Source organism: Chaetodon trifascialis, chromosome 14, assembly GCF_039877785.1.
Source record: "Chaetodon trifascialis isolate fChaTrf1 chromosome 14, fChaTrf1.hap1, whole genome shotgun sequence".
Classification (NCBI taxonomy): domain Eukaryota; kingdom Metazoa; phylum Chordata; class Actinopteri; order Chaetodontiformes; family Chaetodontidae; genus Chaetodon; species Chaetodon trifascialis.
Genome location: NC_092069.1, coordinates 24,934,066 through 25,074,856, shown reverse-complemented (window position 1 = coordinate 25,074,856; position 140,791 = coordinate 24,934,066). Strand labels below are relative to the sequence as shown.

General features: G+C 45.5%; 8 protein-coding genes across 38 annotated transcripts in view; 3 read left to right on the top strand and 5 right to left on the bottom strand.

The window, feature by feature from the left end:
- Positions 1–9,880, bottom strand: part of klc1a (kinesin light chain 1a) — a 43,415-nt gene extending 33,535 nt beyond the window's left edge. For 2 of the 4 annotated variants that reach the window (XM_070979712.1, XM_070979713.1), the window contains exons 1-4: positions 9,410–9,880; positions 2,782–3,049; positions 854–1,084; positions 148–226 (exon numbers count right to left, since the gene is read on the bottom strand). In XM_070979712.1, the coding sequence (XP_070835813.1) occupies positions 148–226; positions 854–1,084; positions 2,782–3,048 (577 nt within the window). In that variant the 5' untranslated portion in view covers position 3,049; positions 9,410–9,880. The remainder of the gene's footprint in view (positions 1–147; positions 227–853; positions 1,085–2,781; positions 3,050–9,409) is intronic. The other 2 variants (XM_070979714.1, XM_070979715.1) reach the window with 1 other exon arrangement.
- Positions 9,881–9,952: 72 nt separating this feature from the next.
- On the bottom strand, positions 9,953–17,619 carry coa8 (cytochrome c oxidase assembly factor 8). Its single transcript, XM_070979726.1, has 5 exons — positions 17,316–17,619; positions 15,529–15,726; positions 14,216–14,279; positions 13,821–13,911; positions 9,953–12,009 (listed from the first exon to the last, which is right to left on the bottom strand). Exons 1-5 carry the CDS (start codon positions 17,472–17,474, stop codon positions 11,898–11,900), a joined length of 624 nt encoding a protein of 207 aa, XP_070835827.1. The 5' UTR covers positions 17,475–17,619; the 3' UTR covers positions 9,953–11,897.
- bag5 (BCL2 associated athanogene 5) lies at positions 16,534–31,379 on the top strand. Of its 3 annotated transcripts, none has more exons than XM_070979721.1 (3): positions 16,534–16,613; positions 23,321–24,217; positions 25,326–31,379. In XM_070979721.1, the coding sequence occupies exons 2-3, from the start codon at positions 23,355–23,357 to the stop codon at positions 25,864–25,866; spliced, it is 1,404 nt and encodes a 467-aa protein (XP_070835822.1). In that variant the 5' UTR covers positions 16,534–16,613; positions 23,321–23,354; the 3' UTR covers positions 25,867–31,379. The 3 variants fall into 3 exon arrangements, with proteins under 3 accessions (XP_070835822.1, XP_070835821.1, XP_070835820.1); XM_070979720.1 differs by lacking the exon at positions 16,534–16,613 and adding an exon at positions 18,336–18,481; XM_070979719.1 differs by lacking the exon at positions 16,534–16,613 and adding an exon at positions 18,520–18,978.
- Positions 31,380–53,199: 21,820 nt separating this feature from the next.
- On the bottom strand, positions 53,200–67,348 carry trmt61a (tRNA methyltransferase 61A). The gene is made up of 4 exons (XM_070978829.1): positions 67,195–67,348; positions 65,670–66,008; positions 59,298–59,564; positions 53,200–53,924 (listed from the first exon to the last, which is right to left on the bottom strand). Exons 2-4 carry the CDS (start codon positions 65,998–66,000, stop codon positions 53,629–53,631), a joined length of 894 nt encoding a protein of 297 aa, XP_070834930.1. The 5' UTR covers positions 66,001–66,008; positions 67,195–67,348; the 3' UTR covers positions 53,200–53,628.
- A 1,023-nt stretch (positions 67,349–68,371) lies between these two features.
- On the top strand, positions 68,372–71,848 carry ckba (creatine kinase, brain a). Of its 2 annotated transcripts, XM_070978827.1 has the most exons (8): positions 68,372–68,496; positions 68,855–69,056; positions 69,805–69,959; positions 70,063–70,195; positions 70,566–70,737; positions 70,843–70,966; positions 71,123–71,312; positions 71,493–71,848. In XM_070978827.1, exons 2-8 carry the CDS (start codon positions 68,864–68,866, stop codon positions 71,669–71,671), a joined length of 1,146 nt encoding a protein of 381 aa, XP_070834928.1. In that variant the 5' UTR covers positions 68,372–68,496; positions 68,855–68,863; the 3' UTR covers positions 71,672–71,848. The 2 variants fall into 2 exon arrangements, with proteins under 2 accessions (XP_070834928.1, XP_070834929.1); XM_070978828.1 differs by lacking the exons at positions 68,372–68,496; positions 68,855–69,056 and adding an exon at positions 69,410–69,695 and having other exon boundaries at positions 71,493–71,839.
- A 971-nt stretch (positions 71,849–72,819) lies between these two features.
- Positions 72,820–118,149, bottom strand: mark3a (MAP/microtubule affinity-regulating kinase 3a). 23 transcript variants are annotated; one of them, XM_070979705.1, is made up of 20 exons: positions 117,509–118,149; positions 113,467–113,649; positions 112,408–112,461; positions 104,832–104,880; positions 102,954–103,019; positions 100,644–100,714; positions 99,077–99,133; positions 96,134–96,370; positions 95,004–95,144; positions 92,716–92,815; positions 89,005–89,117; positions 88,542–88,689; positions 87,690–87,907; positions 87,119–87,222; positions 86,358–86,534; positions 83,962–84,234; positions 77,521–77,600; positions 77,252–77,299; positions 75,211–75,255; positions 72,820–73,732 (listed from the first exon to the last, which is right to left on the bottom strand). In XM_070979705.1, the coding sequence occupies exons 1-18, from the start codon at positions 117,557–117,559 to the stop codon at positions 77,253–77,255; spliced, it is 2,169 nt and encodes a 722-aa protein (XP_070835806.1). In that variant the 5' UTR covers positions 117,560–118,149; the 3' UTR covers positions 72,820–73,732; positions 75,211–75,255; position 77,252. The 23 variants fall into 23 exon arrangements, with proteins under 23 accessions (XP_070835806.1, XP_070835798.1, XP_070835786.1 ...); XM_070979697.1 differs by lacking the exon at positions 77,252–77,299; XM_070979685.1 differs by lacking the exons at positions 77,252–77,299; positions 77,521–77,600 and adding an exon at positions 82,700–82,726 and having other exon boundaries at positions 117,509–118,148.
- Positions 118,150–119,853: 1,704 nt separating this feature from the next.
- Positions 119,854–128,788, bottom strand: eif5 (eukaryotic translation initiation factor 5). 3 transcript variants are annotated; one of them, XM_070979725.1, is made up of 12 exons: positions 128,712–128,788; positions 127,846–128,070; positions 126,289–126,568; positions 126,057–126,138; positions 125,093–125,265; positions 124,873–124,984; positions 124,653–124,783; positions 123,890–124,051; positions 123,301–123,462; positions 122,988–123,152; positions 122,275–122,415; positions 119,854–121,640 (listed from the first exon to the last, which is right to left on the bottom strand). In XM_070979725.1, the coding sequence occupies exons 3-12, from the start codon at positions 126,358–126,360 to the stop codon at positions 121,542–121,544; spliced, it is 1,299 nt and encodes a 432-aa protein (XP_070835826.1). In that variant the 5' UTR covers positions 126,361–126,568; positions 127,846–128,070; positions 128,712–128,788; the 3' UTR covers positions 119,854–121,541. The 3 variants fall into 3 exon arrangements, with proteins under 3 accessions (XP_070835826.1, XP_070835823.1, XP_070835824.1); XM_070979722.1 differs by having other exon boundaries at positions 128,717–128,788; XM_070979723.1 differs by lacking the exon at positions 128,712–128,788 and having other exon boundaries at positions 127,846–128,406.
- Positions 128,789–129,082: 294 nt separating this feature from the next.
- Positions 129,083–133,844, top strand: vps29 (VPS29 retromer complex component). The gene is made up of 4 exons (XM_070979727.1): positions 129,083–129,166; positions 131,465–131,656; positions 132,176–132,411; positions 133,310–133,844. The coding sequence occupies exons 1-4, from the start codon at positions 129,164–129,166 to the stop codon at positions 133,425–133,427; spliced, it is 549 nt and encodes a 182-aa protein (XP_070835828.1). The 5' UTR covers positions 129,083–129,163; the 3' UTR covers positions 133,428–133,844.
- Positions 133,845–140,791: the final 6,947 nt, after the last annotated feature.

Genomic DNA, 140,791 nt, shown 5'->3' with positions numbered 1-140,791 from the left:
CACATCTGTGGCCATGACAAGAGCAGCTCAAATATGACATCTACATCCCGAGGCCAGGAACTAGTTTTCATACTTGGGTGCTGACTGAAAATGCTTGAGAATCCCCCGAGTAGAGGAAGAGGAGGAAGAGGAAGGCGGAACACTCACTGCCTGGGGCTTGGTCGTCCTGGTCATCTGGGAAGAGATCGTCCAGAGTTTCTTTACTGGAGTCAGAGTCCTTCTCCTCCTGAGAGGGGAGTGAGGGAGAGGAGGAGAGGGGGACGATGAATGAAGTGACTCGGTGTTTGTAAATTCACGGAGGAGAATTAAAAACTACACACTGACTGTATCTGCTGAAGCAGCCGCTCTGCAGCCTGAGTGTGATAAAATACTTGAGATCGTTTTCACTGATAACTTTAAATCGACTCTGCTGCTGATAAGAAGTTCAGAGACTTAAAAGGAATCAGAGGGAGAGAAGGTACAGAAGGAAATACGACTCTTTGACCTCTGCCTTGCTGTTGGTACTCTCATCAGCACCGTCACTAGCAGTTGGAGTAATGACTTTAAAAGCAGACACGTGACCTCTGCTGAACAGTGAGGTGTGTTTGCTCAGAACAGACAGAAGGTGATGCCTTCTTGCTGGGAGTCTTGGGGGTTTCTGGTTACTCACAATCTATTATTCTTGATCTTTTGTGGATAGTCTGGAGTCTCTTAATCTAAGAAGGCATCCGACTTTTACAAAGTCCTGATCCAATACAAGTACTCTCATCTCATCACTTCATAAGGTCTGTACCCCTCCTGTCACTGAAGCTTCTCTGGTTTAGATATCTGGTCAAACATGAGGACACGCTCTGAAGACGACGTGAGGACTCACAGATGGAGACAAGTCCTCGTCGTACTTCTTCAGCTGGTTCATGAACTCCAGGTGCTTCTTCTCCTCCTCCAGCTGGGCCACGCTCTGCTCGCTCTTCTGCAGTTTCTGCTGCGTCCCGGCCAGCTCGTCTCTCAGCCACTGGTTCTCCTGACAGAGCCGGCGCACCTGAGCCCGAAGCTTCTGCTTCTCTGACTCCACCGAGCTCAGGTGGCTCGACAACGCCATCATCACCTGGACGAAGAGGGGCGAGTTTTCTTATTACACATGAGAAGCTTCGAGGTTCAACAGTGCAAATCATGCCACATAGTTTGGATGCTGAGGCTGATCATTGGAGAGATCAACACAACAAAAAATTGTTCTCATGAAGCTGCTATCCACACGAAGAAGCACTGCAACCACACACTCATTTTTGGTTTTAAGAATATTTACTGATGGCAACGATCATGACCTGAATGCAAGGCTGAAAAACTGAAAAACATTTATACAACAACATTCAAGAGCATGTCAAGAGTTTCCATCATGATACCAAAAAATGTGCTTTTAATATAAGAACAAATCAATCCAACATCTTAATCCAAAGAGATTCAGTCACAGATTCAGTGGCAGCGTAATGTGTGGCGGACTCAAACTGTCGGGGAGAAGAGCACACTCCCTGCCAGAGCTAAAAATGTGTACACTAATGTTACTGTGAGGCACTTTGGGTAAAAGCATCCACCTAATAGCATACGCTCAAAGGTGAAAGGCTGTAATTAGACGACGAGTTCGAGGCATAGAGACATTAGGGGTGTTGTAACAGGAAAATTATGCAGAAAAATATGAATCACACTGTTCACCGTCACCGTAGCTGCAAGCTACCCAAAAAGCTGAAGGTGGATATTAGAGTGTGCCTGGTGCAGTGTATTGTATATTTAATAGACAAAGCCTGCTGGGAGATGAGAGGCGAAAACTTAAACAATGACTCATCAGTGAGTCATAAGCCAGCGTTTGCCAACTTAAAAATGAGGCAAACTTTCAAACTTCCTCTGACAAAAATCTGCTTTTTAAAACGATGTAGAAGCTTGTCTCTTTGTTTCTGTCTCTGTCTTCAGGAGCATTTGGGAAATCTTTGATTTTTACACTACTGGAGATGAAGTCAGTGTTTGGAAAACACTGATTTTAGAAAATGTATGTATTAAAAAGTCAATTTAAAAGAAAAGGCACCATGACCACCACCACGACTTTAACAACTCGGCACTGGAATTTATGCTTTTGTTTTCTTGGTCTGTCATTATGTGCATCACTACAGGAAGTCAAGAGGACAATCTGCACCAGCAGCATTTTTCTAAGTGTTTCAGGAGCCTTTCTGAAGGCTGTCACTCGACTTTCTATTTGAACTAATGTATGACTCGACACCTGTAACCCTCTGATTGAGCCCACAGGACAGCTGGTTCTGAGGACAGTGACACCCTAAATGAAAGCTGAAGTTGGTGTGGACTGACTGAATTAACACTTAGGTCGCCTTGATGCAATGCTGACGTCTTGTGTCTGGTGTGAATTTGGGCTAAAAGTGGGTGTTAAGCCTTGCTGTAAAGCTGTGCTGTAAACTGTGTAAAGGAAGAGCTCCAGCAACAAAAACTACAGCAGAAATGTTGTAGTGTAAAAATAATGCTCCAGTTGAAAGCAGAGCTCGCTGTCTTTTAGTGGTACGGCTGTTTATCTGACGTCCGGTGATTGTCATCGCTGAAAACGCAATTTTTGCCCCTTTTTTCTAAAAATGTTTACATGCAGTACTTCAGATAAACAAGAATAAATCCTGGTTAGCTGCTGCACATCCTTGAACAAAAAGAGGAGTGAAAAGAGAAGGCGACTCAGCATTTTTCCCTGTTAAGACCCTTTGGTCAGCACAGAGTATGGATGTGCATGATTGGTCAATTAGTCAATACTCTTACCTGAGCCTCGCTAAGCCCGAGCTCCAGCATCTCCAGGGACTTGCGGATCATGTGGGACTTCTCCTCCACCAGGACGCCCTCCTCATCCTGCTTCAGGCAGCGCAGGGTCCCCAGCAGGCCCTCCAGGATGGAGTGGTGCTCCTGCTTCAGGGCCTCCAGGCCTTGGATGACCTGCTTGGTCCGGGAGATGATCTCATCCTGGGACAGCTTCTCCCCAGGGTCCTCCTCCTCCTTCACACACACCATGGTGGACATGTCCTCACGCATCCTGCAGATTGGACAGCAGGGATAAGAAGGTGAATGTCCAAATGATGAGATCCATTTCACAGCTGTTTTAACTTTATACAATATAAAGATCAACTCAAACCAAAAAAGATCAATGGAAAAATAATGTACAGATTTACAGAACAGGAATAAATCTGGAACAAATGAATATGATACAGATGTCCTCATTAAGCTAAGAGTACAAACATTAGGCTCCAGTGACTGCAGAAGGGCTATTAATGTTCTTCAGCCTGACACAAACAGCCTTGTTATGAACTAAAAAACACTGAACTTGTTGACTCGCCTCATGACTTCTATGCTTGTTTAGAGAAAAATGTATTATATTTAATGCAAAGAAAGGTTTAATCACTTGCTGCTGCAAAAAGTATAGAAAGTCCAGCAGAACAAGCCTCACCGGGCACGTCAGACATATCGATTAATGTAGAGAAATCATCAATGGGCAAACACATAACCCTCAGATGTTTCATTCAAAGCTGGATCCTCCTGACCTTCCCTGGTCTCTACAGAGCCTTTTACAGCCCAGTCAGTGATTCACCTCCTTTACAATCAATACGCTGCTCAGACAGAGAAACAACACTCGCTCAGGTTTGAGATCGGACAGCTCTTTAGATTGAGAGAATTAATAAGAAATACTTGAAGGTGCCTTTGAGTGAGTCTGACTGCTCGGCTTGAAGCAGCTGCAGGGTGTAGCAGCAGAAGAAGCTGGATAAACAAAGGTTAAATATATTTGTAAAAGGCAGTTTGGAGAGCTCTAAAAAAAACCTGACGAGTCATCACTTGAGATGCTTTAAGCAAAAAAAGAGGGACATTAGTGCAGCTGTGATCAAAGAACAAACCAAACCACAGACGCTAAACCTGCCGCCTGCTGACAGATCTGAGGTTTGTGAGCTGCGTGTGGTTCACAGACAGATACGAGGCGAGGAAACCTGAAAGGAAACCAGCAGAAAACCTGAAGAACGTGATGAGCGGCAGCCACAGGTTTCCATGTTCACTTTGTTAACCATAGTATTCCAGTGCTGCATCTTTAATACGAATTTAAGTCCTCATTTATTAGCATCACCTGTATCTGTCCAGTTTTCATCCGACCTACTGAAAAACAACAAGTTCAGAATAATCAGATATAATATACAGCTTTTTTGCCACCTTCAGAGGTGTGAATATTAATCAAATACTGTACATTAAAGCAATGCCAGCCTATTCAAATTCATGATCACAGTATCTCCAACAATAATCGGCTTCTTAGTGCTGCCATAATGCGGTCATAGCACATAATCAGATCCTGAATCAGTCTTGGCGATTAAAGGAAGACTATTAGGTGCAGCAGGTAAAAGAGATGTTGTTATCATGCATGTATCAGCTGAACACTGCAGGGTAAAACCTGCTCCTCTGACACCTTCAGCACAGTCCCAATCGCGCTCTCCTTCCCACTCCATCCAGGCTTTCTTTGCTTTGTATTCGTTACACACACAAACTTAAGAGGATTATGACTGAGCGCTTCAGCAGCACTTGTAGCAAGCTGCCTAATAAATCTCTGCAAGCACGCCAAACTGAAACTGCAAACACTCTCGCAACTGAATAATTACAGACACACCGAGTCAAGTTATGTTTTACTCCACGGCTCCGTGAAAAATGCAGAAATGAAACGACTCCTGGGTGTGACCGAACTAACATTAGTCTTATCCTTTATGTTGCAACGACACGGTGAGTTGAACCAGCTTGCCCACCTCGGTGTAAAAGCTGCTGTGGCACCAGGTGAAAGCGGCAGACTTGTCCTGAGCTGCCTCAGATTTCACATTTCAGCTCAAGTGTGGAGGAGAAAAAACACAAAAGCCCAGTTGGAGACGGCCCTGAGCAGCCGAGGCAGACGCAGAAAGAGCTGCAGCGCTGATTGCTCCATGTGACTCAGCAACCAGCCCGCAGCCTATCAGCTGACAGCAGGGCAGGAAACTGACGCTGTGTAGGAGGGGATGGAAAACAGCAGCTTCAGGTGAGCCGAGCTGAGAGGGCATTTTCAGCAGAATAAACCTGAATAAATGGATCATATGAACCTCAACCTTGTGCTGGAGAGCCCAAAATACATTTTCAGAAGAATTTCCTAATATTGTTGGTGAACTGCCAAAAGGCTGATAAAGGAAAAAAAATCGGTCTCCAAAGATGCTTAAATAATGCAATTATTTTCACACAAACGCCTACAAATAAAAAGAATTGGGCTGTTATAACAATTATTTTCATCATAAATTAACCTGCTGTTTGTTTTCTTTATTAAGTGATAACTGTTTGGTCTATAAAATGTCAGAAAGCTTCTGTCCCTCACTGCTGTGAACCAGCTGAAAAACTGATGCACAGACCTTAGCACAGCTAAGGGGGGAAAACGCACATCCATCAAGATGAAAGTACCTAAATAAAAGTTGTTTTTACTCTGTGAACTTGATGCCTGAAAGGACCAAACAAGGAACTTGAGTATCAATCAAAAATCACTGCTTTGTGCCCCAACAACACAAACCAAGGTCAGCTGTCAGAGAGCAGACAGACAGCAGCCATCACTGCAGGCTGTGTAATACAGAAGTGAAAGTGACAGCACGAGCCTTTCTTCCTGTTCTCATCCAACAATCTTTTATTTCTGGCATCAGATGAGTCTCAGAGCACAAAGGCCCACAGGGAAAGGCAGGGAAAACTATTTCTGATGTTAACTTTTGAAATGTAAATAGCTTGCTTGAAGCAGAGCGCCCGAGGGATGCTGCAGCTTTCCCTGTAAGCACGTTAGGCAGTGATATAAGGGGATGGGGAGGCTGAGGACAAATGAGGTGGGGGTAGGGTTCGTGTTTGGAGAACCAATGAAGAAGAGGAACAGCATTGGCTTTGGGCTTCATGCGTGAGGAAGGAGCCGGCAGCAGGAAGAGCAGCACTGTGAGGAACAGTCTTCGTCAGCGATGTGTGAGCTGATAGTCATTCGATGATGAGCGGTGAATCACAACCTCATTTGAAGAGAGGGAAAGTACGAGACACGCTGAGCCTCACAGGATACGTAAACTCATACACTCACAGATGTGCGTTGGTTTGGCTGCTCTCCATCCACGACTCAGACGATTCAACAGTTGCTCTACCTGTATCCCAGTGTGAAAACATTTGGCATTTGCTGCTCTGCCTTCACAAAGTGATGCCAGTTTGTCTGGTAAAAACAGCTTTGAGACCTGGGAGGGGCAGCCGACAACAACAGCTATGTCAGCCACAGCTGAGGAGTAAAGGAGTGCACCTTCCGATGCCACACCACAGCACTACACCATCCACTCTGATTTTTTGGAAAAAGTCCAGCGCAGCAAACCGAGCAGCTATGAGAAACTATAACACCATACTCTGACAGTTTGACACCTTAAACCTGCAATAACAGACGCTTCGGCCACTTGGGAGCAGCAAAAACAGGCTGTGAACACTGTCATATTATCACCTGTTAAGTTGTGACCTTTTGCCATTATTTTGCAAACAGCTGCTTATTTATACATCCAGCAGATATGGAGCAACATTATCACATATTCTAAGTCATGGGTCCGGCCACCTGAGAAACTGAAGTCCAGTATTCACTCCACTTTTAGCTCTTTTGGCTTTTTCACTGCTAAATGTTCCACTTTCTTCGCCAGCTAGTGTCTAACTACACGTGTCTGCTGTTTGGTAGATTAAAGTAGGATTATTTGGTGAAGACAGCTGCCTGCTGCCTGCTGCTGCTGAAAACCACCCTGGTGTAAGTGATGAGAGTGAACCAAAGCAGCAAACCTACAATCTGGAAAAACAACAAAAATGAGGTGAAAGATGCTATAAAACTCTGTAGATCTGGAGGGTCCTGTCAATATAAAAATACTCATTACAGCTCATTTAAAATAATCAAGGTTGTTTGCATGAGTCTCATGCTGTTCCTTTGGTGCTTGATGTGATCTTCCACATGCCGCAGTCTTTAATTTACCAACTCCCGTGAAACATCAGTCTTACTAAACTACCCAGACACCAACAGATCATGTGACGACATTAGCTCTTAGCTTCAGAGACTGAGAAAGGGTTAACGAATCAGGCAGTCACGAGACACGACACTGCAGCTGAAACACAGGAAGTGACAAGTGAGACTGGTAGCAATAATGGACAGATTTGGTCTTCTGTGCCTGTGGACATCAGGACAATAACACTGAAGATGTTGGACACTGAAAATGTCATATTCTCAATTAACCCAACAGGGGAAAATCATCTTCTGTAAATTCCTTTCATGCTGTTAAACTATGTGTCATCTCCTGAAATGAGTCGCAGGCTTTCTTCTGGTAAGTCTTCACATGACGAGAGCACCAATGATTTCTTTCTTTCCATGAGCGGGCCTTGGGCGAGAGATTAAATTTATCATTCGAATCCCTGAGGTTGTTTAAGATGCTCTGATCTACAGAGACAGTGGTGGCGCCCCGAAGGCTGAAGGATAGCGAGAGAATACACTGGATTTATTTCTTTAACACACACTGACGTCCATATATAACTTGCTCCAGACTCTCCACTGATGAAGTTCAGCTTCTGAGAGTGTGTCACCAAAACTGGGCTGAATAACAAATGTGACATATTAGACTGCATGAGTCCCTCATTAGGCTATGAACAGGGTGAGAAGTTAGCATCAGCCAAATGCAGCTAAAATATGAAAGCAGCAGGTAGATTTCAGACAGAAAATAAGAATCTACTATTGTTTGGTTGCTGAATTTGAACATTTATCTGTCAGTGGCTGGTAGATGTAGATGTTTTAAAAAGGTAAACTCCCACTCGGGCTGTAAGTATTTCTGTGCCTCTTCCCAGACACGCCTCATGGCTGATGGTATCGTTGCACCACAGTCATTATGAAAGAGCTGCTTGTCTGATTGGCATATGACTGTGCCATCTCACCCTGGGGTCAGGATGTCCGACTGTTCAGAAAATATGTTTAAAATGTGCTAATTTTCATCATCTGGAACTAGAACAGTAGCTCGCAGGTGATGCCGGCCAAATGCAGAAACCTCATCAGTAACTTAGATATTTCTTCAGACCTCTCCAGGTTATTGACAGAGGCTGAGTAATGCTCGATATTTACTCCGAGGGGAAAGACAGAGACTGTCAACACCAATACACAGGTTTGGAAAATCTCACCCTTTACGACATCTACTGTTTGTATGCTCTCGGCTGATCCTTGGTGTCCCTTTATGCATATTGTAATTTAAGCCTAGACAATAAATCAGCCTGGCTGATTTAACAGCTGAGATTTACTGCAGGTATATCTGTGCAGACATATATGTTGGTTAATAAGTAACAAGAAATCACAGTAATTGCCCAAAGATGTCCAAGATACTCTAGAAAATTACAATATAAGCACAGTAAAGGAATCCTTACCAAAAGCATCTGTTTATATTTTGTAAAATGAAATAATTATCTTGCTTCACCTCAAAAAGCGTCCTGTGCTTCTCAAGCCGACCTGCAGCATTACAACAAAATCTGCAGTGACAACACATAATTATCATTTCCTACCAGCAGTGAGAGCTCTACAAGAGGTCAACACACAAACCTCTGGGACCTGTGAGCCAACAACAAGCTGTCCCTGGAGAGCAGAGGGGTGTCAGCCTGAGGGAGGAGCCCCGCAGGTTGTCATGAGTGCTCCTTCGGGCGGATTAAACATTGAATGCTGCAGGGCAGGGTAAACAAAACTCTGACACTTCTGTCAGGTACTCACAGATTGTGTGTCCTAAATCTCAAATATACAGTCTTTTTGGCTTTCGGGTCCCAGCTGTGAGTCCCACACTGAGATCCACTGTCCCTCTGAAGCTGTGTCCTCAACACAGGCAGCTTTCACAGCCATCGGTGCTGCTGTGAATATCAATGAAAGGACAACCTGCACGGCTAACTATCGCACGACAAATCCGACATCGACACTTCAGGGTGCTGCGGTGGCCAACAAGCGCATCTTTCTGCCGGGTGACAGGCATGTTTTAGCCGTGTCCGCGCCCCTCTAGTTCCTGGTCCTTTGCCCTAGCTATCTGGGTAACAAATGGATTAACCTGAAGAACCAGTCAGCCAGTACTTTCCTGTCTCACAGAACAAGCACAGTGCTAACGCTGAGCTAGCATTCTCAGTGACAGTTAATGTGCTCATGGCGTCTAATTCCTGCAATTAACGTAAACACCAACCACACATCAAAGGGGGCAATGCTTCAAAACAAGCTGACCAAATTAACATAACGTCAATAATTCAAATGCTTACTGTCTGACAGAATGACACTTGGCAAAACAGATGAAAAATACTGAAAGTGGTTAATTAGCTAATGATCGTTCCAAGGAATACACGGAGCCATTCTTACCGTTCTCTAGGACATCCGTTGCCAATGTAGCTTGTCTGTAACGCTCGTTTCCCTCGCCGCTTCACCTTTTAAATCACGTCTTCTTTCAAGATGAGGGTGTTGCTCCTTTGACTGACGACGTTTTCCGATAAGTGTAAAAAATACAAGTTACAAAACACAATTTCCAAACTGTCCCCGACTGGAATGCGTTTTGCCAACTGACGCTGGGCTTCACTGCATCAACCGCCGTTAATGATGAGCCGCTAGCTACATAGCTAGCCACCTAACTGTCAAACGCTGGCTTTAGTCTGAGCCGCTCAACGCCAGCATGCTCTGCTGTGCTTCCATGGCAGGAGCAGCTCCGTGAAGCTAACCTGATAGCGGCTTCATGGGGCGAAATAAAAAGTTGTCGAGTGGCCCATGAAGATGACAGCTCGCTGGTCCACTGGCTGGATGACTGACTGACTGACTGCGCGCTGCGTGAAAATGGCGTTACCCGGCGGCCCCCCCACTCTTCCTCGGTAATGATGTCATGGCTGGTCGGATTAAAGCGGAAGCTGCGGTGCGAGTTGAGCAACCAGATTTATTAAATACTTAAGCAGTGAAAACACAAACTACTGGTTATACATTTCATTTTCACAACTCTAAGTTGTCCTTTAATGGTTTATACTCATTTCAAATATATTTCAGACTCATTGGTCCGTGTCAGTTTAAATAACATTAATAAAAACAGATGAAGAAGAAAAGGGAAAAGTAGAAGAAGAAGAGGAAACAATGTAAGGATAACAACACAGATATAATCATTCAATATTCACCGGCGGAAGTAATTAAGTACATTTACTCAATTACTGTAATTAGGGACAATTTTGAGTCAGCTGTACTTCAGTATTTTCACTTTCTGCTGCTTCATTTCAGAGGAAAATATTGTACTTTTGACTCCGCTAACTTAATTTTCAGATGAAGATTTTACATGCAGAACATACAGAGTTTATAATATATGATGCAGTTATTTACCATTAAACTAACCAGGAGTACACAAAGAAACTAAAATTACAGAAGTATTACTACATTTTGCTGATGACTCTTCCGTCCTTTTACTTGTAACAGAGTATTTTACAGTATTATTTCTGCTTTTACCTCCACCACTGTGTATTATTTTTATGATTCTGTTGGCCAGCAGGTCATTATACAGATGCTTTACTTGTAAGTACTAATGCTACACTGTGGTAATACTCCACCACAAATTAAAAGTCCTGCATTCAAAACCTTATTTATGTGAGTATTATCAGCAGGATGTACTTAAAGTACTCATGTATCAGTAAAATGTTCCTGTCAGTGTTTTTCTATCTGCTGCATTCATGTGTTTGCTGCATTTTACTGCTGTAGATGTTTCGGCTTGAGCTCATTGAACTCCTTTATATCCTGTTGGTGCTTTAATCTTCATCAATGCATCATTTTCTATCAGATCATCACGTTTGCAGCGTGGCCGTCCTGTGAGAACCACGTATCTCCAAAAAGTTTGAGGAGTTCAGAAAAAACAGCCTGTTTTCATCTTTGTGACGATGCATTTTCAGCTGATCATAGAGGCTTTTAAAGAGTTTATTGAGCTGAAGAAGACATGAAGGAACTCTTCATTCTTCAGTTTAGCACAAACATTCAACATCAACACATCTGGAGATACAAGCTTTTCATCGGGCAGGAAGGGGGTGAAATTTCTCATCTGTACATCCACATCAGATATGTAGAAGTATAAAGTTTGTGTAAAATGGAAAAAAACAAGTACAAGTACCTTGAATTTGTACTTAAGTAAATTCACGGAGTTACATCCACATTTCATCAACGTGACATCCTTTCCTTACTTAGAAAAGTATCAGACTTTTGGTTTGTGTTTGAATGAAGCGAGCAGCCTGTGACAGCAATGTTCTGTCTTTTCTCATCAACGACTGAAAAACGTGCAGAGTGAGAAATCTGACAGAAAGCAGACAGAACTGCCTCAGCTGCCTCAGATAACACCGCGAAGACGAGACTGGAGCAAAGTTCACAGCACGCCTCGTCCAATCCAGCTTTTCTGCGGACGCCCAGAATCACAGAAACCTGCAGTGACTCAGAGATCCGGTGCATCAGGTCAGTGTTGACTGATACAACATGTGAAATAACCAAAGTGGGTTTTTAGTAAAGAGCGGGCAGCTGTTAATAGCCTGCATCCATTTATTCAACTGATGTTTCAAGTCAACGTCCTGCTGACGTCTTTGTTTTTCAGAGCAGTTATTAGAAAGATGTAGAGGCTGCATTCATCACATCGACAGCTCATCTGTTTGTGAGCAGTGAAAATATGTCTCAGCACCTGAGGAGGATCTGATTAAACCAACCACACATCAGAAACAGAAGAAGAAGACGAGACGGGCAGGAAAAGACAAATCTCCTGTCGGATGAGCGTCGGCAGGTTTCTCATTCCTGGAAACTGATGTACGAGTGAATGACAGGACACAGGCAGGAGGAGGTGAACCTTTTATTTCTCCTCAGGAGGGCGGAGAGCTGGTTTTCTGACAGTCCTCCACACGTTGCTGAGGGCGACTCGGGCCATGAGCAAGGTGATGGTGAAGTTGCGTCGGTACCATTCCCTGAGAGGAGGAGCAGGAGGAGGAGAGTTAGAGGTGACTTCAGCAGATTATACTGCAGCAACTCATCAAGTGTGTCCTTTCATTCTGGGAGAAAATGCAGTTTTACAAAAGAAGCTAAGCTCGTTGGACGTCTGTGCTTCATATCAGTTAATCTGGCTCAGCTGAGTATCCACAGGAAACGGGCCGGTAGCTTCATATTTGAAGTACACAACGTTATCAATCTTCATATTTAAGATTCAGAGGTGAAACTCAGGCTGTTTGTTCATTTGGTTCCTTCCTCTTACTGGTTAAATCTGCACTCAGTCTGTTTCCCAGCTGAGGTGAACTTCAGACCACTGTCTCTGGCGCTGACATGCAGATCTTATTCATGCTTTTATTCTGGAGCTTTTCACTGGCGTTAGAAAAACATCGTTCTGTGGTCCAGAGCGACGCTGCAAAGCTTCTCCCCTCAAGTGGCTTCGATCACTGGCTTCACATCAAATTCAGTCTAATTCAGGCTCCTTGTGATCAGTTTTAGGCTCAGAGCGGTGATCCACCTGCTCTCTGCTGACCCCGCGTCAGCAGGAGGTTTCTGAGCTCCTCTGATCACTGATCAGCTGATTCACTCCAAACTGAAGGAAACTCTTTAAACTCTTCTTTTGGGTCAAAGATCTGTGGAGAATCCACTTCCCTTTGTTTGGTTTTACATCTGCTTTAATCTCCATTTCATTTATGACTTTTACTCTGTCTTATTTTTGTGTTTGTGCAGTGACATCATACTGACCGCAGAGAGATGAAAAATATATCAAGGCCACATTTTACGACACTGAGGGCTCAAAATGACTCTGGGTCTCTTTTAAAAGCCTCTTTTAAACCTCATCTCGCCATCCAGCCTGCGTTCACACAGTCCGCTGAAAGACTTCAGTGCATTTTCTGAATCGTCAGTCATAGTTTATCCCAACCTTCTGCTCTGAAGGCTCACTAAAGCTCGTTAAAAACAAAGCAGATATTAGAGTGAAGGTTCAAGTTAATGCAGGAACATGATCGACAGAGGAGACCCAGAGACGACGGCTGAGAGTCACTGAATGTTTGAGAAAAGTTTGACAGCATTCACAAAGTTAGCACGCAGCTCCTTTTCTCCAGGAATCAACCTAAAGGTGGGAATGAACTGTATCTGGTGCACAAACAGCTGCATTTTGAGCTCTCGTTGTAGTAAAACATGACCTGGATGAATTTATTCTTCTCTCTGGGGCTCCATAACATCGACATATGATTCCTTTTTCAAATACAAAGCATCTTATGGTATTAAATCTAATGGTCGCATCATGTGTGATGCTGCAGCAGCTGCTAACCTGAAACACTGAGAACACTGCACAGAGTGGGAATGAATGTGGATGAACGGTGATGATTCGCTGCACAGCACAAAGCAGCACAAGCTGCGCTCGAGGCTCATTTGTACAGATGAAAGATTTTAAATAGGCTGAGACAAGAAAGCAATAACGGCAGGGGAGAAGAAACAGGGAAGTGCTGTTATTTCTTAGATTTACAGTAACAGGAATAACAGGCCGGACTCAGCCGTGCGATCAAAAGTGGAGTTTGAATCCCACGCAGGGGAATGAAAGCTGCTGCAGAGGTGACGCGTGGGCGTTCTTTCTGGAGGATTCTCACCCGAACGACGAGTCGGCCACTCTGCAAAGCTAATTCACAGCGAGCTCTTCAAAGCCTGCCGTGTTTGTTGTTCTCCGTACACAAGGTACAGGCCCACGGAGGGAGATGTGCCCGCCCACCCACCTACCGCGCCGTGGGAGCTGCCCGGCTGCAAAACAACTCACTTGTTATAATCTGCGTGTCGTTTTCTGTTTTTGTCGAGGAAGCTTTTGTAAAACACGGCCATTTCTTCGCTGTCCAGGGAGCGGCGGCGTCCTGCGGGGAGAGGAGACACGGCAGAGGAACGTTACACTCTCATTAAGTTTCCTCCTTACATCCTCAGCTGTTACATAAAAGCTCCTCAGCTCACAGAGTCGTCGGTGTCGAGTGTGTCAGGCTTCATTTCTAACGTGTTCTGACAGACTGTGAGTGAATTCACAATCCAGGCAAAAGCACAGCGTGCAGGAGTTTTTAATTCTATTCCAGAATTTAATCTTCTTTTCTGAGTAAAGCCTGTGCACGTTTGCTGTGCACGTAAGACGCCAGCGCTTTAATGTATGTGGAGGCTGCGTGTCCTCACCTTGCTCATCTCGCACAGTCAAGCCTTTAGCAGCCAGATGTGAAGCGATGAAAGTGTGTTTTTCCTGCAGAGAGGACGCAAACGTGTTATTTATCTGTTTAGATGTGACAACATTCACAAACAAAAAGCCAACAGTCAACACGGCGACTCATAACGAGCGCAGACGATAAGTCAGGCAGTTCAAAACTGAATGAAACAGGTTCCTCTGAAAGAGTCCACAGAGCCCTGAATTCACAAAACAAAAGAAATGAATAATCCAGAATAAACCAACAACAGGAGCAGATTAACTGAAAACTAAAAAATGATTTTAATATATAAAAACATCTGTTTAATACTCTCAAGCTCAAGGTACTTAATGCCTCATGAGATTAAATATACAGCCCACACAGACACGCTGCTGTCACCTGTCAGAGCTTCACCTGACAGTGTTGTCAGGTGCAATGCTGCCCCCTGCTGGTCAAAACAAGAACTTTAAGAGAAAGAGCTCAGCCTGCAGAGGACACAACGCTCAGGGACATTATGAATGATGATGACAGTGACGATGTGACGCTAATCCACCCGTGGAAGCTGAGGTCAGAGGTCAGAGCAGCTCTGGGGTCAAAGGTCAGAGGTCACAGGTCAGCAGCTCTAGGGTCAGTCAGCAGGGAGGATGTTTGTTGATTCAGAGGCTTCACATTGGTTCATCTGCTGAACACAAGCTTTTCTCTACATCGTCCCGCTGCTCAAACACGTCAGCTCTGCACGTCTTAATGTAACCTGAAGCAATCAATCCATTAATCGATCGACGGACTCATGATTTCCACCATTTATCCAAATGTCTGCTCTTCAAACTTCTCAAATTTGTTGCTTTTTCAGTTCTAATTATCTCTGTAAATGTAAAATGTCTCGATGTTTATACATATATTCTGGTTCTGGCAGCTGTGAGGAAACTCTCAATGTTTCCTGCACTTCATAGAACGAGTGATTCAATTAGAAATGACATTTAGAGACTGACTGATGATGGAAATCATCAGTAGTTTCTTTCTGTTAGCGCTAACCCTCTGTGATGGGCACTAACCTGGTTATTATGTATTTTATTAGCACTTCCTGTATTTTAACCACGCTGCCAAAATAAAAGACAACCTGTGTGACAGATGACAAAGAGACAAAAGGACACAGATACGCCAGAGTCTTAAAACCAAAAATAACGTTTAACTCTGCAAAATTAGGAAACTCTGAGTCTTGAAGCAGCGGACGTGTCGGGAGTTTCTGCTACTGCGTCTGTGTTTGTCTTCGTCTCGTGAGTCGTCTCATTTAAAAAGCTGAATGTGGACCTTGCTGAAGGTGATGTTCTGCTTGGTCCAGAATTCGTGGTTCCAGTCCTCCGTCTCCTGCCTCAGGTGTCGCAGCCGCTTCTCCAGCTCCGTCTCGCTCTCGGGGACGCGGTAAACGATTGGCCGCAGGTTGGACAGAGGGTTTGGTGGACCAATCCAGTCGTGCGTGGAGCTCGGAGCTGGTCTGAAGGGAGATCTCTGCGTGTGAGCACAAACAGAAGAAAGCTTTTACTGCGCTGCTACTGATGAGGATTAAGAGAAGACATCATCAATAACTTCAACAGAGTCGTATCATCAGCTCTGATTCACCACGGCGACAACAAAAACAAAAATGAATCCGTGCGAAGTCATTTAAAGGTCCAGTGTGGAGGATTCTGGGGGTCTATGGGCAGAAGTATGGTTTCATCACCGCCAGATTCGAGCTGACGAGCAGCTCCGACAGATCGTTTTCATTTTCAAACTTTCTGTCTTCGACTCATGTGACATCACTTGAGGTAATTTATCAGGCTTCACACATCTCCCTCTGGAGCCCCCAAGACCTGTAAACAGGCCGATTCCCCACAATAACAATAATAATTATAAGACGCGCTGCAGATACAGAAAACGCAACCAAACACAGAAAAACTACAAACTGTTTCTAAAAATACAGGACAAAGGGAATATTTAAGCAGCTGTAACCGATTCAGAAGAAGAGCAACATGAGAGGAAATCACCTGCAGCAGATCAATAAATTATTTAAAAGGTGGAACTGATCACTAAATTACTACAACGTTAGCGTGTAAAAAGTGATGTAATGCTCCACAGAACAAGTTAAAACACAGAGCCTGATGAGGTGAGCCTCAGGGCGAGGACTGGGGGGCGGGCCGGCTCTCTGCAGGTGTGTGTCACTCAGGTAAGAGTCTCATTTGAAGGCAGTTAACAGCAGACAGACAGACAGACAGACAGACAGACAGACAGACAGACGTCACGTGGTTTAAACCAGCAGCTGACTCACAGGAAGCTGCTTATCATTTCTAACCAGACGACCTGACGAGACGAGCGGCGAGGCAGAGAACACGTCAACGGACTGAGAGAGCAGCAAACAGGTAGACACACCTGGAAAATATACTGATACTCTAAAGAAGTACTGATGTTACCAGTCTGCAAGTAAGTGTATTTACCTCAGTACTGTACTTATACTTTACTTCAGTATTTTAATTTTAACACTTTTACTCTAAAGGCAACAACTGCAGTACTGTTACTGCTGTACTGTGGTGGACAATTACTGCATGTGTACAATGCTGGATCACTGTCAAAGTACTGATAAATACTTACAAATACAGTCATTTTGATTTAAATGCTACTCAATGCATGAATAATGACAAATCAATATTACAGTATGCAGTATATAATATTCAGTCTGACTAAGATCATTGTATTATAGTATTATTCCTTAACACTGGCAAATCATACATCACATACAGCTCTAGCACAGCCTACCTACAAGCTGCAGGTGTTCATAACACATTTTAATGGAGCTCACGTCATGTATTCATACTGTGACAGCATTAAGTTAAATGTATTGAAACGGAACCAGTTTTACTTGTAACGGAGTATTTTCACATAGTACTAACAGTATTTGTACTTCAGTAAAAGGTCTGTCAGCCTTGATATTACTCGACTCGAAGTGTCGTGGCAACACACACACACAGACACACAAACACACACAGAGACACACGCACGCGCTGCCGGTAGCGGTTCGTTTGTGGACGTTACTGAGGATGACGATGAGGGTTTTCCGCACTAACCTTCGGTGTTTTGTCCTGCTGGGTTGCCAGTTTGGAGCTGCAGTGGCGCCTGTCCCCCGCGGACGGGCGGTGCGATCGCAGAGCAGCGTGGAGGGTGGAGGGGCTGAGCAGCCTCCATGTCGGACACCCCGCCGCTGCTGCTGCTGTTCTGGACGCCATTTTTAACAAGCCGAGCCTAAACTGGTGTTAAAGAGAGTCAGTGGCCGGTACTGCTCGTGTTCACGCGCTCTAGTCCTCAGAGGGGTCCATGTCTGCGTCCTACGGCGGAGATAAGCAGCCGTTTGGTCACGTGACGCCCTCACTCAAAGAGTGTGCTCCGAAACCTCACCGGAGTAAAGCAGGAGGGCGGGGTACAGCGTTATTAGCAAAATGTATACAAGTAAAAGTAATCACAAAGCAGCCAAACTGAGCTCCATCAGTCTTACATTATTATTCTGTAGGACATATTATACTACTGGAATTTTATTATCGGGGCATTAACATATAATCAGCATTTTAATATTGTACACACACACACACACACACACACACACACACACACACACACACACACACACACACACACTGTAACAAGACCACATACTGTAAAATACATATAAAAGTCCTGCATTCAAAAGTGTACTTAAGCAAAACTACAGAAGTATTATCAGTAATGTCATCAATACAAATGATTATAGATTAAAAAACAAAAACAAAAACATGAAATACTCAAATAAGTAGGCTACAAGTACATCAATATTGTACCTCCTAATGCACTCCATTTTGTTTCCCGCTCTTGCCGCCACGTAACAAACGGCCCGGCGGCTGTATCAAAAGGAGCGTACCCGAGATTGGACGACCAAAACTTACACTGTGTTATAAATAGCCAAGTTGATATCCGTTAAAATAACGTTGATCTATTATACTTCTACATCGATATGAATTGATTATAAGTTAACTAAACATAGATTCAAAACTCTTATTCGTTGAGTCACGGAAACGCCGATGAAATTGGTTTTATTTCCCCCAAATGAGCAAAGCCAAACTCCGTGTTAGTTTCATACGCAGGAGCCGGAAAGTAAGTAACTGTTACTCGAAGGTAGCTAGGTAGGCTAATGTTTAGCTTTAATCAGAGGAGGTGCGCACTTTTCCCCAACAGTTCAGATGGCTGTACGCTGGCTATGCAGGTAAGAGTGAAACCATGAAAGTGAGGAAGTGGTGTGAATGTACAGAGACCAAAAAGCTGAAGTTATTCGGCCAAGGTGGGGCAGAGTCAGGTGATCATCGGTAGCTAGCTTAACGCATTGGCACAGACAATGACATTCACTGAGCGCCGGACGTGGAAAACAGAGTTCGACTATTTGACTCAAAACGGCCACTTTAATCACCCGTAAGATTCAGAAACATATCTCTTAATAAGGCCAGATGTTTTAACGCGAGCCTCGGCGGAGGAAGCCCCTCACGGTCTGTGGGAGGGGCGACACCAGCCCGACCGCAGTCAGTCAGTCAGTCAGTGAGGCGTTCGGTGCTGAGGCTGACCGGAGCACCATCGCCCCCGCCGAAAGCTCTCTGAATCGGGGATTATCCATTTGGATGCCTGTTTGCTCCACGAACCGACCTGCTTTGGCTGATGGAAACAGACATCCGCGAAAATGTGCGCGAATGTGTTCGGAGTTTTGAAAAGGTGAGAAATAACGATGCTGCTGGTGTGTGTGTGTGTGCGCGCGCGCGCGCGTGTGTATGCGTGTGTGTGTGTGTGTGTGTGTGAGGATACAGCTGACAGCCTCTGGAGATGCTTCGAGCGGGTTTGTGAGATGTAGAGGTGTGGTGTCTGCTGGTTCTGGTACAGCTGTGCTCATTTGCATACCCTCACGGAGGCAGATACCTTCCTGCCAACCAGCTGGCCAAGCAGGATTTTGGACGGTGACATAATGCGCAAAGCCGTGCAGGACCGGTGCAGGCAGCCTGGAGATGGGGCAGGTGCATGCAAGGTTCGGGGGAGATTCAAGCCGGGGGTGCTCGCTGCATGTTGGGTCCAGCTCAGGCAGCCTTCATGCTGTGTGACTCATGGGAGGGAAGGCTGATGCTCAGCGGCGAACCTCTCCTCAGCTGTGAGAGCATGGCTTCAGCCTCCAGCCCTTTTTTCTTGTCTCTCTGGATCAAATGAAGGCACGAGGTGTTTGCCAGGCTGGAGTGGATTTTGCTGAGATTATCCTAATAAATACTCAGATTTGTAAGCTCTGGCTTGGCATGTGTTCATCCACTATTCTGCAAATGCCCAGCCCCTTGCACTCTTACATAAAAGTACTTTAGGGAATGCTAATACATAATCCTGTCTACTCTAATTATTGATGCCGTGAATCACAGAACATCATATTGTTGGCCTCGGTATTCATGTGCAACGATCACGTCGTGCTCACAGGCACCTCGGCCGATGATGACAGCCCGTCTCATGATGCAACCTCTCCCCTGAGCCACGTTCCTCTGCCAAAACTCAAATCTTCCCCTTATCTTAATCCTGTGCATCACCGCTCACCCTGCAGACACTCAAAGTTCACTTTGATGGAGGCTGGGCGTAACGGTTTTCCTGCTCGCCATTTCCTTTTCTTTGTCTCTGAGTTTTAAGATCCAAAGTGGGATTTATTTGAATTCTGGAGGCGGTTCTTCATTTCAGTATACTTGAGGTTTGCATGGTGATCCTGGATGGATTACTGGTCCATTACTGGGGCAGAGGGGTCAGGGGGTCCCGAGGCCGAAGTGCTGGTTATCCTTCATGTTACAGCTGCAGAGGATTCTGAGGCAGCAGCAGCATTTCATCCAAATTCACTACAATTAATAAAACAGCAGAATAGCTCCACTTTCAGAAAATAAAACCCGAATCTCAGACTTTGATGTTTGCTGTAATATACGCCTGCAACTAACGCGTATTTTCATAATCGATTAATATGCAGATTATCTTCACGACTGAGTGATTAATCATGTAGTCTATACAACGTAAAACAATTATGAAGAATGCTCATTACAGTTCCCCAGAGCCCAAAGTGATGTCGACAGCTGAAAAGCTCTTCATGTACTGTCACGAATGACAAAGACGAGCAGCGAATCCTTTCATTTAAGACGCTGGAAGCAGAAAATGTTTGACATTTTTGTCTGAAAATGAAAATGGCTGAAAGTCAATTTTAAAATAGCTGGAAATCAATTTTCCTCCAATCGACTAATCGTTGCAGCTCTGCTGTAGTATTTTGTGTAACTGCATCTGCCAGGAGTCTGAGTCTGGACAGGTGTCAAACAGCCGCTCTTCATCTTCAGTGTGAAGGGAGTCCTGAAGTTCAGCTGCAGTTCAAGAACTGCCAGCAGTGCCAGAGAGTTCAGGTTCAGCTGCTAAACGCTGAGACGTCAAGCAGCTACAAAAACCACAAAGACGACTACAGAGAGAGACAACGCAAATACAGAGAGATGCAAAATAACTACAGAGCTGATAACTACGCAGCTGAACTTCAACGAGACTGCAAAGATTTGCAAAACTACAAACAAATGCATGAATACGAAGAGATGCAGAGTAAATACAAGGAGCAAACTGAGTACAAAGAAACACAAAGTGATGCACAGTGACTACAAAGAGACAAAAAACACTACAAAATGACAACAAAGAGATACAAAATGACAACAAAGAGATACAAAATAACTGCAAAAAGATACAAAACTACAAAGAGACAAGGTAACTACAAAGATACAGCGTGACTACAGATGTAACGTGACAACAGACACAAAACTACAAAGAGACAAAAACAGACCACAAAATCACAACAGAGATGGAAAATGATTGCAGATGTCAGACGACCACAAAGAGACAAAAAACAACTACAAAATGACAACAAAGAGACAAAAAATCTACAAAGAGAGGAAACATGAGAGCCCAAGGAGACGTCTAAAGATGTCTTCTTTCGTCCAACCAACAGTCCAAAACCCAGAAACATTCACTTTACCGTGATTCAGACAGAAGCAGCAAATCTTCACGCTGGAGAAACTGGAATCAGCTCATTTTTGGCATTTTGGCACAAAAGGTAATTTAGTGTTTAAGGAGCCTGCTGTTAGTCGGACAGTTAAATTACGCTGAAGACGGATTTCTTGAAGCGTTGAACTGGGAAAACGTTTCACAGCTCGAGGCACCTGTGACACACTTTGAGGCTGTTTGACCGAGTTTCCTGCTCAGGCGCAGAGACGCTCGGAGGTGTTTCATATTGGGGGTGTTGGTCAGCGGCGTTCTGTCCTCCTCGGTGTTTGAAGCTCGATGTGCAGCAGGATGAGAGCCGTCGCCATCATGTCACCACGAGCCTGCTGCCGTTGGTTGTCCTGTGGGTGTTCTTTTTGTCGACGCGGAAATGTAGGTTAACCTCATTCATTCCCTCGCACGACTGTAACGACAGCATCTCACATGAACGCGTCATGGGGGCGTTGCTCCTCGTCCGGCCTTCAGCCGGGTCGTCGCTCGACTGATCTGGAGTCTGTCTGACGCGAAATAAGAGCACGTCGACAAAAGAGGTCAAGGTCAAGAAGAGACTCCTCTGTCTGCTGCTTGTGCTCGCTGTTATTCTCACATTTCAAACAGCAGTCAGCTGTTCGGAGAGCACACAGACATATTTACAGTATTTAACAGGGTTTGCACTGTTTCTAACACTGTTTATGTGTGCGGGGTCATTTCTGTCATCGTGTTCTGCTCATTAATACAAAGTGATGGTTTGATCTAAGAGCTCAGTGGCTCTAAACCGTTTAAACAAACCCTCCACATGTGTTATCATTACTATTAAAGAGAAATTAAGCACCAGGTTAAAAAGCACAGTCACATTTACCTGTTCAGGTTAAAGCTTCGAGTCTGTAAGCTCACACATTTTTCAGCTCTGTTCAGATGTTTCCTGTTTAAATAAAGTTATTATCACTGTGAAACATCCAGAATTACAACCTTAGAATTTTATTGATTTTGCAGAACAAGGCTGATACTGAACATCAATATCAGCTCATAACAGACAATCAGTTCAGAAACAGCTGAATTTTTCGTGTCGTTAAAAATTTAGAAATGGAAAAACCAAATGGACGAGGTCCATGTTAGAAATGTTTTCTTATATGTTTTTATGTAAGGAGATGAATTTTGGCTCATATGTTGGTGTCAGATGTTTGAACTCTTACGTGCAGCTTCAGAAATCCAATGTAGGTCAGATTCAGTTACAGTTTGAACCAAAAGGCCTGAAGGAACGAGGAGAAACCTCCTTTTACAGACTGAACCTGCGACGAACCGTAAACTGCAGCTTGGTTTTTGGGTGACGTGACAGCTCGTCATAGATGAGGCTGGCAGCGGGTCTGCAGACCAGCAGCAGACTGTCAGCACTGCTCACACAGAAGATGGATTATTTTCACGTTTAATAACTCTTAAGCCCGCAGCTTCGATTTCTGACATGTTACGCATGACAGAATTGCCTGTAAATTGGAGATAGAGCTCCTTCTCCTCGGCTGGTTTTTCGTCTGAGTCTGTATTTTAGTTTCAGTGGGCGAGTCTCCACTGCAACATAACAGCCATTGTGGTGATATCCAAAGGTCATTTGTTCTAACTGTAACGTATTGTGTGTGTTGATGCTTTCGTTCCCACTGGAGATGTGCAGAAAGATTTCCAGAAATCTTAGCTTTGTTTGCACATTACGCCCGTACAGAAAGGCCACATTGTTTGCATACTAAGTTTCATGTGAGAACGAGGCCAGCAGCGTTTACATCTGACCGCACTGTCGACCATTCCCATGGAGCCGACGGAGATTTGAACGTTCAGCTGAGGTTACAGAGTTTGTCTTCATGCCAGCTGCTTTGGCTGACATCCAGACATTAGTTGGAGGTCCTATTCAGCCGTGTCGGCTGTGAGTATCTGAAAAGAAACTTTTGAAGTAATCCACCCATTCTGGCCAGTAGACAACAATGTTAGCGTGGCTGAAACTGCTCTGAATTGTCGCTCATTGTTCCTTTCATGCTGCCTTTCTTTGCAGCCTGTTTGGGAAGCCCTTTGATGGCGGGAAGAGGATGGACCATGGCGGTCCACAGCAGCAGCAGCAGCACCCAATGGAGCAGCAGCAGCAGCCGTATCATCCGCAGCACCCTGCCATGATGCGGCTGTACGAGGTCCAGAAGGAGGTGGCGTCTCTGGGGCCTCAGGTCTGCACCTTCAGCGGCATGCAGAACGACCGCGACTACAAGCGTCTGGAGCGCGAGCTGACACGGCTGCTGCTGGAGGTGGACCAGGTGGACACGGAGGGCAAACCCGAGCTGCAGGGGGCGCGAAAGAGAGCGGCGCAGGAGGTGGAGGGCCTCCTGCGCTACCTGGAGGAGAACGCCACTCACCCGTCCCGCCTGGCCATCGAGCAGCTGAGCAACGAGGCGCGGCAGCTGGTGGACGAGCGCGTGGTGGCGCCTCAGCGTGCCGGCGGGGTGGCCGAAATAAACGACGAGCTGGTGGACGCGCTGCAGGAGCTCGTGCTGAGGCTCACCCAGGTGAAGACAGAGGGGAGGGTGCCGCTCCGCAAGGCGCGCTACCGGGCGCTGACTCGCCTGTGCGCCGTGCAGGACGTGATCGAGGGGCGCACGCAGCAGCAGACCCCCTCCCTGCCGCTGTCGGGGGACACCCACGAGGCCGTGCACCGCATCAACCAGGTGATGGTGAAGGTGAGCGTGGCGCGCAGTCAGCTGGTGGCGCTGCTGATGGGGCTGAGTGGGAGGGACAGCTGCGCCCACCTGTCCAGGATCCTGACAGAGATGCAGGTGGAGCTGGACGCCCTGGACGTTTCCGGGAACGCAGCAATCAGAAACTACCGGAAGCAGGTTGTGGAGGAGATCAACGGGCTGCTGAAACACCTGGACCTGGAGGGGGAGGGGGACGACACACGCAGGTGAGCTCAGCTAACGACCGTGCTCTTTATTGATTAATCTGTATTAATTAAATAATCGCTGTGGAGTCACTTCAAAATCAAACATTCAAATTACTGCCAAGTCATGTTTTGGCACTTTTGCTTAAGAAGGACTTAAAATAAGTCTCAAAAGGAAGTACCAGTTGAACATTTGTGCTCTCCAGCGTACGCCTCTGTTGTCCTTACATTGCACATGAGCTGATGTTACTGTGCATCGCCAGCAGCCTGGGTGGTGAATGGGAGGAGGGGCTGGGTATTGTTGAAGTTTGATTTGAATTATGCTGCACTGTCAGGAGTGAATTAGACTCACATCGCCAGAGAGGCACTGATAGCAATAACACGCCCACCAGGTACTTCATTATGTGCAACCGCAGACTCGAGCACCGGTTTAAGCACCACTCCATTCACAGGCTTTTCTTTGTGCTGCCTTGTTTTGCCTTCAATTACAGCAAAATAAGGTTGTTTGATACAGTTTGCACTGAAATAATCATATATGTCTGACCAGCCAGAGAACAAAATATCACCTTCCTAAAATAGAAACCACAATAAAACTCATATTAGATGATGAGTAATCTCTCGTTCTCGTTTCAGGGTCACTCCTGAGCATGCCTCACATTTAAAGGACATTAGTTGATGCTTTTATTTTGGTAGAGTTGGTAGTGTGACGCCACGCTGCAGACATTTTCCCTCCTCCTGCAAAAGCATTTGTTCGACACTCTGGGCTGTGCAGTAATTCAATAATATTGATTAATAAATTCTAACGAAATCATATCAGGATGATAAAATGAACATTTCAGTCTGAAGTTTGAAAATGGAAAAATCTGGAGGAGTGGAGTTAGAAAGAAGTGTACGGCTGAGGCTACGTCGGCCGCTACTAGCATCTCTGCACAAACTGTGTGGTCAGGTTGCATTGTGGGTAACGTAGGCCCCCACAGAAGAAGACTATCGATATTAATATTTGGATAATAAGCCTGGATACTCGGGTGCAGACCTGACAGCTGGTAAAGATGTTTGTCACAGGTTTGATCTTCATCTTTATGAAGCTGCAGTTTCTGCTTGAAGTTCAGTGATTGGCTGTTTGTCTCTTCAGGTACGACTTGGCGCAGAACAACTCCATCCGTGAGATCGAGGCTGTGCGAGCTCACGTGTCCCACCTGCGAGAGGGCGTCCTGCGGCACTGCGTGATGGGGGACCTGAGCTTCAGGCCCAAAGCCGAGCTGCAGAGCCTCCTCACTCACCTGGACCAGGTGGACACCGCCAAGAACCCGTGCATCAGGGAGGCCCGCCGCCGCGCCGTGGTCGAGGTCCAAGCCATCATCACCTTCCTGGACCTCCGTGAGGCCCTGGCCCGCCGCCAGCCGGGCCCCAGTGAGCACCCATCGCACCGGGCCGTGTGGCTGGTCCTGGGGAGCCTGTCAGACCTCCAGGCCCAGGTTCTGGGCTTCGATGGCAAGCGGGCCGACAAGAGCTACATGATGCTGGAGGAGCTGCTGACCAAACAGCTGCTGGCGCTGGACGCCGTGGACCCGCAGGGCGACGAGACCACCAAGATGGCGCGGAAGCAGGCGGTGAAGTTCGCCCAGAACATTCTCAACTACCTGGACATGAAGACGGACGAGTGGGAGTATTGATCCCTTCAGAAACACGGGTCACAGAGCGGAGGACGTGTTGCTCCGCGGGGACGCCGGGCGGGACGTCGCTGCAGGAACGAGAGGAGGTGATAATGTGTGTAAATCCAAAAACTAGTACGTTATCATTCCACGGGCTGTAAATATTGACTCAAATCCCCAGAATGCACTGCAGCAGCGCTTTCTTTTGTCTCTTTGTGGTAGTTGTGGCCGACCCTGCTGAGAAGTCAACAACACAGAACTCCTTTTGTGAAACACTTTGAAAAGTTTTTTTGTGCTTTTTGAAGATTTCTTTTAAACTCTCCCGTACGTGTGTGTGTGTGTGCGTGCGCGCGTGTGTGTGTGAGTTGTCGTCTGTTGTCGTCGTGTTCGCTGTGTGGTCGTCGAAGCCTGCTGCCAAAGCACTACGTAATGCCTGTTACAGTGGTCGCATCCTCCAGGCTGCACTTGCTATCGATGAATTACCGGAGTGTGATGATTGTTCAGCAGTGTCAGGTGTGAATGAGGCCGCCGAAGCACGTGTTCACGGCGGCGACCTGATCAGGAAGAGCAGTCGACTGCTGCCGTGAGACCGCGGCTCGGTCCAGATTCTGCTGTCTGTCTGTACTGGGCTGATTATAGGAGCATTTCTCTCTTGTTTTGCTGCGGTTTGTATTGAAATTTGGCCTGATTGTGTTTGGCGAAGCAGATGGCGTGAACAAAGGTTAACCAGGAAATTAATGCTGCAGCGAAATGTGCTTTTACACAATCGAGCAAGATTTTGGGGCATTTTCGCAGCAGCATCAAAGGTGAAACCGTGAACATCAAGCTGGTGCTGAAGCCAGACAATCTGTGTTTAAACAGAGATGTAATTAGAGGGAGAACAGTGGGAGTTTGCATCACTGATGGAAGGTCACGCCCACCCCCCGCCTGACCTGTTTATCCCCCCAGCGTTCGGTCGTGTCTCTGGTAGCGCTCCAACTCAAACAACTGTGGCAAACTCCCCCAAACCCTGCACACCGCAGCTGTCACGAGGAAAAAAGGCAAACCTCAGCCTGCAGCTGAGAGACAGAGGCGTCATCGGTTAGACGGGGGGTGTCATCTGACGAGGCGGCCTGCTCGCCGTGACCAGGACGTTTGACAGACAGCAGGATGTTTGAAAACATGAAAGCACCTTTCCCCCCGCCGCCCGTGTAGCTGTTAGTCTGTAATATGCTTCAAATGTTTGTTGTGACTTTGTATGATTGGCTGTAAACGGATCAGGTTTGAATTCAGAGATGGAGGCGAAATTTTGCTGCTGCTTTCGGTTTTTTGTTTCTACCCACTGCTTTCTACCGACGGAGGAGGAGGAGTGCGACTGGGAGGGGTCCCCGGGGAGAGGAAGAGGAAGGGAGGCAGAGGCGGCGATATCCAGTGGATTGACACATCAAGGCTGACGCTCGGAGGGCCGTCGGTCGGCTTCTGTGCGGCGGAAAGGATTGATGGCGATGGCGGCCGACAGAGCCTTCTAGAAACTTCTGCTGGAGACGGTGGGAGGGAGGGGAAGGACTGGAGGAGAAGTCCAAATCTCTGTGCCTTTATTTTCACCCTTCCCTGTGAACCGGTGCGTGTAGTGCAGCTGAATGAGGAGCCGGCATCGTTTTGATGCGACGCCGAAACAGCGAATGTGTTTACGGAGAGCACCTTGGCCATTATCGCCACAACAATTTGCACTACTCGTCAAAAAATGAGGCTTTTTTCGAATCAGTATCTATTTCCCGATCAAGGCTAAAGGTGGTGGTGTTCTGCTCAGTAATTTCGGGGTCACGCAGGCTGACGGCGCTCCTCGCAGCAGGCGGTAAAATGAGTCACGTTGCTGCAAACGGTCTCGCTGATGAGGCTCTGAAAGCAATCAGGCTGAAAGTCAACCGACAAAACAGAATAATGAGCCCATTAAACGGCTTCGCTGCTTCCCGTCGACCTCTGAGAGTGAACGAAGCTCCTGAAGAGACGTTCGTTCTGCAGGAGCAGCTCTGGAGCTTTCAGTCACTCTGGATGATCTTCATCAGCAGAGAGAGTTTAGTTTTATGCGAGCAAGGGCTCAAATGACACGTATGGAAAGAGGTCGCTTGCTGTGATGAACCCAGACTGCAGACAGAGTTAGAGACGAGCTGGTGAACATGGTGAAGCATGCAGCGGCTAAAGGGACAGATGTTGTTCTCCGGCGTTGGTGGAGAACAAAAACGGAGCTAAAAGGACATGATTCTAAATGAATGCTTATTTTCTTTTTTGATGGAGATAACATGTCAATGTTACTCCAAAAAAAATATTTAATACAAGTTTAAAGAGAAAATTAGGCAATTTCAAGAAACAAAGGATATTTGAAGACGAGCAGTTGTGTGACAGTTGTTTAGTGTGGTTTCATCTCATACAGTTTGGATTAGATTCACAGTTTAGACTGAAATTTGAACTCTACATTTGCTGATGAAGGTCATGTGATGTGATGAAAGCTCCACATGTAACAGCGACTTAAAGGACCTGAGCTGAGATTTTGTGGCAGATTAGTTTGGCTCTGATCAGCTTCTGGTTGGTTGAATGAAAAACACCTCAGCTGTGGGTGGTTTCTGATTGGCCGCTGACAGCTGGCGATCGATCATGAGGTCAGTGTTTCCTGCCTGACGAGATCTCCCATCAGCCTGGCGTCATCGTTCTCTCAGCTCTCTGCTCTGACTTGTCGCTCGCTCGCAGCGTGAACTCGAACTAAAAGGTCGAGTGTCTCAGCAGTTTTGCAGCAACAGGTTTCTCATTTGCGAATAAAGCAGCAAAGCTGAAGCGAAACTTCAGGCTTTGCTGCTCGTTCCAGCTGCTCAGAAGGTCGTCCTGTGTATCACTAAAACATGCTCCAGCAAACTCCCACAGACCCTCTTTATGTGCGCTAAGCTGCAGTCGGAGGCATTTCTGGCAGGTAGCCTGCAGCTCGGCCTCCTGGGTAAGGAGCTGACTCATCCGGGGGAAAATTAGATTAAACAGTGTTCATTAAACATCGTCAGCCTGGCCGGCTGTTGTTGCAACAGATGCTTTCTCACAGCGAACCTTAGCTCTCTCAGACCAAACCAACCCGAACACACCTTAAGTTCACATGCTCTTTTTGTATGCAGTAAATATTAGAGATGTACATTTACTCCTGGCAGATCACTGCGTCTCTGTACATGGCCTCCTTTTTAAACGTACATCTGAATAGTTTCTGAAATGTTTTACACTATATGAAGAAATGTCGCTTATGTCTTTTTCTGTCTCGTCATCGTCGTGTCTGGAAGCCTCTTTTTTATTCAGTGTTCGCGGCGCCTCAGTGAGTGGGCGTTCTGGCAGCCACACGAATTCATGCTCTGCGGTTCATACGTGCAAACTTAAAAAGGAGGATGTCAGTGAGGTAAAGCACCATTTTCTAAATGTTTTGCTGGAGGGAAGGTTTCTGTTAGTCTGTGCCAGCGACATGGAGCACGTAACCCTTCCCAATTACCACCACTGCTCCTCTGAACCTGTGCCCAGTCTGAATGGACCCTGGGCCCGAGCAGAGCTACAAACAAATTTCTCTTCTGAATTCATAAGAACCGGGATCGATAACAGTGTTCGATGCATTTTTTGCGACCGTGTGTGATTGCACAAGAAGAAAAGCTGGGTTTCATAGGTTTAAATGAAGGCTAACATGTCTGCGTTAACTAGTTTGTCCCTGCATGAGTGTGAACGTTGGTCAGATGACTGGTTTGTATTTAAAAGATGTCTAAGAAACATTTTAAACAGCTTTTTAAAGGATGAGGCAGCTGGTAATTTAGTCTCTTATTAGTGTCATTGTGAAGAAATCCCATGAAAAGACCAAAGAAAAGAAAGTCTCAACAAACCTTTAAAAATCCTTTAAAACTGCCAACAAATATTAACTTTTATTTTGAAAAAAGGCTCAATAACTTCCTAAAACAGCTGGACACTGCAGTGAAATGTGTTCTGGTCTAGTGGATTAGCGCTGGATTAATCAGCATTTGGTGTTCTGGGATGATTTCAGGCAGCAGGACGGTGTCTGTCAACCTGACGCTCGTCCATGGAAACCGTTTGGAAAAGGGCCGGCACTGTCAGACAGGAGTTGGCAGGTGATTGGACGAACCGTCTGTCTATCATGGGCTAATCAATCATATGTCAATGTTTTCCATCCAGAAAATCCTTCAGTTCTTATCTCGTCTTTCAGTGAAGGATTACGTTTAGCGTCTGCGCTACGTGTCCAAACAAACAGCCGCTTTTCTCGCTGTCGACACACCGACACTGAGCCACACCTGTACCTGCCAGTAGTTCTCACAAGAGGCTTACTGGTCCAAAACCAGTGCGGTTTGGCCACAAGCGCAAAACTTGAAGCGTGGAAAGATCTTACGTGATCTGGTGATCCAGCTGCTAATGAAGCTAACGAAGGAGCGCGCGGCTCACTGATGTGCTTTTAATAGTTTTTGGACAACAGTGAAAAACAGAATCAGTTTCTGGATACTGGATATTCTTTTCATGGGATTTGCTGACAATAAGAAAAAAAAAATCACCTTTAAAAATACACAGCCCTGCTTGGTATGAAAACAAAGCATCAGAGTCTTTAGCAAACTTAAAATATCGTTTTCACAAAGAAGACAGTTTCCTGAGAAGGACGTCAGCTGTTCCAGGAAGTGGCTCAAACTGGTTTTAAAACCCGTCGGTCATGAAATGGATAGCTGGTTTATTCCTGACCTGCAGTCATTTGGTATTTCAGTTCCTCCAGCCTGCATTCACAGTCCTCCCCAACACACAGCTGGACGGCTAAAAGCAGCACGGGCTCGTCAAGAGTGTCTGAACCTGGAGTCCGTTAAAGATTCAGAGCCGGAGGGTTCTCAGAGGCATCGGTCTGACTGCTGTCGGCCTTTACGGAGCGACTGACGTGCACAGTTAGAGGTCGAAAGATTTCGTTTTCCTGCTCCAGGTTGAATGTAGTCATTGGGGAATGTTTTGCGTTTCTTTGTACCAAAGTTGATTTTATAAAGGAGAGATCTGATGATGATGATGAAGGTGGCAAAGAGGAAGGCGAACACATCGCAGAGCAACTTAACACCAGCTGAAAACCTTTTTCTTAGCTCACCCACAAATGATGCTGCAGTTTAAAGTCAATAAAGCGAGCGATCAAAGGTCGATGTTAGAAAGTAAAACGATCCATTGGAGGGAGAAGATCTTCCTTTGAGCTCAAACGTCCTTCGCTGAAGCGCGGCGTCGGCTCTTCGGCCGCTGGGTGTTGTTTCTGCTCCGCCTTTCCTTCTGCGAACGACGGGAATGTGTTCTGTGACTGGAAAGCTTTTGCATTTCTCTTTTTGTTCCAAACATGTCTTCTTAAGTCGCCTTTAACTGCATTGATTGTGACAGGCTTTCGCTGTTTCTCCTCCGAGACACGCTTGTACAAAAAGCACACTGAGACTGGAAAACATAAGCTGTGTGAATGCTCCGTGGATGGTTGTGTTTTCAATTTGTATTCCCACTGCAAAATAAAGACGGCGTGTCTACATGACTGTTATGTTAATGTCTTTTTATTCCTGAGTCTGGCAGCTCTCCAGAGGACACGTGAGGACCCGACAAGTGTCTGAAAAGTTGATCACAAGCTCTGGAAACTTTTAAAATGCCTACTCAGGGTTATTTTAAGAAAACACGCCGCATCGCCGAGGGACGCCGGATAAAAGGCCTTTCATGCACCACGACGCTCCCGCTGCAGATGGGCATTAAACTTTAAAGTGACGCTCTCATCCAGAGCAGGTGAGCGGTTCAGTGTCTCTCACAAGGCCACTGTGACAGGAGACACGTCTGCTGCAGGAATCAAACCTGAAATATCTCAGATTTTAGTTTAAACATGAAGCGTCAGCCCAGAAAGCAGCTCCATGACACCTGAGCAGGCGTCACCCACTGATGAAGAAGACGAGATTGTATACAGATGAGGTTAGCATGCTAACATGCTAAAATGCTACATGTAGCATGCTAACATACAAACGCTAAATATAAAGTGTTTACAGTCAGCTCTGTTTTGACAGTGAAATGCTGCTTCTGAAGGCATCAGGAACAGTGATCTAAGACTTCATGTGTAATACTGTAACACTGACAGCGGCTCTTCTGCCTGCAGCATGAGTACTTTTACATAAGTACAAGTTTGAATGTGGTACTGCTACTTTTACTTAAAGCTCTTCAGGAAGTCATGGCTGCTAACAATAGATCAGTAGCCAATGACAGAATTATCAGCAACCCTTCAAAGTGTCTGCAGGACATTTGAGTCTTTCACCTTGTTTCGCTTTGAAAGCACGTTCACTGTTTTGGTTCAAGCTCTCATCAACCTTGTTTCCAGCACCAGACAGACAAAGTTTGGGACTGACGTTAGCCAGCAAACGCAGAGGAGCATTTAGCAGCTGAAGAGCCAGACGTTTCCCTCAGGTGTTGGTGGAGACCAACAACAGAGCTAAAAGAGCATTGAATATTCAAATGTTTATATAATATCTATATATTAAAATAGCTATTTGTAAATGACACCCTAATAATAACAAACCCTCCATAAAAAGCTAACGCTTGAGAGTGCTAACATCGAGAAGCTAACATGCTGGTTTTAGCATGCTAACATGACCCATAAGTGCAGCTTCAAGGCTGATGAATTCTTACATCTGAGTCTGAGCTGTCCTAAACAGGCCACCATACAGAGGAAAACCCCTTTTGATTCAGGCAACAGAAGCTTCCTCAGGCTGGGACAGCGTCCCTGCTGATGGAGGGACCAGCTCAGAGGTTTGAGGGGTTTTCCCAGAGACGAGGAGAGAAACCGGGACAAGACCACAGTCACGTTTTCCAGTCTTTGACCGCCAGGCCGCCTCCACAGAGACTCTCCAAGTGTGGGACGAGGTGACCTTTCGCGCTGTTAGCGGCCAACTCGAGTCGCTCTCAGCTCGAGCTCACGTCCGCCCTCCATCACCAGCACCAGCAGACCGAGGTACCCGGAGATCAAGTGCATTTACATTTCATTCACAGTGAAACTGAAAAGGCAGAACAGATTCCTAGAATGCCAATTTCTTCTTTGTGTGGAGACTTTCTGCCAGATGCCACATTTCCGTCTTTGTCTTTGATGCAGTGCCAGAGTACTTGCTGGAGGGAGACACAGTAAGTGGGCTTTAATCTGCTTAATAATACTTGAAGACAGGCTTACGTCGCAGACACTAATGGATGGGACTCAGAAACACATCCAAAAATGCAAACACACAAAGCGCACAAACATGTTTTTTACTTCCTCATGTTCAATTAACCTTTCTCTTCAAAGGTCAGACTCTTTTTTTTTTTTTTGATGATGTAAAAATGACGTACAGGACAGTAAATAGCAACCAGATGATGTGAGCTTCATTAAAATATCATTTATTAAGGCAAAAATGTGCCTATTTTTTGTATTTTTACTGCTGTAGATGTTTAAGCTTGAGCTAATTTGAACTACTTTATATACAGTTGGCTAGTTTAATCTACAGCAATGCATCATCTATAAAATCATCATATGTTTGCAGCCACTGTATTTACTGTTTTCTTTCAATGCAAAGTGTAAAGATGCATAACATGGAAAAAATTTTAGTAGCTGTGTTGTAGTCCTTCATAAATCTGAAGAAGCTGTTTTACTGTAATCATTTTGTAGTTTTACTGTAGTGAAATCTTGAATATAAAAGTTTTCTTTGTGACAGAGTATTTGTCCAGTGTGGTAATGCTACTTTTACTGAAGTAAAAGTACTTCTTGTTTTCAGGCCAAACTCCTGCATGCAGGGTACAAACCTCATGAGGAGTTCCAGATAATCCCACAGGTGAGCCTGTGTTCATGCTGTCAGATGAAAATATTAACGTGTTGTAATGAATAATCATGAAAACGTACAGCCTGTTATTTACTTGGATCCAGCTGCTTGTGTCACAGGGACGTTTATTTTGGGCGGCTCGTTTGAGGCGGAGTCTTCTTCAGAGGGAACCTGTAATTTCCTGCATCAACGCTGCAACAGACGAGATGAAGAAGAAGATTATTTTGGTCCCGAAAGCAGCGGCTCCCAACCTGGGGGTGTTTATAATGAAGTGCTGGATACGTTCATCTTTTAGGGCCTCTGAAAGCTATTAAGATTAAACACTGAGTGATGGAGGAGGCATTCAGATCCTTTCCCTCAGTTAAAGTACAGAAACCACACTGTGGAAATACTGTTACAAATCCTACGAGGAAAATATTGCTTTAGTAAAAGAGAAAAACTTGTGAATAAAGCTTCCAAGTAATTATTATATTATCATAATACTTAATAATTTAAATTCTAATGTGAAGTAAAAAGTACAATGTTTCCCTCTGAATCACAGCGGAGTAAAAGTAGAAAGTTGAATGACATTAAAATACTCAAATATTCAACTTCCTTCTTGTACTTAAAGGTCCAGTGTGGAGGATTGAGGAGGATCTGTTGGCACAGGTGGAAAATAGTATTCATAAGTACGTTTTCATCAGTGTTTAATCGCCTGAAAATAAGAACTGTTGTGCTTTCACTACCTTAGAATGAGCTCTTTATGTCTACAGAGGGGGCAGGCCACCATGTTGCACCGCCATGTTTCTACAGGAGCCCAGAATGGACAAACCAAACAATGGCTCTGTAGAGCGCCTCTTGAGCCCTGCGAGGGGTATTCAGTTCAGCAACCTCACCACTAGATGCCACTAAATCCTCCACATGGAGCCTTTAAATACAGTAAATGTATTTCAATGAGAAGACAAAATATTTTATTCTGCTGCTCACAGATCACGTCCACACTGAGGCTGATGACGGGTCACCAGTGGACATTATTTTAAAGGGTCACAAGCCAAAAAAGACCGTCCTAGAGAATCAGAGGAGGGTGCAAATAAAAAAGACACACCTACTGAATCCCCGCCAGCTCCAGAGTGTTGTTCTGCGGCTCACCGTGACCTCTGACCTTCCTGTAGAGGAAGAGGAAAGAAATGCCTCATCAGGGATCAGCGTCACATTCCTGACATACCTGTTCCACACACAGCCACCAGAGGGCGCCGCACGCTCGGCTCTGCAGGCAGCCTGTCAGGCAGCAGGAGGGGGGGTCGCGTGGACAAAGCTGCTCTGGGCAGAGCTCCAGCACACACACACACACACACAGATGACAGCAGACAGTGGCGTGTTATTGCTCTATGAGGCTGTGCCGATTGCATAAGCTGCAGCATGGAGGTGATAAACACTCATTTCACTGGATCACCACAGCAGAGTCAACACCCTGGAGGCTGTGATGACTTTACAGGCAGTAAAGGCCTCAATAAACCTGTTAGGAAGAACGGTCCACTTCAATGCTGCCCGTGATACCGAGGCCATCTTCTTATCTACTCATTGCTCGTAATACCTCACCCCATATGATTTCAAACTGAACTTGTGCCTCTCAATATGTCAATAAAACCATTTTCTCCAGTGTTACAGTGTTTTACTATAGGTTTCTGGCTATATCTTTGGCAACGAAAAGTATGGATCAGTGAATCTGCAAATCCACATTTCCCTGCTATATTTGTTAATATCATCTCTTGTACAGCAGGTTCTGTCAATTGCATTAAATCTGTTCATGTGTTCATGAGTTTCAGCAGTAACTCTATTACAGGGTTAAAAAACAGCACTTAAACATGAGTTACATAAGCACTATCGTGTGGACGCATTTAAACCTGGAATAATCCGACTGTTTGGGCATTAGGGGCTGCAGAAACAAGCTGATCTATTGTTAATTTGAAAACACTGATCATAAGCTCTTTAAGTCATAAAACATTGGCAAGGAGCTTATTGAGCACAAATAATCGTACATTATCTTATGGAACAGCTACGTACCAAGAAGAAAGAAACAGGAAATATATTGAAAATTCCAAGATTTCGGTGTCTTGATCCTCATCAGAGCAACTCATTCATCATTAATCTGTAATGAGACCACCTGTGATGCGTCAGGTCACTCATGGGAAATGTAGTTTATCACACAGTGATCATGGTTCCAAGTTCCAAATGCACGAGGAACCACAGAGATAAAACATATGACATGAACATTAATCAGTGATGGCTGAAGCTAACAGTTATTTTCATTACTGATTAATCCAACAATTACTTTCTCAAGTAATGGGTTCAGTTGTTTTTTCTATATTTTACTGCAATCCATCCAATAGTTGTTGATAAATTTCAGATATTAGATAGCAGTATCTTTTTAAAGGGAGCTAGCGTTAGCTACCATTTAGCTTTAGCTATAGCTTTGCCAATGTTAACTTTTTTTGTTAATTTTAAGACCTAAAGGTCGTCTGCAGATGAAATCCTGTACATTGTTCGGTATTGGACAGAAAATATGGCTGCATGGTGGAGCAGCAGGTAGTCCACGTGCCTCACAGCAACAAGGTTGCCGGTTCGATTCCCGGGTCGGGCCTTTCTGTGTGAAGTTTGCATGTTCTTCCTGTGCATGCGCAGGTTTTCTCCGGGCACTCCGGCTTCCTCCCACAGACCAAAAACATGCTCGTTGGGTTAATTGGTGACTGTAAAATTGCCCCTAGGTGTGAGTGTGAATGGTTGTGTGTTTGTGCACTGCGATCAACATGTGACCGGTCCAGGGTGTACCCCGCCTCTCGCCCGTTGACGGCTGGGAGCCGTCCAGCACCCCCCGCAACCCCGAAAGGGATACGCGGTATAGAAAATGGATGGATGGATGGATGGATGGATGGATGGATGGATGGATGGATGGATGGATGGATGGACAGAAAATAGGCAAAATTAAACAACAGAAGAAGGTGGCTATCAGGAGCTACCCATTAACTTCAGCTAGCTTTGCCAGTGCTGCCTTCATTGTTAGCTTTAAGGGATGAGAGTCTTCTTCAGAGGCCGTAATGCCTTGTTGTGTTTGGTAGAAAAAAATCCAGCTTTTAGGTGTAAAGTTTTTCAGATAAAACCCTGTAAATTCTTTGGTGTGTTTGGTAGAAAATAAACCAAACAACAAAAGATGATCATGGCTAAGCTTTATACTCTAACTATAGCATTGCCAATCTTAGCTCTTTTTGTTAGCTTTAAGGAATAAAGGACTTTGTCAGATAAAATCCAGTGAATTTCTTGTTTTATTAGCTGGTCTCAAGATCAGAATCCATCAGTTCAATATTTTATTTTTATATTTATGCTTCCTGGCTGTTTACCACTGTTAGCCTCCATGTCGACTTATCGTGACAGCCCTTTTTTTGGCCTGAGAGAGAGTCAGGCAGGTCAGCTAAAGAGCATCAGGAGGGAGGACGTGGAGGGACAGAGACACAGGGAGGACAGAGTGTTTAGTGTTTGGTGAGGCTTATGTCATGAGGAACATAACATCCAGTGTGGACCAAGACCAAGAAAAAGATTTATCAGAAAAAGCACAAGACTCTAAGAAGTGCGAGAGTGTGGTGCAGCGCCTGAAGATGAATACTGAATTCCTATTAATAAACTGAGTGTATGTCTGTGTTTTCTGTGTAAAAATAGGCACGATGAAGAATCACTGTGAACAGGGAGGGAAGCAGAGAGCGCCGGGGGGGGCGAACATACAGAGATGAAGGGAGGGCAGTGTGCAGTCGAGTGTGGGGGGGGTTATGTCATGCAGTATGCAGCAGGGTCCCTGCCGCCATCAGCTGTGCAGCAGTGCAGAAGCAGAGGGGGTTATGTAATATTCCCAGAGCCTCTTTACGGGGTGAGAAAAGCCTGCATCGATTAGTGTAAGCTGCTACAACCGCAGGGCTGAAGGGGTTAAAATAAAATGCTCTATAATCTGTTTGACCTTTGTGGCAGATACAAGGATGGGTTCAGTGGGTTTGATGATGTTTTGGGTTTGAGCTTTGTGTCAACTCTGGTGAGACACAACCCCGTTATCAATCAGACTGAACGTAACTGACTTGAACAAAGCATCGTTGAATATTCAGAACTGAGTGGCCATCAAGTGTACGATGACCCTGAATTTCCGCAGATGAGGTTTGGTGACAAACTGGCTTCAGCTGTTCTGTGTTAATGTGCTAAATACTTTTGAATAAAGCCAAAAGCAGAAAACATGATCATCTGTGTGCAAAAGACGTGTATTTGCAATTTGCAATACATTTGGATGGAAACCTGCCTATTATGAGCATTGCAGCCGTGCTAGTGGAGCTGCTAGCTGGTATGGATCTTAGCGTTGTTCTGGAGAGTATTAACAAACAACAGATGATGTTATTATAGATGCTGCAGTTGTGCAATAAAATAATACTACAGTTTATCCATCCATTATCTATACCGCCTATCCCTTTCGGGGTTGAGGGGGGCTGGAGGCGGGGTACACCCTGAGCCGGTTGCCAGCCGATTGCAGGGCCACATGCAAGGACAAACAAACATTCACACTCACACTCACACCTACGGACAATTTAGAGTCATCAATTAACCTAACAAGCATGTTTTTGGTCTGTGGGAGGAAGCCGGAGTACCCGGAGAGAACCCACGCATGCACAGGAACAACATGCAAGCTTCACACAGAAAGGCCCCGCCTGACCCGGGGATCGAACCGGCGACCCTCTTGCTGTGAGGCACGCGCACTACCTGCTGCTCCACCGTGCAGCCTACTACAATTTATAAGATATAAAATAAAACAATCCAACAGCATAAGCTTTTCCTTCTGGCCTTTGTTCTTTTTCTTGCCTGCTCACAGTTGACCTCTGACCCTTGTCTTTGTATGTCTTTGCTCTCCACCATGTCCGTTACATGCTGGTCAGTGTTGTGGATCCAGTGCTTCCTATATGTGTGAACTTGTTGGTATGGTAGAATAAATACAGCTGCACTGAATCTGCATGTTAAAAGAGGCTGAAATCTCTTCTGTCAATCAACATCTCTTCTGAAAATCTAAGCAGCGATCGGTTCAATCTGGATTTGGCGGCTCAGTCTGACACAAACACTGTGTCATCTAATCTTTTTAGATGTAAAATTCATTTTCAAATGATTAAGACAGTTAAGATGGTTGGATTGATTCATCTCCAGCAGCTGCTTCATGAACACACACATGCACGAGCCCTGAGGAGAATTTATCTTCACAATAAAAAGATTAAATGCTCATTTATTGATTTAAATAGACAATAGTTCTTCCAGTAAGCACAAATTAGAGAAAATCATAATCTGGAAAAGATATAAGCAGTTTAAAGGTACCTGATTATGAAAAGCAGGCATCCTGCTGTTCTGTGATAAGCAGAAATTAGTTCATTTATTATCAGCTCTTTTCCTAATTGAGCATAATAGGATGGTTCGGTGTGTGTGCGTGTGTGTGTTAGCATGCTAACAGGCAAAACTAAAATGCAGAACATGGAATAATCCTGCTAACCAGTATGCTAGCTTTGTCGCTGTGAGTTTGTTAGCATGCTAATATTAGCATTTAGCTCAGCTAGCATGGCTGTAGAATCTTCTCGTTTTTGTCTTTATTGACCACATAACGCTCTGTTAGCTTCCTTGAATCATTTTTTGTACGTTTTTCTCTGTTTTACATTAGTTGTTTTAATGGCTTCAAATTTTCTAAATCCTTCAAATCAAGTGATTCCACCCACAAAAAAAAGTAAAACGTTTCAGAAAATCTTCCTGTTTGGGGTTTTTAACGTCACAGTCGTCCCCTGGAAGGACTGGGGTTTACTGGGAAGCCTCCCAGCGTCTCTTCACCCGACTGGAAGTGTTGGCTGTGGTCCGAGGTCCATCTGCCTGCTGTAAACGTGGTTGTGGTGACTCATTCTGCTGGAAACCTCGACAGCTTCAGCTCAGGACGACAGCTGGAGATTTAGTTTTTCCTGCAGTCAGGCCTGTTCTGCACCGTCAGTGAGCAAGAGACAGATTTCAGATGGATGAATGCAGGCGGGACAGTCATTGAGATTTTAGCTATGAATCAAGTTCCAACAAACTGCCTCATGTCTTCTCCTACTGTCTTATTTATGCTGTTTTATGCAGAAAATCCAAGTTTGACTGGTAAAATGGTAAATCAGTGAAAATAAATTATCACACATAAGCAACAAAACAAGAATCCTGCCAGATTAGTGTTGTTCTCCTAGATTTTCCAGAAGTAGATGAGGGATTCAAACCAGTAACCAACCAGTTTCGTGTCTTTTAGGTTGTTGTGACCTGACAGCCTGAGGGAGTGAGACATTTGGAGAAAGGACATCACGCTCCAGTTGAAACAGTATTTATATAACCTCATTCAGTCCAGGCCAAGAGTTTAGAAAGACCAGAATATATTCCAGAGGATTATAGTTCAGGAACACACAACAACACCAGAGCATTGGTTTTATTTCTATGTTTTTGCCCTCGGCCACACGTGCCCTCTATCCATTTGGTGTGTAGCTAAAACATTTTAGTTAGCTCATCAAAGTTAGCTGCTAACGTGAAACTCTCACACATCAGGACCGCAGTGGACATAGTTTAATTTATTTCTGGTGTTATTCTTGGCATTTTGTAGATGCTTGTGATTTAATGTCCCCCTCCTCATAATCTCAAACAAACAAAACTCAGAAGTCAAGTTAGCTAGTTGGCTTTGTCAGCGTTAGCTTGCTAGCTAAAACATCAAAAACAGACTGATAATAATGCTGCCCTATGAACAGCAGTGAAGAGAAAACAGGTGTAACTACATTTATAAGTTGTAAAATCTTAACTTCATGCTCTTTAAATATCAGCTATGTTTGGAGGATTTAGAAGGAATCTAAGATAAGTTAGTTAGCTTTTAGCAGGAGGAGTTTATCTAACTTCTTTCTCCATTATGAGTTAGCGAATGCTTTATTTAGGTGGTTTAATAAACCCTCTAAAATACCGGAGCATCAAAATTAGTTTCCTAGCAAAGGACACAGGTAAGAAAAACCTGGTAAATTAGCTTTAGCTAATGCTAGCGGTGAAGTGCAGTTCAATGCTAATTTTACATGGTGGTTTTCATTCTTTGGCATTATAATTTTTATAAGGTAAAATGTTAATTAAAAAAAATCAAATTGCTGTCTAATTACTGTGTTTTAGCCTCATATGGAGGAATAAAAAATGATTAACAAAACAAACAAACAAATAAATAAAAAATACAATGAGTGAGTGAAAATTAAAGATTAAAAGAAATTGAGCTTCTCTCCTTTTTACCGACGGACTGGAGGTGAAAGAAAAAGTAAATCTTATTATCTGTTTCTATGGTCTTTCCTGTAAACTTACTAACTCTGTGTGATGTGATCAATAAAGTACATTTCTTTCTAAACTAACAATAGTCTATTAGTTATTAAACGTAATCAGGCATTTTTAGGACCTTTTGTCTGTTTTGGGGCCCAATACTTGTGTGTATGTGTGTGTGTGTGTGTGTGTGTGTGTGTGTGTGTGTGTGTGTGTGACTCAATTTAAATTCATTTCTGAGTTCATTAACATTAACATCATTTCATTCATATTCATGTGGATGGAGACTTTCAGCGGCCCCTGAGGCTTTAAATGCTTCTTCAGAGGCTTGTCTGACTCTGACAGGAATAAAACGCTGGTATAAATAATGGTGTTATCATTCAAATTAAAGAAACAGCGTCGGTAATGAGAGCCAGAGTCTCTCCATCTGATGTGCAGCAGCTCGCTGGTTTTATCTCTGTGGCACTGGTACCTGACAGTGATGGGGACGGTGCCATATTTGGCCGGTTGCCACGGCAACAGCAGGACTCCCTCCTCCGCGGCAGCTGCCCTCTTTTTGGCCTGCGGATATTACTGTTTGTCTCCACTCCCACGTATTACATCTGCAATTCACTGCGAGGAAGAGGCAAAGGGCACCAGCGGTGGCAGAAATAGCGAGGGAGTTACCTAACGTGATTTGCAGAGAGGGGGAGTATTAGTGTCATGAAAGTCACCTGAAAAAGCCTCTGAGGGTTTTATAGTCAGCTTCTCCTGAAACACAAACAGATGTGGCTATTTATCGTCCACCTCAGTAGAAGTGTGTCATGTTCCCCTGCAGAGCACTGAAAAAGAGCTCGTATGCAGAGAAATGGCACCTGCACTGTATTTTCTATGTATGCTCGCATGTGCAGACACACAGGAGGAACATGAGCACCTTCGCTGAAGCCTGAATGGGTGAAAGCTTGAGTGTTATATTTTATATTTTATTTATAATGTAAAGGGCCATTTGTGGCGATGGGGAGCTGAGAAAGCAGTCCACTTAGATCTGACGTCTCTATTCCAGGAAGCAAAGTGCAGAGCAGCTGAAAGACAGGAGGCTGGCACACCTCTGTCTGAGCTGCAGGGGGCAGCCGATCATCGTGCCACATCCAAGTCTTTTCACCTTCAACAAGACGTGGAGGGGGGGCTGGTGTTCCCTCTCATTACCCCTCTGTGGGGGTCTGTGCAGTTTGTTCCCAGACTGAGATTCTCCACCTGTGACACATGTTTTACAGGAGGAGAGTTTAGAGTCCTTAAAGGGGGAAAATGGCTGTGAGTCGTGTTGAGGGTGTGTGCAAAAAAACAATAAGGAAGTGAAAGAAGACAGAGTCATGAAGTGCATCCTCTTTTAGCCAATGACTGTCTGGAAGATATCAGCTGTCCTAGAAAGGCGATTAAGTTTACAGCTGGAACAAACTGTGGCACACTTTCTGCACCCTGAGTCTGACTTTAATACGACGATTCTTCAGGTGAAAAGTCTGATGAAGATACGTCAAAGCTCCTTGTCAGGAGCGTCCGGTTGTCCAGTTTTTGTGCATTGTTCCTGTTTAAATAAAGATATACAAAACATGAGGCAGTATAGACAAATAAAGGCTTACATTAGTGCATTAGAGGGCCGATCCAGCTGGTAAACAGCAGGAAATACATTATGGCAGAGATGCACTGAGTAAACATGCTGTGGGCTAATGGGGTGATTCAGAGCAGGTGAGCAGGGTCAGGTGACTGGTATGAGGACACTATATAAGGACAACTAGTGGACAGGTGTGGAATGATGTGATCTGGAAAGTGCAAAATGCAAAGGTTGAGGCTGAATGTGGAGAAAGTGAGACCAAGGATGACTGCTGTATGCATGATGTGAAAGAGGTTGAATGAGGTGTTTTTAGCCTCTTTTAGCTCACAGTTTTGGTTTTACTGCAAACCTTCTACTATATGGCGAGTTTGGAAGAGGTTCAAACCAGAGTGGCATCTTTTATTTCTGTTAGGAGTCACAAAAAGCTGCAGCTATTAACCACAGAAGTATTGATTCACGGTGGAACCACATGGAGCTGATGGAGTAAAATGTCTCTGCTGCTTCTTGGCTTCTTGCTGCTGAGCTGCTGCAGTGTCTCCTCTTTGGACAAAGTCCAACCTGCGACGTGACGTCTGTCGTCCTGCCTCAGTGTTCAGCCACACAAACGCCCTCTGCACCACCATGAGGTTTTGGTTTTTAGTGGAATATAATTTAAACAACTATCTGATGGAGTAGTGTGAAATTGGGTTCAAACATGAATGTTTATCCAGGATTAGCATTGATGTTAGCATTGTAAGCATGTTAGCATTTAGCTAAAAGCATTGGACTCTGTCTGCAACTCTTCTTGTTAGCATTCATTTTGGTTTTATTGCCATCATTACACTCTACTCACATCTTTATGATGTCTTTTTTTCTGTTTATATCCCTTCATGTTACTTTCAGACTTTGATGACCCAATTTTTTGTGTTAGCATGTTGATTAGCATTGACCTCAAAGTGCCACTGTGCCAAAGTAGCTTCACAGAGCCTCTAGCATGACTGACTCTTAGTTTATTGTTTCACTGTATTTACTTCACGGTTTTTAACAGTACACTGTTAAAGGTACTATCTTAATAAAGTTTTATTGTACATATTTATATTTCAGCTGCTGTATTTGCCAAAAAAGTGCAAGAGTAGATAAAGGGTCACTTTCAGGATTAGAAGCATTTGACAAATAGCAAAGAGTTCAAAGTCTTTATAACCTCCAAAGATTTCATTTTAAGTGACATGAAAACAAGAAATTTATTCAACTGGAAATATTCAACAACACGCTGCCTCATTAAACCTCTTTAAGAGCTTGTTCTGTTAAACAAAAACAGATCGACACAGAATGTTTTCGGCTGCTTTTAATATTTCAGAATGAGCGTTTCTGCAGACAATCTGTCCCTGGTTCTGTCAGTTTAGGTGTATTTTCTCCAGCTGGTAGAGATCCTGTAGGAATGAAATTCTTCTTCATAGTTTCTATTGTTGGCCAGATGTCAGCTGTGCATGCAGTCGCTCAGTCGCAGCTGACTCGTCCCATGTGTGTTTCCTGAGGAGAGCTCAACACTCGGCTGCTGCTCGATGCATCCCATGACACAGTGACTCATACGTAGGCTGCACGTACTCGCATGGAAAATATAGATCTGATTTAACTCTTTGCTGCTCGGCTGCGACAGCCTGCATGTTGGAATGAGTACAAATCAAATTCAGTGTTGTTTCCTCACTGCTCGGATCACATTAGAGCCGCAGAGCATGAGATTAGATTTACTTTTTTTTACTTACACCTCCTTCCCTCTGAACATCCTCCTCTGCACAAATGTTTAGTGTAACAACGTCGGACCCTTATCGGCCCTCCAGTCATCAATCTCACACAGAAAAACACAATTCGTGCTACTGTGGACTTTCAGAAATGTTGGTTTGAAAGCCATGTAAAACGCTATCGTACTTGATCGACCAGCGACATTTAAGGCTGCAAATCACACCCGAATATTTCCTGGGCCGTGAGTAAGCGATACCTGACCCTGGAGCCAAATATGAACCCTGCTTCTTTCCTGACCTGGAAACAGGGTTCTGTTCTTACTTAACCTTTTGCAGGTGTGGAGCTCCAGTTCAAGTGAATATTGGACCAACATGCATCGGATGTACACAAACACGACTCTAAATGCTAAAAGCTTGTGGTGCTGCCTCTAAAAAAAAAAAAAAAAAAAAAAAAAGAATAATTAATGCAGATTTAAGATCTATTACAGTCACCAGACCTCAAAGCTGACAAAATAAAGAAAACCTGAGGCAGGACGTGTGAGTTTTCAAGCTTGTGCCACAGTGTTTTGGTCGTACATAAAGTTTTCAGAGTTTGAGTGGGACTCTGTATTTCTGGATGATGAAGGTTCAGTTACTCTGAGCTCTCCACGAGTCTGCTGCCCTTTAAAAGTGTCGTCGGCCTGTTTTCTTATCACAAGGTTGAACTCTGTCAGTCCAACCTGTGACGCTCAGGCTGCCGCTGAGACAACATGAGGCGGGCATCGACACACTGGGTCCTTGTCTCTTATCGCCTCTTTATGACTTTTAACTTCCTCAATGACAAGTGTTCAAACATGTGACATCACCAGCAGCCAATCAGAGAGTCTGTGGGGATGCTATTAAATTTTCCTGATAATCTGTCGGTTAGTTGAATTGAACTTGTAGTAAAACTGTGACAGATTGAGTTTGTTAAAGGTGATGTTGATACGGCTGATGCCCTATTTTCAAATATGTCTCCGTTTTATTTATTATGGTTTGTTCAGTTCTGTTGAATTTTCGGTACTTTCTAAAGTTTTCTTTTCTTCAACTTAATTTTTCCATGTTGAGAGCTTTTAAATATAAAGTTTATAATCTTGTTACCTGAATACTTTTAATTCAGAAATAATGTAAAAGAGCATTTAGAGATTTATAAATTGTAATTTGGGTACTATTGCTGATTAATGTAACTCAGCCTGGTTTGAAAAGTATTTCCATGACAAAAAAGGGAAAATGATAAATGATGCAAATGCATGCAAAGCTAATGTGAAGGTGCTACAAGATGCAGAGTCAGAAAAAAATTCCACTTCCTGAACACACAAAAGACTTTCTCAATTGCATTAAAAAAGAAAGAAGAAAAAGTGAGCAGTTTTCATGAGAGTAGACGCCATAATGTGACGACTAAACAGACAAATGAAACCAGAGAAAGTCAAACTCCTGCTTGTCTGCTCATGTCAGAGCTGCAGCCGTCAGTATCTAATCTGAACAAAGTGTAAATGGAGGCCTGTTCTGTGCCTGCAGACCGAGAACATACAGCAGCTGCAGATACGCTGCATGAACGCAGGCTGTTATCTGTGAGTGTGGAGGTGAGCTCACTGCTGCAGAGGTGACTGAGACTCAAAGGCAGGGAGGTGAGTGGAAGCGACATGATGGCCTCAAGCAAAAAGAGGGAAGGAAACCAGGCGGTGAACAAGTTTTCAGCATGTAAACGATTAAACTGTTTGTGAAAAAACTGTAAATAAACAACCCAGGGCCCTGATTCCACAAAAGTTGGGACTGTCAAACATCAATAAAACATAACTGACCTGAAAACAGCACAAAGGCAATATATTTAATGTTTTTCCTCATCAGCCTCATTGATTTCTGTAAATATCTGCTTATCGTGAATCTGATGCAGCAACACGTTTCGCAGCCTGAAAGATGTGGAACGCTCCAGAAACACCTGTTTGGATCATTCCACAGGTAAACAGGCTGATTGGTAACAGGTGAGAGGATCACGATTGGGTACGAAAGGCTCAGTTGTTCATAGAGGATGGAGCGAGGTTCACCACTTTGTGAACACATGATTGGATGAAGCAGATGAACACATGAACTCAGACACTTCAGGAAACTGCTGTCAGTGAACAGTTTGATTGGAAATGATCGATTCTGGTTTTATTTCTGTTTCACACAGAGTTCCAGCTTTTTTTGGGATCAGGGCTGTAAATATCTCAGATGACATATGAGATGGTATCATCAGCATAAAAGTGATCATTATAGTGCATCAGTGGAACATGAATACAGCAGAGGGCCTGATATTGATGCTTGTGGACAAATGGGAGATTTGATTTGAAATCACAGACATAACTTGAAGTAAAATTTGATGCAGCTATATGGAATCTCGACATTTACAAACCAAATTTTGCAGTTTGACCCAAAATATAAGGTTGAACCTCAGAGAGCAGAAGAAGCCTGTGACTCCCTTCATGGAGGACGAGTGTATTATTACATAAAATCTTGTCTTCTGCAGCGGGGGGCGTTCCTCATCAGGTGTGTGATGAGGAACACATGAGTGTGTCAGAAACCTTTAATCTCCTGCCTCTCAGAGCTCCGCCGGTTTGTGCAGAACACAGGATCCATTTTCAGAGCTGCAGAAACTCTGAACTCTGAACAAAGACTCAGCTGACGGGCGGTGACGTCAGAGCGAGGCAGAACAAAGCCTCGCCTCTGACCTCTGAGAAATCACCACTGATAACACACATCGACCACAAGGCAGCCAGAGACACAAAGACTTACAGTACAGCAGCTCACGCTCACACAGAGCCCGCGCTCATCGCCAGGCGTGGACACTTCCTGTCTGCAGGAGCGTCCACGTCAAACAGTGCGCGTCCTAATCCTCGCCGTGCATTTTCTCACTTCAGCTTACATCCGTGAAAGACAACAACACGTGGATCTTTATGTGTGATCTATGGAGCTGAGTGACTTCTGGACACGTCTGATGTGACTGGGCTTCTTCTTTTAACTTCCTCTGTGGTTTAGAGAAGCAGCGTTTAGCTGCTTTACCTTCATTTATTTCCTGTAAACAAAACCCACAAAGATAAAAAAGACACTGAATGTGTCTGCGAACAGGTCGTGAGTGCTTCAGTCTGACAGCTCTTCTTCCTCTGTGCTGTAGTACTATTGTCCAAAAACTATTAAAAACACACCAAAGTACCATGTTACGGCTCTGCCTGACATGTTTAAAAAACTCTAAATGTGTGAGCTGTTTCTAAAGATGGATGTCTTTTACTTCTGTGCGACCAACATGCAGTTGCATTTATTGAAATCTGTTTTTCAAATGGACTTTGACGAAAGGATCGACACCACTGTATGTTTAATATGAGGCCTCAGCCAGCAGCTAGTTAGCTTAGCTTAGCATAAAGACTGGGAACAGGGGGAAACTGCTAGCCTTGGCTCTGTTTTAGCTCCCCTGTGCATTGAGTGCCTGTTTATAAAAGAAAATCTGAACTCTGAGACTTTTATCCAGTTAAATGCAAGAACAAGAAGGTTTTAATTAAAAGAAATAACTTGATATTTTGGGAAATTTGCTTAATTACAATCTTTCAAAGAGTTTGATGAGGAGACTCTCATTTCTGAACGTTCAGCATGGAGCTGCAGCCAGCTAGCTTAGCGACTGGAAGTAGGGGGAAACTGTTAGCCTGGCTCTGTGTAATATTCTAAAATACTTCCACCAACTCCGCTCAGGGTCACTGATTTTAAGGCTGAATCTGGAGAAACTGTTGGTGAAGAAAAAGTTCCAGCTCATCATTTTTCCTGAAACCATAAATTCTCAGTTTTCCATCAGTGTTTGAATGCAGATTAAACAAAGAAGACAAAACGCTGTCATGGATGTCCTTATCACAGACATTTGTTGTTCATGTTGTGTTTGTTATTGATTTTTATTCCTGGAATGTGGACAAATCTGTTTTTAAATATGTCCCTCTGTGTCCCTGTGAGCAAACTCCCCTCAAACGTACACAACAGCCCTCTTTTCCCAGGCCCATAATGGTCCCCAGTGTTCCCACTGCTGAGTGCCCCCTTTCAGCCGTGGACTCCTGCCAACCAGTCCGTCCATTAAATGAAGACAAGCTCTCTGAGCCGCTGAAGCGAAACTCTGATTAACCCTCCGCTGTTGTCCTACTTAGAGGGCGACCCCGCACCTCAGTGAGAAGGACGATTGGCTGACGTCCAAACGGCGTCGCAGGAATGTTGGTGGAACCGGGCGGGAGGGGTGTCGTGTTTTAATGAGCCTGGTTTCCAGCGTGAGAACGGCGTCTGAGAGCTCAGCGGACGGCTGAAAAGCAGCGTAACTGTCCTTTAACGGCACTTTTTATTCAGCAGTCCATTCGTCATTGACGTTATCGAACACTTTCGTGCATTTTGTCGATTTTTGTTTAATGTTTCCCATCAATGAACCATGTTTGCAGCATCCTGTCCACCAACCAGGTCGCCTCCTTTGACCCCACTGTGGGTCCAAAGCAGTGGACAAACAAATGGAAACATGCTGTTTCTGCTTGAACTGAATAATGGGAGACTGCTGACATGTTTCATTGAATATATTTTGAAGATTAAAGCGTTCGTCTTATTGACGAGGCCGCGGCTTTCTAAGATGGAAAATAAATCAATTATTCATCCACATACACAAAAGCAGACCTGTAATTTCATCCTCACTCTGCTGTTTTCATTTCTTCAGATTAGCTGTGTAGCTGTCAAACACGGCGGCGTCTTTTGTGTTTCCCTGGCAGGACGCAGCTGCATCGGCTTTCCATCCCAAAAGCGATCAATAGTAAATTAGGAAACGGCTGGAGCCGATTCAAACAAGCTCCTCATCAATACTTCATACAGTAATTAGGGCTCAGAGGAGGCCTGTGGCTTTTCATGCTCTGCAGGACGGAAACATTTGTCCCTCAGTGACCATCGCTGAGACAAACTGGATCACAGACGTTTGGTGTTGGAGCCTCGAACGCAAACATGAAGCTTCTGTCTGAGCTGCACAGAAGGTTTTTCTTCATCACCTCATCTGCAGCTTCATGTTTCCTCCTCACACACTCAGATATGTCCTTGTCGCCTTTCATCCTGACTGACCTGAACCTCAACATCCAGCACATCCAACAAATGGCAAAGCAAGAGAGCCATCAGCCATCAGCCCACCTGCAGCAGGTAACAACTACACAGCACAGTTCAACGTTATTTATGGTCATCTTCATGTTTTCTTACCTTCAGCAGGTCCAAAACCAGCGATGGAGGAAGTAAAACTGTCTGTTTTCAGCTTTGTGACGATGCTTTTTCAGCTGATCCAAGAGGCTTTTTAAAGAGTTTATTGAGCTTGTGCAGAGTACAGTACTCGAGTAAATGTACTTAGTTACATTCCGCCCTGAAGTTTTATTCTCTGAGGCATGAACGTGTCTGCAGGTGTCATGTGATTCCTGGAGCACGTTAACGCTTTGCCATCGTGTAGTTAAAGGTTCCTCCTCTGGGGAGCATGCATGGAGGAAACACTATGAGCAGACATGAACCTAAAGGCTCTGAGCAGCCTCCAAAGCCACAAACAGCTCTTCATGGTCAGTTGGAAAGACGTCTCCCAGCCGTCAGGGAAAAGGCCGACTCCATCGCGCTCTGCCAAAATCAGACGGATCATTTATTATTATGAGATGTTAAAGCGTCACAGGCTGCAGCCGGCTGCATGTTAAAGTGCCTTAAAGCAACATTTTTATAAAGGCATCAGCTCAATGTGAAGCAGCTGACAGACAGTCAGCAGTTAGCTGCTGAACAGCCAAAAAGCCAGATGTGTCTCTCAGGAGGTGGTGGAGACCAAAAACTGAGATGAAGTGAATGAAAAACAATCATTAGGCAGGTCTTAGGTCAGGTTCACTGGGATCAGCCGTGGGTCAGTTTGAGGCCTGTGTCATAAAAATCATTCAGGTTTATCCTCAGGGGACCAGCAGCAGCTCCTTTAATGCTGTAATGAGGCTCCTCCGTGAGTGTTTGCCTCAAAAGCAGATCGAAACCAGAGCCCAGATCTCTGAAATCTGGAAGCATTTTCATTAAACTTCATGTTTTTCAGCCTCCTGTTTGTCGTTTTTCGGCTTCTGGGCAGCTTTACTCTCAGTGTCTGAGCCGACACTGTGACAAAGTGCACTATGAGTCCGTCTGCTCGTCAGACTTCCTGAACACAGGACTTCACTTGCAGACGGACAGGAAGCTGGATGTGCAGCTTTTTCCTGCTGATAGTGATAAGAATAGAACCAAGTGGACACACGGCGCGTTTTCATCGTCTCGACCGTTTCGTCCAGCTGCAGGTTCACCGTCTTTCATCACTGCAATGCTTTTTATTATCGCTTTGTTTTTTATGTCAACTCATCGCACTCAAATGAAAGTTAGTGTATGAAAAAGTCAAATCTGCCCTTTGCCGCAGAATCAGTGAAAGGAAAGAGACAAAAACCCAAACCTCTCTGACGACCTCTGACCCCTGACCTCCAGGAGCAAAGAAAATCAATAAATGATCTCCTGATGGTTTCACAACTGGAAACGTCTTCCATTCTTCTCACTGACATAAAAACGCTGTTACTGATCTGATTATGACATCCATTCATGTGACAGTGAGATGGAGGCTCGTTCCTCTGAACCAGCTTTGCTCTCTGAGTCTTTTTCAGCCTCTAATCTGATCATCACTACTTTTCTCTCCTTCTCTTTTAGTCCCACCAGGATTAAAGGGTTAAAACTGCAGATCAGAGACAGTCCACTGAGTGGACGTCCTCTGCGGGACTGCTCAGCTCAGTTCTTCATCATTAGAATAATAAATAAAAAAGAATATTCTTTATTTTAGAGAAACACCAGTGAGAAGGACTCGGCTCGCTCTACAACTGAAGACTCTTAAAGACTCTGATTCTCTCATTTTTCCTCCCTGCAAACCACTGAGTCTCAAAAACTGGTTATTTTAACTCCTCTGTCCTCTTCTGATGCAGATTTCTCCGTCGAACCTCTTAATCTCCTTTTATTCAAACAAAGTCGTTTTCACTGAAGAAATCAAATGAAATTCTCCTCTTCAGCATGAAACCATCTCAGCTGGTGCTCCCCTCTGTGCAGGGCGGTGCAGCCCTGACGTGCCCTCTCGCCTCGCTGTGATCTCGTAGCGTGCGCTCCGGTCTTGTGCGTCGTTGGTTTCAGGCCTGAATCGGCATCGGGCTCAGGAGGCCAGAAGACAAGCTGATTACGCACCAGGATTTCGAGCAGCTCAGAGGAGCTATTCCCGGCCTCGGCCGGCGCAGATTAGACCCTCCGGAGCTGCCTGCTGCTTCGGGGACGACCCGCCGAGGGCTCGCCGTTACCCCAGGTTTTCATGACTCAGATTTCTGGAGGCTGAGCAGAGATGCTGGGATTCTTTAATGGAGGGTTGACTGACATCCTGGTCAGCCTCCAAGTGGTGAATATAAGGAGGACCTGAAAGAAGCATGAGCACAGTTTGGAAGCATAAAACCAAAACAACCAGCTGAAAGATGCTAAAACACTCCCGAGGTCAGAGGTCAATTATTTAACATAAACTGAGGATGGTTTTGAAATCCTCGTGTGTCGTAAACTTCGACAAACTGAACCATCTGTGAGACGCACAGCTGTTCACGTTTCCTCCCTCTGAACGATGAAAAGGGAGTCAGGTTTAATCACAGCGACACCCACCTCTTCCTCAGGGAGCGTTACTCACTCACTTCCTCCACCCACCAACCCCCACACTGCTGATCAGGAAGACGAAGCAGAAGACTCAAGACACCAAACAGTCATTTGTCCAATCAGAGACTTCCCTGTTTCCACTGTTTACAGCACCAGCCGGGACTTGTTTATCATCTGTGATCGTCCTAATGAACGTTCGATGGTAAAAACAGGCTCTCGGCGGTGAGTGGAGCTGGAGCCACTCGGTCAAACACAAGCAGACAGAAGCACCACCGTGCTTTTTATAACCCAGAGTAAGCCTGAGATTACGCCCTGAACCGGTCCGTTACGTCCCCGGTGAACGCCGGCAGCCTCGACAGGCGGCAGGAGGCTCTGACTAACAGCAGCAGCAGTCAGGTGACAGAGGACTCATCCACTGAGATACGATCAGATAAAACAGAACGGCTTTTTACGTTCAGACGATTTCTCCGACGTTTGGACACAGTCCTCCAGTAAAGCTTCAGAAAAGAAACCTCAAATATGAACATGTCCGAACTGAAAACGCAGGGGGTGGGGGGACTCAGGCTGGTATGAAGGCGACAGTCTGGAAGTCTGAGGAGGAAAAGTAGAAGCTCGTCTGTTGTTTCAGGCTTCAGATTCATCAGATTCTGCTGTTTAGTGCCCTTTTAAAGTGAGCGAAACTTAGACATTTTAACCCTTTTGAGACTTTTACTGATTAAATATAGAAAAAAGAAGGTTTTTATTTGAAGGCTTTGTCTTTCACTAAGTTAGATGATTGATAGATTGATAGCGCTTTCATTACAGCCAGTTAGCTTAGCTTAGCTTAGCATAAAGACTGGGTGAAATGGGGGAAACTGTTAGCCTGGCTCTGTCTAAAGCTAACAAAATCCACCTACCAGCACCTCCAAAGGGCTCTGAATGAAACTCTTACAGCCTCTGAGCTCGATGGTCAACACATGTCCACAATAAATCAGCTGATGAAGACCATGATACAGTCGAAAGCTCGGAAAAGGCTGACGAGGCTTCGGTTTGTCAGGTGATGAATAAATGTTACCAAACAAACCTCGTGTTGCGTTTTCGCCATCACTCATACTGTTGATTGATCTGGTTTGTGATCAGCGGGCTGATATTAAACCTCTGACTCAGCGTTTCTGGACTTCCAGAACAGAACAGAAGAAAAACAAAGATCATTTCACACATTTATTGTATTTACTCGAATACAAAAGTTCAAGAAAAGGTCAAAATAAAACTGTTCTTCCCCAACGAACGAGAACATTGATTAAAACAGATTTTTCTTCGTGTCTGTAGGATGAAAAAAGCTGTGAAGCACGTTCACCGACATCTCAAATGAAATCTTTGCTAACTTGATTTTCACTCTTGCTTGATGCAAGCAACGAACCGGTGCCAAGTGACAGGAGCTCAAAATTATGTAACACAGCACTGTAAATCCTCTTGGTGCTGCAGTGCCAACCGGGACCTGGAGGGACCTGGTACCCCGCTGGATTATCACAGTCTTATTAATGTACACGGAGAATAACGGGAGCGAGGACGGATTACGGCCCACGTCCTGTTTCCTGTTGGTGTGACTGAAGGAAACCACTCCGGGCTCGGAGCTTTAGGTTCTCGGTTTGGTGGCGAAGGTGAGGTACCCTGTGTGACCCGGTATTTCTCTGGGCGGGGTGGTGGTCTTCAGTGTGATGGAGGCGTGGTTTGGAGCGGAGGCGGGAGGCGTTTTCTCTGCGGCGTCGGGCTCGGGGCCGAAGTCGGGCAGCGGCAGGGAGACGGTTCGCACGTCGTGGACTCTCAGCAGGACCTCCACGGTGCTGATCTCCTCGAAGCCCTGATTGACCAGAGCCTCGCACGTCCTCTGAACCTGCTCGATGCACGGCGAGAACGAACACAGCCGACCTCCTGCAGACACACAACAGCTGAGATTAAGATTAAGACACCACACAACACACCGTGCTTCGGTGAACACAACACACACAACATGCACACGCCATGCTTTATTGGTGAAGTTATTCCTCCGCGTCTGACCCATCCTGGTCCGTCCTTCCTCCGCGGCAGACCAGGAGCCAGCCAGCCGACAGCGGCGCCCGGGGACCCAGTTCCTCTCATCACCATTGCTCCATCTTGCATGTATTTAGTGTTTGTTTTAGGGTTTTAGGGTTTGTGGAGGATACCCCAGGCACCGAAGGCATGGTGGAGGACACGCCCCCCCAGTGCCCACAGCGCCCCAGGCGGGAATCGAACCCAGGTCCTGATTACCACCGTGCCACCTGCTGTTGGACAAACATGGCACCGTCCTCTGAGCGCTCACTATTCTTTCCTTTTTGGCGAGTCGGACTCATTTTAACGTCAGTCTGTCTGTCCACCTCTTTGGTTCAGAATCTCAACAACTATTAAAGGGGGTTGCCATGAAATTTTGTACAGACATTCAAAGACGTTGGTGATTCTCTGACTTTTCCGTAGCGCCTCTAACAGGTCAGTCTGACTTGTCCAGTGAAATAGCTCCACGTCTACTGGATGGACTGGGACATATCTGAAGATCTTGTGCCCTGTGAATCACCAAATCACTATTTATGGGGACTTTTGTGCTAATTTGTTGCCTCTGTGCTGAGGCTGTGCCAACCAGCATTTACACTGAAGAAGAATAAGCGAAGCACTTAAAAAGCACTTAGATAACCTGAACAGTCCTTCAAAATAAAAGCATTATTGATTTCTGTTAGCCTGCAGTGCTTGGACGGAGACAGCGACAGGTAGCTAGGATCTGCAGAGCACACGGCACACAGCGTTAGCCTTCCTGAAGGCCAGCATGTTAGAAAAACAAAGGCTCCTTCAGACAATGGCTCCGCTTATCTGAAACTCCAGATGAGTTTTGACAGTCTGCAGAATCGTTCAGGATGCTACGCTGAGAGGCTCGGCATGGCCTCCAGTTAATCGGCCGTCCATGTTCCTGAGCTCATTTGGGACATCCCAACTGTTAGCAAATGTGAGAAGTCGTGAAAACACTGATGAATTCAATTCAATTCAATTTTATTTGTATAGCGCCAAATCACAACAGAAGTTGTCTCAGGACACTTTCCATATAGAGCTGGTACAGACCAAGCTCTTTATCTACAAAGAAACCAACAATCATCATTTGATGCAGTCGTGTCTGAATCAGTGATGACAGACACGACTGCATCAAATGACGTCCTGACATATTTACCCCTGAACTCTTTGACTGTCTCTGCTGTCCATGAAGGCTGGGTGGATCTGAGATCTGAACCAGATCGAGCACCAGCAGGGGGAGAGAGTCACTTAGCAGTCATTATTTACTCTTAACGACTCTCTTAAAGATCAAGGCGAGATCAGTGCAGATCCACTTAACCTCGTTCCCTACAGGCCGACACAGACGAGGAGCGCTCGGCATCCCGGAAACAGAAGAAAGGACTGTTGAACAGAAAGTTCGTGAATAAGGACGCTCAAACAGACTGAACAGTTCACCGTTCGTTCATGCTTATTATGGCCAGGACACACATGATGGTGCTTTGGGGCGAATGAAACCATCAGACATCTGAGCAGGAGAGGAGAAGGTGCCTGTTTTCATCGTTCTCTCGGTATGCAGTCTGTTAAAAAAGCAGCTATGGGCAAAGAAAAATAATGTAAACCAGATTCATAAACCTGATATGGACTCAGGAGGAGTTTCGGCCCACTCGAGGGAAACCCATGATACTACTACGACTATTAATAATTTGTTTTGCTTCCACCGAAAGCCCTTTCAAAGCAGATTTCTTCCCTAACAAAGCAGACTCGTGACCCGTCGAGCCGCAGGCTGCAGTCTGAGGATCATCGGGGGATGAGCCGGCGCTCTCACAAACAGAGATCACCCACCGGCCCCGGCCTCTCGTCTCCGAACGAAAGCCCGCTGTGATGGCGGCGGGAGGCCGAAGCGACGAGCCAAGAAAGTGTTCACAGCTGAGCTGAAGAGCGAGGAATGTGGCTCTGATAGCTCAGCTGGGGACGGGAGGGGTGAGGGTGGACAAAACCAATTCCGCCTGTTTCTTCTACTCTAAATCTAAACCGCTGAGACATGATCGAAAAAGGGACGGAGGAGTGGAGAACAGGAAGCGTCTTGTCTTGGACTTATTGTAAAGTATTTTGGCCACATGGGGGAAAGAAATGGGGGGAAAGATGATGTACTGAGCTGCTTAGCAAACAGCTTATTTACACATCAACCGCAGAGCAACATTATCATTAATGTGGAGTCATGTTAGTGTCGCCTGATGAATGTAAGTTCAATATTTACTCTCTTTTAGCTCCGTGTTTGGTCTCCACCAGCTCCTGAGCGAAGAATCAGCTGTTTTAGCTGCTAAATGCTCAGGAGCTGCTTGCTAACTGTGTGCATCCACTGTTTAGAGCTGGCAGGTAGAGAACAAGCAAGTCAAAAACCAAAGAAGAGGACAAGGACAGGAGAAGTCAGAGGACCAGAGGAACCACATTTCATCCCAATCAATAGCTGAGATACTCCAGTCTGGACCAAAGAGGCGACGACCAACAGGCGACGGCCGAACGTCTCACTTACAAACACATTCGAGCTAAATCCAGATTTATGATGTCCACATTCTGCATGAACATGAGGGTTTACATAACGTCCATCATCCGTCCGTGTCAACCACCATCTGCTGCCTGCACTTCATCTCTTCATATATGTTTGTAATCCAGCTACTGAGTGCTGCCATTCTGCTTCTTCATGTTTTAATTTTACTATCGTTTCTGTAGTTTCGACCTGCTCTGCACACATGACATCGACTGCATGTCTGCAAATCCCTGATTTACAAACGTGGGACATTTTAAAGCTTTGTATAAAGATTTCTGTGTTTTCTGTCTCAAACATGAAACTCCATCAGCACTCGAGCGTCGCTGAAATCCTCCTTTTCCACCTTCTACTCTCACAGTTCTGGGTTTTTCCACCTTTGCAGCATCACAGCGTCCCAGAACACATCTGTGATGCAATCTGCCCATTTAATCTTACTTAATCTGCAGTCACTGCTGCAGGAGCACTGGGAGACAAAGTGACGCCTGTGACATGTAACAGTGAGGAATGGAGGACAGGTCCACAGAGGACGGCCTTGTTGAAGGGTCCATTGTGTCCGATAAACATTAGCGAGGAGACGTGGGGATGTTTCAGATAGCGCTCGTTCCTTCTGCTAACACCACCGGCGTTCTCCCTCCAAACGGTCGTAAACACAACTCAATGGTCTCCTAGCAACCAGGACGGACACACAGGGAGGCCTCCAGTTGATGATTATACAAGGACGTCTCAAGCAGTTATTAATAACCTGGAGCATCAACTGTGCGTCCACATCTGGGATCTATACCTGCGAGAAACTGTGATTCCTTATCAGAGTGTTTGTGTTCATGGGACGTGTTTGCTTTTCGGTTGCATAATCAGGGAGGGAGGGGCCGGCCTGTCAGGATCCAGGGTCCTTCTCAGGGAGCAGCTAAATGGAGGGCCGGGCCGCCGGCCAAGACATTACAAGAATTACAGCTTGGAGGAAAAAGAGGGAATATTTCACTGGTGCTCTTGTTACACTGAGCGCACACTGCAGTAAACCAGCTCACAGAGACTTTATCCTGAGGCTGAGAGAAGGTCTGCAGGCGGTGTTTGTGTGTGTGTGTGTGCGTGTGTGTGTGTGTGTGTGTGTGTGTCTGCTAAATACTTTTAACAAAAACCTGCTTCCTCTCATGTGGTGCACAGCCTCAGACCCACAGGTGAACCCTGTCCAGGCTCTGTGCTGTGGCCTTTGGCTGAAGCTGTCTGGGGCGCCGGCGCTCAGCGTGGCTCCGGCTCTCTGGAGAAAACATCCAGTCTGTGCACGGTGAAGTAAATCAAGCCTTTCCTCATGGAGCCACATTCACCAGCTCTCCCCCTGCAGCATGACCCTGTATGGTCATGGGACTGCTTCTACAATGGCTGCACTCTATCTATCTGTATCTGTGTGTGTGTGTGTGTGTGTGTGTGTGTGAGGGTCGACAGCTCATGAAAGGAATATGTAGCAGTGGCACCATAAAAGGGATGGACAGAGGAGGAGAGAGCAGCATCCTCGCTCCTCCTGCATTCTTCTTCATATTGGGGCTTACTCTCTGAGATGATGCTGCGTTCATGTGCCGCAGGAATATGAACGTCTGCTCAGGCCTTCAGGCTGATGAACCACTGATCCTGTGCACAAGTCGCTCTCCTTTTCACTGGATTAACTGATTTGATATTATTGTAAATTTCTGTTTCATATTTCTGATTCTCAACTATTCCCCTTGTGGATCAACAAAGGATTATTATCTTATCTTAAAGTTAGTATGTCTCCATGGACGTGTTGCTATGACCCACATAAACACTGACCACCTGAGTGAGCCGCCAACCTGCCCAGGCATGCTGCACACACAAAGCTAATGAGAGCTGTGTTGGCGGGGGTCGATGGTCGCTGGGGGACAGCAGGACGAGGTGATGAGGTCCGTGGGGGGACACACACACAAATTCACTGGCTGGTATTTTAAAATGAGCTCAGTCACAGTCATGTTCCTGCTGTGCCAGGACGAATCACAGCAAAGTCAAAGGAAGGTGAATGACACACACACACACACACACACACACACACACACACACACACACACACACACACACACACACACACACACACACACACACACACACACACACACACACACACACACACGAATAACATTTACTCAACAGGACACTGGAGTGACTCCCACTCATCCAGTTTCTCTGCAGTCTTCATTAAACGAGCGTTGAGCCTCATGTTTTGGCATCAGCTCGACGGCTCAAACTGAACGTTAGCATTTAAACAGTTTGCATCATTTTCCAGTAAACGTCCAGCCCTGGTTCACGTCCTGCTGATTTCCACGTGATGATAACAAGCAGATAATGTCAGAATCTGTTTCTCAGAACGGGCTGAAAATGAAGTCAGACCTCTTCTTTGGGAAACTCCCAATAACTTCGTCTGAGACTTACAACTGAGGATGAAACAGTGACTAATAATGAATCGACAGGATTTTTAAATGTTACACCCTGTTTGAGAAACTGGAGGTTTGCAAAGTTGAAGGAAACAGTGAAAAATGTCTTTTCTGGGGCTTCAACGTGCATCAAGACAGCGGCGGTGTGTCGGATCTAACGCTGAAATCATGCACTGTCGGCTTGAACGCCTCGAGGAGTGAACCACTGTGTCCAGCAGAAAATGGGAACGTCGGCGTGGGATCATGGGACATGCAGTGTCGCCTCACCTTGTTTCTTCATGGCCGCCTCGGCGTGTCCCACCGCCTCCCAGGGGCTGGGGATGTCCAGGAAGACGGCGTCTGCCACCCCGGTCACTCCGAACCCGTCTTTGCACACGTCCTGGTTCCTGACGGTGACCAGGTGATCCACGCGGTGCTCCTTGAACTCCTCCTCCGCCTTCTCCGCCCGCTGCTGGTGGAACTCCACCGTGTGCAGGTGACCCGTGGGGGCGATGGTGCGCAGGATGGCGTGGGAGAGGGAGCCGCTACCGGTCCCTGCAATGAAGACGCCAGAGACGGGATGAGAACAGGCGGGACGCTGCAAAGACTCTGAAGCTCTTACAAACTCACATTATGTCTTTCTGTGGCCTTAAATCTATCAAAGGTGGACGATCGATAAAGAAAACCACAGTTCATGTTGCTGAAGTCGCTATATATAACTGTCTGAGCTTCAGGGGACAGATTCACAACTTTCCAGCACAGACAAAGCAGCAGTGTCTTGTGGGTGATGGATTGTCTTTGTTTTGTACGTGTGGAACATAAAACCAAGGTCAGAAAACCTCAAACGTATGTCTCAGGAATGATGCTTCAAGCTTCCCTCTCCCCTGATTTAGCCTCAACAAAGAGCTCCATCTGCTACAACACCACCCTCCCATCTCCACGCTGCTCTCCGGCTGCTAAGTGGATGCTGCATGTCTGAGTGGGCCCTCGCCGCCTGCAGTGCCCGGCTGCTCCTTCATTCCCGCTCACGGCGAAAGAAGGATGTGAGTGTGTGAGATGTTACAGCCAGAGAAATAACAGCGGTCATGTGACTTCAGTTAACATGGGGGGGGTTTGGAGCGTAGAGAACACAGCTCGATCCCACACACCCCCCCCTTCTTCTTCTCCTGACATTACGTCACCGCCGCCTTTGTTCGCACGGCGACAAAGAGGCCAATGTTTACCCCTCGGCCACACTTTGACTTGCTAAAAGCTCACGCTGCTGGGCCGGATGGTCCGTGGCTGGAGACAACAGTAAATGGGAGACTGTGGATGGATTGTAGTAAACTTCAGGAATGAGGATACGCAGATGTGAAAAAGCAGATTCGAGCGGGATGATAAACAGCCAGCGTCCCATAGAAACCCACAGAGAGCTCAGATCAGCTCTGAATGAGCTCATTAGTGATTAAGACAGCTGTTATCATTGTGGGTGAAGGACGGACTGTGCTGGTCGCCTGCTCCGACACTGAACTGGAAGCTCTGAGGAAATGGACTTCATGTTGGTTTACATCAACGTTTAAAGCACGTATGAAGCGACGCAGTCCAACACAAATCCCTGAAGGAAAACCACTGGCCCTGTGTGACGAGGCGTGGATGCAGTTTTCATATTGTTTTTGACCTGAATTACTTTATTATCTCCATCAAGGAAGTTATGTTTTCAGTCCTGTTTGTTTATCTTCTCGTAAGCATGATTTCTCAGAAACTACGTGACGGATTTCAATGAAATCTGGTGGAAATTTGGACCAGAAACAAACAGATGTGTAGATGGAGGAGATCAGGAGCAATTCCTCGGCTTATGATAAGTACCGGCCACTTCCACCAACAAAAATGTTCACCAAACACATAAAATATCTGGCCGAGACCTGAAAAGGGTTGTTTATTTATGTGCCGTACCATTTTCCTGTTACTGTTTGCCGAACAGTTGACAAAAAGTGCCATAATTTTTTAATCCATTGCGCTAATGTGCGCTAAGACAATGTGTAAAAGGCTGCAACCAGCAACCATTTCCACTTCAAATACAGCCAATAAAAGGTCTGAAAATACTGAGAAATGCTCAGCACAGTTTCCCAGAGCCCAAACGTCTTATTTAACCTGATTAACAGTCAAAAACACAAAGATATTCAATTGCTAATGAAAGAAAACTAAGAAAAGCAGCAAATCTTCTCAACCAAGACGACACTTTGGTTTCACTTGTTTAATGGTTAAAGATTTGTTGACCAAACATTTGTTCCAGCACTAATCAGCTCATTCACTGGTCACCATGGAGCAGGATGTAAAGGCATTTGATCCATATGCAGCGCGACAGCAGCAGGATACGTTTAAGCATCTGATCCAATACAAGCACGTCACAAAGTACAGGCTCACGCTGTAACAGGCTTCCACAGGCTGAACACATCGATCCATCTGAAACGCACAGTTCACCGTTCAGGGAAATGGCTGAGTGGCTCCGGCAGAGTTCTGCATATACAGACGATCAATCAGCTCAGAGCCAGCTCTGGACCTCAGGCTTCATGCCAGGGTGCTGATGGGACCAGTTTCCATCCTGGTTTATCCTAACGTGCAGGCTGGAACACAGTCAAACCCACCAGAAACACACAAAACATCAGGAGCTGTGTCTAAAATCATGTCATAAGAATGGAAATTCAGCATGAGACGTGAGTGTAGAGCACAAATCTTTAACCTCTGATATAAAAATGCCATTTTTATCCATCAGCTGATGCATCTGAGCACACAAAGTGCATTTTCCACTCAGATAACAGAATCTGGGAATGGACAAATTTGATAAAAAGGGATCTGGTGCTGTGAGTGTGTCTTTGACTGGAGACAGTGCTAAAGTCCAACAACAACGTCCCTCTGAAGCTGGACTGCTTCTCATCTCTGCAGACTGAAATGCATTCAGGTCAGAGATGCACCAACACATTATTCAGTATTGGTTAATGGTTCGATATGAGCCACAAACAGACTGAAAGACAGGAAGTCAGACTCCGACCTGATGTGTTCAGAGGAGAAGGAACACGTTACGGCAACAGCTGCCTGACGCCAGAGGTGTGGAATCAGCGCTAACTTCAGAAGTATCACAAAAAAGGACGACGATGAAGCGCCAAGAGCACGAGGGCTGGGAACAAGAAGGCAAGAACTGCTCCAAGCAAAGACGAAGCATGAAGCAGTCAGCGCAGAGCACGCCGACAAACTCTTTCCAAAGTTAAAAATGTCGGTTTGGACGCCCAGCGCGAGCAGCTGTTGAGTCAATTGTGACTCAGCGCTGGAATCTGAGCATTTTTTCAGCTCACTTACAGGCGCTCAAACAGTGGACGCTGATGGTTTGTTCACAGCTTTAAAGGGGAAATAAGTCTGCAGCTGTGCTAGCAGCTCTGTGGCTGCACTGAGCCTCAGAGGCACTTTTAGCTAAATGCTAACGTCAGCGTGCTCTCAGTGACAATGCTTACATAACATACTGATGTTAAGCAGGTTTATTATATTCACTATCTTAGTTTAGCATATCAGCATGCTAACATTTGCTGATTAGCACTAAAAGTCCAGCTGAGGCTGATGGCATGATTTGCAGGTATTTGGTGATGAAGAAAAGTATTGGACACATGGAAGGAAAAGTCAGGTGATAACCAAATTTATGACAATTCATCCTGACGGGAACGTTACCGTTTGCACCAAATTTCAGAAAAATCGAGCCAAAAGCTCTCAAGATATTTCAGTAAAAACCACAAACATCAGCCTTAATGCGGAGCTAATTCACATGATAAATCAAGCTTTGACCTGCTGGTGGCACAAGAGGTCAGAAGTCAGATGATGACTGAAATCAGCAGGATTCTTCAGCTTCGGGCCACAAATCTCTGCACACAATTTCTCAGGGTGTTTCCACTCCGGCTGCTGGAGGTGGACTGAAAGCAGAGTGTTACACAAACGATGATGAGCTGCCCTTTAATGAGAGCTTTGCTTCAATGCAAACGGTCGAGGCTGAGCGTGACTCACATTAACGTTTGTAATCTGCTCACAGGACGAGACGCCAAGCCGGTGAGCAGCGACTGAACGAGAGACAGCCGCGAGGGGATGAAACTGTGGTGGGGGAGGGGGCTGCTGACCTGAACATCCCTGCCTTCTGCTCTCCATTTACTATCAAATACATGGTGGTGGTCTGGAAGAGGAGCCAAACCAGGCCAGAGGTCAGAGAAACGATGTTCCTGGCAGGCAGTTTTAGAAAGTGAAAGTGAGTGATGTCCAGCCATCGTTAACACACTTCTGTCTCTGCAGACTGAGCAAAGCACTCAAACCCTGAACGTTGTGGTGAATCAGCATGAAGAACATCAATAACGTCTGAAGCCTGATATGTGTTAAAGTGTCTCTAAATAATTATTGTCCAAACCATTTCCTTTCTTTGCACCAGGCAGCTTTCTGCATTTTTCTGGTGAATATTCACATTAAAGAGGGAAGACTAACAGGATGAAATGAAATGATGGATCTCTACCTACAACAATACACACATTCCCACCTGAGATCTGCAACTGTTTTCCCTGGAAAGCAAAAACAAGCCAGAAGCACCTCAATTTCTACTTGTACGCCCGCTGACTGGTTAAACATGACATTTTTGCGCCATGACTCAAAAGCCCTTGCGTTAGCAGTATTTGCTGGGTATTGGCTGATCTTTTGCTGATTTCCTGCTCTGATGCAGGTGGAGGAAAGAAAACACACAGCCAACAGGAGGCTTTAAACACTCGGTCCGGTCAGAGCAAACCACCTCCAAGGTGACTCCACCGAACGACCGGATGCTCCTTCAGCAGCCTCCTTGTGCAGGGAACAGAATTATCACCTCTAATCGCTGCATGTTTGTACAGCTCACTGACAAAAGGCCTCCCCTTCACGGGACAGCACGTACTGTTTGTACAGCAGACGATCGTGCTCGACATTACGAGTCACCGCTGTGTCGTACAGGCGCTGATTAGCGCCTCGTCGACGCATAACGACACTAAAGTGTTGCTATGTGCAGCTAATAACATGCTGCATTAATTAACCGGGCATTTAATCTGATCCTCAAACCTTGGTTAGTGAATTCACATGTGAAAAGACTTCCAGAGATGGGTTCGATCTAAAGCTGCTTGAGTTAAATATGCATTAAAAAGGTCTGAGTAATTTGAAGCTTATGCAGACAGAGCAGCCCTCTCCATGCTGCTGGAGTGTATGCTGACTCAACAGATCTCCTGCAGAACCCATTCATCAGCCTGGAGAACCCTCCAATCTCAACGTGCATGCACGCACGCATGCACGCACGCACACACACGCGCGCGCACACACACACACAGTTCACTAAATACAATCAATAAAGTGACATGCACGGGGCTGCCAGCAGTAAAACATGATGAAGCACTGCACCACATCAACATTAACATCCTCTCCCCTCCCCCTCGCCGTCCTTCGACTGGAAGAAACTGCAACAGCTACCCGAAAACACACCAACACACCGCTGAACGATTGCACTTAAAGAAATGGGAACGTAGGACGGAGCTGAAGGCGACGCAGCGGTCAGACCAGAGCGAGAACCGCAGGGAGCATCAGAGCGAAGACAAAGAGTGACAAATACTGTGTTACATAACGCGCTTAGTCACATCTGCAGCTACCACATGATGTTCAATATCCACAGCTGAGGTTCTGTGGAACAAAACATCAGACCCAAAGGTGAGAACGCAGAGGCTAAAGTCAGCTTTGAGGCCTTAATCATGAATATAGGTGGCAAGACAGTGAAGCATCCCCTCCCCCAGTGAGACCTGCTGAACATAAAGCTGGATTTATACTGGGGGACCTTGTAGATACTTGTCATGCTGTACTTGAATCACCACAGCAATAACTGTGTTTACATTCTTTCATTCACGATGGAGATGGAGGACATTTGCCGTGTTAGAGAGCAGTGACTGAAGCAGGCAGAGGGTTTCTGTGGAGCGAGCTTTGCTAACTGTGTGCTGCTGAAAAGAGGATTGCTAAGCTTTTCCTAAACGTGCTCAATGCTATCTTCAGTTTTGAACAATGTCCACCAGCGTAATCATGCTTTAAGGAGGTAAACATTAGCCAGGGTGTGGCTGAAGTGCTAAGCCATTAAAATATGTTTCTGCTCTCGTCTCCTGCTGATCTCCTTTGCTGTGAAGCCTTACAGCCCAGTGCTGCATATTAACAAGCTGCATGTCTGCAGACAGTTTCCTCTTGTTGCTATTTACAACCACCAACACGCAGAGAGGCACAGTGGAGATTCACAGGACAGAGGCCTTGTTGAAATGAGAGTACTGAGACCAAAAGTAATCCAGTAGATTCAAGTTTCATGTTCCAGTTTCATCAAATCCATTGAAACACATTTATGTATTCATGTGAATCATACTGTACCTTTGAGAACTGCACTCTTCAGTGCTTTTGCATCAAACCATCATTATGTTTGATATTAATTTTACTGTTGTTCTCTTTCCTTCTGTTATTTAGCATTGTTATGTTGAACATGCTGAATCCCAAAGAGACATACTGGTCACTACTTGCTGTCCTGCTAATGTTATGTAAAGTTGTGTTCTCTCTTTTTTGCGTGGCTTTTATTGTGCGAACTCTTCATCTTGAATCTGAAGAGACCCTCACCTGACTCGCAGACGACGGATCCCGGCTTCAGCTCCAGCAGCATGGTGATGGTGGCGATGTCGGTGGTGTAGAGGATCTGCGTGCGGTGCGGCAGGGAGACGGTCCACAGCTCAGGTGTGGGGTGAAGCACGTGGACCCACCCGCCTTTGCTGCAGGTCACCTTCGACCCGTAACGCCGACCAATCAGGTCCGTGGAGTGGCGAATGACGCCATAGCGCGTCTGCGTCTGGGCGCCCTGCTGCACCTTGACTGGCATCAAGGAGTCGTGGCCCAGGTAGACGATGGCCACGTCCCCGTCCTGAATGAAGTCTGAGTACTCCACAAAACTCATGGCTAGCACTGTGTGACAGGGAGGAAGGAGATGAACTCAGCTTAGCTTCACTCCAGAGTCAACAGCAGCGTAAAACAAGGAGGGACAGTCTTCAGCATTATTCTGCAGCTGCCAGACTCTTATTTTGAAACTACATGCAGGTGATGCATGCAGGTAACTTTAAATCTGTGCAGCTTCCTCTGGAGCCACAAACACCTCTTAAGAGAAACTGATGAGTAAAATCTGTGGAGCTCCTCTTTCACTCCTCAGTGTTTGTGCAGTCAGTTCAACGTGTTTCTGCTACGCTTCACGCAGACTGTCATCACTTTAGCTCTGACTCCACCGGCCTGGATGCTGGCAGCAGGGGCCCTGGTTGTCATGGTAACCGCTGTTAACGTTACTGTCACGCGCACAAACCAGTACTTATTTAAAAAAAAATCCAAACCGTCAGAATTCAAACTGAAGAAGAAGCTGTGTGGATAACCGACACCTGAGAGACAGAGGGGTGGACTCACTTTGACTCTCCACGGCAGAGAAACGGACGAAAACATGTCAGACAACATAGAGAAGACGTGAGTAACGTGAATGAACGCTATCTCCACTCGGCTAACTTTATATTTCTTCTATTGCTTCTTGTTGGATTTTTTGTTTTCTCGTTGTGTTGGAAGTCTGTTTCTCTTTCAAACAGTGTTCCCCTTCTCGCTGCCCTCCGTTGGGTTAATATTTAGTCAGGCGTCTCAACGGTTAACGTTAGCTAGTTTACATGAACTAAGCTAGCGTTAGTTGGGGTTAAGGGTAAATTTTGCCTCAGATTAAAATAAGGGAAAACAAAAGTCGATGGAGAAACAGACCTCGACACGACACCTTCAGAAAGATTTCTCTAACGTTAACTCGCTAACTTAGCAACGATAACTTAACATCCTAACTGACGCTAACGTTACGTTAGCTGTTAGCAAACACTGTTCGGTAGCTGGCTGAGCTAACGTTAACGCAAGCTATTGGGTCGCATATTTAACGGTTTAGAAATTACCACAGTTTCTAACTTCAAGCACAGAGAAAGGTCACAGTGCGAAATCTCTGTGAGGACATTTCATCAGCGAGTGCAAGTGAAGTTTAAACGCTGGTTCCACTTGCTAACTAGCTAACATGCTAACTTTAGCTACCAGAGCCGTTACGGTCGTAAAAGAGCCGTTGGTGACAGTCGGTCTAACTTACCGTCTCTCAGACTGCCGTTCTTTGGCTTCGTCGTTTAACACGAACACAAACTATGGACCATAAAAGATAAAATCTGCTCTTAACGCCGCTAAATGTACATGTGGAGAGCAGCGGCAGCTACCCATTCATTCCCCACACATGTGGCGTTGTTTTCAGAGGAAGTTGAGGTGACGCGACCGGATATTGAGCCGCTTGTTGAATTTGTAAACTACGTTCACCCCAAAGTCGACTGAAAGAGGCCGTCCAGGTGATTTGGAAATCTACTAAATCTGCGTCTCCGCACGTTTCTAAAGTTCACACATGGACTCAAGGAATGCGCTCAGAAAATGATGATTTACACCATGTTTAAACAGAAATAAACCACTGTGATCATCACCGGGAAGTTAAACAGTGATGGAAGAAGTATCCAGATGTTTTCTTCAATAAAAGAGGCAATATTTCTATAACACTCCATTACAAGTCCTGTATTTAAATACGGATGTATCTCTATAACAATGTGCTTAAAGCATCAAGTTATGCAGGAAAATCATCCGTTAAAATGAGCTCTATATTATCACTTACATGTTATGATTTTTAATTATACTTCTTCTTATTGATGCTTTCATGTGTAATCAGGATTTTTCTTTTGTTGGTCAAGGTGGTGCTAAGTCTAACTGGTGATATGACACCAGACAGTTTATAACAAACATTTTAGAGATGATCACGTTTTGTATTAAGTTAGTGGTTTGCCATGTAAGTAATAATTACAGATGTCAAATAAACACAGCAGGGTAAAAAGTAAAACATGTAGAAGTATGCAGTAGTATAAAGAGAAAAGAACTCAAGTAAAGTACCTCAAAACTGCACTTTACTTCTTAAATGTAACATGTTTTCTGTTACTTTCCACAAGTGTCCGTGAATTCATATCACATTTAGTCTGATTCATATGTAGAATTCACACTTTCACATTTACTTGAACCTCCAGCGGAATGTTGGAAGAACACGTGACCAATCGTATCAATAAATCAATGGTTGGACTGGATCTTTTAATTTCATTTTATGTGTAAATTGCACAAAAAGTTGAATTAGCAGAAGGATCCTCCGCCTCACAGCCAAATCCCCGCGTCCAATTGAATGAATGGACTACAAATACTGACCAATGGGAGGAGAGCTGGTGCGCTATAAAGGCCGGCCTCAAGCCGTCAGTCTGCGCGGAGAGTCGCTGGACGCTGCTGCTGGACTCTGAGCTCCTCGGCCGGAAAAATAGGGATCTTCGTATCAACCCCTGGTAGTAGTAGTAGTACACAAGTCCGACGACAACAGGTAGGACACCTGCTTCATTTCAGCCAAATTCCGACACAGTGGCAGAGAGTGTTTGGTTTGCAGCGATCAGATGATAACTGGGCGGAACAGACTGTTTTGTCCTTATGAATATGAATATGTCCGCTTTTCATCATAAAAATCAATGTTAGCTGCTGAAGTAGTTTTAATAAGATCGTGAAAAATAAAGCGCGTGTCTGATGCACATTTGTGCACCTGTTTAAGCGCATTCAGGACACTGTCCACGGCAGGAAATGTTGATTAGTCGCTTGAGCTAAAATCTCTCATCCATCGTAAAGCTCAGACTGCTTCCTGTCCACACTCTGCTTTTCACCGTCTCTTCCCTCCATCCTCCGCCCAGGGAGCAGCCATGCCTTTCGGTAACACGCACAACCAGATGAAGCTGAAGTACAAGTCGGAGCAGGAGTTCCCGGACCTCAGCAAACACAACAATCATATGGCCAAGGTCCTGACTCCTGCTATGTACGAGCGGCTGAGGAGCAAGCAGACACCCAGTGGATTTACTCTGGATGATGTCATTCAGACTGGGGTTGATAACCCAGGTAAAAACCCAAGCGGCTTTTCGGCCAAAACGCCATCTGCTGTGTGTCATCGAGCGCGTTTAATGGCCGCGCTGAGCTTCGTGTTCCCGAGAGGAACACTAACAGCTTTTTGCACTGTGACCTTGCCAAAGGGATAAAGTATGACCGACGTTTATAGACACGGAGAGCTGAAGCGGGTACAGACTCCTAAGTGGACCTCCATTATCAAAGCAGTATTGCAGCTTTATAGCAAATGGCAAAGATTAGCAGTGTTACATAATGTGTGCAGAGCAGCAGCTGATAATCCACTGCCGCTGCACTCTTTATGATGCCAGCTACAGTCTGTAGTGTAGACTAACTTCTCAGCTGACCACTGTCTCCTGTTTAAACACTCAGGAGGATCCAGGTGAACCTGGCCTCTGAGGTCATGGCAGGTGGTCTTCCTCACCCTGTAGACTGTGTTTCTCTTTAGCTCTGAGCGTATGGCCAAGCTGACGCTGAGGAGGCTGTCAGCTGAGGACGAGTACCCACATCTCAGTCAGCACAACAACCACATGGCCAAGTTCTTAACCCTGGACATGTACAAGAAGCTGAGAGAGCGGGCTACACCCAGCGGCTTCACCATAGATGGTGTCATTCAGACAGGAGTTGATAATCCTGGTACAGTCACGGTCCTCAGACCTGAGGACACTCAGCACATTGAGTCGGTGAGGATGTTGGTTTGTCTGTCCCCCTGGCTGCTCTGTGACCCTGTTGACTCTGTGCACAGGCCACCCCTTCATCATGACCGTGGGCTGCGTCGCTGGAGACGAGGAGACATACGAGGTCTTCAAAGAGCTGCTGGACCCCGTGATCGAGGACAGACATGGAGGGTACAAACCCACAGACAAGCACAAGACTGACCTCAACTCAGCCAACCTGAAGGTACTGCACCCCTGTCAGTGAGCTGTGAGCGAGGCTGCACGGAGCAGTGGAACTGAACTGAAACTAAGTGTGTGTCTCTGTGTGTGTGTGTGTCTGTCCTCAGGGTGGGGACGATCTGGACCCCAACTACGTCCTGAGCTCCCGTGTCCGAACAGGCCGCAGCGTCCGCGGCTTCTGCCTGCCACCTCACTGCAGCAGAGGGGAGAGACGCGCTGTGGAGACGCTCTCCATCGAAGGTAGAGGTGTCCCGTGTGGACATGTCCTCCGCCTCTGTCCACGCTGAGTCACTGGCTGCAGCTGAGTGATTCCGTGTTGTAAACAGCTTGAGAGTAAAGGCAGTGATGCTGAGTGAAGTCAGCGTGATGCTGGCTGGGCTCATTTGTGCAGCAGTGGGTGCCCTCTAGTGGCAGCAGGAGAGATAACAGGTTATAGTGCAGCACATGAACATACAGGTCAGCTTGGATTTGCCCTCTGACACTGAAGAAAGTCCCTCACAGGACGACGATGACGACGACGACGACGACGATGATGATGATGATGATCCAGTATTTCTCTTTTGGATCTTGTGTTGGTGTTTTCTTCACACGTGTCTCTCCCTCCCTGCAGCTCTGGCCTCTCTGTCCGGAGACCTGAAGGGGAAATACTACGCCCTGAAGAACATGACCGATGCCGAGCAGCAGCAGCTCATTGATGACCACTTCCTGTTTGACAAGCCAGTGTCTCCTCTGCTGCTGGCCTCAGGGATGGCCCGCGACTGGCCCGACGCCAGGGGCATCTGGTGAGACCTCACCTCCACTGCCGTCTCCCACCAACCTTATGTGTTTTTCTGTGAGTAGATTTCATTTAGAAGAAACAGAATAACTGTGACGTCTTCTGTGTGAAGGCACAACGATAACAAGACATTCCTGGTTTGGGTGAATGAGGAGGACCACCTGCGTGTGATCTCTATGCAGAAAGGCGGCAACATGAAGGAAGTGTTCGAGCGCTTCTGCACCGGACTCACCAAGGTCGGCCGAAAACATACATATTTATATATGTTCAGTGTTTGAGTCAGACTGAAAGATGGGCTTTGTGTCAGTAATTGTGGTTTGTGATGTTGTGATCTGAACAAAGACCTCATGAAATGACGAAGGACCTCATGAACTGGGCTGTGTTGTGTTTAGATTGAGAACCTGTTCAAGGAGAGAGGCCATGCCTTCATGTGGAATGAGCACCTGGGCTACGTCCTCACCTGCCCGTCTAACCTGGGCACTGGCCTGCGTGCAGGCGTGCACGTGAAGCTGCCCAACATGAGCAAGCACGCCAAGTTTGAGGAGGTTCTCAAGAGGCTGAGGCTCCAGAAACGAGGAACTGGTGCGTAGAACCGTCCTTTATCTGCCACGAGTGTTTGTAATGTCAGCAATTAAAACGGCTGTTTACACACGTTTGCTCCTGTCAGTAAATGCAGCTCTCGCCCCAAAATGTTGGATGGATGTCAGTCTGACTAACGTCTTTTAGTCCGTGCAGTCACTGAGTCTGTCTTGTGTCCGTCAGGTGGCGTGGACACGGCCGCTGTGGGCGGAGTCTTTGACATTTCCAACGCTGACAGACTGGGCTTCTCTGAGGTGGAGCTGGTGCAGATGGTGGTCGATGGCGTCAAGCTGCTGGTGGACATGGAGAAGAAGCTGGAGAAGGGCCAGTCTATCGACGACATCATGCCCGCCCAGAAGTGAAACCGTCCCGACACCCACCGCCCGTCCTCCGTCCCCTGCCCCCCCCCCGTCTGAATGACTGAGTCTGTCCTGGAATGCGCTCTGTCTCAGTTTGGATTTGTTTGTGTATTTAAGATGAAACGGTTCCTGTTCAGTGAGGATGGAAATTAAATAAATGTTCTGGTTGAAGTTCTTTGATCTGTGCAGTGACGTCTGGCTTTGTATCGTAAAGTCTAATCACATCCGTGTTACAACATTCAGTTTGATGTAGGTTGTAAATGTGCTTCTGTTCTGCAAACGTTGAGGCATTTCATGACTCGATTTTCAACTCCGGACAAACGGACGCCTGCTGAGCCTCTGACTCCACCTTCAAGATGTCCCATTTCAAGCCTGGTGTCACCGTTCAGGTTCACACTTCAGCTGAAAGACGTTAAATACTCATGCACAGTGGGACCAAGATGAAGAAACACACGAGTCCCTGAATGCATCACAGGTTTGTACTGATGCTGTCTGGTAAAAGAAGTTTGTTCACACTAATAAAGAAGTTTCACTCCTTCAGACATTTATGTTTGAGGGAAAACAACAAACCATTTCAGGAGGCTTTGGATGCTACTGAGTTGCATGATGGGAAATGTAGGAGCCAGTGTTTTTGTAGCTTTACACGGACCAGGTGATCTGTTTTTTGTCATTTTTTTAGCCTTAGCATCTGAACACTAACGAGAGCTGAACTGAGGAAAAGTTCACAAAAAACCAGTGATTACGAGGAAACATCAGGCCCTGAAACAGATTCAACACCCAAATACTCACAGCTCATAGCGGCACTCAGCGTGGTGTTTGTAGTCCTGAAGACATCGATGGAACGGTCTGAACTGTAACCTCCATACAGAGACGTCTTTGGACCCACAAATGATAGCAAGGACTCTTGCATGAAGTACACATAATACACTCAAAATACATCAGTACTTTAACCACAAAACCCTCCAAAGTACTACATATCCTTTTTAGGAAACTAGGAAATTATCTCTACTATAAAAACAGGATTTAATCTGAGATTTCCAAAATTTCTGACAGGTTTTGATCTTAAACCACATTTTTTCCATTTTTAAAATGTGTTTCTCATTCAACAAATCCATTCAAATCCGGAATGAAGCTCGACACAAACAGCGAAATGGAAGCAAACGTTTTTATATTTTCATGTCGACTGTGTCCAGTTACAAATGATCAGCGTGAGACGTTCAAGTTGACAGACACTTTAATTGAGACATGAGTGACCCTTAAACCACGTGGGCATTTACACGGACCCCCCGTCATCTCTACTTCTCAACGAAATACAAAAGAAAGAAAACAAAAAAAAACAAAATGAGTATTGCAGTGAAGCCGTCTTAAAGTAAGATACATTATTTACACTGAAAACAAAACGCTACGTCATTTTTTTCTTTTTCCAGGAGAAAAAAAAGAAATAAATAAGACTAGAAATGTTTTTTTTGTCCACATTCACAGCATGACAAATCATATTCAACTCGTTAATGTCGACCCCGTGTGGCCAGAAGAGACTGAGATATTAGTAGGTAATTCAGTGATTATTGCCAAAAGCCTTAATCTATACATTATAATATTCAATACATACTCTGTATTTTGTTTAAAAAAAGGAGACATTTGGAAACTGCTACTTCTTGGATGATTGTACAGCTTAAATACTTCTAGATATATATATGTATACTTTTAAACCCTTTTGTTCATAGCTTTAACTCGTTGGCAACTTTGGAAGCAATGTTTTTGAAAGCGATGGATGATCCGGATATCCGTTTGAACCTGACGCCGTTGAGGGAGAGACGGGGCAGCTTGCAAACCTCCATCTCCCACTGGACCAGGTTTTCAGCCCGCCCGTCCCCGTGGACGCAAAGAAGCAGGAAACTCTCTTGCTGTTCGTAGTCGCAGTTGTTGGCATCGAGCACCTTGCGAATCTCCCGCATGATATCACAAGGCTCCATGGAGCTGGTGGTCCTCATACTCCAAGTGAATCTGAGGGAGCGGGGTTTACTGTCTTTATTTTCCCCTTTTTGATCCCCAGGTACATGGCGACTGTCGACAGAGAGCACAGAGAGGTTCGATCATGGCACGTTCGCTTCACGGCTTTCAAGCCTCAGCAGCCACTTTGACCGTTTGATGACAGAAATTCACTTTTTCCTTTTCAGTAAACGAAGTCAAAGCGGCTGACAGCAGAAACAAACCCACCAGCTGCGGTTTAGAAGGAATAATTCAGCTTCTTGTCGGCTTTCTCGCTGAGAGGATCGACATCTGTGAAGCTGCGGCCAGTTAGCTTAGCTTAGCATAAAGACTGGAAACAGGGGAAAACTGCTAGCATGGGTTCAGTCCTGGAAGAAGTATTCAGATATTCAGAAAAAAGGTACTAATACCACACTGAAATACTGCACTGCGGGTGAGTTTACTGCAGAATAAACAGTGAGTTCAGTCATGTGTGTGATGATTTCGGATGAACGTGCTGCTGCTTTGAAGGTCTATTTTGCTTTTTGCTCATTAATTTCATCATCCGACTCAGCAAGAAAGCCAACAAATGAGTGTATTCCTTTAACCGCTGTTCATCTGGAGGCTGCTGTTTGTTCAGGGACACTTTGAACCTCGCGTCGTCACGTTCAAGCCACAGAGCTCGGCCACGTCTGAAACCCAGGCCGGTCTGAACGTCACCGTGTTCACAGGGTTTTTCCAGGACCCTCAAGGACTCTTCCAAACATCTGGACGAAAGGTTTTTAACTGGCTTCAAACGTTGTGGATTCTCCACGTTCTTTACGTCAATCTGCGCTGCATGAAACGAAATTAAAACGATCATCACAGAGTAAATCTGTCTGTTCTGTTTTCATTCATCATTTTAAAGATCAGTTCTCTGCTTTTATTGGACGACGTTAACAAATAACACCATCAGACATCCTCTTTCACGACTACGCCACCAGACGCTCCACTTCCTGTTCATTTATTTACTATTCACACAGAAAATACTGTTTTTAATTTTTATTGTGGCAAAGAAAGTGAGCCAGGAAATATTAAACCTCAAGTGAGCAGAAAAAGATAAATTTGAGGTTATTTCGAGTAAACATAACTTAAAGTAAGAGGCTTAATTAAGATTATAAAAGCAGCTCATTGAACTTTTTGCCAAAGTCAAACCTTTTTTTTCTTTATCCAGATGTTTAAGAGTCTTTGAGGACGGAGGACACACCCTCAGGACAGTTCAGTGTCTTTAAATGTCCCCGAATGTTTCCCATAGTAACTCTGTGACTGTGAACACAACGTGAACTGGGGTTAGACACGTCCATGCTGGATTAATGCAGTTTTTCTGGAGGATTAGGAGCATTTTTCAGGCTGACATCGATGCAAAGACGCCATGCTAACAGAGCCATGCACACAGGACACACAGCTGTCCACACACAGGCAAACACCAGGGGGTCAGAGCGGGGGGGGTGTCCTATGCAAGCGGGTCGAACGCCTCGACGTTCAGAGGGGGCCGACACTGGGGGGGCGGGGGGGTGGGGGGCAGGTAACCTCACCTTGAGCCCTCAAGTCTCCCGTTTCTCTCAAACTCGGTTGAGACTCTGAGGCGCATGAGAAGATCAGACAGGGAGGAAAGAAACAGAAGAAAAAAGATGTGGATCGTGACACTTCAGATCATTTCCAGTTTAAAAAAGAAGGACATGAGACGAGTGAGCAGGAGAGAGACACTGATGTGAAACCACCACCGAAAACAAGAAGACAGAGACGCAGGCCTGACGTCCACTGAAGACTCATGGAGGGAAACTGAAAGCAGTGATGGAGGCTGAAATGTTGAAAGCAGACAGAAAACCTTCACACAGCGAGACGGAGACGAAGCCGAAGCCGAGGGCGTCCACCAAAAACAGAACGGCACCGGCTGCAGGCGAGACGCAGGCGAGACGCAGGCAGGCTTTGACAGACATTTACACTTATTTTCTACTCCTTTGACCTTCCTCCTCAGAAACACACTGAAAATAAGAGCAGAAAGCCTCAAACGGAGTCACGATGGGCCAAACAGAAAACGTTATTAACAATCATCCGATTGATGAGCCCTAAAGTTCACTACTGACAGTTCGTCACACTGAATCTGAGCCTTCAGGTGCGTCTCTCAGCTTCCTCAGTGGACGCGTGAGGAAGACCATGAGATGTGGTTAAAAGCTCCAGGAAGTAGCCAGGTCCGAATCGTGAGGCTGCACTCAGCTTCAGGTTCAAAGCCGTGAACTGTTTCAGAAATTAAATGCAACATGATCCTAAAATGTGAGTTTGGGAATTCAGTTTGTGGATTTTGATTAAAATTTGTTTCATTTAATTAATTCATTGATCTTATCTTTACATAGTTTAGTCCATTTTAAAGCTTTATTATCTTGTGTTTTAAAGACTGACTTTACTTCTTGGTCTGATGCGTCTTTGTCCTTTTAAAGACTCGATCTGGACCGTAAAGACTTCATTAGATGAATTATTTAAACTTCACGCAGGAGGGAGAAACTACGTCCACAAACAAGCTGCGTCACGTGAACACAGACGTGTCGCTGAGTCGAACTCTACAGATAAAACCAAATGTTTTATGACGATTTGTTCCCGCAACGACGCGTTCAACAGCTCAGCCAATCAGAGTCAAAGCACCTGCCGACACCTGTCGCCGACACACCAATGAAGACGTGACGCTTTGAAAGCTACAGTCCCTGAATCAGGTTCATCCTGGAGCAGAAATGAAGCTTCGTGAGAGTTGGACTCCTCGGTTTGAAGATCAGCCACGACTGCTCGTCTTTCAATAAATCTTCACTTTCACTCGTCGCATCACAAAACGTCCTGAGAGGTCGAGCCGGTCCTTTCAGAGCAGCCACGCCTCATCGCATGCACACAGACAGACAGCCACACAAACAGCTCACACGGACATCTGACAGCACCGAGCGCAGCATGCTGCACTAAAAACCACGATTTTCAGACTGGACTGCAATACTCAACTTTTCTATGATTTAAGTTTTGTGATTCTCAGATGTTTAATTTCCTCAATCGGACAAAGTCACGTTTCTGTCTGCGTATCTGAGCATTAACTGGAAGTCCTGATGACAAACTTCAGCATCAGAACAGCAGATTTTAAAGAGTCAATGTGGTCAGAAATGAATCATCAGAGCAGCTGTTACTGCGCCTCTTTGTTCATCTGCTCCTCACAGTCACTCAGGAGGACTTTTACTGGGTCAGAGCGGTTTGACAGACTGGAAACCAGTCCCTGAATGACTGCAAACAGGAGGAAACCGTCTGAGGAATAAACCACCAGATCAGATTAAAGCTAAAGAAGAAGTCGATCTCTGCAGCCCGGAGGACAGAGAAACAGGACGGAGGAGGAAGAGGAGGCCACTCCAACTCCCCGACAGCTCAAGAGACTCGACAACAAGACGACAAGAGGACAGACGGGACTGACAGCAGGTCCTGGGTCGGTCAGAGAGGCCGAGGGGTGAGGGGGTGAGGGGGTGAGGGTGAGGACGAGTCCCTCCACATAACTGACACTCAGGACTTTATTCTCAGAGGAGAGGTTGAGGGATTGAAACAGCCCCTTACTCTAGATCTTCATCTTCCTACAACTCTCTATATCTTCTGCTCCTGAATCTGAAAGAAAAAACGGGAATCTGAAAAAAACGAGCGGATTTCTCAACGTGACAAAAGAAAGAAAGAGAGAGGGAAAGAATATCGAAAATGAATGACGTGAGGACAGGCCAAAAAAGAAGAAAAAGCATGGGAGGATGACGAGAAGGAAGGAAGGAAGGAAGGAAGGAAGGAAGGAAGGAAGGAAGGACAGGCTGATAGAGACTGGAGGGCAGAAGACTTACTAAGGGTCTTTCCTCCCTGGGTGGAGGGGACGGCAGGCCCTGTTTTGGCCATCTGCCGTTTGGCTGGGTCAATACTGACCCTAAGCAGAGAGGAAGAGCAGCAAGAGGTCAAGGTTAAAGGACACAGGAAGGTTAGGAGGACAAAAAACACACAAACTGTGAGGAGGAGGAGGAGGAGGAGGAGGAGGAGGGGGGAGGAAGGTGACTGAACCTAAAGCGTCCTGAGGAGGAGGAAAATGACAAAAACTGCTGGTTAAGTGTCCAGACGTGATGAAGACTTCGAGCAGGATGTGGACGGTCGAGAGGGACAGAATGACGAGACGAGACGAGCCTATCAGACGAGTCAAAGACACAGCTGGAGCCGAGCCGTCAGTCCAATAATCTTTGAGCTTTAACCTCCAATCAGACGACTCAGAGTGAGGCTGGACCGCAGCGAGTCGAGCTAAATGCTAACATCAGCGTGCTAACATGCTGTCAGTGACCGTTAGCACGTTAGCATGCTGACGTTAGCGGACGCAGTGAGACACGTTCAGCTTCATCTGATAAAAATCTGAATTTGTCCAATAGTTTGGTGAATGAACAAAGTTTAAAAAAAAAAAAAAAGCTGCATTTTTTTCCTTTATCAAACATCAAATGATTAAATAAGCAAAAGCTTTTTCTTTAACTCTCATTTAATGTTTATATTCTTTCATTTCATTGATTTTTTTATCTTGGCAAACATTTAATCATTTCATATTTTCAACAATAATAATGAGATGCAACCATTATTTCATAAATCAGCAATAATTATAATAACTGATCGTTATATTCACTTAGCAAACAAACTCCAAAGAGAGGATTTTCAGCTTTTCTCTCTTTTGTGTCACCTTAAACTAAATCTCTGAGTTTTCTGTGTGTTTTGATGAAACAGGACGTTTCAGGACGTCACTTTGGGCTTTAAAAAAACAAACAAAAAAAAACAGTCAATAATATTTGCTGGTCGCAGCCGTCGTCCAGAACGATCGCTCCAGAGTGGAAAAATAAAATAAACTGAAAGAATCCATCATTTCTGTTGATATCAGCTGACTGGAGGTTAATCCAAACAAAAGCTGACTGATTTAAGGTGAAATCAAACAAATAAAGCTCATTAATTCATCTTCAATTATTCAACTAACAATGTTTTTAGTGATTTCAGGTTTTTGACTCTTCTGATGATCGTTTGCTTCGTTTTGTCTCCACAGAAATGAGGACAAACACAAAAAAAACAGAGTGAGGTGATAAAGAGTGAGATGACGACAGATGACACGACGGAAGAGGAACGTCCACCAGCCGGCCACCAGGGGGCGCTGCCGAGCCGTGAGACGGCAGCCTGCGAGGGCCACGAAGCTCCTCGACCGCTCAATCAGAGCAGAGGCTGTTCGACCGCAGCGATCTGATGGCTGAACAGCTGTTTTAAGGATCAATGCAGCTGTGGGGTTTGACCTGAGGGTCCTGCCCTGACGTCAGATCAGTTTCACGGCCTCCATCAGTGGGAGGGAGGAGCTGAACGGAGGCGACTCCTTCAGGAAACCACAAACATGAAGGTGATGAAGCTTCTGGGTCTTTTAAGGCTCCTCAGGCCTGACAGGCTGAAAGTTTGTTTTCAGAGAGCTGCTCCGGATCAATACATTTGATTAGAGGATAAGCTGATTAACTGAACGTATTATGGGATGGTGTGGTTGCGCCCGGCCCACAGAGACGCCTCCTCAAAGCTCTTTCAGCGCGTGACGGCGGATGAAACTCAGCTTGTGTTGTGAGTAAAAATAACCTCAGCAGGCAGTTGGACGTCTCAGGTGAAGATCTTTCATCATCACAGCTCAAACCTCCCGTTCTGGAGCCATTCACTGATTCACCGAGCAGACGGATGACGCAGATTCCTGCCTTCCTGATGGATGTTAAGTCATTTTCATCAGGAAAATCTGCTGAATTTCTTCTGGTTTTCAGCCAAACAAACAACTAAATACACGACAAACATTTATGCTAAATAACTGTCAGATTATTAATCGTTCATAAACTTATTAATACAACTTCTAGTACTGCTACAGCTGCTAATAATAATAATAAAGTTATTCTATACAGCACTACTGAATATTTGTGCTTTACAAAGGAAAAACCAAATAACAATAAATCTGAAAGTTAATAAGTGAAATGCACTTAATAAAACCGACTGTTGGTTATTCTCTTTATTTTAGATTTAGAATCATTTATATTGCTCTTGTAGATTTCTGTATCCGCTGAGAGTAAATGTGATATTTTGCACAAAGTATTTCAAAGAGATGGACGTTGTTTCGTGTACTGAGTATGTGTGAGGATCTATAGCTGATCTATAGCTCACATGAGCGATGGATGCACACACGCCCCCTCTGACTCAGCCTCACACCGGCCTCAAGTCCAGAAATCCAGTTCAGGCACACCAACAACAAGAGAAATGAGAGGCGGGCCTTTAAGATATATTCAAGTTAAACTAGAGTCAGGAAGTAAAAGTGAAGCAAAGCCTCAAACGCCGAAGACCAAGAAACAGATCGACCGACGTCCTCCACGACACAACCATCGAGACAAAGGCACAACGTGGTTTTAGCTCTTTACGGCGTCGGTCTGAAAACCTGGCTGATCTGCTCTGCTCTGACAGCCACCATAACATCCCATCAGGGCCAGAGAGAGAGGAAAAATCTGTTTTGTGGTGAATAAATGCAGCAGAACAATGTTTAAAGCTCAGCTCTGGAAGCAGAGTTCAGTCGTTGTGGTGAGAGGACAAACCACAATCAATGGCAGCTGGAAGAAGCGACCCCATGCAGGCAGCGGCGGTTGATTAGTGGCAAGCTGCTTTGTTGTTGCTGTTGGTTAATCGACTGATTGTTCAAGGAGTTCTGGTCTGCTCTCCCAATCAGTCTTCACCCGCTCAACCACAGCCACGCCGAGTACATTTACACACAGGAAGACCAGTTCAAACCGGATTAATGCGCACTTCCATCATTCAGACTGATCACGATGTCCTCGCCAATGAACCCCAAGACCACCGAGGTTTTCTTTACTTTGTTCACTGGTAGCATCACATCCTTCTGAAGGACATTTTGGAAGTACGCTTGTTCTTGCCAAGAGCAGGATGGAAGATTGATACCACTCTCATATTCATACAGTCTGTATGAAGATAGTTAGCTTAGCTTAGCATAAAGACTGGAAAAGGAGGGAAACAGCTAGCCTGGCTCTGTCCAACAGTAACAAAATTTACCTACCAGCAGCTCTAAAGCTCACAAATGAACAGTGGGGGGTAAACACAGACTTCTCACTGAAAAAGTAATTATACTACTTAACGAATTACAGCAGAGCTCCATCAAAGCTGCCTTGAAACGACTCCAAATCCTCCTCACCTGCACTTCACATCTTCAGTATTTAACATAGAAAGAGAGAATGAGCCTCTGGCTTACCACCAGCAGCTAGCTTAGCATTAGCCGCTAGCATTACAGCACTTTATAAGTCCTGTGAAGTTCACACGGCCTCCGACTCTGAACAAAACCAGCTCCTGAATGTGGGTTTACCCGAGGCTAACGTTAGCACGTCAGCTCAGAACACACAGCATGTGAAAAAAAGACGTCTTTGGAGTAAAAAGTTGTCTTATAGTTGCAGCTAGCCGCCTCAAACACCTTCCTGTCCTCCAAGCTAACGTGTCTCAGACCAGCCGACTGAACAGAGACCAAACGTTGGAGAAACCAGCGAGAGGAAACTAGATTTTGAAAGCATTCAACCTAAAAATCCCACCCCCTCCCGTCAGGCCGCCCCTCCAAAACGGCTCCCACAAAACACCTGAACGAGCGCTGGGAAGAGGAGCAGTGAGGAGAAGATGTTTCTTCTAATAAATAGATAAACATCCCGGTCGCCCGGCCTGGCACTTCCCGCTCACTGCTGTGGGGGTGAACGTCGAGCTACTGAGTTAGCGGCTGAACATGGCTGTTGTTAGTGCTCACAGCTGTCACGCTAGCATGTTAGCATTGGGAAGTTTTGGCTGCACGTTCTCTTCGCCGTAGCTTTAGCCGTATATCTGCGCAGCCTTGAGGAAGACTCCGGTGTGCACGGCGAGGCAGCAGGCACGCAGATAGACGGGCAGGTAGGCCATCCAGTCAGCATTCAGTCAGGCCGATCGGAAAGATTAAACAGGATCATTAGCGGCCTGCGAAAGCGATGGACGCCTTTTATTGTTAGAGCGTTTGATTTATTGATTGCTGGCAGGATGTGGAGAGAATTTCAACAAAAAAAAGCTTCAAAAACACACGACCTAGCGTAGCTTTAGCCCACCATGTACACTCAGTTGCCAGTTTATTAGGAACACCAAGCTGAAACTAATGTGCTCTAATACAACAGTGCTGTAAGAAATCCTTCATTCAGGTGATAATGTTCATTTCTGGTTGAAACTGTTATACAGAGAGGTGTAACTGTTATTTAACCTATCCTTATTAATGTATATAGGGTGGACAAAATAACAGAAACACCTGCAGCCTCCACAATGAGCACAAAGTTGCATCAACACCTCTCTGGAACATTAAAACCTGAATGAAGGAAGATTTGTTTCAGGACTCTATCAGACTGCACTTGAAGTGTGCTTAATAAACTGGCAAGTGAACGCATCTCTGGGTAAAACAGTGAACAAGGTGACCCCACAAACTGTCCACAGTTCAGTTTATTTAGGGATTAAACAAACCAGATATGACATGTTTACACTACGCTCTGCGAGGTGCTAACAGGCAGATTATGTCACCTCTGGATAGAGCTAGGCTAGCTGTTTCCCCCTGCTTCCAGTCTTTATGCTAAGCTAAGCTAACCGACTGCTGGCTCCAGCTTCATACTTCCCGTACAGTCATGAGAGTGGTATCAATTTCCACATTTAACTCTCAACAAGAAAGGCAGGCATCTTTCCTAAATGTCACAGTTCCTTTAACAACACAAAATGAGATGTTGTTAATTTGTCACTTCGAGCGAAAAGCTGATCACATTGATCTGATTATGAACTGTGTGCATGTAAATGTACCCAGAGTTTTGTCTTTTTCCTGCTAAGCGTGTTAGTTGAGTGCCAGCAGCCCCACGCGTCTGCAGAGTCTCAGAGGAAGTGTCTCAGTGAGATCGTTTCGTTATTTCTGGCACAGAGCGAAAGGCAGCACGAGAGTCCTACCTTTTGGTAAACCTGAATGACATGTTTCTACAACAGAACCAGACAAAGAAACAGTGAGAATGGTGGAGGAGGAGTGAAGGGGGGAGGGGCAGGGAGGGAGGGGGGATGAGGAGTCTGAACGAGCCAACAAAAATGGGGTGATTGGAATCATCAACAGTGAGGAGAAAGATTCATTTGTTCATCGATTAGAAATGATTTCAATCCTCATTTTGGGTCAGTCATCGCAGGGATGTCGCTGGCCTGGCTGCCGCTTAGACACTTTTCATGCAGGCAGAATGTGCAGCGTCTCACTGGGACGTCTTTATTAAATCAGGGCTGCAGAGAACAATCATGACGAGTGTCTGCTGGTTGTTTTCACGATTCACTCGATTATTGTTTGGATCTAACGAGCCAGAAAATTAAATAAAAAGAAGAGCTCAGCAGAAATAAGCCTGCGTTCAAACAAAAACACGAGCCTCAAAATGTAAAAGCAAAAGCACTCATTATGCAGAAGGCTAAAGTTAAGTCGAGTCCAAACACCTTCAGATATTCACTTCACTATTTGATAAGCTGGATTATTTGATTTTTGCTCGATAAATAACTTTGATTGATATTAAAACTGACTGATTGTTCAGAGTTAAAAGCTCCGGTTTGCTCGTGCAGAGTCTGAACCGCAGCAGCCCAAAATGTTTCCAGATTTATCCCAAAGAAACCCGCCTGAAGGTGTGATTTCACCCTTTTATGCGCCAACTTTTATAGCGCTCGCACTGCATGAAAAGATCTCTCCACATCTGTAATGCGAGGAAATGATCAGCAAACACCTTCAGTGAATCACAGGACCCAAACTGAAGCTATCAGCTGTTTTATGGCCTCTGCATTTCCTCGGACTGTAACGCAGCCGCAGACGTGAACGTCGCAGGCTTCGTTAAGAGGTCAGAGGTCGGCTCGTTCGGGGCGGTTTCACGTCTGCGTGGCAGACATCCAGGCAGCGACACGTAAACAATTTACACTTAAATAAATCACATGGTACGGGACAGTCAGGTGCTCCCCCAGCATGTCATTCATCATCCTGACTGGACGTGGAGTGTGCTGATTGGCTGATTAAACTGTACGGAGGAGGGCTGGAGCCCCCCCTCTTTTTGAATCAGTCCATATTTGCACGCGTCGCAGTGAAAGCGGCTCATGAATCGTTGTTTTAGCATGAATTCAAGCTGTAAAGTGAACAGAAAGAGGTGAACTCCAGCCCCCCACGTTCAGCCGCCGCGGCGTGTTTCCTCTCCTACCTGCGGGTGAGTTTGGAGGTCAGTTTGGAGAAAAGGTTGCTGGTTCCACGGCTGCGGGTCTGCGACAGAGGGGTGGCGTCGTGGGAGAGGGTGGGCGAGGCCGGCGGCCCGTTGTACGTGGCCGTGCGGCGGTCCCTCAGCTGGCCGCCGTGGAAGGTGCTGCGGCTGGCGGTGCCTCGTGGGAAGCGCAGGCGGTCGGGCGTGGTGGCGTTGGCGATGCTGTGGATGGACGCCACCGGGTTCCTCTGGCTGCCGGGCGACACGGCGACACTGCTGAGGAGGAGGAAGACGAGTGGAGGCAGTCAGGAGCCAATCAAAACTCAGCCCCATAAACGCACAGGTTGTTCCACTGCAGACGCGTTCTGGCTGCACCCGAAGCAGCAGCTGACGCTTTGTTTATGAAACCACGAGTGTGTTCAGGAAGTGCGCCCATTTCACATCAATTACACAAGGTCAAAGGTCGCTGCCTCGGTGCCCAATCACACGACTGCAATGGAAAAACTCTGTCACAGCTGCGTCACGTTTCCCTCTTTATCTTCAAAATGGCTGCGAGTTTGTTACTCCTACATGGACTTCTAACGCTGACATGAGGTGAACTACATGAATCCTGCGTGTTAGATGTCGACAGGGTAGGAAATTACATAAAACAGACAAAGATGAGCTTCATCATCTGATCAGCTGCTGGATTCAGACGCTGAACAGCCAGTTTAGTGGTTTAAAAGCCGTCAATCAATCAATCAGTGACGCCCGAGTGGGAGGAAGGAGAAAAGCAATGAAGTGCGTCTCGAGATAACAACATTTTCTGAACAGACTTCAGCCGTTTGCTCAAACTCTCCCTCCTCAGGAAGCCAAACTACACTAACTTTGTTTTAATGTGAGTACAAAACGTCCACAACTCGTCCTCGTGCTTGTTTACTGCCTGAGTGAAGCTGTAAACATGAGGAAGCAGGTTTGAGGTTTGTGTTGACCAATCAGAGACCTTCAGCCCGTCAAACAGGGACTTCAGGGGACGACTGGATCAGGACAAAGCTTCCTGAGTTGCTAAAATATTTCCTTCCTGAGCAAATGGAAAAGTTTCTGCAATGCAAACAGGTCAGAGTTGAGGTAAAAGGACCGAAAGAAATTGAAATAAAAAGTCAGTGCGGGAGATTTTTTGCCGTACGTTCACCGCCTGCTGTTAATTTCCCACCCTGAACATCAAGCCTCCTAACAGTGAGGACAGTGAGACCCCGATCGGTTAAACAGAAAGAGACGATGGGCTGAGGGACAGTGGGGGGGCCGGTGAGCGGTGGAGCTCGGCCGTGGCGTCGGACACCAGGTGAAGGATCCAGACGGAGAAGATCGGGGGTCAAAGTTCACAGCAGAGGATGTGGGAGAGGTCAGGAGCAGAGCTGTGACGGGCTGTTATTGGAGATAAGAGCTTCTCCAGTTCATGGCTGGCAGAGGATGATGCAAACATGGAAAAATATCATCACACACAGAGTTCAGGACCCGCTTCACCAAAGCTGCCGGCCTGGTTTCACCGTGAGGATTCATATTTTTCTCCACCTGTGCCTCCACTTTCATCAGTGTCTGAAACCAACACCCGCCAGGTTCAAAGAGCAGGCGACAGAGCCTTTAGGTGGATAAACGGCTGAAGTTCAGCTGTGACAGAGGCAGTTCCTGTGACGGTGAAACCTGAATATTTCATAACACAAACTGTCTGACACTGTTTTTTACTTCTATGATTTTCTCTTGTTGACAAACGTTTATTCTGTCATTGTCAGAAAATCAGCCTCTGCAGAGCTTAAGTTAACGTTCACTATTATTTTATGAGCTCAGTCTGACTCAATTCAAGCTTTTCATTCTGATGCTGCCTTTAATTAATGTTTCCTTTATTTTACAATTTGCAGAAAACAGGTTATGTGGTGCTGATCAGAAAGAGGTCACCACTACCAACACTGATGCATAAAGCTACCGCTGACACTGCGACATCACTTCCTGCACATTATTCACAATAAAAGCAAATTAATCTGTGGTAGCAATTTATTGTGAAACTGACAAAAATTGGCATTCACTGTAAGATTATACGACCAAAGATTTACTGATCATGGTTGATCATAACCCCACGCCAGTCAGACAACGCTGAGTTTGGGGAAAGTCTGATCAGAGCGTCTCTAGTTTGACTCTTTTCTTTGGCCTGTTTGTTCCCGTTGAGCACAGATTTCAGACACTGACAACAAAAACCAAGCTGGACGCACGCTTTCCTCACTGTTCTCTGCAGGAAATGGAGCCCATGGTTTAGTCGTGGTGTTACAGAGTGTGAAGCTGGCTGGATGTGCGGGTTAGCGAGGGGCCAACAGGGCTGAGACATGACAGGAGACAGACAGGGGGGTTTGGAGGCCCTGCCGTCTTACTTGGGCGAGCAGTAGTCCAGAGCGTAGTAGGAGTGGGGCAGCGTGGCCCAGCCTGCCTGGCAAACGTACAAAGGGCCGACGGTTTGATACCTCAGCCGCACCGAACTGGACGAGGCACCGAACGCAGCGGCCGCAAAGGCAGAAGAGGGGCTAGTGGCACAAGCCATCTCAGTCATGCTGGTCATGCCACAGTGAAAAACAACCCCCCCAGATCCACAAACACACAGGCAGAAATGAAAAATAAGATGATGAGAAAAAGGGAAAGCAAATACAAGAAAGAAAGAAGGACGAGAAAGAAAGAAAACAGGGGAGGAAACAGAGGAAACTCTTCTCGGGATCCGGTCTGGATTTTCTTTCAGCAATTAAAGAGAAAACGTGGCCTCAGGCGGCGAAACGCTGCTGTTAGGCTTCGACCAGGAGGGCCTTGGAAGGCTGACATTAATGTTTTTGTGTATATCCATATTTACTAGCTTTGAATTCGACCACATTTGTGTTCATAATGAGCAGTTCTGCATTCCTGCTGGGCAGAAAAAGCTCTAAAACAGCACTGAGGCCACATTGCTGGCAAAGAAAAGCACCGACTGGTTTTGAGTAAAGAAAAAAGAGCTTCCACAAAAATGCACAGGCTCAGTAATCTCATTACAAAGTGCTGCTGAACCAAGAAGTCATGATTAAACTCTGAGTCCTCTGATGAGGAGGAAACACACACTGCTGATGCAGATCTAACGTTCAGGTGTTGGATCCAGGTCACCGTCTCTCACCTGTTCTCCTTCCCGTTGGGGATGACGGAGAGGCGGTCCGTGTTGTTTCTGTCGCTGCAGACATACGTGTTCCTCCGGGTCATGCCTGCCGACGCAGTGTTATTCTGCACGGCAACAGAAGAAGAAAATCACAGGTCGTACCACATTAATTCAACTTGTTTGAGTTTGTGTCAAACATACGAAAAACATGTTTCCTGTTTCTGGGATCCACATCAGCTCCTGCTGAAGCAGCTGTTAGTCTTCAGGTGTGAAGGCAGAAACATAAAAACAACATGAGGAATATAAAATACAGAAAAAACATCAGAGAGTTAAAGACAGTTTAACACCAAACTGAACTGACTCATAGCGCAGAGAGAAGGAAGGGCGATTACAGAGTTAAAGGTTTAATGAAACCTCCTCCAGAGGAAACGGCGCCTTTTAATCACCTGTTTTTAAGGTCTGTGAAGACATAATGGATGCTGTTATCATGATCAGTGAGCAGCTTTGCTTCAGCTCTGAGAGCTCAGCAGCTCGTGTTCATGTGTGAGCATCAGCTGTACGTCTGCTGCGTGCAGCTGATGGAGGAACTCACGCTCGGGCCGGTGGTGGCGCCTTTCCTGCGGTCGGGGATGTCGGCCTTGTTGGGGTTATTGGCGTTGCCCAGCAGAGGGCTGGAGGGCGGGGCCCCGCGGCTGCCCGGGGTGCCGGGTTTACGCAGCTGGACTCCGCCTTCCTCCTTGGCGCTGTTCTCCGCTGTGGAGGTCTGACTCCTCTTTGGATGGGCCATCCCCGGAGGGACGTTCTGACCCACTGCAGAGAAAACAGACGAGTGACTCACTCAGACGCTTCTACCTCTGGTTTATCTGAACCGAGACGAGCTACATCTGAAACAACTGACAGCGACTCGAGGTGACGGAGGACTTCGTCATCAGCACATTAAGGTGTTTCAAGCAGGATGACTCAGGTCAGAAAACAATCTGTCGCTTGTCTGCATCTTAATGCTAAATGATCAGCTGGAGGCCAAACTCCCCCAAAACACACCAGAGAAAATGATGCCACAATAATCTGAATACTGATTAAGCAAAATGCCAAAAAGTTACTGGTTCCAGCTTCTCAAATGTCAATATTTGCTGGTTTTCTTGGTGTGACATTAAAATGACTGCCAGTCAGACAAACAAGCACTTTAAATCAAAGAGTTAAATCAAAGAAAATCAGCAGTTTAACGGATGATAAAATCAACCTTTTGTCAGCTGAGCAGACTAAGCTGCTGAACATGTCGTGTCACTTAAAGTGTCATCAAACTCTTAAAGCACAGACGAAGCCTGTGAATGCGTGTTTGAGCGGAAGCTGCAGCTCCAGCAACGGGCTCGATGAGGAGGCCGAGGCAGAGCGTTCACGGCTGCTTTCACTCAGTTTGACGTGTGACGCGTTCTGTTGTCCTCACCTTGCTCACTGTAACGCCTCTGTTTGTGGTTGGAGGAGACGCTCCTCTGGACTTTGAGGTGGGAGGGCGACTGGCCGTTGAGCTCGCTGTTGGGCCTCGGTTTGGCCAGAGACAGGTTGCTGCTGGAGGCCGACTCGCTGGGCTCCAGCTGGGGGACAAACAGACGTACGTTCAGGTGGACGCCACCTTCAGACTGCTGACGCTGTTATAATGAGACTTATAATAAGACCAACAGCAGAAAAGGCAGAAGTACTGAGTCCAAACACGCCTTTCCTAACACGAGGCTGCAGCTGTGGAGAAAATCTTTTCTTACTAACTACTCAGTTCTGTCCTCAGCTCAAAACAAACCGTCTTCACCAGCGGACAGCACCAAGCAGACAAAGCCGGATCGTTTTAATATGGCCGCCGCTCCTCTCCGCTGACCTGGCCTCACAGATCAGCTGATCTATGGTGATGTTTGTACCTCAGAGGCCTTCCTGCCCAGCAGCAGGTAGGTCGCCGTGATCTCGTCGTACTTCATCTTGGCCAGAGAGTCCTGGATCTCCTCCAGGTTGTATCCCATCCCCACCATCACGTCTGCACAAAACACAAGAGATTAAAGATTACAGACTAAAAACAGACAAGCCGCTGCCTGACCTTCACCACCTCTACAACCGTCTGAAAGTGACTGAGCTTTGGTGTCGAGCTGAAACAAATCGATGAACCATTCGTCGTTCAACAGAATCATTGTGTCATAAAAGACATCTTGACCTACATGAGACTTCCTGATTAAATAAAACTTAATGAATGAAGAAAAAATAAAAGCAGCAGCTGCTTTTCTTGGTTTTATTGTGTTGAATTTGACGTCACTTCCTGCATATTTTACTCATTTTGTTCCATTTAAAAACTAAATGATTCATCAAGATAAAACGTCAACAGATCATGAAATGAGTCAGTGGTTGTAGCCTGACAGCAGCCTCACAATCTGGAATTCTGTCTTATTTTGGCGAGAAATTGGCTCCTGAAAGGATCGATCAATGCTGTTAGGGCATCAGATCATGACTTCAGAGCACAAGAGGAACACAGCAGCGACTCAAACGCTCTTCATCGTTCGTTTCCACGCGCTCACGAGCAGCACAACGTGACCCTTTCTGCAGCGATAAAGCGGGAAGAAACAACAACACAGAGGAGATATCCGACGACAGCATATGGCAGAGTATTCATTTTTCATGTGGAATCCTCAGCGCGGCCTTGCGCAGACGCTCCGCGGCGATTACTCTGAGAACGCTTAACGAGCGTCACGTGCGTTCGTGCGTATGTGTGGAAACGATTCAGGTGAGTGAAGCAGACAATCAGCAGTTTCCGCCTCCATCGATCGGAGGCAGGAAGCTGCTGATTGGAGGGAGTGTGTGAGAGCATACACACACACATGCGCACACACACGCTGTGACCTCCCCCATCATCCAGCTCACGTTTGCAGCAGCATGTCAGGTGAAGCATGGCGGCGTTTCCTGCTGCAGCCCCAGCTCTGCTTTAAATATTCATCTGTGTGTGTGTGTGTGTGTGTGTGTGAGAGAGAGAGACCCTCCCCTGACACGCATCACATAAAGGCTTTTATCCCTTCACCTCAACGCTCCGCAGCCAATCATGTTTGAGAAGACTCTGCTGGCTCTGAAACGTGTTGGAGGGGGAATCAAAGCCGATCGCTTCCTCAGAGGCTCCGCTGGCTGCTACGCTAACGGTGCTGAGATGAGTCACGAGCGTCACCGCGGCTGCCGATGTGCTCCCATTTCCTGACGGTAATCAGTGTGTCAGAGCAGGTGGGAGTCTGTTTTCACCAGCGGATCAAGTTCTTCACCCGTTAAGTCGAGTTTTGTTTTTAAAATTCTTGATTTTCACCACCTGTCAGAGCTTTACTGGGATGTTAACAGCAGAGTGTGTGTGTGTGTGTGTGTGTACGTGTGTGTGTGAGCATCTCTGTATTTTTAGCAAAGGTTAGCCTCTAATATAAAACATGTCCTTGGAGCAGAGTGCTGTGTGCACACAGCAGACAGAAGCTGTGCAGACAGCTGCTGTGTGCTGTCAAACGCTACAACAGGCCGAAAACATGATTGATTTTATTGGTCATAAAAACACAATTATGTTAACTAGATTGATTCTGCAGATCGTTTAAAATGTCATTTGATAAAAAGGTTTTATTACTCGTCATTAAATCAGTAAAAAAAAGGGGAATAACAAAATTAAAGGAACACTTGCAGCTGTTTACAAACAGTGTCTCCATTACACCGTTTGTCCACCAGAGGGCGCCAACACTCATCCTGTGCTCACAAAAAAAATAAAAGCTCGTATTTTTTTTAAAAAATCAAAAATGATTGATGATGTGTGATTAAATAAATTAAAACATTTTCTAAAATCTGAATATCAGTCAATGTTGGTTTCAGCCTCAAAATACAACAGCAGGACGAGAAGGACGAGGAGGACGAGGGGGACGAGGAGGACGAGGAGGACGAGGAGGGTTTCTTCAGCTGTATTTACTGACGCCTGAGTCCTGGTTTAGATCTCTGCCGCTGACAGCTTTCCAGCAAAAGCTCTATATTTAACGTTTTCAACCGACCAAAAGCCCGACGAATGAACACGCTTCATCCTGTCTGACAGACTTTTCTTCCTCTGTGGTGGCGTTCTGGTCGTCACGTCACGCTGACGCTCGGCACTGAAGGCCGTGCTAATGGCGTTATTTCTGGTGGGTTAGCAGCTCTTCTGTGCAGGTTTTTACTGACTGGGATCTTCTAATTTGGTCGAATTAAACCTTTGCGTGGAGTAATCCAGCCTGGCAGACATGACAACTGAAAGAAGGCTAATAAAAAAACAACGAAACCGCCGACAGCACGATGTTAATAAGCATCTGTCTTCTTCACCTGCAGGCGAACGCCGAGCGAAACGCCTGAAACGTCACAGAGGAGCAGCGAGCGACGGCTCTGCTGCTGTAACCAGGCAGAATCTGTGATAATATCTCTCATCCATCTCCTCACTCTCTCTCCTCCTCCTCCTCCTCAGAAGGAGCTGCAATACTGCAGCGTTAGATTCAAAGTGTTGATCTTCAAAGCAAATGGCAGATATTTTTAGTCATAGAGGGAAAAACACGGTCCGCTCGTTTGGAGCCTTTTCAGACTTGTGATACAGAACATGACTTTCTTCATCGGCCTGTCGGAGGCTTTCAGGAAGCACCAGTTTACCAGATGCAAAGGTCTGTGAAAGAGTGACGAGCTCTGCTGGACATCAGCCGACAGCTAAAGGTTAAAAGTTTTCTCTCAGATTTTAAAACGTGTTTTTCCAGTAAGGTCGTTCTCACAGACTGAGCTGACGAGAATCTCCTTTAAGGACACAACTGAACTGATTTTTCATTAATCTGTCAAAGATTTTCAAAAGTCTAAAACCTGATGTTCTCTCACTCGCAGCGTTTCCAGCTTGAACGAACAGATTTTTTTGGCCTTTGTTTATAAGATCATCGGTGACTAAACGTGTCCCGGTTCTGCTGCTGCCTTCATGTCAGTCTGACGATATCGGACGTTAGCAGGTCCGACTGATTGCCGCGACTCTTACGTAAAAGTGACTCAGAGTTACTCAACATGTGAAACTGTCGTCATCCTCCCGACGCGTTCTGCCTCCCTGAAAACGTTTTTAGAGTTTTTCATGCATTATTCAGAACTCAGGGATTCCTCCTCCTCTTCCTCCAGCTGAGTGACGGGGAGGCGCCGCCGGCCGGCCTCAGCTGCTCTTACGTAAGACCCCCCCCCCACCCCCCGTTCCGGGCTTCCATCCAGGGCGCGATGGGGAGGCTCCTCTCCCTCCGTCTTCACCCTCTCCTCCCTCTGCACGCGGCAGCAGAGCTCCTGTTTATTTATTCATCATCGCGTTTCATCTTTTTGTTGAAGGCTCTTCAGCTGTGAAATAATGAGTTATGGAGCTGAACGTTTACCCCGATAACGCTCCAACGCTGCTCACGAGTCCTCGCCGTCGGGCATTAAACGTACAGTTTTTCACTGTAACACGCGGGAAGGAGGCTGCTTTGATGCCTGAGCACTTTCCTGATGACAGAACAGGGTCTGACAGGCCGTGGTCGTAACGCTCGACATAAACTTAAATGACCAGTCAAACTTTGCTCTGAAGAAACAGAAAAGGCGTTTTTTTTTTTTACCTATTCTCTTCTGGTCTGTGATGTCCAGCTCGGGTTCAGTGTAAGGCTTGAGCTCGTCCTCTTCAAATCCTGCATTGATCCATCGATCTTTCATGATTTGCTGCAAAGGCAAAGGGAGACAGTTAGAGTCGGACTGACGTTTGTTTCATATCACGATAAACTGCTGATTTTTACATAAACAACAAAGATTTTTGATGAGGACCCCTTTACGTCTGCTTACAGCGTGATTTTTGAGGTGAATGTCGACATTTGAGAGCAGAAATAATTCAATAAGGACATACCTTCAACATCAACACAAACAATCGTAATGAGGATCGGTCGAAGATGACGTGAACTGACGCTTTAAAGAATCATTAACATGTTTTTGCTCTCTGTGCATGTGTGGAAATCACCTCCAAACATATCTTTGACATCTGACTCTCAGTCAAATCATCAGTCTGTCTCGCTCTGCAGAGTACGAGTACAAGGCCGAGTTCATACGTTTACAACGAGGAGTTTGTAGGGGGGGTCGGGGGATATTTTAATTCACAGCTCAGCGTCGGGTTTCATGTGTCGTACAGCCACCGCTAACAAACACTCGTGACCATCAGCCTGCATTGTGCTTTATTTATACTCCTCATTGTGAGCGTGGTTTACGAGGGTGAGAGGGTTTGTCTGCGAGCTGACCAATCACAGGGCTTCTCCACGGCCGCTTTGACGTGAAGTTAAATTTATAGAGCTACGACGGCTCCGAAGCTAATCCGCTAACGTGCTGCTATTTTAGTGCTCTGGTTTGTCTCCAGTGAATGTTTCTTTATTTGTTTTGAAGTTTATTTTAAGCTGCTGCACGTTACAGAACATGGTGAAAAGGTTATTATTCTGCCCTCTCGCAGTAACGTCTCACTTGTTTGCACTTTATTTTTCATCTGCTGCTGATCAATTGATCTCTGGGGTTTTTAATAAGGTCAGAGCCAAACTAATTATCACTGATGGTGCTCTGCTGTAGTCGGACTTCCTCTCATCATCCTCATGTGGAATCTGAGGCTGGCACATGTGACCCCGAGAGTCGAGCCAACGACCTTCTGTTTAATTCGCTTCCAATCATCTCAACAGAAGACAAGACGCCGTCGAACAGCTTCCTTCTCATCAGAGGCAAATAAAAAGCTGGACAGCAGCTCTCTGATTAAACGGCCTGTTTAAAAAAACGAGTGACTGCCTTGAAACCCGATCCAGTTTAGAGTTTAGGTGCCAAAAATACTCCTGAGAAGAAAAGATGTTTTATATGTTAATGACGCCGCTGGTGTGGAGCGCAGCGGCACGACTTCAGCTCAGAAGACGATCATTAACACTCCTCTGACAACGCGATGGCTGCTCTGATTGATCTGTGGAACAATTCTGTCTGCCTCTGACATCAAACACGGCTATTTTAATCTCAGCACACGCAAACTGAAACGAAACGTCTAAATATTTCCAGTATCGTCCGATTATGAATGGTGGAAAAAAGTCAAATAATGATTTAAGTTTGAGGTGTTTAACTTGTATTCGTACTTCAGCAGGTCAGAACACTTCGAAGCATCAGGCCAAAATGTTTCAGCTCACGGACTCTGAGGCAGCGTCATCACAGCGAGGACAGACTTCTGACGTCTCGGATTTGATCTCAGCTGCTAATGTCCTCTCACTTCACTTCAAATAAACAAACTATAACAATATAATAAAATTAAACTATGACTGAGGGGCTAACGTTGCTAACTAGTGCTTTAAGGGAAATATTGTTCTTTTTACACTTAAAAACTCTGCAACTCAGTATAAATCAGTAAAAATCACATCCACTTTGAGGAAATACAACATTAAAATTGTGCTCACATGTTGGTTTTGTTGGAGAAACGTCTTTGCTAAGAAGGAAGTTGTGATTTCTGCCTCGTCTGTTTTTGCCTGTCATGAATAAACCCTTTAAACGAGGTCTTTCACCTGAACTCTACTCTCTGCTGCTGTGCTTTCTCCTACGTTAACGATGGCCCGGACCAGAGCTGCTCGACTCATCGGCGCAGGCGGAGGAAAGAGCGAGGAAGACGATTTTGGTACAAACACAAGAGCGGCGATGCATTATTCATGGTCACAACATCAGAAAGCAGGAGGAGAGCGTCGCCCGGGCGCACACAGAAAAGAGGACGCCGTGGGTGTCAGAGGAGGTGATGCGGGGGTGAGGGGGTGATGCAGGAACCGAAAGGAGTGGAGGTGGAGGATAGATGGCATTCTCTGATGGTGCAGACGTGCTGGGGGGAGAGGTAAGAATCGAGCGGTATATTTACATTTTCTGCGTCCTCCCTCACCTCGAGAGTACCCCGCTTGGCCGGGTTGAGCACCAGGAAGCGTTTGAGGAGGTTCTCGCAGTCTGTGGACATGTAGAAAGGGATTCGGTACTTTCCTCTGAGCACACGCTCCCGCAGCTCCTGCAGAGAGGAAGACGACAAGCAGCCGGTCAGCGAAAAGCAAACACGCAGCGTGTCACATGTCACCTGGAGACGACACGAGGCCCAATAAAGACGTCAGGCTCTGACGGCTTGTTCAGGCTACATTTGGTCATGTTCAGGAGAAACTGGAGAAGGAAAACCAGATAAAAACTGACAGAAGGAGCTTAAAGTGGCTGCTCTGCCTGATCACCTCACAGCTGAACACTTGGGTGAATTCATTTCAGCTAGTTAAGCCCAATGTAAGAAATAACAGAATTAACACCACGTTTGACAGTTTGGACAGAGACCAGCGGCTTCACTCTCTTAACAACCTGCTTAAATGTGTAAAAGACGTCACACACACCGTGCCGCAGCCAACAGCAACTAACACACACCTGTGTAAAGTGAGTGTATGAATGAGGGAGATGTGAGGAGGTGTAGAGGTAAACATCTGCTGTGTATTTTCTATTAGCATTAACTGGATAAGACTGTCTTCAAGTTCACAATTAATAGATAGATTTTTTTAATTTCAAACAACATAATGCACAAAAAACTTGGATATACTTCAAATAAACTTGCAGAGTTTCAATCGCAGGTAAACACGAGCCTCATTTCTCTGCATGTGTCTCCATCATTTGATTATGTGGCGCCTCCTTCAACAGTGTGTTTGTGATCCCACAGATGTTTCCTGTCTGTCTGGAAGATAAAATGATGAACCACCTCTACACCTAACACCTCCACCCACTGTGCTTCCCTCCAGCGCAGCCGGAGTGTCGGACTTTGCACACGTTTCCAACATCGTTGTGGTAGAAAGCAAATGTCAGTCACAGGTCAGAAACACCTGTGAAAATAACCTGCAGCTGGATAACAGGTTAAAAAAAGGTGGAATGCCACGTGACCATGTGGAGCTGAAGGTGTTGTTAAATGGCAGCAGGTCAGAATATGCTAACATGCTAACCGTAGCATGGAGACATCACACACTGTCCTACCTTGAGGTTCTGTCCATCGAAGGGCAGCGAGCCGCTGACCAGCGTGTACAGAATGACCCCCAGACTCCACACGTCCACCTCCGGCCCGTCGTACTTCTTCCCCTGGAAAAGCTCTGGCGCCGCGTACGGCGGGGAGCCGCAGAACGTGTCCAGCTTGTTGCCCAGAGTGAACTCGTTGCTGAAGCCAAAGTCTGCGATCTTGATGTTCATGTCGGCGTCAAGGAGCAGGTTCTCAGCCTGAGCACAAACACAGGGAGCGAGGGGTTATGGTCCGTTTCATACAGGACATGTTCGATCTGTCCAGCTCAGCCTGAAACTGACGGACGTCCAAAGTGTCTCAAAGTTTGTTTCTGCGCCCGGACACAAAAGACATGAACCAACCAGGACACAACATGTTCAGAGCTGCAGGTGGGCTCTCATGACATTGGACAAAACCAGGCTAGCAGTTTCCCTTTGCTTGAAGTCTTTATGCTAAGCTAGGCTAACTTGCTGCTGACTTTAGCTTCATATTTATCATACAGACACGAATCACTGCTCCTGGAACTGTTAAGTTTATATAAAAAAAGAGAAAATAGGGGTTGTGTTTCAGGCTAAAGCGACTTCTTCAAACTGCTTTTTTAACTCAACCAGCAGTTCAAAACCCACATTACACATTAAGACATTCAACTGATAACAATATAAAAGAGAGGAGCAGCAGACCTCAGCTGACAAATGATTAACACACACACACACACACACACACACACACACACACACACACACACACACACACACACACACACACACACACACAGAGACACACACACAGACACACACACACACACACTTACTTTATTAAGTGACTAATAGTTTCTGCTCTAATTTGCACTTTTCCACATTAATAGATTGGGCTGTTAGATACAGTCTGATCTAATAAAACTGAAAATCTCCTTTGTGAACCAAAGTGCTCAAACATCTGCTCTGCGCTCACATGCAGCTGCAGGCGAAACGCTAATGAGGAAGCTGAGGCAAAGCGAGCAGAGAAAGGACGAAGCACCGTCCTGAGAAGCTCTCAGCTGCCAGAGGACGAAACGCCGCCGCCATCAGAGGGGGAGGAAAACAACACGGACCTCAGCGGACGAAGCCACGAGAGTCAAACGGCGGCAGGCCTGACAGAACGCCTCATTGGTGGTTTGAATTTAACCTCGTGTTCTTCTGCACAGTCACACCTGCGCCACGTTCACACCTGCCCTCATTACACACGGGGATACACACATGCGTCCGCTGCGTATGTGGAGCAGGCAGAAGACGCCGCTCTCATGGATCATTCATGACGCTCCACAGAGGAAACAGTTCAGACGAGCGGCGAGAAACACGCCGAGGGATGAAAACGCGCAAGCATCAATATTTTAAGTCAGAAGTAAAAGCGCGTCACGCCTGCGAGATGGAGGCGGACCGTTCACGCTACGGCGGGTGATGTGGTGCAGAACATGTGAGCGCTTTGGAGGGCCGCCTACTCGTGCGTTTACGGCGTGATGATTGGCTTTACGGCGGCAGAGCGGAGCCTCGTGTTGGAGTCGGCGGTGGGAATACGGGAGCTGGGAGGGGAGTTATAAAACATGCAACGCTCATGTCGGCTCCCTCCTCTCTGACCTTCTCTCCACTGTGAGTCAGACGTAATTAGCCTGAAAGGTGGATGCGCTTTGCTACTGATTCACATGAGCACTAACCGTGTTTTCAAGGGTGAATTTGGGCGTTTTGAAGCGGGGTCGTGTGAGGGAGTCCATGCTTTGTGTGCGCAGCCTGGTGAATATTATTTCCCCGCTGCAGCGCACACTTAAGCTGATATTGATCTTTAAAGGTGGATCTTTTTTTAGGTGGATAAAGTACGTGTTGCTGCCCCCCCCCCATCCACAGTGTGCTGTGGGGGGAGCTGACCACCACACTTTTCAGACTGAAGGAACCTTTCATTTCTGGAATTGCTAAATAAAATAAACCATAAATTGCACGTTAAAAAAGGTAAACTAGACGTTAATCTGGCTTCTCTCCGCAGTGTTTTTCCAGTTTCTGGCCTCTGAAAAACACTTCAAACAGACACTTCGGCTTCGTCAGACTCTCTGGACGGATGACTGTTGCATTAAAGCGGTTTCTGTGTTGTGTTTGTGTTTGTTCCTGTGTGACTTTCTATTCTTTGGTTGAGGAACATGACCGGCGTGAGGTTTTCTTTGGAACATCAGTGTACTTTTATGTGTCATGTAATCCCATGTGGTATGAACCATCGCAATGGTATGACACCAAAATGATGAATCTGGCAATTCTTTGCTCAACCGACGGTTTGCTCCATAAAATGTCTGAAAATCACTATTCTCCCACAGCCTGAGCTGACATAGATTAGCTGTTTTGCCCAACCAGCAGTCCAAAACACAAAGACATTTAGCTTAATATCACAGAAGACAAAGAAAACCAGCAAATATTCCTGTTTGACAGACTGACACCACTGACCAGCTCATCGTTTCAGCTGTTTCATGTATTTCTGTTTTCACTTATTCATGACATTTTTATTGATGCTCATATTTTTGGACATGTTTGATGCTTTAGTTTGTTCAACTGAAAATGTTTCAGTTCACGTCTTTGTTCTAGTATCTTAATAACCAAATCCGAGGAGTCAGAAATCGAGATAAAAATCACCTGAAACGAATGTTTTCGCTGATATAACAGCGAGCTGTTTGGGCTCTGATCTGAGATCACTTGTGGTTTTGATGTTTTCATGTTTAAACCTTCACCTCTGCCTACATTTCCCCAGAGGTCTGGACTCCAGAGAGATGCTAACGGCTGCTGCTCTGAACAAACCGTCCTGTGGCTGCTTTGCATTGGGGTCGGCTGAAGCTGCTGCCAGTGCAGACAAAGCTGCCTCTCACTGAGATAATGCTGTGCAACCAGCCAGCGCGGCTTCTCTGAACTCACCTTGAGGTCTCTGTGAACAATGTGCTTCTGGTGGCAGTACTGCACCGCAGATACGATCTGAACAAGAAAAAAGACAAGCAGAGTTTAGTCAAACGTCTGGTGTTCGGCTCTCAGACTGCGATAAAGGATGTGGTAGAGGAGGAGGAGGAGGAGGAGGAAGAGATGTGGTCGCCACTGACAGGAAAGATAAAAGACGAGGCAGGTGGGGCTGAAGACAGCAGGAGGGTGAGAAAGAGCAGGTTTCCTCTGTGCAGTGAAACTATGGTACATTCAGAGTCAGCCTGCACTGACGCTGAGGAAGGCTGTGAGCTTCATCAGTATCACAGCACACAGGCTGCGCCGTCTTCTGCTCTGCTGAAGGCAACGTTTCCACGCTGTTCATGAAGCAGAAGAGCAAACACTGAACCAGGCAAGAAGACGCTTTAACTGAACGTCAGCTCGACGTGCGCCACCTGAAAACCTTTTCGGTGCAGTCACACAGACGAAGCCAGCAGCGCTTTCTGTTCCAGGTGTTTTGGTTCTTTCTCTTTATTGGGTCTGAGTGGCTGGAAAAAGCTGACGTCATGTCATTCTCTGCAGCGCTCAGGATTCAGCAACATGTGAAAGTGACGACGGCCGTGAGGCTGTTTGTTGATGTCGCCAGGCCAGAACCTGATCAGGCCACGCCCACGCAGCCCTCGACCGAGCGACGCCTGAGAGTTTAACTCTTCATGAGCAACACCTCACTTTACTTTTACTCTGTGTATTCATATATTAAAGGACTTCCCTGCTAAAGGAAGTGATTTGATCTGACTTGGTTCTGATGTGGGTGATAAATAAAATAGAGACAGTCTGCATGAGCAAAGTCAGAGTTTGTACTAATTCTGTACTAAAGCTGGTCATAACACCGGCTGCAGCAATGATTTGTCATTTCACAGCACACAGAGCATCACGGTTCTGTTGGCTGGCTGCTCCCGTTCGCTTGCTCAAAGCTGAACAAAGTTGAACTGTGAACTGAGAGTCCACTTTGAAAAAACTGTGAACGGCACCAAATCAGAAAATGACCGCCTGAATTAATGTGGGCCTCGAGAAAAACGAGTGGGAGACGGAGCAGAAATTCTCAGGCTGGAAGAATAATGTGACCTCAAATTCTTCAGGACGCACACTGAAGTCAAGCTGCAGCCACGTTTAGTCACAGAGCGCCGACAAAGGCTTCCATACAACAAACTGTCATCACGTGTGCTTTCTCTACGAGACGCGGATGCATGATTTCATGCCTCAGCGACACGCACTAAAAAAGGTCTTGATTTGGGATTTGTACTTTCTGTGTGTGTTGAAGTTCTAAAGCGGCGTGTTAACACAGAAACAGTCCAGCGTTGGGCCATTTTCTCACTGTCAGACAACACTCAGTGACTTTGGGCGGTGACAGTCGCTGAGAGGTAAGTGATGGGGAGAGAGGCAGGTTTGGACATTTCTCATCAGTCTTCAGACTCTGTCCCAGAAGCAGGACGGCGGACAGCGACCTCTGAGGCAGAGCCGGGAGCAGAGGTGTGAAACCAGAACACTGCAGGGGGAGAAAGCTGGGTACCTGTCTAAATTTAGCCCTGGCCTCTTTTTCCTTCATTCTTCCATGTGCAACCAGGTAGTCGAAGACTTCTCCTGCAAAAGAGAAACACAGAGAGACAAAATTAGAGAGCGACGAAGATTAAAAGAGACAGAAAGCAGTGAATGAGAAGACAAGACAGAAGCAAAGAAGGTAGAAACAAAAAGTGAGTCACGACTTAAAATAAGACAATAAAAATAACTCGAGGGTGAACTTCTCTACGCAGCTGGCCTCACCGTCACCCATGTGCATGGTTCGAGGGTGTTTCTGACCAAAGTGAGGCGAGAGCGGAGCCGCTTCCTCCACACTGAGCCTCTCCTGGAGGCACAAAGCTGCCGCCGAGCTCGGCTCCGGCAGCAGACCCTTCCCTCCCCCCGGCCCACGCTGAAGCGCCGCCAGCCAAAACGTGACGGCGCTCGCTCGCGTGCTAATTGAACTCGAGTGGCCGGCGTGTACGCGCGTCCACGCCGAGGCAATAAGGGGAACTGAACAAAATGACAGGCAACAAAACCCGCAACAACAAACGCCTCCCCCACCTTTCCTGAATCCTGAGCCCTCCCACTCTCTCGGCGCTGACCTGCAGAGGCGTCAGAGGCACGTTTCTACACTTCAGAGCGCGAGAACAGCAACGATTTCACCGCTCTGACTCAGCTGCTAAAGACAGAATGTGCCAGCTAACACCTTTAATGTCAGAGCTAAAGGGCACGCAGCGTGCTGAGCATGGGATGAGATCGGGCGACAGAGCCGGAAAGGAGCGAGAAAACTGTAATCTTGCTTTAGATTTGGAAAAAGAAAGGATCCTGCATCAGGAGTCGACAGCCATGACAGCGGCTCTGTGCGGCTGTACTTTGAGATGAATGCTAACACCAGCATGCTAACGTCTTTACAGTGAAGCTGCTAACACACTGAAGTTCAGCAGGTGTAATGTTCACCATCTTTACCTTTGTTTAGCACGTTGCAGGTGTGTGTTTTTAAACCACCATTAGTGCCCAGAGCAGGTTCAGACAGTGCCGACACACAGGTTAAAGCAGAGAGCAGCTGAGTTCAGCTGATTTTGGTTCATCAGGACTGGTGGTGAATCTGTTTTCACTGGGAAACTGGGAGACCCTGTCACGCTCGTTTGCACACGAGGTGAAATACTTTGAGTTCTCGCCTTTTGAGTGTCAAACTGCTGACTGCCATTGCAGTAAAGGACTAAGAAGAAGGCATGAGGCTCCACGTGATTTTACATGAACTGTCTGTTTCTGATTTTATGGTCATTCTGTCTTTTTTAATGTACTTGGTTCAAATGATTTCCTTGTCGTTAAGCACTTTGACCTGCGATTCTTGGATGAAACGTGGTATTCAAATAAGTTTGTATCAGAATAAATGTAAAAGTTTCTTGTTGTCTTACATTTGTCTGACTTGCAGGTTGGTAATATGCTTCCTGCATATCCACTGAGTTTTCAGTCACAGATCTGTCTGAAATCTGCAAGTTTCTGCACGAATCAAAGACTGCAACAAGAGCCGGAGACAGAGCTCAGGGGTCGCCTTCACATTCTGCTTCAGTTCCAAGAAAATCAATCCCAAAGTGGAAGAAATATTAGATTTAGCTCGTTTAGCTCTAATGCAGTTTGCCTATGATCAGAGTTCCCATGTCAGTGCTAATACGATTTGCTCCTCGGAGAGCAGACCTCCACAACGTGCCGTCTCCTGAACGCGACCTTTCCAACAAATCAATGAGGAGATGTGCTTTCCAGGTCCTGTGTGTGTGTGTGTGTGTGTGTGTGTGTGTGTGTGTGTGTGTGTGTGTGTGTGTGCGTGCGTGTGTGTGTGTGTGTGTGTGTAAACTCAGAGGTAAACTCGCTGGTGTTGAGATTACGATGAGGAACAGGCTTCATTCGTTTTCTGAAATGCTTGAAATGATCAAACTGAGCTTTTATCTTTTTAGCTGATTGATAATTGATTCATTGAAATAATAATCAACAGATGAATTGATTAAATTTTGCTGCAGTAAACAGTAAATGCGATGCTTTTGCTCAGATCTGTGTTGTTGTGCTGGTCCTCTCAGACAGAGGCAGACTCTGCTGCTCCAACGAACATTCATTATTAACGCGCACATTTATCACATCTTGTGTTAATAAATCATACTCTGGACCTCGGGAGCAGCACACTGTGCACATTTCTACCCACTGCATTTGGTCTTCTGTGCAGCAGCTGCTCACATCGCTTATATGTTTTCGTTCTTGCAGTTTCATTTAGTCTACCTGAGTTTGCAGAAGCTGGAGTGCAAAATGCTTTTATTTAAAGTCTCACCTCCGCTGGCGTACTCCATGACCAGGTAGAGCGTCCTCTCCGTCTCGATCACTTCAAAAAGCTTGACTAAGGGAGGAGAGAGACACAGACAGAGGCAGGGCGTTAGGAATTCAATTAGGTTTTAACATGGCGGAGATTCAGACAGAGACGGCCATGAATTCATGGACGCAAACGGCAGAAAAGTTTCCGAACTGACACCTGGAGAGAGAGCGCAGGTGAAAAGGGAAGTCACGAGTGTGTGTGTGTGTGTGTGTGTGTGTGTGTGTGTGTGTGTGTGTGTGTGTGTGTGTGTGTGTGTGCGTGCGTGCGTGCGCGTGTCGTGACCACGTAAGCAGAGCCTCACAGCATCCAGCCCAGCTTAGCAGCACTCAATATTTAGCGTAAAGTCCAAAAGCAGGTTTTTTTTTACTGCAGTGTGTTGAGCTCAGAGATATAAAGGAGTGTGTGATGAGCGGCTGAGGGCTGCACGGCTAAATATAGACCAGGTGGGATGAAGACAATGAGGAAGAGATGGAGAGCGCTGGGCTGCGTGCGAGTACGAGTGCGTACTACCACCCCGGAAACTATAACCACATCTCTGCAGAGGAGATCATGGAGAGAGGGAAGTAAAGGTAATTAGCAGGGAGTCCCGTCTCAAACCGAGCGCACGGCGGCGGGCCGGTCTGCTCTGCATGCTGTGTGTGTGCGTGTTCATGTGTGTGTGTGTTCACGTGTGTGTGCGCAGGCTGTATAAATAAGGTAAATAAAGACAAAAGACTCTCTGCAGCTTTGAGGTGATGTCTCAGAGGCATGTGGGTCCTCATGAAGACCACCAAGCCAAATATTCACTGATTCCAGCTTCAGATGGGAGGATTTGCTGCTCTGTGTCTTTCATATGTGTACTTTTACTGCATTTCAGCCTCAGGTGCAGTGTTTTTATCAGTCATTTTTCAATTCAAAGATCATTTTTCAGCATTTTTGCCTTCATTGAACAGTTGATGGTGAAACTGAGACAGGAATCAAACCAGGCATCAAACAATAGGCGCTCCCAAACACAGTTTCTGTTATTCAACTTTAAATTTCTCTCTTAATGGTCCCTTGTTTAAAAAATACAATCTTTTCTACCTCTTGCGTCTTTTTAAGTGTATTTTTCATCTTTTGTGAAGGTATTTTTCCTGTGAAATCATCTATTAATGAGGTTGTATTAATAGAAATGTTGTCTCACACATTAATACACTTAACATCTTGGAGCTGTCTTGTGCTTTAGGAAACTGTATTTAACAGTTTTCTGACATTTCACTAAACCTTCAGTGAAAAGTCGTTGTTTGCGTCCCTGAGCAGCAGCTCATGATGCCGTTTCTCTTCCAGCTCGTGTTCAGCCCTCAGCAGCTGAGGTTTTCATGGCATTAGCTTGTTGTTGCTGCAGTGGTTTGGTGTTGTCGGTATTTCCTCTTGCAGCTGACTGTTTGAAGCCAAAGCTTCGACTGCTCCGGGCGGCCTGTTCTCTTGTTTATTGATCAAAACCGCCTCATTTTCTAATCCCAAACAAAGCGGAAAGAATGACCCTCCAGTGCGAGTTTCATCAGTCGGATCCGGTTTCAGAGGACAGCGGCCACCGAGCTAATCAGACGTTATACGTTCCAGATTTTGTCTAAAATTATTTCAAATTTCCATCCAAGTTAGAAAATTTCAGCTGCATTTTGGCAGAGGACACAGTCTTTGTCCTCATCTTCTAGACGGCAGCCATGTTTGGAGAAACTTTTACATTTGCGAGGACAGTTTGATTTTAAAGAAATTTTAACTGAAATAAATAAAAAGCTTAACAGACAGAGCGTCAGACAGACAGACAGACAGACAGACAGACAGACAGACAGACAGACAGACACAGGTGTGACTCACCTATATTGGGATGATTCAAGATCTTCATTATTCTAACTTCCCTGAAGAGCTGAAAGGAAAGAAACGTTTCTTGTTCACTTCGTGTCATCCAGGATTAAAACAACGTAACAATCTGACATTTCAACAGTTAGCAGGAAGATTTTGGATTTGCTGAGCTCATGAACACAAAGCTGAGGGCAGCACGTGCAGCGACTCCGCCGGCATGTAAAGTGCTGAAAACGTGACGTGTTGGCGCTAAGCTGCTGAGCTTTAAACACAGACTGTCGGTTCATCTCAGGTTCATCTCAGCTGTTCATCTGATCCATCCCTGGTGATGAAGACACACATCATCAGCGCTGCAGGTCTCACTCAGGAGGTCGCGGGTTAAGACACAAACACCGGCCTCTGCGTCGCGCCAACATCAACACATTAGTCGAGGAAAAGTGATGTTTCATCACCGCCGGAACGCTGTCACAACAGCACGGCGTCAGAGTAAACCAGCCGGAGAGACGCCGCTACAGCCGCCGCCCAGCATGGTGGAGCGGTGCATCCGAATGGAGTTTAACATGTACCATCACATCTCTGCCCTCTGCACTAATAACAAGACACCTGGTGAACGCACGCCGTCCTCCCATCAGCATTCAGGACGAGCAGACGAGCAGATTTGTAACGGCCCAAAGTGCTTTTAAGTCTTCTGCTGAGAGAGGAATAAAGAGGAGCGCAATTTCACCACTGTTAACTACACCTCATCCTCCGTGAAAATATAAAACGGCATCAAAGTTTGATGAGGCGGCAGCAGTCAGTTTGGTAGCTGGTGTGTGAGGCTGCAGAGACGGAGAACACAAACACACACAGAGGAACATCCACAGCATCTCCACATTCAGCCGTCGCTGCTGTCAAAATGGCCACCGTGCCATCAATAACCAGAGAAACCATCGCTCCTCCACATTTTTGCTTTCCTTCAACATAAATTATTAAAACCATCGATTTCTTCCAGCTGAACTGACAAATAGTCTGAGCAGCACTTTCTGCAGCTTCACTCTGAACATCTGGTTCAGGAAATAAATCAGGTCCACGCTGATTCTTCTGCCGCTCATCTGTTTTCATCAATTAATGATTTATTTTGTACAGTAAAATAATCATTTAGACTATAAAATGCTCAAAAAAATATTGGGCAAAGTCATCACAACTGAAAAGAAAACGCAGACACACTCCAACATCCAAGCTCCAACCACCATGTAAAAACCTTAGCTGCTTATAAATGAAGAATTAAAGCCTTGAAAAACACGTTCTGCTGGATGAACCACTGACCTGACATCAGATTTCAGCTGTGAGATATTTTTACAGCTTTATTTTCAACAAACCAGACAGGAAATCCTTGTTTGTTTGTGATTTCTGCTCATTTATCTTTATGATACTCGACTGTTTGTCACATTTGTCATTAATGTGCAGATTATTTTTAAAAACTGTTGTTTTTATTCTATAAAATTAAAGAAATGATGACACAAGCTCGCTGTCAGAGCTCAAAATGATGTCTTAATATCTGTTTGTTAAAATCCTGAAGTTACGTAAATACCACATTTTCACATCTATAACCTCCAAAAGCTTGAAATTCCACTTTAAACACGTGAGACTGTTTTTAATTGATGAGCTAATCACTGGACTGACCGACTGCTGCAGCTCTCTGCAGGATCTTGTAGTTTTCCTTCTAGAAATCAGAAAGCAAACCTCACTGAGACGATGAACTGCTGCTTGTTGGTGCGTTCGCCTTCATCGCTGAGCCTTAAATCTGTTCTCTCTGTGGGAAAGTGAAACGAACGACGGCGGCGAAGCGAGCGCGGCCGACAAAAGGTTTTGATGCCAGACTCGAACCCACAGATTCCCGGGACGCCCTGATGACGCCTTCTGTCCTGAACCCTGGACTGCTGGTGTCTGCCTGAGAGGCGAACAGATGGTGGCGACCAGCGGGTGATGTTTTCACATTGAGCGTCGGCGCCGCACGCCGAGCTGCCTGAGCTCAGCTACAAAACTGTAAAAATGTGGAGAATAAATGAAGAGTTGTATGTTTCGCAGCGAGCCCTCTGCACCGCCGGAGGTTCACGTCATCAAAGGAAACATCTTTACATTTCTGCTCCAAAAACACAAACCATTATTCAACCAGTTACACGCTCGTGACTTAGCTCAGTTAGCTCTGCTCCTGCAACACAACCTCTGCCTGCTTTAAAAAATCCAAACTGAGACAAAAACATGGAGCTGGACGTGTGCAGGTGAGCTGACCCAGGTTAAACTTCCGTCCTCCAATGGGACGCTTTTATTTAAATGGACGAGGAAGCTGCGTTTTTCCACACGGGGCTTAAACCAATCAGAACACAGCCTCTGTCCATCAGAGGGACTTCTGTCTCTCTGCCGTCCACCACCAAAATCAAGCCCTCACAAAGATGTTAACGTGCAAAATGTCCAAAGCTACTGTCTGAGAACTGCTAACAGCATTCTGGGAAATGTAGTAAAGTCAAGCAGACACGGCACAAAACCTTATCAATACTGATACTGAACTGATAATAAATCTGACAACTGAGGAAATATTAAGACACTAACAGGAAAGGAAAGCTTGTGATGGACATTTATCAAAAAAAGTAGACAAATGAAAATAAGCTTTAGTTGCATGATTTCTGCTGATGGGGCTGCCATCTCTGTGCGTCCTACTTCTGCCTAGAAAGCAGCTTAAAGGCAAAAATAAAATTGTACAACTTCAAATCACTGAAATAGTGACTTTAACAGAGGCGCCGGCTGTGGGAGCAGGTGAGATAATAAACGCCATTTCACTGCCGGCTCTAAAGGGTTAACGGTGAACTCCAGTCCGCGGGCCTCCGGGATGGAGTCGACCGGTTTGGAGGCCGTGTTAACACACTGAGCCAGGACGAGTGTGGCTGCTGACGAGGAGGAGGAGGAGGAGGCGCAGATGAAGAGGAGCGAGCCTGAGGTCTCCTCACTGTCATTACTCTGCGCCTGTGATCTTGCTCTCTGCCCATCATTATCCTGAAAATACTCTCCTGAGCTCTCAAAGTACAGAGGAATAAATCTGAGCTGCTTTTCTGTGTGACAGCAGAAACCCTGAAGAACTGGAGCTCCATCTTTGCTGGTTTCTGGAGGAAAGCAGCAGCTCTGAAACGGCCTGTTCAGGCTGTCGGACGACGACACTTTGGCTCCGAACGCAGTGACTTTGGAAAGTCTTTGACGCAGCCTGTGCTGTTCTACATAGAAGCCTCTGTGACACCTGGGAGGCTGAAACAGGAAACAGACGAGTGCATGGGAACACTTTGTCAGGTATGTTACGCAGTAAACAGCACGAGTGGAAAAACACGAGAGGCGGATGATTCACAGCACGATGCAAGCATTAGGTCGAGGACGTAAACCTGCCGCTGATGCAGTCATTCCACCGCCATGACACGCCGCCGTCCTGATTACACAATCCGTCTTGTGATCAATACCGAGCACCTTCGGATGGTTTGAGGGTGAAGTCAAACCAGCAGCGGGCTCGCTTCAGTCCAGACCTAAGTGGAAAACTTCCCCTTGCTGCCTCAATTACAACTGATCTGAGGCCTGTAAACAAACATGAGCTCATTCGCTGCGTGTTTGTGGTTAACTTCCATCCCACCAGGTCAGAGACTGAGCTGAGTCACAGCCCGAAGCATCAGCTGAGACTGATGGATGTCGAGGCACTGCTGTGACTGACCCTCGGAGTTTATTTCAGCGAGGAGGAAAAATATCCGGACTGCAGTTTACCCAGAGTGCATTCTGCTCGGCTCAGCTCTCGAAGATTTGTTCCCATCTGGACAAACAAACCAACCTGAGGGGATAAACATTCTGCCTCAAATCAAGCGCTCCGATTGCACAGTTTAGGAAACTGTACAGAAAAGTTTGCCTCTTCTGAAGTTCTGAGGCCACAAATGAAGCGACGGCTGCGGGCGGACAGACTTGAGCGCCTGCTCACGAGTCCGCGTGTGGACTCTGAATGCAGCCTGCTTCTATTTCTGAGTCCAATCAAAGAGGGATTTTATGAGAAGGTTGAATCGTGTTGAGAGGCCTGAGAAGGGAAAACCGCTTTCTGCATTTCACTTAAAATGTTAGAGAAAAGTCCCAAAAATAAGAATTATGTCAGAATAATTCTGTGCAGCAGAGTGTTGACAGAATGATTCAGTAACTCACTGTGGGGGTTCAGACCAGAGCTGCAACTCACAGGCGATCAATCAATTATTACTTGCTGACGACTTTGATCATCAATTGATCATTTCAGATATTTTTTTAAGTGAAAATGTCAAACATATGTTGGTTCCAGCTTCTTAAATGTCTTTGTTACTTCTGACAGTAAATGAAGGTTTTGAGCTGCTGGTTGGACAAAAAAATAAGCATTTTGCACAATTTTTTACATTTTGTTGACTAAATAATTGATTGATGCAATCGGTGGACGAGCTCAGAGCCACAGGACGTGTTGATGATCGCCACCTCAATAAATAATTCATTCTGCAACTAGTCAGAAAGATGATTTAAATCAAACCAGAGTGAGAAACTGAAGCCGTTTCACAGCAGAAACCAGTCAAACCAGTCAAAAAGCACTGGAATGAAAAACTAATGATGTCAGAGGTTTACAGGCTGCGAACGTTTGTCTTTTCACACGATAAAGCTGTTATTTTAGAATAAAAGGTGAAGAAAAGCTCCTCACAAACACACTTCCTCCCAGTGGATTAATGGTTTTTACGCGGCGCTGCAGAGTTTCTGCCTCCAGCTTGAAAAATGGAAAAATAAAATGACGTGCGAGGCTTTAATAACCGCCCTGCAGCCGCTTCATGAAAAGCCACAGCTCAGCACGGGAGGCCGGCCGGCTGGGCTCACAGCGTCCACGCAATGTTTACATTTAATCAAGACTTCCAGGCGTCGCGCTCCCTCGCTGACCTTTGACCTGGGCGACAACAAGACGGACCTCAGCAGGTTGGACGAGGACGCAGAGAGACGGTTTACCGCGAGCAAAAGACAGATGTGAATGCCGACTCAGCTCCTCCAAACTATTAAGAACAGAGGCTGAAAATAAACATTTGGGCTTCGGAGACGATATCCCCCGCCGTCCGCCTCTCGCCAGTTCTTCCACTTACATAAGAGGTCAGGACGCAGCGGTGCCGCCGCTGATGCAGGCTGGCTGCTCCAGCAGCGCCGGCTCAGAGGAAAACCAACACAGATCCAACCCGTCAAGACTCACCTGAGCCTGAACACACCTCACACACACACCTGAGGTGCCTGATGACCAGCAGTCGAGCCTTTCAGAGGATTAGGACGGCGTTTTTCTACCAGTAAAAGATCAAAATCAACATCTCAGTCTGGTCCTCATTGTGGAAATCTTTAAAAACAGCTAACAAATGCTAACAATTTTCAGCTAATGAACACACATTTGTGCTCTTGTGAGCGTCTATGAACGCAGAACAACAGCGTGGCTCACTGAGCAGAGTCAGAGTTTCTGCTGATTTACAGGAACTTTAAGGAACGGGGCTGATTATCCAGGAAAAGTACAATACTTTGAGAAATATGTGTGTTGGCTTTGCTGATCGATCCCACTCTCACATCTGTCCGTTCAACAGGAAGCTACAGCCTGCAGAATGCTAGCTTAGCTTAGCTCGCCTCAGCTTAGAGACTGGAAACGGAAAAACAGACAGCATCACTGTGTCCACAGGTGACAAAAACCTCCGACCAGCACCTCCAGTTTCACGTCTTTAACCAGTACAAACACCCTGAGCGTCAGAACAGAACGCTGTGGTTCAGGAGGGTTTATTCACACTATTTCTTGTCGCACAGACACGAGTTGTATTGATTTTTTCATCTAACTCTCGGCACAAAAGCAAATATGTGCTTCTCCAGATCTATTCTTAAACAGGAGTGACATGAAACCTGCATGATGACGGCCAGGTTCCATTACTGACCTAAACTCCTAAATTACGCCACAGATTTATTCAGGATTTCCTTCGATTTGAACATCCAGCTCATCAGCTGGTGTATAAACGGAAACACGAGGTGGGAATGAGAACGTGCTAATCATGAAAAATGGTTTTTAAAGTACTGAAATGTAGTTTCTCTTTTCAAGTGTGCTTAAAATAACCATGAGAGGAAACCAAATCCCCGGTGAACGACAGGAAAAACAACCTGACAAACTCCTCAAAGAGTTTTCCTCCTTTGACTGTGACAGAGCGGCAACCTAAAAACAACAAGGACCGCCGACAAAAGCCTCGCGCTTTGTGTCCGCAAACGCCGCTGTCATGACTCAGTGTTTTTCTGTCAGCGCGGCGTCGCAGCCAACGCCAAAGGGCCCGGGCCTCTGAGGTACAAAGGCCACGATCAATGGAGCTTTGGAAAAACCGATGGAAAACCACTAGCCGATCGCTGAGAGAGGAGCCGAGCGGCGGGGGCCGGCTGAGCATCAACACACCATCGCCACCAGCAGCAGCCGCCGCCTCCACCGCTGCGCTCTGCCCCGTCCCCTCTTCTGTCCGATGAGCAGAAAGGCCTCCGGAGCCGCGGCGGCCGAGTCGATATCGCTCTGACTTTCCCGAAACCACGTCCAGGCCGAGCCAACACGCACGGCGGCACGAATCAGAGCGACCGCGCACACACACACGCCTCGCTAATGAGTGCATGCAAAGAGAGGGAGGGGACGCGGGGTGACGGGCAGCTCGGCCTCGACTCAGTGATTGGACGGCGAGCACAAGGAGCTCAAACTGCCCCTGAAACCTGCATTTCAAAAGCAGAGCCGCTTCCTGGTTTGGTCGATTTAACGAGGAAAACTGAAGCGTCGCTTCAGCTGCGTGAGGAGGAGAAAGGTAGAAGAAGAATCACGTTTGATTCCTCCCCGAGGATCAGACATGTTCAAATATCAAAAGCCTTTCACGCCTCTGACGCAGCAGCAGCTCCACTCTTCGCTCGCTGAGGACTCGTCTCTCTCGGCTGCATAAACGTCCTGAACCTCAGCGGAAGTAGCAGCGTCAAACACGTCTTTAACGCAGCTGAACTCAGTTCAAACGCTGTGAATCAAACTTCTACAAAACGAGCATTTCCAGCCTGCAGGTCTGTGCTTCTTCACTGTCCTGTGACTGCTGCTCATGTGACATTCAAGGCTTCCCCTTTACGCTGAGGAGAGCAGAATTCAATGTTTTTCTGAAGGATCCAGTCACTGCAAACAGTTTATTCTTGACAAACTCTTAAACAAGACGCATCAAATAAAGCGACCTTGATGAAATCTCACATTATAAAGTGAGATTTGCTCATAATTTCTACTTGTCATCACTTCAGTTTCCTCCTTCCGTCCTGAACAGAAACGATCAAACCAAACTCCACTTTTTATGCCTCAGGTTGCATCTCAACAAGCTTCACAGTCCAAACCTGCCGTGAAAAACAGCTGACGGAGGGCGGAAACAGCTCCATGTGGGGGACGCATACCCAGCATGCCCTGCTTCCCATTTACACAATTAATAGTCAATCTGCCGTGCTTCATGAATCTACGACCGAGCTCCGGCACAGCGTGAGAGCGCAGCAGAGGACAGGGAAGGGGGTGGATTACCTTCTGAAGGCTGTTGGGGTTCAGCTGCGTCTTGTCTATTATCTTAATTGCCACCTGTGGAGAGAAAAAAAAACATTGAAATGAGCTGAATAACGTCACAGCAGAGAAGTGTGAAAAAGAGGAAGTGGAAGGACACTGGTTTGATCTTTGTCAAAGGGAAAACCATTGTTTTAAGAGCCAATCAGAGAGCAGTAAGACAGTCTCAGCTTCCTCCTCCACATTAAAAACTGCGGCAAAATGCGACAAATAATTAAAATCAGGAGACGACTGAGGGGAAGAGCCGTCGTTTGGTTAAATGTCGGACGCCATGTTAAGAGGAAGCTCGCTGTCTCTTCATCAATTATGAACAAATCAAACGCGCAGCAGCAGCAGCAGCTCCTGCAAACATCCATTACTGCCAACAGGGTTTAGAGCAGCGAGCCCGAAGTACACCTGATACTACAGCCGAGTACTACAGCCGAGTACTACAGCCGAGTACTACAGCCGAGCAGAGTACTGCCCAAAACACAGGAGCACAGATACAGACCAGCTTTGGTACCTTCAGTTTTCTCACTCCACATTTCCACTGATACAAGAGAAGTGTTGATGGCTGATTACGCAAAGCGAGCGTCAGGCCAGCGGTCTGTCGTTTGCTGCCACGCTCGCAGAGCCGAGCTCAGCTGGAGTGAAGTGTAAAACAACAGACTCACGCCGTCTGAAGCAGCTGAGAAAAACTGATTTCTGCTGCTGTCTGTCACAATGTGAAGCACTGAGGTTTGACTGAAGCTGGTCTGACTTACTGATTGAAGTGGACACTGGATCTTGTGGATGTGGTCACATTTAACGATAATACTGACGCTGCTGAAAGGGTGAGTTTTCTGTGGGTACGAGTACTTTAAGTATTGTTTTTTTACAGTATTAATCTGACATATTGTGGGAAGATTACAAAAAGGTCTCTAAACCTGCTGTTACTTTGTCTGTTTTAATCTGTTGTGTCACATATTTTGACCTGATTTTGTTGTTTCATGGACGTTTTTAAGCTTCTCTGATCGTCACTCGAACACTCTGCGTGCGGCTCACCTCTCTGCCGGTGAGGATGTGTCGGGCCAGTTTGACCTTGGCGAAGTTGCCCTTTCCGATGGTTTTGAGCAGCCGGTAGTTGCCGACGTGGGGCTGCTGCGGCTCCTCGGAGCTGCGGGATCGCACGCCGGTCCGGGACGAGCGCGTGCTGATCTCCTGACGTCCATTACTGTGAGACGTGTGCTGCGGAGAAGAACACATAACTTTAGACGAGAGCGGGTCGGTGAATCGTTCCCGCTGTGAAACGTCGACGTGACTCATGTCGACCTGCTGTGACGTGTCCACGTAGGCTCTGCAGGAAAAACCACCGATATTTATATCTGCATCCAGACGAGGAAGGTAAGCTTTCCTCCACCAGCCGCAGATGGCTGACAAACTCAGGATCTTCCAGCCAGTTTCAGCATGCAAACATCAGAGCCTCGAAGCAGAGGCAGACGGGACTGTTTGGTTTCAGTGTTTAAAAGGTGAACAACAGCTCACTTTTTATCATGTGACACCACAAAAGAGCAACAAATGCTCACATTTGAGAGCCTGAAACAGGTTACTCTTTCAAATATCATTCTAGAAAAATGATTAAATCGGTTATAAAAACTATTGCAGATGAATTTGCTGTTGACTGACTTTATGTTTCAGCTCTAATGAATCACGTGCAAACTGCCAATCAAGACTCGTTACAGAGTTAAATCATAATGAAGACAAACACTTCAGATATTTTCTGCTGCTTATAGATGTGTGATCAGCTGATTTTCAATGGAAATCAGATTGAGTTTCAGCACTGAAACGACTGCTAATCAGAGTCACAGATCACCAACAACTAAAGTGGAGAAACGTGACCTGGCTGGAGAGCAGGCGTACGGCCTCAAATGGAGGACGTTTTTTGCTGGTTTCAGATTATTTTGCCTGACGTCTTCCTCATTCTCTCGTCTTGTTTTGAACAACAGCTGGTTAGCTTCATAGCGCGTACCTCACACAACACGAGCGGAACAGAAACTTTCCTCTGGACTGTTTTACCACTTTGCTCTGCTGCTTATTCTGCTAAACACAAAGCATCTTTCAGAGCCTCCATGTTTGAAAGGTGACGTAAAAAAGAAAAGACCAAATTAAATTCAACGCTGTGAGCCAAAGTCATCCTGAGGTCGGCATGCAGACTCTGTGCAAACAGGATCTTCAGCAGAGCACAGAGCAACAGATAAGGGAAACGGGTCAATCCATAACGGCGGTCTGGTTCACACATTGTCGGTTCACCAGGATTTAACCGAACAAACTGTTCACCTGAGTGCATAAACCACCAGATCCTCACGCTTTCATCTCATGATCAGTTTAGTTTGAAGATGACGGTTGAAGTAATATCTACACGTATCAGCGTCTGCTGTGTGGAACACGGGAAACTCATCTTCCTCTCCCTGATGCAGCCTGACAGGGATTTTAACAGAGCTCACAGTTTCAGCTTCGACTGACCGACTCAGGACATCTGACATGATTCTGTTGCTAGAGGCTGTGATGAAACAAAATGCAAAAAGAAGTAAAAACTCAGACACTGAACAGAACACAGAGAGCGTCCAGAAAAGCCGCTGCAGCCTGGCTCTCTGAGCGTGGACAGGTTTCCGGTGCACAGCTCTGACAGCACCACCAGTGGAGGGATTGATTTTTCGGGTGTTGTGTTCAAATGCACCCCTCTGTGTCCCACCAACTAATAAAGAAAAAAACATCTGACAGATACTCGGTGCGGCCTGAGTATCGACTGACCGACTGATGCCTCATTAGCAGTTGGTGGTGTCCTCTGCCGCACCCGGCCCCCCCCTCCCCTCCCGTCCACAAACCTAACTGACCCCATTCATCCTGCAGACAATGAAAAGAACAATGATGAAGTAGGAAAATTTACAAGAGTTTAGACTTAAAAAGAGGTCAAACATGAAGAGAACCATCATCACTACTGCAGCTTTTCTTTCCACGGTGCATCAATGCAACTAAAAGCGGTCACTGCATTAACTGTGCTGATATTCCAGCTGAAATCATATAATAAAAAGTCAATTAAGTTCCTGTGAGGTAGGACAAGGTCGCAATAAACTACACTGCAGACTTTACATGAACTGTTCTGAGAACAGAAGATGCAAAATGCCAGAAAACCACAATAAGGTCACTTCAAACTCTGGACGAAGCAGCACGCACGCTTTAAGTGACTAAAGGAATATTTTAGGACTTCTACAGCGATAGCAGGGGAGAAATAAATACCATCAGCTGGGATAAGGTCACTGAATATCACAGACACGCTGCCTGAAAAAGACGCCTGTGGGAACATTCAACTGTATTTTTGTCTCCTTCCGCCATCGTCTGCTGATCATAAAGGGAAAAAAAACACAGTGTCCATTTTTCCCGTTCACAACTTCCTGTCAGTAAAAGAAGAATCTGATCCGTTTCCTTTTCGCGGTTACTCACGAGGCTGCGGTGTCTCCTGGCTGCCTGGGAGCCCGTCATGTTTGGACAGGAACACCTCACCGATGATGCCCATAGAGTCCCAAACACCAGAGCCCAGATCACCACAGAGAGACCAGAGAGGGAGACAGCAGGAGAGCAAGCCCCCTGCAGGCAGACTCACCGGAAGCAGGAAACCAGGCATCTCCCTTTCAAATTAAGAGGCCTCAGTCTGCTGTTCTCTCTGTGTCATGAGCTAGAGTCAAGTTTTAATGACTGCGTTTGGCATTTATGTTTGACTTGAAAGGTTTGTCTGTTAATTGTCTTTTGATCCATCAATGCATTATTAGCTCTTCTGTTTTAATTCTTGCTTCTACTTGTTTCAAGCCGTCTTTTCTGGCTGCTGAACATTTGCATGTGCAGCGATTGAAATGGCCTAATTTCCCCCGCAGGGATCAATAAAGCTTCATCCTGTTTGTGCAGGATAACACTTATCTCTGCTCCCGCTGTGAGTCATGAGAGTTTGATGCCACATGTGGACATTACACTGAGGGGACATGGGGAGAACAGAGGAACGTAAGGTGAAGGTACAACAAGGTGGAGATACGTGGAGTCTCAATCTATACGACCCACTGAACTCAACAGTGGCGCAGGATTATAAGAGAACGTACAAAGCAGCTACAGACGCTTTAGATAAGCCATATTTGCAAGTCAAGGTACATCAAGGTAATAAAATGTGCATGGACAGCCGCTCACATCACTTCACGTCCTGTGAAGAGTTAATGTTCTGTAGCACTGAAACAATAAGTCGATTGACAGCAAACTAAAGGCTGACAGTTCTGATGACCACTGAATTGTTTAGATCATTTATCAAGTCAAAATGGCAAATTGACCTTTTGCTAAGCCCCGCCCTCCTCAGTTACTGCTGCTATGCCTGTCAAGCTCTCTGGCACTGCACGTGTGGAAATGATTTCTGATATCTGATAATGACATTACAAAAGATAAACCGTTCAGTACAATTCCATGTCCATATCGGTGGAGATTAGTTTAATTTTGAAAATCACAACCGGAAGCTTCATTGTTGCCACCTTGACGGCCTTCTTTTAGACAGGATATTCTGTTGGTCACCGGGAGGCGGGACTAATGAAGCCCATATTTGGAAGCTGAACGGTTGAAACCTTTGAGTGACAGCTGGCAAAGCCAATAGCGGACCGGAACAGAAACTACTGTTGCCTGCCAGAACCAGCAGGCAAAGTACTGTAGTTTTGTCCGTGGTTAGGCCTAAATATCCCGACTACATCCTAATTACTTACAGTCACATCAAAACTTAGCATTCGCCGATAAAAATTATACAGGACATGGCAATAAATGCCAAAAATAGACACTGAATAAAATTAAAGGGCGTGTTTGACGTAGAGGATATGCTTGTTTACGATTTACCAACAAAGTGTAACACCCCGTGTGAGACAATTAACTATCATCCAGTCACATAGTGCACAAAAACGGCAGCAATCCGCCACAATTTCAGCCAAACTTCCACGTCCTTCTCGAAACAATACAACGACATTTCACAGCACTGACCCAAAGTGCAGCTAGCTGAATATCCCAACAAACAAGCCTTTATACTTACACTTTCCGTCACCTTCTCGTTGACCGTGGGCAAAGGAGTTTTTGTTGACATCTTTTATTCGTCCTTCTTCCGCCAGTGGCCGTCCGATGTCCAAAATCCACCGACACCTTCTTCAGTCCGACGGCCGAAAACTGAGATTATTGCCTCGCTTTGCAGCTCTCTCCGGGGGAAACAGTCTCAGCATGGATCGTGACAATTTTCAAACCAGACCGGACGTGTTAGAGACGAGCACCTGAACTGTTAGGGACCGAAAAAATCCTCACTAAAGAGCAGATTATTCCCCTAGTCAGTATTTACATGGCGCGGACATACCGTTCACGGCCTGTGTTCAAACTCGGCAGGCAAACGAAATCACAGTCCGTCTGTCCGTTTGGGTTTGAGTCCGTGAAGCTAACTGAACTGACGTTAAGGCGCTGTCGGTCGCCACTTCCAAAAATCGCCCCGGGCTTTTTTTCCACTAACACAACTCTGTCTAGAAACGAGCCATGGCGTCGAGTGTCACTGGGCGATGTTTCTCGGAGGGATTCAAGCGGTTTGGGTGGCTGAAATACTCGCCGTCGACTCGGTTTCTTCCATCTCCGACGGCCCAAAGTGAAGCTGGTCTGTCTGATTTAGGTGGGACCAAAATGGCTACTCAGCGGCTGGGCTGGATTAGGCTGCCTTCACGGACCCCTCCCAGGCTCCGACGTCAGAGCTTCATCATGAGCAGCCCGACAGTCAACTGCTTTATTACCAAATCATCTTCTAGAGCGGCGGAAGAAGGTTTCACATCATTTATTTAAGTAAAAGTAGAAATACCACAGACTGAGAATACTCCATTTCAGGTAAAAGTCCCGAATTCAAAATTTGACTTGAGTAAAAGTGCAAAAAAAAATAAAAATAAAAAAAATATTAGAGTATCAAAAGTAAAATGCTCATGTAGTCAAGTGCTGTATTTAAGCACAGATTTGTGGTACTTTGTACTTTACCCGAGTATTAATGTTTTATGCATCTTAATACTTCTTCTCCACTACATCTCAGAAGCAAATATTGCACTTTTTACTCTACTGCACTTGTCATTTTCATGACTAAACGTTTGTTTGATGCATCAAGTGTCAGAAAATGATCATATAAGACAGAGAGCAGCAGCAGATCCTCACAGAAGTCAGAGCCAGAAAATGTTTTGCTTCATAAATGAGATGATTATCCAAAAAGTTGTGGATACGTTTTCTCTTGACTAATTATTTAATCTTTGCAGCTCTAATCATCGTCAGTTCCCTCTGTGAGGAAATAAATCAGCTTCATGGATCATTCTTTCAGCCTCAGAAGCATTTAAACATAAGATGACTCTTAAAACGTCTGTGGTGGTTGTTTAAATGAAGAAAGAGTCATTTGAAGCTGCAGGAGGTGAAACACTCAGTTTATTCTTTTATTTATCTGTTAAGGTTCCCTGGACCCATTTCTGCTGCTCACTAATCAATATAAATGAATAAAAAGAGAGAAATCACTTCATTTACTGCCAATGTTTTGCTTTCATTCATGTACTTATTTATCAGTTTGCTTTTGAAGAGGTGTTGGGAACAAACTGGACTTCATGTATTGATTCATTTGCTGGTGATGCAAACCTTTTGGATTTTGTGTTCATTCACATGAAGAGGATGAAATGTGATTTATCTATAAATAAAGGAGAGAGAAAAGTAAAGTGTAAAGTTGTTTATGAAGAGATAAAACAGACAAACTAATCAACACTTTGATAAAAGAAATATATATAACTAATACATAAATAAAAGTCAACTACATAAAAAAACTGTGAAACAAACATGAATTAATTAAATAAATACACGCTGTAAATAAATCTCTTTATAAGCTTGTGAAACGTTCTTGAAGGCTTCATTTTAAACTCCATGTTCGAGAAGCTGTTGAGTCAGTGTTTCTCATCACTGATGGATTTCACTGTAGCTGCAGTGAACTGTTGTCTCACAATATTCATTTTAACAGCTTGGTTTTCAGGTTGACCTGCTGCTACTGAAATCCACTTTACACGAAGAAGAAGAAGAAGAAGAAGAAGAAGAAGAAGAAGAAGAAGAAGAAGAAGAAGAAGAAGAAGAAGAAGAAGATCAGCGTGTATGTACACGAGTCCATACACAGGGTGCTTCAGTTCAGGTTTGACAGTGATGATGATGATGATGATGATGATGATGATGATGATGATGATGATGATGATGATGATAGGTACACATCAAAAATAGCCTATTTAAACGACAAAATGTATAATTTATCATTCAAAGCTGATTCTGGTATTTCTTGGGCTGGACTGGAGGATTTATTCTCCACCGCAATTAAAAACCATCATCAGACCATCACATAGGCAGATAACAGTTATAGAATATGTGATTTTTATTAAATAATCCACAGACACAGACGTTTAAATTACGATGCTCTCAAATGAAAGAAATTGCCACGAGCTGAGATTCAACTGCCGCCCCAAACAAGCACACCTACTGTCAGGTTTGATGTGTCCAAAGGATAGTGTTTACATTTCCGACAGCACGTGAACGCAGCTTCAGTGTGTCCAGCTGAACGGGTGGCGGAAGTGAGCAAACCGGCTGACCTTATCTCATTGGTCCAGAGAGTCCCGAGAGGAGCGTCATTGGTCAGAGGAAACGTCTCTGTGGGAATTCACTTCGCTCCAGAAGAAAACTGCGTTTGGATTTATACTTCCACAAATTAGAATATTAAGTTAAATATATATCATTAATATTATTAAGTTTTTAAAATGTCACCTGTGCGTGTCAGTAGTTACTTCAACACCGCGGTGGAATGTAATTAAGGATACTTACTCAAATACAAGTTGTAGGTGCTTGTAAGTATTTGTACTGTAGTACTCTGGGAGAATGTTCTGCTGTTTACTGCACTCACCAGGCAGCTTTAGTTACTGACTGTTACTTTATAAATATATAAATTTTTGCCCACAAAACACAAGGTGAGCTTTTAAAATCTTTTTTGTTATATATTAAAATACCAAACAGGTTATAGAAGCACAGCTGAAATGATTAATAGATCAGCTCATTAGTCAATTAGCAGAAAACTATTTTGAGTCATTTTCATGTAAAAACATTTCAAAAGTTCAAATTTGCTGCTTTTCCTCTGAAGGACTTGAATGTATTTGTAAAAATGTGGCGCTTTGGACCAAACAAACATGGTGAAGGCTCACTTCGTGACCACATTTCTCACTATCTTCACAATGTTTCCAAACATTTTAACCAACAGACACTTTTACAATTTCTAAAGTCTGTTTGTTTCCACACAACCCAAAAAAGATTAAAATCCACTTTCACGTTCCTTAAAATCTCAATTTCATCTCACACATAACACCGCTAATATTCTGTCACGTCTGAGTTTCCTTTTCTGCCTCAGCTGTTTCCTGTTTCTTCACCATCTGACACTTTTTGATGTGAACTGTAAGAAGTAAAAATCCTGAATTTCCAGCTGTTTTTACGGAGCTGCAGACACTGAAGCAGGTGGACGTCGAACCTCTCAGGCTGTGATCTTTGAACGAGTCTGACATTGAAGTCCTGATCTGCTCCCGTTAGCGCGACAGAAGAGAAAGAAAAGTGTCAAATGTCAGAGTCAGCTGATCATTTCAGCTCTGATTTGGAGTCTCGGACAAACCAGACGAGGCTGCTCGTCTCTTCACGCGTCATCATATGAACCATCGAGTGTGGTGGATAGCAAAACATTCGTTCTTTATTGACTGGAAAAATACAGGAAAAAAAAAGAGAAAAGAAAAAAAAAAGTGCAGTCAAAATGATGCCCAAACACCCATGATTAAAATCCCCAAAGCGACTTCATTTCATCAACTGAATACATCTGAAACGACAGTTAGTGTGCAGCAAGTAAAGCGCTACGTTAAGTCATGCCACGAAGCAAGGGGGGAGGGTGGGGGAGGGGGTGAGTAAAGGAGGGAGAGGCCGGCCAATTGGGTCGTACGGGGCATCGTGAGTCAAAGCCACAACACAAGAAAAGCATCATCATCATCATCTTCATCAGTCTCTCAGATGGCATCGATGTCGATGTCGTCCTCCTCCTTTTCAGGTGTGTCTGGTTTCACAGTCTCCATCTTGAGCTCGCGGGCGGAGGACGAGTACACCACCTGAGGACAGAGGACAGATTTACACCGTCGGCCGGGACTCCAGCTCAGATACGATGGACTCACATCGAGTGCGTTTCCTACAAAACGCTCCTCACTATTCAACAGAAAACGTTTACACCAGAGCAGCTGCACTGAGTCTGCACGGGAAACAAAAACCCAGTGACTGATGGGAGGATGAAGAGGAGACGAGTGACTCATTGACACTCAGCAAAGACTGTCAGTACTTCACATTTCAGCCGGCAGAACAAACAAAGCCGCCCAGCTCTGGTCTTTAAGGATCCCCGCAGACAAGACCTAAAACTCTGCTTCATTATGCACCATGTGCTTTTTCCAGAAAAGAAAAGTTCAGTTTAAAAATTCATTAACAGCAACATTTTTTCCCACGTTCAAAAAAAAAAACCACAACAGATTCATAAATAAACAAACATTGTTTGTTTTTTAGAGCTGCTCACAGAATCTCCTGCTTCTCTAGATTAAAGATGTTTAGAATAAAGATGAAATGTGCCATAAATCCGCTGCAGGTTGGTTTTCATGAGGCATCAAACTCCGCAGACACTTCAGACTGTCACTTCAGCTCAGCTGCCTGCGTCAGACAAACATGAGCGGAAAACAAAGATGTCCGTCTGTCCCTTACCTCCACGTTCTCATCTTCCTCCAGCTCCTCTTCCTCGCTGCCCTCGCTCTCCTCCTCCGCCTCTTTCAGCCATTTGACAAAAGGAGCAGCCTTGGCGTGGATCTCTTTGGCAAGTTCCTTAGAGACGTACTTCTTAGAAACCTGGCGGACAAAAACAAAGTTGGATTTGTTCGCAGCTCCGATGAAACGCGACGCCGCGGCTGGCGACACGTTTAATCCACGTGATTAGTGGAGGTGCTTTACAGAGTCACTACACCTCCTGCGTTTCTCACACCTCCTGTCAGCAGCTTCACTGCCTGATTACAGGCGGCGCTCCGAGTAAAATTAGCTGCTCGCTGCCGTACAGGAAATTACATCACACTGTGACAATAAGCAGCACGGCTATTAAAGGCAGTTTAAAGTTCCAGGAGTGGAATCAGGACAGTGAACTCAGACATTCATCTAAAGATGGTTTTTGGAGGGCAGCGCCAACATTTGACATTTTCTCCACAGACGTCTGTTAAAACATGAATTTCAGTTTTAACGAGCAGAACTGGCTCATGTTTAGTGACATTAAAGGTCAAACACATAAAAGAAGTTTAATGCTCAGAAGCCTTAAATCTGATGATCGTTAAATCTTAACTGATGCTGCTTAAAGCTTGTAGGTGTGGTTTCAGCCTCTCTTTTCAAAGCTTGGCCCTTTGACCTCTGACTGATGCTTCTCACGCCCCCACCTTCTCCGCCCAGGCGAATATGACGTCCTCCTCCAGCAGGTCTGCGTCGTACAGGTCTTTGAGGATGATGGGAACGCGGGAGAGCAGCTGGACCTGATGCAGCTTCACGACGCACTCGAAACCTCCCAACAGATACTTCTGGGCCTTCTTGTTGTTGTGGCAGAACTGAAGAGAAATTTAACCAGAAAACAGTCAAGAGACGACGACGACGCTCAAGAGGCGCGACAGTACTGTCAGCTCAGCTCAGGTGACAGCTTTTAAATCACACCCGGGCCAAAAATAGACCCCTGACAACCAAACACAGTCAGCTTACTCGCAGGAAGTGGCGCTTGTACTTCTTGATCTGGTCGCGGATGTTCTCGTTGAAGAGCAGCTCGCTGAGGATGAGGGGGCCCATGGCCTTCACGTCCAGACGCTCCGCCTCCGCCAAGATCTCCTTATCAGCTCCGTCGATGGTTCCGCTCTCCTTCTTTTGCTGGAAGAGGAAAGCAGTGAGGCTGAAGACCAGGTGTATTCTGGGAGTTCTGTTCGTGTTCTGAGTTCTTCTGTCAGTGACGACGTGAGAAGCTCGTAGTTTACATGAATCTCCACATGTCCACACTTTCCTTCTTTTCTTACTGATCGTGTCGAACAGTGCTGTGATTCACTTTACATCAAACATTTGCTGGTAACTGCTTCACTCACGTTCAATAAATCCATCCAGCTCATAAATACTTTAAATGCTCCTCCCTCCTTTGGCTCTCATCAGGGACATCTGTCGTCTTATCATTTTACTGACCGATTGAAAGAGTAATTCAGTGATAACAGACGATCAGAACTCGTTCTGGTCTAATCTTGAAGACGAGGTACAGGCTGGATGTTGTGAGTGAAGTCGAACGTTGAATCCAGTCAGGGAAACTCACCTTCACAAAGTTGTAGAACAGGTTGACTCTCTCCTCCAGGGGTTTCTCCAGGTCTTCGCTGAGCGTGAGGTTCTTGGCGTGGTCGCTGATCTCCTCCATTCGCCGCCTCTGCGCCTCCTCTGTGGTCTCCTCTGCCCAGTCCTCATCGTCGTCATCTCCATCCTGAGGACCAGACGCAGGGAGGACAGATGGAGAGAAAGTGTGGAGGAGGTGAGAACTGCTCCTAAAGTTTTCACTGCAGGTTCTTTCAGACAGTAAATACAAACAGCTGATTTCTGGAACATTTGGGAACAGAAAGGAAGCGTTTATTCATGCAGACTAATCCTGCTGTTTAAAGGCTTTGGGCAAAAGCAAACTGGAAACGACTCAGGGGCTAACGACCCAATCGTTTTATGCAACTGAAAAAGTTTGTTTGCAGCGTCTGCAGAGGGAAACGCTGCTGAAGCTTAATGTGGACAGATGAAGAAGAATCAAACGCAGCGCTGGTTGGCGTGATCGGGAGAGGTTAACACAGTCAGCTGCTCACAGGGGCTTTAACCTCAGCGAGCACAAGACGGGGAACATTTTCTTCAACCTCCAGCAGTAAGCAAACACAGCACTTGTCCTGCTGTTATCAGGTGGTGTGTTTGCTGTTGGGAAACTCCCACATCTGTTTATACAAGCGTCTGACTGTCACAGCGGTAAAGAGACTCCAGTGGCCTGACCCTGCAGCCTGCTCGGTCAGAAAGACGAGCAGGACACCTGGTGAAGGGAGGAAACCCACCACAGCCTCAGGAGCATCGAAGTTGTCTTGGTTTCCAGCCTCTCCGCTGCCAGAGCCGTTCTCCTTGTCCTTCTTGCGGTTCTTCTTCTCCTTCTCTTTCTTTACAGACGCGGATCCACTGTCAGTGCTCTCTGTTACGGGAGAAGCAGAAGTTCCCATTAGGCTCAGCCCCAGAGGACCTGGACCTCCACCGTGCCTGGCAGAAAGAGCTAAAGCTCACCTGGCGGGTTTTTGAGGATGAACGTGCAGAGTTTGTGTCTGGTGTCTAGCATGCCACGGTATCCACAGGCCTTACAGGAATTACCAATGGTTTGTTTCTTGGGATTGACATGCTGCAAGAGACAAAGACGAACCTCATCACATCTAAACCTTAGGACATTTGTCATGTTTGCTTCTTAATCTTCACAGGATGTACGTTACGGATGCTGGGAAATATTTACCAGATCAGTTTCAGGGTTGTCACACTCGGGACACAGCACAAATTTTCTGATAAACCCATCAAGCATGTCCTGCAGCTTGTTCGCCTCATGGGATCCGTTGACGATGTAACGGTCGTTTTTGGTATCAAACTGGGTCTGAGCACCGAGTTCACAACCAAAAAACTTGGTCGGGTCTGCAGAGAGGATGAGAACAGACACCAGATGTCACAATGAAATGAGAAATCAGTCCCATCGGAAAACATCAGTCATCAAAAAGGTTTTTTGACATTCAGGAAGATTTTGCCTTTTCGTTTGCTTTTATTTGATCTCAGCCTGTAAAAACCTCTGATTCATGAAAAGTATCCTCCCTTTAACTGTCTGCCATAACAACCTGAACCCAAAAAAGAAATTATTAAACAGACTCAAGTGGTTGTCTCAGTACAGCAGTTCAATTTTGGCCATTTGTGTCCAACAATCCTGTCTCTCACTGCTGACACACAGTGTGGACTCAGTTAGCTGTGCTGTGTTCATATCGGATTATCTGGAATTCATTAAAATCAACATCCTGTCTCAACCAGAGACATGAAAAATTAAAGACATCACGATCAAAATGACATTTCCTCATGTCTGAGCAGTCACGTGGTTACTTTGTGAACAGAGGAGGACTTGAGCTTGAACAGTCTGTGGGAGAGACGATGAGGAGGAAGCTGCTTTTGTAGTTTAGTTTGTTTGACTTCCATTAAAGCAGCTTTACATAATCCCTTCACACTGTTTGGTTAAACAGTAAATTAGAACGAGACAAAGGAGGGAGAAATGTAAAGACAGCTTCCAAAGAGAAACGCAGCATGAAAGCAGCTAAAAGACAGATATAAGTTTCAGAATAATTCTGCTGCTTGGTCGATCTCTTTTCCACAGATCATGGTTTAAAGCAGCCAAGCGGAGGAAAGAGGACGGACAGGATGGTGCTACACAGGGTGCTACTTACATGTTGGAGGCCTGTTCAGTGCCTTTGCAACATCAACCATGTTGACAATGACCGTCTTGATTCCATTCCCTTTGCCTTCCACCTGGACGAGATAAGGAGACGCACAGAGGAGGCATCAACACCCAACCCAAAGTGTGGGACGGGGTTATTTCTCAGGCAACTTTGCTCCGTTAAAGTCAGCATGACGAAGCTGTTATTTCAGACTTAAGAACCCGTGGCAGCGAGCTCTTACCTTGGCAATCAGACGGGGCATCTTGTAGCGATAGAACTGGTCTGACACGCTGCGGTTGACGTTGACAGACATTTTGGCTGGATGTTAGCACTATCAGTAAGATAAAAGGATCTTGGTTGGGGATTTTTCGGGATCTTCTGTCTGGAAAAGAGGGGATGACATAAACGACTGCAAGCGCGCTCGGTCTCTGACATGAAAAACGCTGTGCCGCTGTGGCCGCAAGCTCCTTGCTTGAAGGCTAGATTTCCACCACACAGGTTCCAACGGCTGCGCAACAGCTCTGAAAGAGGAGAGGGACAAAAACCATCAATATTTAATTTCAGATGAATAACAGTAACTTCATGTGTTCCAGCCAACTTCACTGAATGGCGTTCAGGTAGTTAGTGGTGTTTTCTCAGTAACGTATGTGTGTATGCACTATCAAATATGTTTACTGAATTTTGATCACTGATTTAGTATTATTATTATTTCCTTTCATAGGGAAAAATATCTCTAATCTGGTTTTAAATCCAAATATCTGCTGGCTGTCTTAGCTCTGTATGAGAGCAAACTCAGTATCTGGGCTTTCAGATCGCTGGTCAGACAAATTGAGGAAATGGGCAGATTAATTAAAATGAAAATAAGTGGTAGTTACAGGCCTGGTTATATAATCGATTTAGTAATTAAACGTGGTTATGAACTCTTGATAACCCACAATTCAGAAGAACATAATAAAAGTGACTCCTGTGGTGCAAAATTATTCTTGCATGACTGTCACTGTTTAACCAGAGCAGACTGAGTTATGACATATGCCAAACCTCAGAGAGAGCCCGGGGACACTGCACAGTCCCTTATACAGATACTTCTCAACTGAAACAAGTTTGAGCATAAATACCTACATTGCCAGACAGATTATGAATATAAAAAGGCTCTATTAAAGTGACAAAATGCTGCTGGCAAAAACCAAAACCAGTAAATCCATGTGATGCAACAGTGAGCACAGACGATAGATCAGCCACAGAATAATAATAAGAGACAGCCACTAAACTGGATGCTTTTGTGGCCATATACAGAGGAAAATTGCTCTGTGAAAGCCTTTTGTTTTACATGAGGGCCTCTGGCTTTAGTCACATCAGGCCTTCTCTTGTTAATAGGTCAAAAACAGGAGGCCTAGCAGCTGCCAAGCAAACTCTCCCCCCGCTGATGCCTTTAATACCGACGACCCGATCTGCGTTAGTTCTTATTTCCTCAGCTACGCCAGTGTGATTCGACGTTATTAAATGACTCACTGCTGGTTTGGCAGTGTCCACAGCTGAGGTGCTTCAGAAGGGCAGAGGTCGAGTCTATTTCAGAGGGAGGCTAGCTAGCCTAGCTGACAGCTTGGTGCAGAGTGCGTCATACAGCCACTGCACACGAGTGAGGCGACTGGGAGACGCCATTTTGATATCGAGGCACAGAAAACGTGTAATATTTCACAAAAACGCCTTCTGTCGCCTCACTCGTTCTGAGAAAACATAACCACATATCGTATATCTCGCTAACATTTTGAATATGCAACAAATTGTTCCCACAACTTACCGTTTTCGCAAAACAAAGACATAAACACAACGCTGATCGTCCAAGAGCCGCAGTGAACGGTGGTCGATAGCTGGTGCTGGTGTTGTATTGATTGCAGCAGGGTCCGTAATGATTTTTTTGGCTCTCAAAGATGCACAGTTAAACACCCTAAAGCGTCCAAACAGTGCAGGTGTCAGGCTCAGAGAAAGAGGTGGGTTATCTGGAACGTCCTCGGAGTTTGGGGACCTTTAGGACAAGAAGTGCGACGTTATTGTTATTCATACAAACTGCGGACTAAAACGCTAACGTTAGCATCATCAGGTGTGACAGCCGTTGTCGTTCGCTGGGTGGGCGGCTCAAACGTCACGTACAATATAACCGTTGTGAGAGCTAACGCTAAACAAGGCCAGTTCAGTTCTCAAACGTTCCGTTATGTCAAGCGTTTTTAACGTTATATAACACCGTTAGCATGTTGGCGACAGCCAGCAAACTAGCTAAAGTTAACGTTACACGTGTTTCATCACCAAATTTCCCCATATTATCTCGAATAACATTATGCGTTCATAAAAATACGGATATCCGAAGTGATATGATTAAATTCTACATCTCAGTACAAGTGCGCCGAAAATATGTTATAAAGGCAGTCGCTCGTAACGTAGAACTCCAGGAAATAGTCGGAGCCAGATGCTAAAGCGAAGCCAACTGACGTCCCGCTGCTAACAGAGTCACTAGCCAAGTGCTGTCGACGCGGTTGGGTGAAGATATTATGATTAAGTCGTATTCTTTACCCTGCCTAGCTAGCTAAAATTTCTATGTGGATATACGACCATCAGTGTGAAATCTACGTCAGGATGAGCCTCGGAAAACGTGATCAAATTATTTCGCACCTTACCTCTCGAATGTTCTGCGAAATACTGCTACTCACGTCGCTTTTACCGACCACTGTCAAGGTAACAAACACAACAAATTTTGTAATTTCCGGTGGCAGTATAATTTTCAACTAAACGTCCGTTCTCGTCGTACTTGTTTACATGATGCAGAAGTCCTTTAAGATATCAAATATGGAAGTTTCATGTAGCCCATTTGCAAGACTTTTTACAATAATAAATAATATTAACCATGCAATCTATTTTCAGAGCAGGTTATAGCTGTTCATGTAATTTTCCTCAATTACCATAGACGCTACATTTCATTGATTTATTTTGAAAGGACAAAGGGAAGTATTATGTCTTCTTTGACGCTATACGCTAATATTGCCCTTTCTCATTGGCTGACGGCTTGACGCCGTACGTGCGTAGGCGCTTCCTCAACTTGATTAGCAGAAACAGCAAAATAGAAGATGGTGAGTATGAAATGGCGAAAAGGCCACGATTTCCCGCATTTACAGCCCGCGGTCCTAGCACTTTGCTTCCATGATGTTGTCTTAGATTAGTTGTCGACGTAAGGAGAGCGACATGATGGTTTCAGCGCGTCCACACAGTCACAATTTTGGGGTTTTCAGTGAAGCTTCATTCCGAGTTGGATCAGCGATCACATGACAGCTGAACAGTTTAGCCCCCCAAATTCAGTTGAACAAGCCACAAGCACCCCCGAAGTCTCTCTTTTCATTTGCACGCTGGCCTTTCGGTTTGTCATGTTTGTTCTGCAAACATTCTTGTTGTCTGTTTAATTGATATCACGACATTTTTTACTTTTTCTTGTTTGCCAACCGGCTAGCTAGCAAGGCTAACAGGCTAACAGCTACTTCATATGAGCCACTTTTCCTGTGCAGCATTAATGATGTTTATCACTCGTTAACACCAATTATAACTTTCAATGATTTCAGAGGTAAGATTACTACTTAGACAAACCTGCGCATTATGACTGCAGATACACGCTTTTCATTAATTCATTCATTGTCCTTCCTGTCTGGAATTATAATGAGTTGGACGATAATTTGAAGATATTTCTGCAAACAACACGTTTAGATGCAGTTAAAATCTAAGCTGTTGATTGATTCTAACAGATTTCCAGTCAGCACATGATTTTGCATTTGCTCCCACTCAGTCAGGCGTAACTGTATATTTGCTTTATCATCACCACTAACCATTAACCATTAACAGTTGATTCAGCCATATTGTCGTGTAGCTCTTTCTTATTTGTTTTACAATGATTAATATCTGTCTACTCAATCCATTCACTTTTTAATTTCTAATTTCAGTTTTCCTTTGTCCCAATTCTGTCTTGTCTTTTTTTTTATTTTATTTTAATCTTTGATCATGCCTCCTTTCGTTCTCTCCATGCACATCCTGCCTTTCTCCCTGTCTCACCCCCTCCCCGCCTACCACCCCTCCTTGCCTGTCTCCAATCAACCAGGCTGGTCACCGGGTAAGTGCCCTCGCTCTGTGTTGGATCCCTGTTTTCTGCTCGCTCTTCTGCCCGCCACACTAACACGGGACGGGGATTGCACGGCTGTGGAGGTCTGCAGTGTCGTGACGTGGCGCCCGGCAGGCCGCCATGCTTTAATTCCACCTGCTCTCGGCTATAAATTGCTTATCTGCTCAAAATACTCCAGAAATTAGTCAGAACAGGAAACCTAAAGCTCCCGTATTAGATTTCAAACCCGGTACAGACTTCTGAAACGATTCAGGCAGACGTGGAGGAACGTTTCTCAAATTAACGTAATTCATTTTTGGGAATCTTTACGAGTGATTCATCTCTTTCAAAACAGGAAGACGTTATGAACCGAAGCTTTCCACCTCAGAAATAATAAGATATCCTGATTTGACTAATTCAAGTTTGCTGTTTTGCATTTGGTGACAGATTTTTTGATGCTGTCATGAAGTCAATGCTTTGACAGTTCATCTGTAAGAAGTGACCAAAAATATTCCTGTGATTTCAAACACTGAGCTTCTGTTCGTCGGTCACGTTTCCTGGTTTGTGTCAGAGTTCACCTGGTGTTTGATCAGCTCACCTGAAATGCGGTGCAGGACAAAACCTTGAGATGTTGGTTTGTCTCTCACCAAACTTGTAACATCCTCCCACATTTAACATCCACAGCGTCGCTCTGCTGGCCAAAGGACGTCTAAGGTTATTTATGGGTTTTATGTTTAGTTCAAACCTTCAGTTTGTTGGTTTTCTGTTGACTCATTGTGTGAAAACATGATTTTCCTGCTCTTATATTCTTCATCTGTTACTAAGTGTCTGAAATCCAGCTGAGCTCATTCAATCCATATTTTCCTCCATTGGCTGCTTTTTTAGGTCGTGCCAGACGTAACGTTCACAGCCCAGTTTGAATTCAGACACTTAATAACTCAGCTTGGTACTCACAAACTTTGCTTGTTGACAAGTTTGAGCTTCATGGATTAAACCTCTTCACCTACTGTGCTGAATTAATCTGCAGTAGGTTATTGCTCGAAGGCAGTAACATAAAATTTGATGTTATTTTGTTGGTTTTAGACAAGATACAAGACCGTTTAGTAATAACTAAGTGAGGAGGAAAGCAGCTCTGGTGGAGTCTGTGTCGGCTGATCTGTGGCGTCCAGCTGAGCTCCGTCCTCGGCCCACATCCCGTCAGCCTTCAGCTGCGTCGCACAGCCTGAGCCCCCCCGAGGCTCGTCGCTGCTCGACTAACTCGTCTGTGTGTCTGTGATGCTGTCAGTTGGTCCTGGTGTTAGGTGACCTGCACATCCCCCACCGGTGCAACACCCTGCCAGCCAAGTTCAAGAAGCTGTTGGTCCCGGGGAAGATCCAGCACATTCTCTGCACAGGCAACCTCTGCACCAAGGAGAGCTATGACTACCTGAAGACCCTCGCCGGAGACGTCCACATAGTCCGAGGAGACTTCGACGAGGTCTGTGTGTGTTTGTAGACAACAATGAGAGAATCTGTGTTTATTACACCCCACATTAATTTATTTAATTTAATAGAGCTGTCAGTGTGGGTGCAAAACAGAGATTTCAGCTTCTTGTTAAGTATTTAACAATGTGTTGGAGGCAAAACGCTTTGCTTCAGAGAACAGCAGAGACTTTATTCTACAGTTTGAAACAAGAGGCCACTGACAGGAAAGCAGTCTAATTTATGTGGCTGAATATTTACAGAAAGAAAGATGGATACTGGTCTCGTGCCAGTGCTGGAGATTAATTGTGGTGTAATGAATTCTAATTGCTCGCCTCTTTGAGCTTTAACTTCCTATTTCACAGTTTATAGAAACATCCACATTGAAGAGCTCATTCACTCTGTCGTGCCTGTGTAAACCTGTGCACGTCGCAGATTTCAGTGGTTGATCACCAAGAAAAGAGTGTTAGTACAAGAAAGGCTCTTTCACATGGAAACAGTGCAGAAACCTCACAGCTCTCACCTTTCCTCTCAGAACCTGAACTACCCGGAGCAGAAGGTGGTGACGGTGGGCCAGTTTAAGATCGGCCTCATCCACGGTCACCAGGTGATCCCGTGGGGCGACATGGCCAGTCTGGCGCTGCTCCAGAGGCAGCTGGATGTCGACATCCTCATCTCTGGGCACACACACAAGTTCGAGGCGTTCGAGAACGAAAACAAGTTCTACATCAACCCTGGCTCGGCCACGGGAGCCTACAGCGCACTGGAAAGGTAGAGGAGCGCCGACACACCCACAAAGGCTTCATTCAGTCTTTTAGCGTTTCTCAGCGATAATAAAACATCAGATTTCTTGTCATGTGAGTTAATTAGAAGCAGGAAACTGATTATTTGTATTAGAAACCTCAACATCCTCAAACCAGACGAAATGTGAAATGAAACATAATTCATCAGACTCATAACTTGGCAGGCTAACGTTGGCAAACACTTTATAATACACACACACACACACACACACACCAGCGAGGATACAAGAGCAGAACGGACGTCGTACGTCAGCCGCACTAACACTGCGGTTTAAACACACACCGGCCTCAAACACGCTACTCATTATTTAGTTGGTTTCCAATGAGGCTGAACGTCCTCACAGTTTCTCAGCGTTACAGAAGTAGCCACGTTAGCTTAGCAACAAAATCAAAAATCATCATCATAAAACAGCGTAAAACATGGCAAAACCGAAAGCTTCCAACTGTTTGTGGGCAAGATGTCGACAATAAGATCTTACTTTGACCACAAAGAGTTGTTTTTATGCAGATTACAGTAGAAACATGTTTCCTCTCTCACATCTGTACAAGTGCTTCAGGTTTCATGTGCTCAGGTTGTGAGATTCTGCCTCAAACCCAAACACGGTGGACATGTTGGATTTTTTATTAATGCTGCTCGTCGCGTTGAGAAATGACATTTCACAAACTCAGCTGCAGCGTTTTGGAGCTTTCTGTTCGACGTTGCTGTGGATGTTTTTCACTCTGAGATGTTTGCGATCGTCTTTGGTGCGACGTACAGTGCAGGTGTTCAGGTGTGCAGGTGTAATAGTAGACTGAGTGTGATTACAGGCAGTCCGGAGTGGAGGAAGAGCCTCGACCTAAAACACATATGTCTTCTCTCCTTACAGCAACATCATCCCCTCTTTTGTATTAATGGACATCCAGGCGTCGACGGTGGTGACGTACGTTTATCAGCTGATCGGCGACGACGTCAAGGTAGAGAGAATCGAGTACAAGAAATCTTAAAGGGCGGCAGGAGGAGGAGGAGGGGGAGGAGGAGGAGGAGTTGGGTTAACGTGGCTCAGTGTATCGTTTCATTCCTTTCCACCAGGGGGCAGCAGCCCCCCTGCAGTCACCACGACGGTAATGCTGTAACAAACTGTTCAGTAACGTAACTCTAAAAGATCAATGTATTATATTGTTTATATGTCATCAGCATTTGCTTGTATCCAAGCTGTCAGTTGGTAACTGTAGAGAATGCAATAATGTCACATGTGTTTGTTATCAACAGAATTATTTGGTGCCATTTTCTTTTCCTTTTTCTTTTTTTTGTTGTTTTCGCCCTCGCCATGTCCTGCACATGTAACAACAGGCCTTTAGCTTCAGGTAGTCGGCCTTTTTTCATTCATTTCTTCCCCACAATAAAGATCTAATTTCACTTCATCAGCTGTTTTTTGTCGTAAATGTTATCGGGAATAATCACACTTGTGTTTATTTGATGCTGCAAACAGCTGATGGAGCATCTGCTGTCCTGTCCTCATGAACGTGACATCTCAGGAGGGATTTCTTCACATTTGGCTCAACGATGACATCATCAGGATTTGGTGGTCAAAGCTCAGCTTCACTGCGTCACCATAATGTTTGTTTTCTGATTGGTTGGTTAGTTGGTGACTAATCACCTTCAGACTGCTGATCGTTCAGGTCTTCTGCGTCGGGTTGAACATGCGTGTCCACGTTTGACCGTCTAGCTTCTTTTCTGCAGCATCTATATTTGAAGCATTGCAGTCCAGCAGAAGCTGATTGGTTGAGCTGATTCTGATCTTCTGGTGATTGTTGTTGTCTCTATCAGTCCCCTGAACTGCTCTGGACAGACAGCCTCTACAGTAAGTGAAGACAGCGTGTCTCTACCTGGACATTATTCACTGGAATAATTGGATGGATGGGTTAGATCCCAAATTTCCCAGAATTTTCTTCCAGCTCATTGTCAACATTAGTGAAACTCACCAAATGTTTTCACCAAATGGCCAAAAGTATGTGGACGCCTAAACACCTCAGCTGTATGTGTCAGCTGAACATCTCCCTCCAAACCCATCAGCATCGATCTGCTGCCATCACAGCCTCCACTCTGCTGTCCTCAGTCTGTCCTCGAATGTTCAACCTGACTGTCAGACTTTGTGCACGAGGCTGTGAGGAAGCGAGCTGCGGTATAAAACATGACCGCCAGCTGCGGCATCGAGATTTCCTCTCTTTGTTTCAGTTTCAGTTTCATCGGTTTGTATGAAAGTTAACACAAGGTCAACATCTGGCTTTGTCTTAAACCATGAAAGTGAAGACTGAGAGCTGGATGGACACGTCCTCGAGCGTTCAGCCACATGGTGGAATTCAGAGTGTAAAATAAATACTGTCCTGTGCTGTAAGCCTGAATTACCACAGAGGTCACAGGAAACCGTTGCAGTTTAGTTTCTGGTGATGTTTGGGTTTTTAACAACATCATTATATAATTTAAAGGGAGATTACATCATTTTTTAGTTAGTATTGTTGGATTGGACCATTTTTAGTGAAAAGTGTTTAGAAGAACAGTGTTTAGTCCCCACAGAGAACTCTTTGAAACATCATTTAGACCTTCATGGTGGGAAATATCTGCCAGAAAATCTATTTTAGCAGGTAAGTAACTGTTCGAAAGGCGACAGAATCAGAATATTATGCTGACTCTTTTGTCTAAAAGCTCTTTAGGAGCATAAAATTATACAGAACTCACTAACAATCAGTGAAGGAGCAGATCTGTGACGTGTTACTCATTAAAACAGCAGAAATTAAATAAATGCAGCCTCACAATGATAAACATTAATAAAACAGCACTATAGATGAAAGGTCAGGCGGGGCAGGAGACACATTTTTAATTTATTCAAGTCCGCTCATTAATACAGATCCAGAGATGTGTCTTGGCACGAAAACACACAGATGCTGGTTGTCTTTCTGAATGTCAAACCTTCTCCAACAAGCTGGATTTGTTCTGTTTGCCCACATGAAGCTCTGAAGCTCACTTCTCAGATATTATGATATATTATTGTTATATATTATTATAGATATTAATCTCAGGTCTGATTAAGCTTATTTTACCACATGGACCCAACAGTCGAAGAGATTTAAAAGAATCTAAATGTTCAGTCACTTTTGGAGAAATAACATCAGCTGTGGCTTTAAACAGCAGTAAAACAGTGTGTGTGTGTGTGTGTGTGTGTGTGTGTGTGTGTGAGCTCTGAGCTCATTTATCGCTGATACAAACTCTGAAAATGAAGAGTTTTCAGAGAGTTTTGTCTGCTGCACTGACGACACTGCAGACTGAGCTGCTGCTGTTTTTGACCTGTTTTCTGTATTTCACCTGAGCAGGTGAGCAGGACCAGAGCTCAGAGGTCACCAAAATCTTATTGTCTCATCAAATTACAACCTAGAAACGCCACAAATCTGACAAAGTGTCATCATCTGGTCCTCCTATAGAGAGTGAACTCAGAGAGTCGTCCAGTCCTTCCTCCTCCTCTTCCTCCTCCTCCAGCCGGATCCTGGCTCCTGGCAACAAAACAAAAACATTCAACCACCTAAACGTGACGAACACGGATACTCTACATACAACACGTCAGAGAGTTTACAGACACGTTCCCTTCACTGCGAAAATCTGCTGACTCACTTCTCGGACTTCTTCTCCTCAGTGAGGGTGATGAAGTGCGTTTCTTCATCTTTCTTTGTTTTGATGCTGACGTGTTGGAAAGCCTGCAGTGTTAATCAAAGGTCAGATGTCAGTGAGTTAAAACCTGTTCTGACACTTTTTAAGCCATCAGTCTTTGGACTGCATGAACAGAAACAGTTTTACAGTCAGTGATGTATTTCTCCTCTAATCGCCTTGAAAATGTGCCTTTTTATCATGTTTTAGTATAAATATCTGTTGTCTCACACTCGCCTGTTTGGGATTTTTGGAAGAAAGGATTTCCCAGCATTCCTTGCACTAGTGTTTATCTTCTCCTTGTGTTTCGCCCGAGAGGAAACTTCCGATCGCTGGTTGTCGCTCTCATTGGTTCTCGGTGGGACGACAGAAGTCCCAGCAGGGTCGTCTCCTTCAGGGCTGCGGCCTGCAAACAGAGCCACGATCAAATTAGTGTTAAAAGCAGTTTAGAGACAGAAAGCAGGCGTGTAAATAGGATGAAAACAAGCAGGTGTTGATGGACAGCATGTCTGACCATAAAGGTTTTCAGAGTTGCTTTCACACATTAATACATGTTCATACATGTTCTGCGGGCCAATAAGGAACCAGAACCACAGAAACATCACAAGAATATGTAAAATTAGGCTCGGCTTGGTCAAAACCAGGACAAACGAGGCTTGGACGAGCCTTTCTTCTCACCTGCTCGAATGCACCTGTGCAGCACGTTCATGTAGTGCTGGGTGATGAGGTGACGGACGTGTGCGGCGCTGTGCGACGCTGCGATGGTGTACAGATACTCCTTCTGGGCTGGTGTTAGTGCTGCGTGCTGAGGTCAGAGGTCAGAGGTCACAGACGCTGCAGCACAGTGGACGGTGATGTGAACACAGAGCACAGTCACAGTTTTACCTTCAGAAACGGGGCTGCGCTCATGGTTTTGGGGATCTGAATGGTCTTCACGTGTCTCGCAGCCGGAGGTCTGTTGATTTTCCTGCTGTAATCTGTTGACGCTGAGAGGACACAGACAGACGTTTGGACAGGTTTGTGTCCCAGTGAGTGTTTGCGGAGAGGCAGGACATCAGGACCTGAAGGTTTAAGTATGCTTCAAATGCAACACTGCAGACATGTTTATGCCTGTTCTCACAGCCAAGCGGTGGATGAATAACACGTCATTTTGTGTTATCACAAGGTGTTTCTGTCATTTAATTCTGTCTGCGTTCAACTTTTCGAGGGTCATTTCAGACACAAATGTCATTAAAAAAGGCAAATAAACACAAGCAGCTTTCACCGAGAAGACTGCTGCTCATGTCCTGTGGAAAACCAAAAGTCTTATTTTAACTTTCATCCTTAAGTAAAGTATTTATCTGTCTTACATAAGTTAGAGTGCTTATCTTAACCCAAACCATGGTCTTTTCTGAAACTTATTTTTCCATAATCACGTATTTCTGTTTGTTATCACAATGATGACAAACAACAGACGTCCAAAACTCATCAAATGTGGCGTCACACCATCCTATAAGATCAGATGGTTTTGAGCTGCCATTCTCAAAAAGGCGGGAAAGCAAAGCCTGCCGCTGTCGATAGGGCCAAGACACATTAACGTGTACAGTATATATTAGTACTCAGCGAATACTCTCTCGTCTATCCAGACAGAAATATTTGTGTGAATTAAAGAAAAAGACACAACTTTTGGGACGTTGAAGAGTTCCACTGTGGCATTGTTAGACAATCAGTGTGAAGCACGCTGAGACCTTTACGCAGGTCAGTCGATGTGCTTCCATCCAGCTGTTTTTAGGCCTCTCCACATTTATTATTTTCTGGACTCACAATCTCTCATTAAGTGTCTGTATGCTGATAAACCAGAAGTACAGCGGCTCCATACCCGACGCTCAGATGTGACCCTGAAGGTGACGTTTGGCCTGTAAAGATGTCAAAGCGTCAGCTGTAATTTGGTACGTGAGGCCGAACTGAAGCCTTGTATGTGGGCTTATTTAAAGTGTCAAACCAAAGAGTTTCTAATGAGAAGCAGCACGAGAGCTTTCTTCCTGAAACTCATCAGGCGTGACCCGGGTCAGGTTCAGGTGTCACCTTCCTCTCTTTTCCATTGATCCGCTCACGCTGCTGTGTCCCCGATAGAAAACCTGCCTCTTGGGTTTCAAAGCAGACAGGACACTTGGCATGTTTTGTTAATTTAACAAGGAGACAGTGCTGCTCATCTGAAACCTGACCCAGAGAAAGACGCCAGAACAGACAGAATACAGTGGATTCAATGCGCTGAATGAAAGGCTGAGCATTATTTCAGTTTCCTCACGTTTCTGCTTGTACTTCCCTTCGCTGCTGACTCATTGATTCTGGATAAAAACAGTCTTTCTGCAGGATTTAAACTTACCCATTTGTGACTCATTCATCCCGGTAACGCTGCAACAGACAGAGCAACATGAAAGCGTTGCATGGGTCAAAATATCAAATTAGGACACATTATTATTTGTAGGCATGCAGTGAAATGAAATCATGCCTTTACCTCGGCAAGGCCTCGTCCTGGTGGAGCCTGTGGACCGTCTGACTTCCTGCAAATGTCACTTGTTTTTTCATGTTTGAGGACGTCCAACGACTCCGTCCGAGCAGCAGCTGCAGCCGGTTAAGCTCCTGTTTGAGACAAATGCGTCCACGCTGCGGTCAGTGCAGGTGACTCAGGTAAAGGTGTCTGATCTAAGAGGCGTGTCCTTTCCCAGAGAGCTCCAGCTAATTTGCTGAAACAGAAGAGGGAAAAACACAAGTTCTATAATGAATATTTAAAATCTGTGCAGTTTTGACGTATATACAACATTAAGACAGTTTTGCATAATTCCACATTATTTATTTAGATTCAGTCCAAATCTGTGTGGAGGATGTTGATGTCAGTCTGTCGCCACTTTAGTCCAGACTGTTGTATCTCATTAAGCACTGTTCTGGATGGACCACCATGAAACATCTTAAAGACATTCATGTCCTCCACAGGACCAGCTCTCATCACTTCAGGGATACCAAAGTTCCCTCTAGCGCCATCATCAGGTCAACTTTACTGTTTCTCAAATACTCAAATACTCGACCACGGCTGTACTTTGTGCCAATTAGCAAATATTAGCATGCTAATATATTAAAACGAATCTTATCTGGTAAACGTTACGTGTGACCGTGTTAGCATGCTGCCGTTAGCATTTAGCTCAAAGAAACACATGGAGACACTAACATGCCGCTAAACTTTGAGTCTTCTTATTGTCATTTTTTAATATCACAACTCTATTTTTATCTACAAGTATCTACTGCAGAATTGTGCTTTATATACTGTGCTGTCTGCATATTTATGTCTTTATCTTCATTTTTCATTCTTTTTATACACAAGCTTTCTACATTTGGTACTTTCATATTGTTGTTTTTATATTTCTTTGTGACTCAGCTCCTCATTGGAGCAATTTTGGGATAAAAGCTCTCTTGAAACTGGACTCTGATCTGGTTTGCATTACATTCAAAACTTATGAAAATAACAGCCCTTATGTGGCATTCGCTGGGGTTGAACTCAGCCAGAGAGATTTAATCTATTTCTTCTTGCATCATAAAAATGTGATGTTCACTGTGTGGGTTTGTTGGATTTGAGGGGGAATGTCCAGCTCTTTTAATCAGTTGGATAAAGGACGTCCCCGTGCTCTGGCAGTGGGGAATGTCCCTGACACATTCCTAATGACTTTCTCTCCCAGGATGCTTTTAGTCGTCTGACGGGGAATTTCATTATCATTTTCAGCATCGGACACACCTGCACAAACATGTAACTGCGCACTGACGAATCCATCAAACAGGTCTTATTTACACTGAAAAAAAATCACAGTTATACATGTTAAAGGAAATGATCCACATGATTGATGTTTGTTCACAAAGTAAATGATCTAAACACTAAATGTTACTCAGTGGTGGTGAAGGGCTCATGTTGAATGAAATTAGAAAGATAATCTTAGAAATAAATCAGACTGTTTCACACTCTAATTCCTTTTGTTTGTCTTTCATTTTCATACCAGTTTGCCAGCAGAGAGGCCAGCTTTGCACTCATGACTCAGTCCAATGGCATTCCTTTAACACTTTATAATACACACACACACACACACACACACACACACACACACACACACACACACACACACACACACACACACACACACACACACACACACCTGCAGGCACAGGTAACCAGTGACTTTCACTCACTTTCCTGGAGTTTCCTCCTTTCAGGTCTGCAGAAATCAAAGAAAGTAATGTGAAGTATGGATAATCTAATTATTAAAAGGACAAAACTTTGCATTGTTTTGGTGTGTATAAGATAAAATCTGCTGGTCCTTTTTAAAAACTCAGTAACCAGGATGTGCCTGCTGTTAAAGGACACCTCCATGAGTTACTTTAACCTCAAGTCACACCTGAGGAGGCACACTTTCCACCCTCCCTCTGGCTCTGGTTTGGTCTCCACCAGCTTCTGAGGAAAATATCTGGCTTTTTAGCAGCTAATGGCTCCATAGTGTTCACTAGCTTGTCTCTGACAGGTGCTGTAGAGTTCCACCGGAGGCTTACTTAAAAGTGTTGGAAAAGCTAATAAATGGATAAAAATCTTTTTGGTTCCTTTGCTGGTTCCAAGATCAAGAGCGAACTTCTGAGCTCCAATCACTTTTCCTGA

Bases quoted from the DNA above. Each gene is read 5' to 3' on its own strand.
- coa8 (XM_070979726.1), bottom strand. From the start codon at position 17,474: ATGGCGTCCAGAACAGCAGCAGCAGCGGCGGGGTGTCCGACATGGAGG. The intron at 15,727-17,315 runs GTTAGTGCGGAA...GCTCACACGCAG, and splicing joins AGCAGGACAAAACACCGAAG to AGATCTCCCTTCAGACCAGC. The intron at 14,280-15,528 runs GTCCACATTCAG...TCCTCTCTGCAG, and splicing joins AGAACATCACCTTCAGCAAG to GAAAAACACACTTTCATCGC.
- bag5 (XM_070979719.1), top strand. From the start codon at position 18,947: ATGTGCGCGAATGTGTTCGGAGTTTTGAAAAG. The intron at 18,979-23,320 runs GTGAGAAATAAC...CTTTCTTTGCAG, and splicing joins GTGTTCGGAGTTTTGAAAAG to CCTGTTTGGGAAGCCCTTTG. The intron at 24,218-25,325 runs GTGAGCTCAGCT...TTGTCTCTTCAG, and splicing joins GAGGGGGACGACACACGCAG to GTACGACTTGGCGCAGAACA.
- trmt61a (XM_070978829.1), bottom strand. From the start codon at position 66,000: ATGAGTTTTGTGGAGTACTCAGACTTCATTCAGGACGGGGACGTGGCC. The intron at 59,565-65,669 runs GTGAGGGTCTCT...TCTTCATTGCAG, and splicing joins ATCCGTCGTCTGCGAGTCAG to GGACCGGTAGCGGCTCCCTC. The intron at 53,925-59,297 runs GTGAGGCGACAC...GTGTGTCTGCAG, and splicing joins GGCGGCCATGAAGAAACAAG to GAGGTCGGCTGTGTTCGTTC.
- ckba (XM_070978827.1), top strand. From the start codon at position 68,864: ATGCCTTTCGGTAACACGCACAACCAGATGAAGCTGAAGTACAAGTCG. The intron at 70,196-70,565 runs GTAGAGGTGTCC...CCCTCCCTGCAG, and splicing joins GGAGACGCTCTCCATCGAAG to CTCTGGCCTCTCTGTCCGGA. The intron at 70,967-71,122 runs GTCGGCCGAAAA...TGTTGTGTTTAG, and splicing joins TCTGCACCGGACTCACCAAG to ATTGAGAACCTGTTCAAGGA.
- mark3a (XM_070979685.1), bottom strand. From the start codon at position 117,559: ATGTCAACAAAAACTCCTTTGCCCACGGTCAACGAGAAGGTGACGGAA. The intron at 100,715-102,953 runs GTGAGACTTTAA...TCTCTTTTGCAG, and splicing joins CATGGAGTACGCCAGCGGAG to GAGAAGTCTTCGACTACCTG. The intron at 95,145-96,133 runs GTAGGACAGTGT...TCCTCTCTGCAG, and splicing joins TCGATGGACAGAACCTCAAG to GAGCTGCGGGAGCGTGTGCT.
- eif5 (XM_070979725.1), bottom strand. From the start codon at position 126,360: ATGTCTGTCAACGTCAACCGCAGCGTGTCAGACCAGTTCTATCGCTAC. The intron at 124,784-124,872 runs GTGAGCTTTAGC...CTCCCGTAACAG, and splicing joins CATCCTCAAAAACCCGCCAG to AGAGCACTGACAGTGGATCC. The intron at 121,641-122,274 runs GTAAGGGACAGA...CTCTGTCCTCAG, and splicing joins AGGAAGATGAGAACGTGGAG to GTGGTGTACTCGTCCTCCGC.
- vps29 (XM_070979727.1), top strand. The intron at 131,657-132,175 runs GTCTGTGTGTGT...CTTTCCTCTCAG, and splicing joins TCCGAGGAGACTTCGACGAG to AACCTGAACTACCCGGAGCA. The intron at 132,412-133,309 runs GTAGAGGAGCGC...CTCTCCTTACAG, and splicing joins GCCTACAGCGCACTGGAAAG to CAACATCATCCCCTCTTTTG.